The 113103-nt window shown below is 39.4% G+C and overlaps 2 protein-coding genes across 27 annotated transcripts; one reads left to right on the top strand and one right to left on the bottom strand.

Moving 5' to 3' along the window:
- The first annotated feature begins 213 nt into the window (after window positions 1–213).
- On the top strand, window positions 214–58598 carry nek7 (NIMA-related kinase 7). The gene is given in 11 exon segments (XM_018695592.2): window positions 214–520; window positions 20579–20666; window positions 27658–27798; window positions 28654–28716; window positions 32544–32654; window positions 37074–37182; window positions 38796–38890; window positions 38892–38904; window positions 45172–45266; window positions 53606–53719; window positions 56556–58598. Coding segments are annotated over 10 exon segments (912 nt in total). The 5' UTR covers window positions 214–520; window positions 20579–20606; the 3' UTR covers window positions 56667–58598.
- Window positions 58599–59022: 424 nt separating this feature from the next.
- LOC108896380 (uncharacterized) lies at window positions 59023–96311 on the bottom strand. Of its 26 annotated transcripts, none has more exons than XM_051077352.1 (17): window positions 96052–96311; window positions 91224–91238; window positions 90921–90947; window positions 89635–89910; window positions 89390–89497; window positions 89135–89167; window positions 88600–88878; window positions 64504–64740; window positions 64304–64417; window positions 63767–64003; window positions 63506–63658; window positions 63072–63218; window positions 62240–62454; window positions 62074–62134; window positions 61805–61931; window positions 61507–61544; window positions 59023–61197 (listed from the first exon to the last, which is right to left on the bottom strand). In XM_051077352.1, the coding sequence occupies exons 1-17, from the start codon at window positions 96113–96115 to the stop codon at window positions 61097–61099; spliced, it is 2232 nt and encodes a 743-aa protein (XP_050933309.1). In that variant the 5' UTR covers window positions 96116–96311; the 3' UTR covers window positions 59023–61096. The 26 variants fall into 26 exon arrangements, with proteins under 26 accessions (XP_050933309.1, XP_050933315.1, XP_050933314.1 ...); XM_051077358.1 differs by lacking the exons at window positions 62240–62454; window positions 63072–63218; window positions 63506–63658; ... (2 more) ...; window positions 64504–64740; window positions 96052–96311 and adding exons at window positions 70478–70692; window positions 71270–71416; window positions 71718–71870; ... (2 more) ...; window positions 72712–72948; window positions 92850–93064; XM_051077357.1 differs by lacking the exons at window positions 62074–62134; window positions 62240–62454; window positions 63072–63218; ... (3 more) ...; window positions 64504–64740; window positions 96052–96311 and adding exons at window positions 70312–70372; window positions 70478–70692; window positions 71270–71416; ... (3 more) ...; window positions 72712–72948; window positions 92850–93064.
- Between the last annotated feature and the right edge of the window lie 16792 nt (window positions 96312–113103).

The raw sequence follows: 113103 nt of genomic DNA on the forward strand, positions 1-113103 counted from the left end.
GTCAAGAATGAATTTTTACACTCACCATCATACCCTTCCTCTCTGTAAACATCGTGGAACATTTTCATACGCGTTTAGCTGGAATGAAAAAGATTAAAAATGCGACTTTTGTGATGGTTTGTGTTTGAGTTTCTCTGTTGAATCTCGCGGTATTTGACCGCTTCCCTCCACTCTTTGACACTTGCCCCTCCCCTGCACTCCGGGAATGCTGGGTTGTTTACATTACTGGCACACGGGTCAGGAGTGTGGTGATGAAGGAGGGAGGGGGGGAGGCCTAGTGGAGAGTCTGAAAACACGTACTCATCCTGACTGGCTCTACAGCACAGGCTCTGTCTCCCGCAACAAAGTTTGCAGCGCTCAGGCTCAGCAGTGCCACGCAGGAAGAGAGGCCCGCAGAGTCGACTTTTTGGAGCGACCTTGGAAAGAAAGAGAAAGTCAAAACAAAGACAACCGCCATAACCATCAGGAGAAACTCTCAGCGTGAAGAAGGAACAGCTTAGCAACAGAGTCCCACTTCCTGGTAAGAACTGAGATAGCGTTAGCTGACACTGAACTTATGAAACTGAAATAACAGCTAATGAACCTCTTGGAAACTGTTATCCCCTCTATAATTTTACTCGGGTGTAAAGCTCACAGTAGTCGCTAGTTGTTGTGTACACAGGAGCTTGGCACTCACTTCAAAAAGTTTCTACGAAGTTCGCTAGCTAGCTTAGCCTGTTAGCTATTAGCATACCGCACTGCTAACTTTCACTACATTTAAATTGCACAGTCGAAACTGTCAGTTAAAGTTAATTATGACACTGTAACGTTAAAATTACAGTGTGTGAAAGAACAACTTTTTCCCTAACGCAGCTTTCTACGCATCACAGCAAAGCCATGTTACTAAACCTGTAGTGGAAACAAGACAGTAGCCACATAAAGTAGCCATTACTGGTGTCATGCTACGGTGTTGCAATGATGTTGCACTTCACGTAACGCACCATTACCAATGCATTTGTACGTTTTGCTCCTGAAGATGAGATTTCAGAGCACGTCTCTTTACTCTGCATTGTTACAGTTTGTATTGTTTGTTTACGTCTGTTTGACTTTGCAGTGAAGGAATATGTGTGTTCGTGTGTGTGTGGTTTGTAGTTGTTTTACAAATAGATGTAGTAAAATTTCTCCACAGTGATTTATCTGTAACAGTCAACATTCATTCAACCCAACACGCTTGCTTTACTTTGGATTACTTAGGTGTGATTTACTGTCATATGTTGCAGTTATTTTAGAGGAACACAATAAAGAGTTAAACAGGGTGACATACTCATATGATTACCATCGGCAGGTCCAACAAGTGGGTTGGACATGTTTACTGCTTGTCTGTTTTATTCAGGGAACGTGAAAGTTCTCAAGTCCATGAACTTGATAAGTGGACAACTTTCTTGTGCATTTATATTATTATTATTTTATCATCTTTACTGAACAGTTGGTAGTGAAGAGGCAGACATGAAACAATGATAGCAATGAGACATGACATGCCACACAGGTTCCAGCCAGTATCTATGGACGTTATAGTTGTAACCATGTGGCTAATAAGGCACTTCTATGTGTGTCTGGTTTGATAAACTGAATGTTGTATCTGCATCTAAAAACTCAACATGCCACAGTATATTTATATCTTACGTTATTGACAGGGATTACTTGTTTATTTACATCTGCTCTCTGTGTGGATAAATAATAAATAAAAATAAATAAAAATTAACAAAGAATTTGTCAAAAAAGTTTAAAAGGTTGAAATGTAAGAACAAAGATATGATTTCTACTTTTAACTAGCTTGGTTTTTTCTCATTTTAGTTCCAACCATCATAGATGTGGTAATATGTAGTATTACAGGCTAAAACCAAAGTAGTTCACAAATACATGAAAACATGCTCTTGTATGAAGATGTGAACACAAAGGCCAGTTCTGTATTTCTTCTAAACTCTTAGATCAGACCGTGTTTACTACTAAACAAACATTTCTTTGCCATATGCTTTTCTCAGCCATACAGTTTAAATGTGTCCTGTATTCTGATATGTCTCTGTCTGGAAAAAAGACTTGGCCCATGTGCTGCTTCCAGCTGTTAAACACAATAAGAGTTATAGCCTGGGAGACAGGGTTTATTTGGAGGAGAACTACTGGTAGTTGTAAAGAGAGTTTATTTGAATGAAAAATAAATCTAGAAGTCGTCTTTGGAGGAGAAAGTTTTTCTTGTGTGACTCAGTGCTTTTTTTTGTGAGTCAGAACGGTCATTGCAAAACCCTGACATACTGATTGCATTCACAGTTCTGTTCGGATTTGAGTGTGCAGTTTTGTATTGTATCATCTTTAACAACAACAACAACAGTAATAATAATTGTACAAAAAACAAGGAGGAAATACAGCCTAGAGGCACAAAAAAAAAAACCAAACAAACTCAGGAATGAACCACACAGGTATTTAGGCAGTGCCCCACCTCTTCCTGGCCTAAACATTTTTGGGGTCACACAAAGGTTGAAAACAGTATCTCTTGCCATGTTGCTGTCGCTGCCTATCACAGCCAAATATTTCAGGCGTCACACTATCACATTTGGCTACGCTGCAGAGAGATGATTCAGATGCGAGTTAGTGGGAACTGACATACCTTGTTGACCCAATTATTACTCACTCCTCTGTTGCCACATTCGATCATCGTCAAAGACAACAGGCTTGAGTGTGCCAGCGTCATCAGGTGATGGAGATGAACACCGGCTGGCTCTGTGAAGTCGACTATCAAGGAATGTGTCATGAACCGGATGATCAGCAAACCGCTGCCAAATGTTTGTGTCAGTCTTTATGGTGAGGGATTTCTGCCAGTATATTCCTGCTTTGAATTTCAGCTGATGACAGGTGGATTACTTTTGACAGGCTTTGGCAAAACCTTAACGATTTAGCCTTGTTCTAGTGTTGGGATTTAATAAGGGTAGCCAGACTAGAAAGCTGTGATAGCTGTGGTGATCAGCAGTGTTTAGTCTGATTGAATGACAACTCCTGAAAATAGAAGTGCATAGAAAGAGAAATGGACATCGGACTTCATCGTATTTGACTTTTCCCCCTCACCAATCATTTTAGTTGATTATTGGAAGAGGCACTGATGGTACCATTTTGATCTTCTTGGAAGCACAGATATTCACCAGGCTTTGCCCTGTCTCTGCTATAGCCTGGGTTCAGATGCATAAATATTGACCAAGGCCATGCAGCACATATCTTCTCCGTCAGTGAAGTTTTAATGGCTTTCTACCACTAAGGCATTCAGACAGAGACCTAAAATGCTATTCATTGGTGTGGAGAAATCTGCTGCACCCACTGCAGTGATTTAGCGTAGTGGAATTTACCAAATCGCTCAATCCTGTGAGAGTTTCCTGTTTTAGCCCTGGAGCTGGCCCCTCTACTGGATTAAAGATCAGATGAGACATTTGTCATCTGACCACTGTAACAGTCATCTTGCCTTTGGGTTTTCACAAAGAACAAAAAATGCTAGCTCTTTTTTTTCTTTCACAAAGCATATTTGAAGGAAGATGCTTCCTTAGGCGATTTTTGAGCTACATTAAGCACTGTCTTTTGCATGATGTCAAAGACCTTGGCCAAGCATTGTACAGAAATGATGCTGGCAAAGGTAGCAGATCACAGCTCAGGATATAGGCTACTTATGTGCCCTGGCTTTTGCAATTATTTGTTACATTATCAGATGATAAAAAGCAAGAAAATATATAAAAAAAGAAAATGCAAGCTAGATGCCTTCCCCAGAAGAATTTAGAATTGAGTCTTTCCCTTCCAAGCTCAGTTTGGTTAGGGTTTAGAGTAAGGTCTTTGGCAATGAGAGTGGGCTGTCTGAGCTGCTTCTTACACTCCCCTCAAACAGCCAGCCTGTCAATATTTTTCATATCCATCTCCCTTCTATCTTATGAAGGGTCACTGATGTTTCAAGCATTCAAATATCCTTAGAGGATGCCTCGCGGCTTCCCATGTCACGTGAAAGTTCTCAATTTCACTGTGGCAACGATGCCTTTTCTCATCGGGCACTATAGTGCTCTAGGGGGAAACAGACTACAAAGACATGCAAACACAAGAATTACTGACCTAGGACCCCACTTAAAGTTTATGAAACGCTTTCAGTGCCCCTTGGTCAGCTTATGCCATGACCACACCACACAATATCAGTGGTTTATTTCCCTGCAAAGGGTGTCTGAAAAAGGTTTTATTCATACTCCTCCCACCACCTCACAACCGTGGTCTTCTTTTTGGCTTTGAAACCTTGCTCTATATGAAACAAGTCTATTTATTTGTAATGGAGTTATGAACCTATTAAAATAATGGATTAATTAAAGCAATAACATTAAAGGCGTTTTTTCCCACGTATACTAAAAGAGCCTTTAAGCAGGAAAAAAATAATTAAACAAAGACCAAAAAATAAATAGCTTCATTATGCCTGCCTCCTTCCAGTGCACCCCAGAAAGGTTAAAACAAGGTCTGCTTAGAAATTATGTTGTTAATCTACACAGAGAATGAGAAGATATTTAATTAATTTTGATAAATTAACAGAAATAGGATGCTGCTTGCTGTCTGCATTATTTGGATATTCTGATTTGACTGAAGTAGCTGTGTAATATGTGAATTTCCCATGCGGATTAATAAAGTATCTATCTATCTATCTAATATATAATTATTTGTTAAAATATGCTGACTCTTCTCATTTTGCACAGTTTGGTAATTGCATCTTTTATTTGAGAGTTAGCCTACATAAAGAGCCACTTAGTTAGACAATTTGTGGACAACCTGCACATGCATTATACTGTAGAAATATCTCTTTACCTTCAGTGTAGAGGAATAAGCTGCAGTTTGTCGCCATCTAAACAAAGCTACCAAAGTCCTTTTGGCATATTGTGAACTGCGTTGGAGAGATGGCTCCCTTTTCTATTGGAGATCACTCTCCAATCGTCCCCTCTCCCTCTCTATCGCTTTTGATTATCCACACGCAAAAATACAAATCCCTCAGGATACAAATTCACTTTCACAGAATAATTACAAGATGCTATATGCCACTGTAAACACCACATCAGTGACAGTGACAGTATGCATTTGTCATGAGATGAGACAAAAGCAGAATGAATTTGCACTGATGAACAGAATGAGAGAGGGAGAGTTTTTTTGTGTTGCTTGCTGACTGTGCTATGGGCGTTTGTTCCAGCCTCACCACAAATGAGCGTTAATGTTTCACACGGGATTTGCTGCAGAAGAGAGCAAATTTATATGGGAGCATCTTGTTTTGACAGACTGTCTGTTTTACCCTCCCCCTTTTTTAGCATGAAAAGCCAGGGACATTTCACTCTCTCTCTCACACTTTTTTCTTTTTTTCTCTCCCAGTGACGTCATGAGTTGATGCAAGATCAGGATCAGGGTTAATTAAGGCATTTAAAAAATTATCTGCATCAGGTTTGTAAAGCCAGATTCTTTATTCATCGTAACCCATTGTACTCTGGGTATACCAGCTGCTTATACCCCTTGGTGTGCTTCATTACTGCTTTGGAAGAAATGCACATTATTGCACTGCTAAACTGCACAAGCAGCAGTTTCAGTTAATAGTATTCCCATTGTCATTGCACCACGTATGCCAGGTATGCAAGTGCTGCTGTTACTTGAAAACGACATTAGAGCACATTATTTTGCTCAAATCCTTTCCACCATAACGTCCACAGTTCCACATCAACACTCTCCTCACCACTAATATTAAACAAAAATGTCACGGTAGACAGTTCAAGAAAAGATTGTGATACAGGCCGTATTTCCTAAATGCTGTGTCTTCAGCTGTTAAATATGTAATTTTTAATTTTTTAAGAGATCCACTTCATGAATTATCTGTGTAGTTGCATTATGTTGAAGAAATAAATACCAGATTGGTCTTGGTAAAAATTCTTACAATTCCTCTAACATATCTTGGATCACAGGACAAAAACCTTAATTTTGAAATCCATATTCTTTTCATTTTCAGTCTCTTTGTTTCCTGCTGCCTTGTTTGGGTGCTGGGGACATCTTTCTCCTCCTCCCCTCCCCTCCTCTTTCTGTGTTTGTACCCTGACTCACAGCAGTCCTCCGTGGTCTCCCTGGTCCCTTGGTTTGGCCTGGGGCTTTGAGGTTGTGGTCAAGGCCTGGGGGCACGAAGGAGGGAGAGGAGTCATAATGAGAGGCTCCCTCAGCTCCTGCTGCCTAACTTGTCCTCGAGCCCTTTTTGTGTTACTCCCTTTCCATTTCCATGCCACCTATGTCTGCTCCTCTTCCTGTATCACTGCCTCTTGTCTCAGACCCTTACCTCTATTTGGTCTCCGGCCATCCTCTTCCTTATTTAGTTTTCGCCACCTCCTATTGCCTCCTCCCACCCCTCAGCCTCTGTGACTCTCAGTATGCCCCCCCCCCCCACATTCTTGCCTCTGCTCTCCTCTCCAGGGGGTCCTCTCTCCCCAGGGCCTCCCCTCAGCCTCCTCTTCCCAGCCCTGCCTGGCCCACTGTCAATGGGAGGCAGGCAGCCTGACTCCCTCAGAGCAGCAGGAAGCTGCAGCAGCAGGGGTTAGGCCTGTATGGCGCTGCCGGCTGGCTCCGTCAGAAGTCCTGCCAAGCCAAGGATGAGAGACCTTTGCCAGTGCGGTATTGGGGCACCGAATAAAAATATTTTACAGATGTCTGAAGGCAGGCATCAGGAGTCAGCAGAGGCTTTCTCAGGCCTAGAGCAGAGGTGTCTTTTAAGTGCCAACGATATGTGTGGTAATGTATTTGTGTGTATATATATTTATGATAAAGAAAATATACTTAAAGTATAAATGGAGGAGAAAGGGCTTAATAAAGGGGTCCTCAGGAGACCAGGCACTTCAGGAAGTGGGTGTGTGGCAGGAGGAGGGAAGTAGGCTGCTCTGATTCTGGATTGGCTGGAGGAAGAGTGATTGATTTTGCTGGGTCGCATTTGAAGAGGGGGAGAACCCAACGCTACTGTACTGTGAATGCCTGGCCGGGCTCCCAACCAGTTCTGGCTTGACAGTTTAACAGTGAATATTTAACATTGCGCCACACTGCGGGGCTTGGCTGTAAACAGCAGTCAGCAAGCAGCATAGAAGCAAAACCCTGCATGACGCTGGGCCTTGGTTGTGAAGCCCACCTAAAAACAACGCATAAGCAGAAAGCACATCTTGAAGTTCTGATTTTAGAAAAAGGCAGATGGCATGGGCTGGTGGTGTCACACTGTAAAAAAAACACCAGGATCCCCTGATGAAAGCAGCTCCCGCTTGCTTTGAACAGCGAGTCTGTCATGGTTGGTGTCTGCTGTGTGGCTCCGGGTCAAACTGTGATACGCAACTCCTGGAATTTGCGCTTTTTAAGTTTTTCATGTTCAAATCGTCTAAGGGGAAAAAAACAGAGGGGGGAAAAACAGGAAGTCTCATTAATATTAATGTTCTAATATGTGAAGGAGGCAGGGAAGACCTCTTTGGTTTAGCTTCTTTCAACCCCTGTTGTGGAGCTTTTTTCTCTCTCTTTCTGTCTCTCTTGCTCTCTTTCTTCCCTTCTGTCTTTCTCTGTAATTGCGGTAAATGCTGTTTTCATTTTCTGAATATTATCATCTCTATTCTGCTATAATTGAGCCTATACTCAGACTCCTATATGATACTTTGGGTTAAAATCTAGTAAATAACATGCAAGATTTTGGTCTGAAATATTATCAGACCTCTGTGTTTATAGTTGTGTTATATGTTATGTTGATTCTCACATAGCAGATTTTTCTGAAATCAAAGATGCAATATAATTTAAAATTTATATTCAGTGTTGCTTGAGAATTAATTATATTCCTTTTAGAACAATGGTGATGCCTGACTTGTAATCTCTTTTTGTATGTGTGAGGACTGCAGATTATGATTATTTTTTTTCAGTTAGTTTATGAATTGTCAAAAAGATGCTACTGAAAAATGGTAATCACAACTTTATATAATCCAAGGTGATGTCTTCGACTGTCTTGCTTTGTCCAAAACCCAAAGATATTCAGTTTACTATTATACATGTCAGAGATAACTGGCACATCCTGTCATTTGAGAACCTTAGAATATGTCGATTTTTTTCACTTTTTTTGCTTGGAAAATTACTGAAACAAAATAGTTGTATTATATTTTTCTGACTAATCGATTAATCAACTAATCATCTTAGCTCTAGAGGGAACATTAAGTCCAGGTTTACAAAAATGCAAATGATGAGCTTTAATGATGCCTCAGTGGACCAAAGTCTCCCAGGCCTTGTACTGTTTTGGATTAATTTGGGGTATTTATGTTAAAAGGGGTATAAAAGCAAAACTATGGCTTTCAACATGCAAACGGCTGCTCTTAAGTATAAGAAGGCAGTGTGATTGCTCCTTTAAAACGTTGTTCCTTTGTGTCCTATTTTAATTTGAAGAAGGAAGTTCTTATTCTTTGTGCTGTTTCTGGTGACAGAGTGAAGATGTGGCAAAAGTTATGACATTCAAACAGGGTTGTGTAACTGCAGAGGATGGACAGGAAAGAAGAAACAAAAGAACTGGTTTCATCAAACAGATAGTGTGTTTGATTTTAAGTCAGAGACATTTTTCTTCAGTTGTGGCCCTGTTAGGCCCTGCTTGGACCTGATATCTTGAAATGAGGCTGATGTGGAATTTTACAGATGTTGGGTGAATGGAGGGCAGAGTCCAGCCTCTGTGTGAGGGATGGTGGAACAGGTCTGACATCTCTCCTGAACTGAAAAGGGAAATCCCTGCAGGCACAGAGTAGAGAGGAGGGATAAGGGAGGAGGGTGGGAGTGGAGAGAGGTGCGACCCCTAAGGGGTAACATTATTCTCTGATCGTCAGCGCCTTACACACACACACTTGCACACACATACTGGGATGCTCTGTCGGTGCGCTGGGTGATGCACTCATGCAAAGAAGGATGAGCGCCTGAGGAATAAAAATAAACATTTAACTTCACGTGTGTGCATTTGAGTGTGTGTCTATGTGCTCACATGTATGTTAGTTTATATGTTTCTATAATAATTTGTTTTCAAATCTACTTTTTTGAGGTGTTTGGCATGTACTCCTGGCCTAAGTTATCCAGAGCAGCTTAGAGTGAGTGAAACAGTAGAAAAAGCTTGACTCCATTGCTGTCCACAGAAAACAGACAAAACAAATATTTCTGTCCTGGAATATTGATGTGTAACAGAGAAGTGGTAAGCTAAGAAATAGAAGCCAGCAGATTTTATTTTTTCAAACACCCATTCCAAAAAATGTTGACTGGCTGTTATATAGTTGCATTATTCCTGATTTATTTTCAGTCCCAAGTTTTTCCTCAAAGGTACACCTACTCTTCAAGACAGAGCCATATGTCTAGAAATGAACAATGCATGCTTGTCTGCATCCCTGTTATTAATCATAACACAGTTCCTGCTTTTCAAATTCCAAATTCAAAACAAAACCTTGAAGAAAACCTACTTTGAGCTGTTAATTTGGTTTTGCTTTGTAGATTTACATATGTGGTCAAACTGAATGATTTCTATGTGATGTGATCCTTAAGACAGGATGAATTGTGCTACTGGAATCAACTGAAATAGTTGTGTTATTGTCAGCTTCCTAGTTAGGAGTCATCCTCCTTGGCAGTATGACAACAGCATGGGTGTATACACACACACACACACACACACACACACACACACACACAAACACACACACTCATATGCAGCATCAGTACTGTATTTGACCTCTGATTGAGCAGCAGTGCTCTGGATCTGGTTAGAAGATTGTGTGTGCGTGTGTGTGTGGCAGCCAGCAGGGCCCACCACAGAAGCCACAGCAGGCTGAAACCGAACCAGGGCCAGACCTAAGATTGATTTTTGTGGAGCCACGTTCCCATGGGCCCACTATTAGTATGTATTCAGTGTACGCATCCAGTTTTTCATTCATTTCTGTTTGAGTTTGCATATGTTTGTATGTATTACATGAATGTGTGGCCCACACTTTGTGTTTTGGTATCTCTTTTTCTCCTCATTGAGTGCCAGGGTTGAGCTATGGTTGTTTTGGGTTCAGGGTCTTGGATGTTTCCATAATCGAGCGTGGAGATGCTGAGGGGTTGTGGTCCTCCTGCCCCGTCCCCCTCAGAGTATATGAGAAGGCTTGGGCTCAGAAAAGCCCCAACACGAGCCCTTAGCCCTCACGTTAGCACTCAACTATGTAACGAGACATGCCTGGGAACTGCTCCTCTCACATTACTAATGATTTGGACATCTTGCTCTTGTCATTTCCTCTTAGACAAACTTCGATGCTGACGCAGGGTAACTGCTTCAATCTATCCAGGGAGAAGTAGGGAAAAAAACCTACTTGAAGGGAGTATGAGAGACTCCTGGTTTTGTGTGAAGGGAAAAAGAGACTACATTCACCAGATGTTTTTTTTAATGGTTGTTTCATAGATGAGAAACTCAAATGACAGGCCTCATCATCTCCAAACAACACAGAGATGGGTCAGCAATTGCTGCTTCCACGTTGCTGTCCTAGAACCCTGACACAACTAGAATAGCATGCAGGAAAGGTTTGTAATCTCCCTATTAAACTATAATTTCCTTTGTAAACAACAAATGTGACACATTAAGTCTTCTTTGTAATGGTTTTTGCATATTCAGTCAAATTATGTATTTGCTGTGGTACCACAGCAAGTTCCTGTAGCTGTTGGTTGTTTTCTTTTATGCAGTCTTCAGTTCACATGAGCCATGTCAAGCTGCCTCCTCCTTTTCAGCTTCTTGTCCTCCTTTATAGATCTTGCTAGAGGACAAATAAGGGTAATGTAATTTCTGAATCTGAACCCTGCCTGGAAGATGATGCTCTTATCTGTTGACTCCTGTTAGCATGATCACGAGGTTAGGCTTCAGAATACGCAGCTATCCAGACGAAAACCAGACTCTCAGTTGAAATGCTGTGTAAAAACAGTCTTTTATTTAGAACGGAGCAAAAAAACCTGAGCACGGCATTCCCTTATTTTATTTTATTTTTTTGTGAAATTCCCTCATTTGTCCCCGGTTTAATTCTTTTTTTCCGCCACTATAAGCCCTCTAGCCTTGCAGACAAACAGAGCCCCAGCCCTGTGGTACAGAATGTCACATCCGATATCCTGGTGCCAGAGGTGATGAAGCTAATTTAGTGGTCAGTCAGTGACATGGCTAACAAACAAAGCCCTTATTGGTCCTGGAGCACTGGGAGCTCTGCTCTACTGTGCAATGCTCTGTTTTGCGTTGTGCAAGACCATGAGTTGTTGCCACAGGGCACTAATGCAACCTAAAGCCTTGGGATCTCTGTCATGCCGTGGTGTGCAAATCTGGGTGTGGGTATTTGGTTCAAATGTTTAAATGAACTGAGGTATGCTGAGGTATGCTGAGGGATGAATTGCCAAACATGTAATGGATTTGTGTTTTCAAATTGCTTTTCTTAGTTTTACATTAAATGTATGTAAATTGAACATTTGGACTGTTTGGAGAAAAGTCATTGATGTTGTCATTTGATTACACATTGGACTGTGGGATATAGTGATGGCCATTTTTAACCTGTTTTCTGATATTATATAGACATAATAATTAATCAGTTAATCTAGAAAATATTTGAGTAATTGATCAAGAAAGCAGTTATTAGTGGCAGCCCTAAATCTTTATTTTTGTGTATGTTTTAATTGTCTATGTGCTGTCCTGGGCCTTTATGTCAGTAGTCTCAAAGATGTTTGCTATAATGATGCCACTTCACTTATTATAGCACCCCTTAACAACTCCCTTACAACCAGGAGCTGATTAGAATGCTGACAAGAGGGAAATATATTAAAAATGGTCACAATCCTCTGATTACTTTCAAAATCTTGCTTATTCAGTCCCTCAAACATCCTAAAAAGTTATGGCATCACTTAGAGCTAGATCAGCCAGCCTAAATTAAGTGCTCTTGATTCTTCTCCACGTTATTATGTATTCAGTTTCTATTTTAACTGAGGTGTGATGGTGATATGGCATTTTGAAGGGCTGTGAATTTAGTGAGGGTGTGCAAGCACAGGCCAAACCCCCAGGGTCCCCTCTCCTGCACGCCTGGGGGGTTCTCTCCTTCACACAGCCTGCTCCGTCACTCACTAAGGTGGTTTCTGAGAGATCACACAGCTGTCTTAAATGCAGCTCTGTTTTTGCATACTTTACCCACATGATTTTGTCTTTCCTTACACAGTCAGCAATTTGTCAGTATACCGTGTTTATTCTCAGTGATTGACAGTATGAATTGGTTTCACCTAGGAAAAGAGGGGTGATAAGGAAAAAAGGGAGAGGGGTAGTGTGGCTGGCGGTCTTTTTTCGGCTGTTACCATGGCTGTCTGTCACTCGTCTTTTATCATTGAAATTGGAGTTTATCTTTTACAAGCCTGAGTGGAATGTTTTTGTTTTTCAAGTGATTATTAGCATCCTCCTTGGCTGCCGTCTCCGGCTGATGAAATGAGCACATCAAACGGTGCTCTGCACTAACGAAGCGGTGTGGGCTGGCTGGCTGGCTGGCTCCTGCCTTTTGCTGTAAGGCACCTGCTGAAGTGACAGGCTGGCAACAAAGGGCCCCTCGCCACAAGAGAGTCGTCAGTGCCGCCGTGGAGTGGGCAGTACAATAGAGCAGAGAGGTGGCCTGGGCTTTTAGCCACGTGCCAGCTCGTGTCAACAACACACAGGAGCAACCGAGCACAGAGAAGCACGGCGGAGAGGAGCTGGGGAGGACAAGAGTGAGAGAGGGGAGGGGAGCGGCTGACACCTGCATGTGCTTGAGTTCTTTTCTCTGCGGTGGACGCCTTTACTATACATAGTGGCTGAGAATGCAGAACGAAAACTGAGATAGAAGGGAATACAAATGTGCAGGTGTGCACGGGTAGGCGGGTGCACACAGATGAAGACAGAGGAGAGCACAGTGTTGTTAATGGGATTACTGGCTCATGGAAGGTCAGGTGATAGTGCACATGTGTTTTTTATAGAGGCTGTAGTAGGTGAAATGTACACACACCGGAGCAGAGCACTGCGCTAGTTTATTTGGATTGTTGGGGAATAAATCAATTTAGGCCTCACATGAAGACCAGGCTATTTGTGCTGTGCTATTTACTTCTGGAGTGAAATAATCATTAGCCTATAAAAATCTGAAAGTGAAAAATGTAAAGGAGGGCTATAAATAGTTAGCAAGCAGAATTATGGATCACTGGCCTTGTAGTGTCCCAGTGGACCTCGGTGGTTTTCTTTTGTCTTAATTCTCTTTTTTATATCATTTCACTGTGTGCCCTTCATTAGGGAAGGGGTGAAGTTATCACACAAACAGATACATTTACATGTACAGAGAAGAAACATCACAGATTGAATTGCATTTCTTTTGTTTTTCATGTTTCTTGTTTTGCAGACTCTCATCCAACAAACGCATCTATGCACATACACTAACTCTGTGTTGGAAATAGAACTAGACTGATAAGCAGGCTGGGCTGATATGTTAACTGGTTTTAGCTAGTTATGGGTACACTATAACACTGTCTGTCTACCAATGATCACAATTCTTCAGCAACCAAATTCAAGGGATCCATATCAAAAATATGTGCCTTATTTTTTGTGTTTACAATATAAGATACAACAGTAGCATAATCATTATTATATCTTGTAGAATAGTGACATTTGTATTGGCCTAAAAAATCCAGTTTTAGTCAGGCTGTAGTTGGAAGAGCCTGAAAAGCCACATTTAGTTTGATCAGATACATTGATTCCTACATTACACTTCCAACACACTCAGAAACTAGACGTGCACATGCTTTGAAGGGACCTGGTCATTAAACCAGCCATGTTCTGCCTGTTGAATAATGAATCCTGTTTGATGTCACTGTTGTTGTTTGGGTCCTCTGTCTGACTGTTTGAGATTCTGTAATATTCCCATGGTGAGTTGCTCCCTGATTAACTTTATGCTTTTGTAGGCCAGATTTGGGGGAAACTGAAAAGTCTAAATGGTTTGACTCTGTAGTGTTTTTGGCTGGCTTTGCAAAGCCTATTTTCAAAGCTCTCTCCTTTATCTTGATGTTGTGTTTTTTTTCTTTTAGATTGAGAGACAATAAAGTTTCCTCTCTTCATTTTCTATTCCATCAAGTCTTGGACCGTCTCACTCAAAGTCCTCAAAGACTGGCTCACATGCTGAGGTGTAATTGGTCCTCTCCCACTCTCTGCCTCTCGCTCGGCTCTTGGTCCAACGAACACGAGTGCTCGCACGTTTGGGCTAATGATTTTGAATAGTGATTAAAATGAATTGGAGAGTGCGCTGCTTCTGTAGTATCCAGACCCCTCCATCATTAGTGGCTCTCTTCCTCTCTCTTGCTCTCTTTCTGTTTCTGTATCATCAGTGTTAGTCAAGCAGGGGTTTCACATGAGGCCTGGGGTGGGCTTTCATGAGCACAGACTCAAAGATTTCTCCACTTCTTGTAATCATGGACACCACTCTTCTAGCACTTTCACTGTCATCTTCTGGCTTCTCAAAGGTGCCTTTGATTCCCTCACATCCTACACCCAGGCCGGATAGTGTCACATTATATTTTTCCTCTCTCCCTTTTTAACTACACCCCCAAACCCCACTCTTCACCCCCTTTCTTGCCCTTTTCTCTTTTCTTTCCTCCTTAGACCCAAGCTCATCAGTGTGTGCTCATATTTATTGTCCTCGATCGGGAGCTGATTTAGCACTCTTCTCTTTGGGACCGCTTAATTCTAGGACCCTTCCCCTTCGCTTCCCCATTCACCCCCCTCTCCCTCCCACTTTGCCTTGATCCACCTTTTTTATAATCGGCTCCCACTCTTTGTTTTTCCTCTTCTCCTGTTTTAAATGAATAATGCAGAAGGGAGGAAATGGGGATTAAAGAGGAGCTAAAGCCAGTGCCAACTTCTGTGTTGCACAGCTCCATACCGTCTCTCACATGACCAGGAGCACATCAGGGCTAACAAGCTTCTTTTTTCTCTCTCCTGGCATTTCTCTCAGTTCTGCATCTGTCTCTCTGTCCTGTCTCATCCCTGCTGTGCCCTACTCACTCTTGCCTTCTCCCACTCAGTTTCGCCCCAGTTGACTGAAGATATGCTCTTTCATATCAAAGTTGGATGACTTGTTGTCCACTGTGTTTGCAAAAAGGCAACTTTTGCATACTTTTCTAAAGTGCAGTTTTGAGGCTGAGAAAAAGTTCATTGGCATAGTGATGTGATTAAATGATAGGTTCAACAAATCTGTGGCATAATAAGTTTATAAAGAAACTATAAAAAAATCAAATATTGGATTTACAGGTTGAACACACTTAGGTACTTTACCTAGTGAATTATTAACGCAAATTACAGGTGAAGAGTCACACAGGAAACATGGGGGAGAGAGAAGGGGCATGATACGCAAGAAAGGTCCCTGGCCAGAATTGAACCGTGGACGTTGCAGTTATGTGGCATGCTGTGTAACTAGTCAACTACCAGAGAGCTCCACTGATATCTTTTTAAAAAACAAACTAAATGTTTGGACCAATGGTATGGTTGGCACAACTGGTTGTACAGAAGCAAAACTCTGTAGATATGCTGGTCATCATAGCCTGACTGCAACAGCAGAGACAGTTCCTCTGTTACTTAAGAAAGAATACTTCAAAACAGATTTGATTATAAGAGATTTAACTTTGTTTTTAAAATGAATTAATCTGGCGATCATGAGAAAAATAAAGATACTTAAAAGGGCACTGCTCAACCTGTGAAAACAGTTGTATAACGTCTTCCATGGTTCTGGGGGGAGTGCTTCAAAGTTTGTAAAAATAACCTGGATGATGCCATCAGTTTAGTCCCTCAACTTTATGAACGGGCAACACTAATACTAATCGCCCAAGTGACCATTTGATGGGTGTCAGGGGAACTGCAGCTTGAACTGACTCTCCACACAGTCCTGTTTCTTGTTGAGTAGAAGACATAGAGTTTACCGTTGGTTAGTTGAACATGTGTCACAGGAAAATGAAAAAACACTGATTTGAGATAAGTATGATAGGAATTGTATGTCTCAAGTAAGAAAAAAAGAAAATAAAACAACAAACGTGGTGTGTGCTGGAAGTGTGAGAAGAAAGAAGGCTGCTCACTGAAAATTGCTGAATAGTCTTGTTAGTATCTTTTCCTTTCCTCCTCCTGTTCTGCCTCACTCTGTTTCTCCCTTCCCTCGTCTATCATATAATTACCTACGTGTGATTGGGCCTGCTGTGAGAATGTCGGGCTGGAGTCTCACATTAGATGGAACACAGTGATAAAACATTGTTTGTTTACACTGAGTGGTTGGTGGTCTGGATAGGAGAGGTTTTTTTCTTTCACTTTCCTCAACAGAAAAACAACCATCAGTTTGTCTGAAAGATAAATTAGGTCCTTGCTAGCTCACTTAACAATAAGCTGTATACTTTCGAGTATTTCTGTGTGCAAAAAATTATATATTCACACCTGCCAGCCTAAGTGTAATTGAAGAATGGCTGTGGATAATTTGTTGAGCATTTTTTCTTTTCAAAGTTTAACAATATAAAAGTGTGACAGTCAGTATGAGTGCCACTTCACAGATGTGAGATGGCACCAAAGCACTAAACATGTCTAAATGGTAAAATGTAAAACTATTATATATGTACATTACGATTTAAGTTGCACACCACTTGCGTATTCTGTGTCCTCATTTCTAGATTCACTTGTATTGAATCTCTGCTGTACAGCAAACATGGGTTGATCCTGTTTATATCCTGTGTATATTGCAGTTGTCTCAGACCAAAGCTCCATACTAGTCTCTGATGTGCATCTATGAATAGTTAGAGGATTTAGCTTTTAGCCGCTACTGCCAAAATCCTAGCCAGTCAGCCAGCCACCATTTCTCGTTCACATGACAGAAATACAGGCAGACTGGTACCTTGAGTTTCCACTGCTGTTTGTGCCAACCACATGTTTTGGAAGTCAGAAATTCCCTCCTGTGATGACAACAGGACCTTGTGTGGAATGGAGAAACGGTGGGGGTGGGATTAAGGGAGAGTGTGATTCAGGGAGATTTAGGGTTAATATGAAGAAAGTTTTAGTCTGTGCGCTTGTTGGATCGGTCAAATCACTAGTACGAGGCTTTGGTTTTGGTTGCATGTTACTTGAACTGCGTGTGAATAGGAGCCCTAAGAGTGTGAGCTTGCCTTGTTTACGCCCCTTGATTGAGTTAGCTTCGTTAATTGTGCTGTTCCTGGGCTTGTGTTAATCTAACATGGCAGTCTTAATTGATCTCGTTAATGTGGGATGTGGGAGGCGAAAGAACGTCAGGGACCTCAGATGCCTCCTGGTTATTTTGACACGTAGACAAGTCAGAAACAATAGAGGGCTAGGGAGAGGAGTAAAGGGTGCCAGCCCCAATCTAACAAAACACAAGGCTGAAGTGCAAAGAATCGCGACAAGAGGCAGGAAGGCTGACTGGGTGGATGACTTGTAAGTCCCCTCTGACACCAAAATCAAAATACCAGAACACCCAGTTAGCCAGCCATCCAGTCAGCCTCTGTCTAATAAGCCTTATTTTCACCTGGTATTAAGTTTCCCATCCAGGATGCTTGCAGATTGCCTTATTAGGGCCTGACCCAAGTAAAAGAAATGTACAAATATTAAAGGTGCATATTTATGCAAGTGCTAACTGAAGGGGGAAAAAAACTTTATAATGTCATTCTTTTATTAGTCTTTATCCAGTGATAAATATTTGATTGTCATCACTGGCATTATAATAATAATTCACACAATCATTATGTTTTAAGATTTTGCCCTGTTTCTGTTTAAAATGATCCCCTCAGCATCGCACACAGTATGTGGGTCAGTATATCATAATGGTGCTCTCTGTTTTTGGTATTCATAGTAAGTTCAAGAACAACACAGAATATGGGAGATCACAAGTTTCTACCAGTAGCATAATTTAATGAAGTTGTAAAACGCCTTGCATAGATTTGCATATTAATGAAGAAAACTGATTTTCTTGACACTTCTTTTCATCCTTAATGCATTAAGGTGCTAACCACTCATTTAGCATATAAAGAAATGCGCTAAGATAAATGTTTGACAGGCATTACTTTTATTAACTTATCCACATTAATGTGATTATGTTAGAGTGAGTTTGCGAATAAAGCAGAATACTGAAATCCTTTATTTTGTGTGTAGAGAATTACTTTTTCAACCCATTAGTCTCCTTGTTTATTGTTGGCATGGAAACAACATGCAGTGTGATTATGAGGAATGTGATTCATTTCAGTCTTGCCACTTGTTTTTCTGTCTGCAAACTCTGACCTGCACATTTAATGGTACATTTCTAGAGTCAAGAAATGTTCTACAGTCAAAAATTAATCAACAGTATGGTGTCAGTGATTAATTTAGACAGCCTTACCAGTGTTAGGCCGTTATGAAAGTCATGGCAGTAGTTGTCTTTCAAAAATAATTTTTCTTTAGTGGGTTTATTAAGTCAAAAATGGGAAGCGAAGGATTCTGCATCGGACATTTAACAATGTTTTTCTGGTTTCCCTCTTTTGCCTCCAGCGGTGGTTGCTTTTAAATCCTTATTCTTTGTAAACCCTTTTTACATCTGAATTGATTTAAACTTGTTTGAAACAAGCTTTTAATGTAAATTTCAGGAAATAATATTCCCAATATAGTCAATGCAATCCCAGGAGAAATAGTGCTGTGCAAACACTTATTTTCATGATCTTCAAAGCTCACATGAAGGCCAGTGAACCTCCGGAAAGAAAAGCTGAACTAGTCTAAAATAAACAACCACAGTATTGGCACAATACTTGCCTGTGCACATACACATCTTCTTACATACGCATATTAAAGCCCCTGCAACACACACCCAAACGTGCACTTACAGTGCCATGCATTTGTATATTTATTTATTCTGGGTGTCTAATTAGCATTATTAACCTTTAGTGAATGGGACTGATGACATCAGCAGAGAGATGGCTCCTCGGTGAAATTCTCCTCTCCATTGTACCAGGGGATTTTTAATTGGCTAGGGAGGTTTGAAGCGACAGAGGGGAGAGACAGTTACTAATACACAAATGGATCCGCAGACAGACATCCTTCACTCTAGTGGAAAAACATGCAAATTTCCCATTGTGAAGTGTGTTACATCCCTTTCCCTGTGTGTGGAACTTGTGTGGAACTAATGTGTTTATGTCCATTCGTGTTTACATGAATGTACAGTATTCATGTAAATAAGACATGGCAAATAGGCAACAGATAGCGGCAGAATCATAAATCCCTTCACTAGAATCTGAATTGGTAGACCAGCCATATATGGAAGTAGTCCTTGGTCACACACACACACACACACACACACACACACACACACACACACACACACACACACACACACTATTGAATAAGCAAGGTCCGGGCTTTTTTTCTCTGCCTCTGTCGATAGCTTCTGCTTGTTATTGCTTCACAGCGTTAGCTATTTCCATTTTCTCCACAGGAGCCCAGTGTGTGTGCAGATGCATGTGTATGCCTGCATGCACATAGACATACACACTCACACACACTCAAACATCACAGCAAACATATTTCCTTACCTTAATTTTGAATGCTGAATACATGCAAACACCTCAACCCCCATAAGTGTTTGCTTGTGGATGACACACAGTTGCTGTTACGCATGCACTGTATCCTGTGTAAATTATGGATAAATTGGTGTTAATTGTTAGACTATGTAACCATATTATGTGAATTACAATGTACACTGGAAATGATCCTTGAGCATCTGTCAGAATCTGAGTTCTTCCCACATACACAAGTTGAGAGGAGACTCTAGAATCATAAGCTAATTTCATGTGTGAAAATAAATTTTGCATCATACTTTTTTCAAACATTTGTGTAAATTATTCATTCAGGTAACATTTCATATTATGGCACTGTCTGTTTTAAGTGTGGTGATAAGCCAAGCAACTGCTGGTGTATCTTATGCAATTAGCTTGCTTCTAGGCTACATGCCAGAACATGCAATTATACAGCACCATGGCATACACTCATACCCAACACACTCACCTCTGTGTGGCCTATATTTTCTCAGTTAAAGGAAAATGAAGTGGAACTGCTTAAATGCCGGTAAAACCAGTAATTCCCAGGAAAGGTTCCTTGGAGGAATGCCAAGGAAATACAGAGTGGCCTTATCTCGGCTTTGTTCAGATTAATATCTCTGCCTGCTGTAGCTGTGCCATGCTGCAACTTGAGAGGGACCCAGACAAAGAGTGTCAAGTCCACAGGCATGACGTGGGTTCCAGTTCAGCTGAAATTGGACACTGTGGCAGCAACTAGCACTGAATAGTTTGGTGCTGTACAACAACGAACATTTGTTCAGTTTGATTGAGGTCATTACTTTCTGTTGAGAATTGTTATTCTAGAATTTAGTGGTATTTTTTCTTTAGGAAATAACTACTGAACGTTTCGTCTAATGGTCAATGTTGAGTTGGCTAACCAGAAGTTCTGTTTTGTGTATTTGTTTCTCAGAGGTGTAAAGGATCAAGCTCCTAACACCATGGATATGGACACGCAGCCACAAGGACAGCAAGCAGCCGTGCCTGTGTTCCAACCCCAGGTAACCTCACACAGACACACACACTTGAACACAGGCCAAACTGCAAACTAACAACATATAAAGTGAGATTCATACCTCTGATAGCTGAGGTAAATCTCTGCTATATCTCTGCTATATTCACAGGATTGTTACATCGATGTAATGAAGTATCTTGATTGTTCATATGTTTAAGATTATATTTAATATATAAAATTATAGAATACTATGATAAAACATTTTATCCATATGATGTATCTCTGTTGCTAAGGGTTTCTATTTAAGTAAATGTTTTATTGCAGTTATGACAGCTTTTAGCCTGCCATACTTTATTTTCAATTCAATCCGGTTGTATTTATATGGTGCCAAATTATAACATACATTATCTTGAGGTACTTTAGTAAGGTCAAGACCTTAGAATAGTTTAGAAAGAGACCCAATGGTTTCTATTTACATGTGATTTTGTTAAACAATGATTGTGGCTTTACATATCCCTGTAGATTAATTGACAAAGGGAAGTATTAAATAATTTATGATGATATATCCCTTCATCCACTGTAAATATTCTGTGTTGCCCTTTTTCCCTGCGTCAATCAAGATGTGCCTTTCAGTCCAAACATTCCTCAGACCACTGTAGCCTGTGCGTGTGTGAGAGACAGACAGCAGTGGATGAATGTTGAGTTGTTTGTATTGATCAGAGCTCTGGAGGCTGGCAGAGCCTGGCCTCCCTCTATGCCTCTCTTGGTTCAATACAACTCAGGTTTGCTCCGCGCAGATCTGGTCATTGTTGGATTTTAATACCGCCCTCCAACATCAGGCCCATTGATTTCTTTCCAGAAGGATGTTTTTGCCTCCATAACTATTGAATAGACTTTAAACAAAGAGGATCATCCATATGCCCCAGAGTAAATTTTTTTTGAGAAAGAAACAACACTAAAAATAGGCCTGTAGTCTCAGTTGTTGTTTTTCTTGCGTATGCAAGGGCACTGCAACATTAACACTGCAATTGCCAAGGGGGTTAATTTACTCTAAGATTTGTAATTGCAAAATTAAGGATAATTGGGTTGCACAAAGAAGAAAGTCAGATAAAAGCTCTAATGATTAATTTGACTTAGGCAACACCCCCCCCCCCCCCAACGCATACAGACACAGACACGAGATTCTCTGCTGATCTCCCAACAGGTTGATTATGTGTTATTGTTCAGGCTTAATGATTCCTTTCTCTGTGTTTTTCAATCTATTTCTAGCAGTTTACATCAGGCCTAGTTTTTGTGCTTAGGTTATTGAAAGCACAGTGAACTTTCTGTGTGGCGTCATGTTTTTTCACTCTCACAGAGCACGTCTGAACTGATTTCACATTTAGTGGGAGATGGAGAGAGAGAGTCAGTTAGTATATGTAGAGGCTGTCTAGCCAGCATCCAGATGGGTGTCTTTCAACAAGTCCTCTATCTGTTTCACACTTTCCCAAGGTTCAGTCTGCTTGGCAGCACAGGGGAAAAAACCCACCAGCCTCCTCCTGAAGAAATCTGAATTGTATATGTGATGAAGGATATTCTGTATCGCTTGCAATATCATTTCTCTTGGTCCCGGAGGTATGATGCATATGCATTAGGTAAACGAGATGAGCTGGTAAGATGTGCATTTTTAATGGCGCATTTGCTCTTTGAGTGAGTGGGAGGGTTGGCGAGGAGGCCCCCTCAGATCAGATTTTGATCGTCACTGCAGAGTTTGACAGACACGGATCTGTCTGTAAGCGATGAGACAAGGCGGTGCGGCTGTGGAGCAGACTGAGAGGAGAAGAACGAGAAGCACCTTTGGGGTGAATCCTGCCGGTTTGACTGCCTGGCTGGCTCACTGGCTGAGTGGCTGAGGATGAATATTGCATGGTGCCGTGCTCAAGGGGGCTGGTGACTGGTGAGGGTGGGAGTGAGCCCCCCTGCTTGCCAGTTGCTGTTTCTGTCTCTCCTTGTACCCCTCCCTGTTTCTCTTGGAGACTACATCCACAGTAGTCCTACAAATTTTGCAAACACTGTTTACATATGAAAACAATTTCTGTCCACATTATAGTTCTGAGGTTGTCTTTGTGGTGATGCCTGTCCATTAAAAAAAAACATTAACAATAAGAAAACAAAAAACACAAAATCTCTTCTTTGTTTGGGTCAGCAATCAACAAAACTGTGCATCACAGCCAGCATCTGGTTAGCAGTGGGAAAGACACAGCCCAGTTATTTTGCAGGATCTCAGCTTTTAGTTAACAACTAAAAACAACTCAATGAGCAGAAAATAGTGTTCATCATGGGTCATAAATGCTAACCGTTAACGAGATGAATAGCAGTTTTTAGGGTACTGCACTCTATATTGATCACTACTTCATGATCTCAAACTCATCCGATAATATTTACATAAACACAGCCTAATGACAACAGCTGGCCAGAGGCATTGTGTTTTCGGGTTGTCCACCCATCCCATTCTTGTCAACGCGATATCTTGGGAATGGGTGGGGCTGGGTATCGTTCAAAAATTTTCAGTACTGGTAATGATACCGATAGGTATGAACTGACAAGACTTTTGTGGTCATAGGTCATTACATATCATTACATATACAACGTAACATATCACCTGGAGGGAATGTCAATACATCTGGCACAAACGTGTACTTTAAGTATGACGTCCTCTATTCAGAAGGTCAAAGGTCAACTTTTGTGACTACAGAAACACCTTTCTGACCGTTGTTCAATGGGGGAAATTGTGACCTTATTTCCTGCTGTGTTAGTGGATGCGTGCAGCTGTGAGGTGGTAATTCAAGATCTACTGTTGGATATCTACTATCTATCTATCTTTGGAGACGTTTTTTTTAAAAAACTCAGTTTTCAGGTGGTGATTCAGTGTGGACAGTGTGCCAACATGGAAAGATGTGTTTTCAAATTTAGCCAGCTTAGTGTGGACGTACCCTGCGTTTCTCTCCCTCTGCCTCTGCATCCCTCTCTGTCTTCTCTCCATGGGAGACAGCACCTCTCTGCCGCCGCTGGCCTTTCTGTGGCAGCCGTTGGCACTGCTGGGCTGTCACATCACACCCTCTCCCCTCTGCTGCTTGTCTTCCCCCCCTCTCACCCTCTTTCCCTCTCCCTGTCTCCTGCATTCCCTCTTCCACTCTCCATGTGTCTTGTCAGTTGTGCTTGGCAATGGTGTCATTATCGGGCAGCCCGTATCACACTTTCTCCGATGAGCTGTCTGTCTGCTCTTGCTGTCTCTCTCTCCCTCTCTCTCTCTCTCTCTCTATCTCTCTCTCTATCTCTCTCTCTCTCTCTCTCTCTCTCTCTCTCTCTCTCTCTCTCTCTCTCTCTCTCTCTTTCAATCCCCCTGCTAGTGAGTTGCCCATGGCGGTTGTGTGTCACCTTTATACCCAAGACATGCTGTCCCTCACAGACGTTACCCATAATGCCTTGCATGGCTGCCACTTAATCTCCATTCCCTGCAGCTTGTCTCCATCACCAACCAGAATGATGTGAGTGAAAAGAGGAAGCACACCACATGGCACAGCACAGAAATTTAAGTCAAGAAAAAGATGCAGAAAGCCTGATGAAGATCATAATTTAGAAATAGACTGATAATCAGTAGCCCTAACACTAATTGTTTCTTTGTCTCTGTCTTTATTTATAGTGTAGGCCTAGAGTAAGTGATCATTTCTGACATCAGGCATGTGACCCCATATTGTTACAGTCATCTAAGAATTTTTAAATGATTTAATATTTGCCATCGTCAGTGGATTTCAGTTCCTTTTGTTATTTTTGCCTAAGCATTGATATGGGAAATTTGTAATGGATAAATGTAAAATGAAGTGATTAATTAGTAAATATTTAGCTTGAAGAATTGTTTTTACTACCTTGACTGGGTGGCTTTTACCTAACAAGACTTATTAGTTATTTTTCTTCTTCTTTTTTGCAATCATGGATATTCTAGTGAAAAAATCAATCATGTAGCCTTGACAGCGTTTGTGCCATACTTTACTCATTGAGATAAACATGATGCGTAAGACCTGTTCATCTGAAAGGTCCACTTGTCAACTCTTCGTCTTTAGCCTGACCCTCTTATTTAACATACACATGAAGATTCTTTAGATTCTTACAAGCAGTAGTCTGTACAATCCTCCCAGTTTTGTTCAGACACTGACCCTGCATCATTCAGGGTCATTCCTCTGTGACTTCCCGTGTGTGTGTGTGTGTGTGTGTGTGTGTGTGTGTGTGTGTGTGTGTGTGTGTGTGTGTGTGTGTGTGTGCGTGTGCTCGCATGCATGCGTGTGCTTGCATGCATGCGTGCGTACGTGCGTGTATAGTGTGTGTCAGGGCCTTGTGTTTCAGCTGGGAGCTCCTGATTGTGTGACACCCGTGTGCGGCAGATGAGACGGCCTGTCAGTCAGCTGTGGCCTGGCTGCCCTTTGAAGGCCAGGCCAGGGGGCGAAGAGGTGCCGCAAATGGCCTGTGAAGTTTACATACACTGCCCACTGCTAAACAGATTAGCTCTAATGAAGTGTCTAATGCCGGGGCCGCTGGCTGACATAATCCTGCCTGGCAGCCCGGCCCCTTGGCTGCCAAAAAAGCCGCCCTCCCTCCAGCCCTCTCTTCCGCCCTCGCATGGCCTCTGCTGCCACCCAGGGCGACTCCACACGGGGAGGTGCCCACTGTTAATCATGCCGGACAGTGTGCGATCTGACATGCAAATGTAGGTCATTGCATATGTAAATGTGTGATTACGGGGCTGGCATGCCAGGACACATTAGCAAGACTGTGCTCTCAGCAGGCGGTTGTCACAGCGCTTTAGAGGCTCATGCTAACATTTGTCAAGCTACCACGCAGCGAATGAAAGCAATGCCCTCTTGTCCTCTCTCGCTCACTCATTCTCTCTCACTCTCTCTCCTTCTCTGATGATCTATACATCTCAAACTGTCCATCCTGAATCATTGCACAAATGACATGCTTTTGTCATTATTAACAAAAACCATTGCACAATATGGCCACACTTTCCATGCGTCACACCTTGCAGATCTTACTGTAGGTTTGCAGTTAGCATCTCTTTATACGATAAATTTAATTTATTGTAAAATCCCTAGTGAAACAATATGCTAGTTGTTGTTCATTATTACCAAAGCACTAAAGCTTTTCTTGAGAGCTGCAATAATGTTGAACAATGGGTTGTGGAGCAGAGTGTCATGCTTGCTGTCAGACTGACTCCCAGACAGCTTGGGATGATGGTGGTGTCATGCTGAAAAATGCACACACCTCCGCAGTGTTAATTGGACAGGGCATCTCATTGGCTCACGCCTCTTTCTTTGGCTGTCAACTTTAAAAAACAATGAAATACTCAAATTGGTTCCTTCCTCATCCCCCAGCCCTATCTTTATTTGAACAATCCTGTTTGCTTTCAGTTGTTTATGAATCAGTGTTCATCATGCAAAAATATCTATTTGCTGTTCAAACTGTTAAAAAACTGCTGCTTTTCTCTGTTTTCTATCATTTTAAATAGAATTTTTGAGGTTTTGGCATGTTGACTTAACATGACAACAATATGAGATTTCACCCTGGCCTCCAGTTTTCAGTTTCAAAACTTTCAGACATTTTTCAGACTAAACAGTCACTTGGTTGGTTGAAAAAACAATTCAGTATTTGGTTATAGTGTTTCTTTTTTCTGTGTCTTGGTCAGGTTAATTATTAATTTTTTCGCTGAATTAAAATCTCATTGTCTTCCTTGTTACTGAGTTGACAGCTGAGGGAATCCTGTATAGCCTGCGGTCTGCACATGGTAACTCTGTCAAACTGTGAAACACAAGTGAAGCGAACAAGTGTGATGACACTTCATTCTTGTGTGTTTTAGTGGTTAGGAGATTCTTTTTTGACCTTCTCTCCCTCTTCCTCTTCCTTCCGTCTGTCCTAAGTTGCTTGCCCCTGAGCTGCTCCCACAGCTACGTTGGCAGAAGCGCTGGTGACATGTGGCATTCTGATATCTGTCACCTTCTGTTTGCTGCCGCTGACGCCTTGTACAAGTTTACCAAAAGGCTAGAAAGGTCATGCAGCCTGCTCGGTGCTTTTTTTCTCACATCATATCCAAGGGGCTCATTCTGGTTTATTTTTGAGTTTTTTTTATTATTATTATTATGGATGGTAAGTGTCAGCTTGCACCTCCAATCCTGTGGTGAAGAATCTTGTAGTCTGAGGTCCAGTGCCAAACTGTTAGTGATATGACCTGGCAAACAGGGAAGGAAGAGGGCTCTGGATTCCTGTGAACTTAAAATCAAATTACTGCTCTGCGATTACCACAGAGTAGCACCCATGCAGCCAGGGGTGATTATTAGCTTGCCTAGCAGATGTAAGGTAATAATATGGTTTAATTATTTACATGAGAACATTGTCAATTTATATATATATATATATATAGATTAAAAAATTACATTGTTAACTGTAGTAATAAGAGTTAACATCCAAAAAAGATACTGCCAGGGTGTGATAATGCTTTCCTATTGCCTATAAAAAGTTAGATCTGGTAAAATGTTTACTTGCTTCTTGTAAGTTTACACCTTGATTAGGAAAAACGTTTGCAGTTGCAAAACTCTAGGTGTTTTTTGGTTAGCTATGTAAATAACAGAAAATAAGTGGGCTTTTAGTGAGGTGATGTGGTGCTGCAGTTAAATGTGTGCAGCATTCCTCAAGACCTTTCACAGCGTGACACATCGGTTTAATGCCAGTCAAATCGTCAGAAGCCTAGAGCAGCCTCTCAGCAAAACAAACTACAGAAGCAAGGCCTCACCACAGTTTCACCCACATCCTTCAGCCCTCATCCTTTCCTCTTTCAGTAATGTTGGAGATAGTAGCACTTCAATGGCAAATACACGGTTACCACAAAATGTCTGTAAATTATTTGTTTTTATTTGTTTTTTTGGTTTCAAAGGTGTGTGCATATGCTGTTTGAACATGTGTGTGTACAAATGTTAATAGAGTTGTTTCTTTTTCTTTCGTTCCTTCAGAAACCACTGCAGCCAGATATGGGCCATAATTCGCTGGCTAACTTCCAGATTGAGAAGAAGATTGGTCGTGGGCAGTTCAGTGAGGTGTACCGGGCGAGGTACCTGCTAGACAACACATCAGTGGCCCTGAAGAAAGTTCAGGTAAGGCACAGTCAATGAGTCGCTTTCAATACCTAGTGCAGCCTGTGTTTTTGGTGAAAGTGAAATATCGAACTGATATTGTGTCTAATGACCATTTATCATCTGTCATTATGATTTTTATGTTTTTTTTTTACCTCAGATGTTGTCAGTCTGTCACAAAGCCAGCGTAAACAGACAGAAATACATACACCCACAATTACAGACAGTTTAGCTCCTGCATACAGGATATTCTGCTGTGGTAGAAAGTCATGAATCCACATGCTGATATTATTGAGAAAACAAACTACATATCGCTGTCCTGAAAAATAAGAGAGAGAGAGTTTCTTTATTGTCCATTTTTTTTAAATTAAAAATTCTCTAAATGCCATTAACTTCTCTGATAGTGAGGACCACCACAGGACTACCACATACATATACTTAAACATACATGTGAATTATTCCTATTTTTAGTTGTGTGACTAAGTGTAGTATGCCTGTGTAGGCTAATCTGCCTTCACCGTGTGACTCCGCAGTTCTCATGGTGAATGTGCACACACATACAATATTCACTGACTTATACACACTGAGAACTGAGAAGGTATGCTCCTCTGGTAGAGTATGTATACACATACACACACCTCACACACACCTTACACACTGATATGTGTGTGTTACTCAGATGTGAAACACCTGTAGTCACTCCAACGCCACCCTCTAGATAACAGCAACCGTGTTTTCTGTTAAGTGATTTTTTTTTTTCCTATTTTCTCTACATCTCTCCATCTTACCATTTCTTGAATATGTCATAACACCCCTCTCTGTCCTCTCTCTCCCTCTCTCCCCCCCGCTCTCTCTCCCCTTTTGATCTCTTGATAGATATTCGACTTGATGGATGCCAAAGCTCGGCAAGATTGCATCAAAGAGATAGATCTCCTTAAGGTAAAGAACCAGAGAAGAGGGAGACGGCGTCATGCGCTGCGCTCTGTTCTCTTAAGGTGCCTCAGCTGAGACCTTCCACCACAGGAAAACAATTGATCTGCACCAGACGGCTTGGATTTGTGTGTTGTGTGTGTGGGCATGTGCACGTGTGTGCACGCTTTTCTTGCATGGTTATGAATGCAGAGGGGTGTTTGTGTATTTGTGGAAAAAAGTGAATGAGTGTGTGTGTGACTGTACAGTACGTGTGTATTGTGCAGCAGTGTTACATCCCTCCAGGCTCACATTGACTCTTTTTTTTTAATGCCAAAACTATTGTTTTTTATCTTTTTGTAATGTTTAAAGCTGGGCAACAGAGCATCAGCATGGAAATTTAGCAGCCTCCCTCATGTGTCTCTTGATGTTTTACCTCCTCCCTTTCCTCATTCTTCCTCTACTTTTTTTTTTCCAATGAAGAGGTTTCATTTATCAAACTACCTTAAACATGTGTCAGCCAGGCTGCTCTCAAATACTAATGAACAACTAATGACAGCTTCAATATTTCCCCCTGTCTGCAAGATTGTAGATGTGTAGATGTCAAAGTTGTGTGTGTTTGTGGTTTGATTGTGTGCACTCATGCATCCCTGGTAGTGTTTCCCTCTATATATGCAGCTTTTCTGTGTGCGTGTGTGTTTGTGCACTGCAGGCAGTTTGTGCACATGTGCACGCTCACACATACACATTAGGGAGAACAAGAAAACAAAACCAATTAGTTTGTGCCACTCAAACACTTCAGTGAAGCTCCTGAGGCTCTTTGGGCCAATCAAAGACAACGATACTCAGATGCGGGCGAGACCCTGTAGAGAGATGTAATCTGAGTAACAGATCATTGACTTGATGGCACGAGACAAAGGAGTTTGCCTGGGTCTGTATCTTTGACCTCCTAAGAGGGGTCAGGGCAGGGTTCAAATGTCACACTCTGCCAGGTGACTACATTTCTCATTTCCTTTATGCATCTCCTACGATTTCCTTCTTTTACTCTCATTATATGGATCCTCTTCCTCCTTTTGTCTGCGTCCTTCCCTTCTGCATGTTCCTATCTTTTTTTCCTATACCTTATTCACCGGGTTACTATGTAGTTCCATCCATCCCTTCTCCTTTCCCTCTCCTTGCCTCGTTTTCCCCCCTCCACGCTTTTTGTTCCCTTCTTTTCATCTTGTAAGCTGATTGCTAGTGAACATAGAAGTTATGCCTGGCCCTGTGCTGCCCAGCCAGCCTGATAATAAAGGGCTGAGTGTGAGAGAGAGACAGTCCTTCTGCCTTATCCCCAGTAGACAGGCCAACAGGAGACACAGCCAAATCAGAATAATGAGAGGCACACTGGCATGGGCCGACTGGAATGACACACATACTTGTGCATGGATACACGCACACATGTGCACACACACACACACACACACACACACACCCAGTCACGGCCTTTCAACAGCCTGCCTATTTGTTTGTTTGTCTGTCTGTGTTTGTGTCTGCTCATTCATCTGTATTTTCCCGTTCTGGCATGATGATTTCAACTTGAGAATCTCACTTCTCACTCTGTCCTTTTGTCTAAATCCTCGCTGATAGGAATGTTGGTTGCAGAAATAGCCTGCTCCCTGCCAATCTGCTAGTTTCACCATTCTTGAAATCCCACAGCTGTGTATTCCTCTCGCTTGTGGTTACTATCAAGACTGGATTGTATTCTGAAGACTAATGATCTGCCCTAATCAGCAGTGAAGAGCTGTAATGATGTCTGCGCGCTCGCTTTTCTGTGTCTTGTGTGTTTGTGTAAAAATGTGTGGCGTGTGTGTGTCTGCGTGCATGTCTGGATTCTGCATCTGATTAGATTATACCAGCGGTTTACTGACAAGACAGAGAACTGGCAGCAACCAGCTTCATTTAACCTGATACACACTATAAATTCACTTTAATCTTTAGGTCTCTTTATGAGCAATATATTTCTTTTGCAAGTTTAATGTGCATTTAGTTTCTTTTCCAATGGACAAACAACCCAAAATTGTGCATTGGCTCATATTCTTACTCAGTGCATTGAGAAATATGAATATGTCATGCAATACAAGGCATTCATTTCTGCTGGTGCTTGGCATCAGAAGCTGCTTTTACTGCATCTTCCTCAGCTGAATGTTACAGAATATCTTTTCAGCCATTGTTGTTCCCATTTTTACCAGCTGCCTGTGAGCATGTAACTCCATTTTATAAACACTCACTATAAACAGTATACACTGTAACCTAATTTATTGTCATGGTTAATTTTGTGTCATCACATTGCATTAGTCAGTGTATTGTTCTTCTTCGAAACACATCACCAGCTCGCCAAATATATCACATAGTCTTGCATGATTAAGTAATTACACACACTGGTGGGTCTCAGCCAGCATGTGTAATTACATAATCAAGCAAGACACTATGTGATATTTCCTAGTGAATGATTGTTGTGTTACAGTAGGCTCCCATCCATCATTTACATAAACATCTGCATGTGAACATATCTCTTCATTTCTCTGTATCCTCCGCCTGAGGTTCAAGTTGTGGAAGAGGAGTGGGTTGGGATGGGTGGAGGAGGGGACTTGTCATCACTTCGTGGCTGTGCTACAGTGTGGAGCTGTGCAGAACTGCCACTCTGAGCCAAAAATACATCTGGCAAGAGAGAGGACAAGGGAGGGAGAAGGAAAGATGGAGACATGAGAAAGGGGAAAGAGAGAACGAACGAGGGAGAGGATTGTGGAGGGATGCAGGAATGGAGTGGAGAGTGTAGTGTAGCGTAGTGTACTGTACTGTGCTCTCCTTTCCCCTCTTCTCTGCATCATCCAGAGCATGAACATTTCTTTAATCACAGCAGAGAAAGCAGAGCGGAGCCGAGTGGAGGACGCTTGTCACACCGCTCCGTCTGCTTGCATCACCCCCCCATTCAACATCGCCATGCCACACAGCTCCATGTCTCCAGCTCCCCACATATCACCAGCTCTATGCCTTTTTCCCCTCCCTCCCTTTCCCCAACTCTGTTCACCTTATCCCTCTCCCGCTCTTCTTTCCCTCCTCACCTTTGTTCTCTTCCCCTACCTCTTCACCCCACCCTGTCTCCATCATTCCTTTTGCTTGTCTGTGTCACTGTGTCATTTGTTTCTTTCCCTTCAGTGCACCTCCCTCCCTCCCCCTTTTCCCTTCTTGCTCTGGATGGATAGAGACTTTTTGCTTACTACAGGGAATGCTGTTCCTGCCTTATTGACCAACCAACAGGAAGGAATCTCAGCCAGAGATGAGCCTGGGATGCTTGTTTTTCTGACTGCCAGCCATGTCAGCCTGTCAGGCGTGTGTGTGTGTGTGTGTGTGTGTGTGTGTGTGTGTGTGTGTGTGTGTGTGTGTGTGTGTGTGTGTGGTGTGTGTGTGTGTGTCTGTCTGTCTCACACATGGGTTGTTGTCATCACAGACAGAGGGGTTGTTGTGACATGTCACCCAGCTTTGTCACACTTGAGGACAAAACCGTCTCATTAGGTCCACACTTACCATATATGGATTCCAAGTTTGGATTCAACTGTTTTGTTTTAATTGGTGGTGAAAGTATAGTTGATTGCACAACTCATGACATGAACCTCTGTTATTTATCAGCTGGTAGGCTGTTTTGGTGTAGATTGAATAACAAGTTTGTAAGAAGATGCTGCTGTCTATAGCAAGGAAGGATTTTCACTCTTGGATTAGGTTTCGTGAACCAGGACACTGACAAGTGTCACCAACATGTCTGTTGTTTGCTTTTTCTTTATCTTTGTTTGACATATCATTTTTTTTCTCTCCCACAGCAATTGAACCACCCCAATGTGATAAAGTACCATGCATCTTTTATTGAGGACAATGAGCTAAACATAGTCCTGGAGTTAGCAGATGCTGGGGACCTCTCACGTATGATCAAGGTAAGGAATTCAGCACAACAGCTGCCCCTCTCACTCACACTCTTGTCCAGGCAGCTGAAAGAGCAGTTGCTGGTTATGAAAACCTTTGAGTAACAGTCAATCACAAGAGGCTTTCAGGACTGTATTATATGTAGTGTTATACTTCATTCACCCTGTCTTAACAGTACTTCACTTCAACTCTCAACATGTTCAATAGTCCAAGTGCTTTAATATGATGTCAGATAGATAACTGATTTTAATACATTTCCTGGTCTCTTGGGACAAAATCCAGCCAAAATAATAGCCAGCCCAACATTGTATCTCACATTTGGTATCAGAAGAATATGCTTATATGGAAGCCATAAACTGCTGACGTGGCCTTTTTTAACTGAAGGAATGGTGGCAGGGGGTTTGTGGTTAGTGGTTGTTACGGGATTTAGACTACCTGGACACTGAGTCAGTCTGAATCATCCATTCCACACCGAAACCAAAAACCAACTAATATAAGGCCTCCTGCAACCTCCTTTAATCCCAACAGTCTGTGGTGACATGTGTCTCGACTGTGAAAGGGAAGTTGTAAAAAGTCAACCTATGATTAATTGTCATAAAGTTCCGGCATGTGTTGTATGTCGGGGTATGTGAATAAAAACTCAGCATAATTTATCTGGCTTTAATCTTGAATATCTTTTATATATTACAATCTTGAGGTGTTATTTGTGGTACTTTTTTTAAGTGAAAGATTTGGGAAAACTTGAGGTTTTAATTTTTTTTCTCATGTACTTTGTTATTTTTTCCTAAATACTGGCCACATGTCTGAGCTGGCTCTTCCTCAGGAAACAGATGTAGTGATTTCAATGGTTTTAACCAGTAAAATCAACATTTGGTCAAAATATAAGCATATGTATAGTAGGATAAAGTACATAGAGTGAGGCTTTGAGCCACATAGATGTGTCAAGTTGACCCCAGTCTATTAGCTTTTTTTGTGTAGGGATCTTGTTGTTGAAATTGGAGCAGAAGAAGGAACAAGGTTGTTCAAAAGTGGTAGCGATTACATCCCAGGCTCACCCTGTTATTCGTCTTTGAGTTAGACCAAACCCAGAGTTATTATAAAAACCTGCCAGTATAGCAAATTAGTGGTGTGCATGTAAAAAGCCTGGTCTTCTCCCATGCATAAATGATGCCGCAGCGTTGTATCGGCACAGCTCGACAAGCTGTTTGCAGTCATACTCAGCAGCTCCACATCCGCATAGTTCAACACAGCAAATTAGGAGAGGCGAGGATTAGCGGTACAAGAGTGAACATGGCAGGCTCAGCACACACACATGCACACACTTATGTATATCCAGTACAGACTCGCACACTTACACACACTGAATACATACATATGCCATACTGTGTAAGCAAAGAATGTGCAGACACAGTCATGGAAACACACACACTCACGCAAATGTTCAGAGATGCACTTCACAAAGACATAACATGGCAGCCTGAAGAGGTAAGATAACAAACCACTGAGCATCACTGCTATCTTAGCTAAGCTACCGAGGATGCTGGCAGCATTCAGACTGTGTCATCTCCTTATGGCTGCTGACAACACAAACTCTCTCTCTCTCACACACACACACACACACACACACACACACACACCTCTCCTCCACACCATTTGTCTCCCACACTGTTGTAAATGATTTGTTTTTCTAATATAACAGTGGCAGTCCAGAGGTGCATGCCAGGGATTAGCCCCCACTTCTCTGGCTGTAATGTGAAGTAAACACATTCGCACAGTGTTCCATATGTAAAAGAGACGCCCCCCCCCTCCCCATGCATGAATTTAACATTTTTTATTCTTTTTGATTTCTCGTCTTCCATGCCGCTCTCTCCTCCTTTCCCTCTTCCTTCCTCATTCTCTATTACTCTCTCTCTGACCATCTCAGAATTCAAATGAAATCAAATGGTCCTTGATTTGCATGCACTTACAGAATATTGCATGTGCAGTGTTTGCTGTTAAAGGCATGGAGAAGAGGGTGGTGGTGGTGGTGTTGGTGAGCGTCTATGTGCTCCCCCATTGACATCAAACAGTCCTCTGATATGGAAATGGGAGGGCAAGGGAAGAATGGCTCCTCACTGAGGCTTTGTTTGGATGTAGGCCAAGGTCTATCCCTCCCTCTCTCCATCTATCTATATCCCTCTCTTTCTCTCACACCTTCCCTCATTTTTTCTATCTCTTACCATCACCTACATTCTTTCCTTTACTTCCCCACTATTTGCTCTCACTTCATCGATCTCCCTCTCTGTCTCTTTCTTTTCTCTCATTCTGATTCTCTCACATTGTTTAGTAGGCCTATGGACCCAAATTTATAACAGTCTGTTCTTTCTCCTCCTTGACCCCTGACCTCACTAGAGACGACAGGTTATTTTGTTTCTGTAGTAGATAAAGCCTCCTACTAGACAGACTCAGTCCTCATATAGTGCAGTAAATATTGCAGACTCATTATGGGAACACACTGTAGGAGAGGTAGGAAAGGATGGGACAGCAAAAGTAGAAAGGAGAATTCACACAAGGACTCTGCATACCCTTCAGCACCTTCACTCAAACACACTCAAAATTATATCAGTGGTTGTATCACCACAATTCTTTAGCTGCATTAGCAAGCCTCCTGTGCAATGTTTGCCATGTTAGAAAATTAGATTTACCTTTAGGTATTATACCAGATCTTCTTGATGAGCTAGTTACACCAGTTATGTTGAAGGCATGTGAAATGTGGGGGTTTGAAAATGTATAGTACTGTGTGTTAGGAAAATCACAAAATCCTGAGAGGTACCTTAAAAGTTACAATGACAACCTGCAATAATATGGCTACAGGGAGCTGGGAAGATACCCACTCTGTATCACAGTTAAACAGAGAATTATTGGCTACTGGGGGAGGCTTATACAAGGTAAAGAAAGTAAACTCAGTCAAATCATGTACAACTGCTTGTTAATCCTGCATAATACAGGTGTATATGTGTTGCCATGGGTCTTGCAGGTTAAGCAGATACTGGATGATTGGTTTGTCTTAATGCAAAAAAGTGTAACAACATTAACTTAAATGAACTGCTGAAAGACCAGTTCATGCAAAAGTGGCAAAGTGAGCTCACATGTATGAAACCATGTGAAATTTATGCAGAGCTTTAACTGGAAAAGTATCTATTGTATGAAAAACAAAGGCAGGCCATTTGTAATTTTAGACACCAGAATTCCTAAGGTTATTGGAAGATATAAAGGATTGGATAGAAGCCAGAGGATTTGTAGCATTTGTGATGACAATCATCTGGGAGATGAGTATCATGTTTTGTTTTAATGTAAGCATAATGAAATGTAGAGAAATGTATTTGCCAAAGTATTGTTTAAACTGCCCATCTACATTTAAAGTCATTTTGTCAATACAGTCAAATAAACAAAAAGATATTTGTAAACCAGGTGCTTTTGTTTAAGGCCGTTCTGAGAGTTGCAGTACATCTGAAAGATTGAAAATACATGCATATTAACATGTATACACACATATACATTACTTGAATAATATTGCAGTGCTTGTTGATTTCATGGGTCTTAGTCATAAAGCCACCTCCCTGTTGATGCCCCATTTGCTAGCTGTACTGTTGCTCTTATTAAAGTTTTTCAAGGTAAGCGTCTTGCTTAAATTGTAATTGCCATGTGTAGGGCTCTCATCCAAGTTGGCTTATGTCCAGGCTTTTCTTTCCCTGCAAATGGACCCTCGAGGACACCCCATAAAATCCTGCTGTAACCATATTTCCTACATCTTCTTAGTCTTGCACACTGCTGTTTGAGGAGGAGTTCCTATCATCAGTTGTTGATTTTAGTCATTGTGGATCAATAAGCCATTATGTCTTAAGTTGAAGCTCTGTCATCACTGTGGCTTTTCTGGAGAGGGACCAGAGTCTTGATTATCCAGAACGATTCACTCAGCCCTCCAAAATAAATAAATAAATAAACTGAAAAACAACTGGAACCACTGTGCCACTGAAAGCTGTACTTAACAAAAGAGCTGTGTGCCAGATGGGAGAGTTTTGGAAGGTACCACAAATTTCTTCTCTCTGTTCCTGAGAATGCATGTGCTTTTCATTGTAGGCCATAGAGAAAATAAGATGGAGCTTGGTTAGGCAAGGGACCGACCAAGAGGAGAGTGGTCTGGGTTGCATTAAGAGTGGAGTCACAGAGCTGGGGACTGAGGCCGGGGATGGATGCTGTATAAACACACGCAGACATAAACACTTTGCTACCATCTTAAAATTGTATTCCGTGCCACACAAGACCTTTTCCCATTCCTATTAAAATATTTTATGTGTTCCTTCTTCCAGGTATGCTAATGTTACTCTGTTTTTCTGTGTGTGTTCCTGCGTGTTTGTGTGCATGGGTGCGTGCTTGCATTTTCTTTACAGCACTTTAAGAAGCAGAGGAGGCTTATCCCAGAGAGAACAGTGTGGAAATACTTTGTCCAACTCTGCAGTGCGCTCGAACATATGCACTCCCGCAGAGTCATGCACAGAGGTAATGTTAATGCACACACACTGTATGCTAACATATACCCACACACATATTAATACATAGATGAAATAGCTTGTTTATTATAAGAGAATATAAGAATTCACATTAGTTTGTGCTTAAAAATTCAGCCACCATATATGTTTTGAAAAAGGCTGAGTACTAATGGATGACACATACTAGTTGGAGAGACTTGTACAAATGTTGCAACTGCTCACATCTCGCCTCCTATGAATGTTGTGACATAATTACAAGCAGTAAGCAGTTGCATAAAACTGGTGGGAAATGAAGTTTGAGCAAACCACATAGAGATATGATCAATAAAGTGGTTAATGCCTCAAAGCACATGACCTATTGTCAACTCTAAAATGAACACTTGACAATACATTGTGTGTTGTATTTCTTAATATACATATTTAGTTCTTTCTTTAAAAAAATGTATCTCATACCAACTGAACAACCTTTGGTTTGTGTTCATTTCATTATGGGGAGAAAATAAATTTTCAGAGATTTTAAATGACTATGAGCAAAGCTTAGAGTTTTGCCAGAATTACATTCACAGACAGTGAGAACACTGTCCTTTCCGATCCACAAAAAATATCATGCATGTTTGAAAATATTGGTGTGTGTTGATCCTCTCTTAGCACGAGGGTGATTAAAATCTTCCGTCCACTCGTCTGGGACTGGTCCCATTGTTTAATGGCTGCTGGGCCCTCACCAAGAGACCCAGGATATCACAGATGAAATGATGTGTTCTTGAATACATTGTTATACAACAGTAGCAAAACCTTGGCAAAACCTGAAGTGAGCAAGTTGGTTAGTGTGATGGATTAGCTGTCTCAGTCTCTGTATGAATTTTTATTAGTATACTAAATTGAACTGAAACTGATGAATGTCTGAAAGATGGGAAATTAATCTTAAGAAGTTGCAATATATATTTTGAAACAAAACATACAATACTGACACTGAGCAAAAACAGAACATTAAGTGCTTCACTATGGATTTTCTTCAGTTTGAATGACCTTGTTGCACATGACAGAAGGCTTAAGTGTAGGTGTTAAACAACACATAGACCAGTGTTTATGGCCCCACATGCTTTCAATAGGGCCCAGTCAAATCAAGTCCTGGGTTCATGTACATAGACTGCTGCACTCACACACACAGCTACAGGTGATGTACTTCCGCTGGACTGACTCTGATTAGGGTGCAGGGACACTAATGAACCCTGAGCTCTGAGTTTTAACGACCACTTAACAGAGACCGCCTATTCAAAAGCCGCTTACAATTATACGGGAGCAGTAAATTTCAAAGGCTGATGTGGGTCACATTAATGTTACTTCAGAAAAAGCAACAGAAATGGTTTGCTAATGCCCGCTTTAACTGAAATGAATATTTTCAATAAAGCACATTATGTCTGTGATACGGACATGTTTTCTGGGCAAAGAGGTTCTTTATCATCATACACTCTTATTACAGATATCTGAAATTCTCTGTCACTGATATAACATTCATATAACGTATTTAAACAGGGAATCTGAGTTAAATTCAACCAGTTCTTAAATACCCTCTCCTCTTCTATTCACTTTTTCTGACTCCTCCCCACACTTATCTTCCCCCAGATATCAAGCCAGCCAATGTATTCATCACAGCCACAGGAGTAGTGAAACTAGGAGACTTGGGACTGGGACGATTCTTCAGCTCCAAAACAACCGCCTGCTCATTCGCTAGGTAAAAGTCTATACACACACACACACACACACACACACACACACACACACACACTCATAGAGTGGCCCCCAGTAATCACCCAATGTTGGATGTGTTTCATTAGGCATGGTGAGCCCAGAGCCATGTGTCATGTAGTCATGCTGCCTGGCTATGGCTGTGCCCAGCCCCTTCATAGACCACTTAGCCACTTCCTGTTGCCTTGACCTTTAACCCTAACACAGATGAAGACTGGGCAGAGGCGGTCGAAACACAGCTCTGATTGTGGTTGTGCGCCATAAAACAAGCTGGCCAACTTTACAATCAGGGTTATTGTTGGCATTGATGGGTGTGTTTGTCGCTTGTAGGAAGTAAAATCATATAACACTCTTTTTTTTTTTGTTCAAAGAAGTGAGAACTGTAGCCCAAAATTGCCAAAATAATTACGACGAAACAAAAAAAAGGATGTGCTAAACCTGAGACTGTACAAACTGACAAACTGAATGGTACCACATGTTAAAATACGTTGTTTAATGCTTCAGGTGTTTAATGATTGGAATTATACTGGAAATCTTTAGGAGTCAAGTCTGTAACTTTGAGAGCAAAGTGAAATAACACTTCAGTAATTTTTGATTTCAAAAGGAATAGACATAGACATTTTTAACATTTTTCACATTTTTCAAGCTTTTTCTTGTCTGTGAAAACCTGTAGTTTATCTCGCTTTACAGGAGACATTGGGTTTAACACAAATATACACACTCACATGCACACGTCTGCCTCACTTCAAGGGTGTTGTAGTGTTTAAAACACAAGATTAACAATTACAATCGTAACAATTTGTTAACAGCCTGCTCCTACCCCTTTACCACTGTGCCGTGTTGTTAGACTCTACAATCTTGCACTTTTCTGTTGATTAGCATAACCGTGCATATGCTGCAAAGTAGAAAAAAAAAGTCAGAACATGATGGATATATTGTTATGAAATGGAAGTTAGAAATTAATCAAGACAAGCAGCAAAGCCTTTCCAGAAACAATCAATCCAAAAATTAAGGCACAATCTTCAACCATTACCATGTCTTGTGAATGAGGACGGGATATCCTGAGGACTCTCCTTATTAGCAGTGTCAGTGAAAAATGCTGCTACACAAGCAGAACTGTCAATTTTTGTGTTCTCAATCACTGACTACCTGTAAAGTCTTAACAAAAACATGTTTCTGGACAGAAGAATTAGTGAGACATTCTGCCCATGGTAAACAAAGACAACTTAAATTGTCCAATTGTGTAACGGTCATAAAGAAAAATCAAAACTTTCAAGTTAACTGTGAATTCTTGTTGTATAGCTTGTTTGTTATTAATTTTGTCTCTGAAATGCAGTAAAAACAGCACAATAATAAAATTGATAGTATTGAAAATTAATATTTTATTTTCATGAGTAGTGTACTAAACCGTTTCAACTTGACCTACAGAGGTACATGAAGGTGCTATCCAACATCCCCTCAACAACTTCAGCTGCTTCATAGATGGGAAAATGTAGAAAAGTGAATACCATAGACAAATATAAATGCTGTCATTCGCACTGTCTCGCTTCCCTATGTCAAGCTGTTATTTCCACAAACAGCACGCTATTCTCAGCCCCTGTACAGCAGCAGCCCAGCCTTTGAGAAAGTGTGAATCACATGATCAGCTCAACAGAAGCCTCATCAGCTAAGCAGCATGCAGTGCCAGCAGAGCAGGGTGAGAGCGCCTGTGATTGCTCATTAAACGTTGAGTCCACAGCACCCTCTTTAGGCTGACAGAGGATAGGCAGCCCCACAACCAGAGGGGTCAGCTGGAATACTCAAGTCATTAATCTGAAGCAGTCAAAACTGCTTTGCTAATTTACACAGATCATAGTGTAATATTTCTTCCAGTGCAGAGTGAATTCTTGTCATGTGTATTTTCTTTTTACATAGTTCCATTTGATTTAGAACAGTTACACTGACCATGATATAAGCACGAATAAGCATGTGGAATATGCACGAGTTATTTTTAAAAATGCATTTTCTATGTACCACAGCACTTTGTATGTGACCTGTCGATTCAGAGTGCGTCACTCTTCCACCCTGTCACTGGCTTTCCCCTTGACATTTCTTGCAATTTGTTTCAAACAGCAGATCTACTCTCTTTCTGTCTTTGTCACCTCTCCCTCTCTCCTGCTGCTGTTTCTCTGTCGTACTTATCCTCACTTCTCCTTCCCTCTGTCCCTCCCTCTGGTGCCTTGACTCTTAGTCAGAGGAAAAGATGAAGGTGAGGAAGAGAGAGAGGGAAGGTGTGAGAAAACTAGAGTTGGAGAATGGAAGATGGCGCACAGAGTGAGAGAGAGTGAAGAGAAAGAGGAGAAAGCAATATGTCAGAAAAAGAAAGGAGCATAAGAAATAGAAGAACGGGTGACAAAGAAACAAAAAGAAAGGCAGTGTGCTGGGTGTGAGAGAAGAGAATATGACAGAGTGACACAGGAAAAAAGAGGAGAAAAAAGAAAGAAAGAGAAGAGAAAGAAAAAAGTTTGGAGGAGCAGAGAGGAGAGAATATGACAATGTGACAGAAAAAATGGAGGAAAAAAAGGAAAGCAAGAGTGAGAGAGAGGGATAGAAAGAAAGAATGTGAGTGTGTGTGTGGGTGTGCACGCGTATGTGCTCGCACGCCCAATCGCGTGCCAGCGTGGGTCTGTAATGAGCCCAGCCACCCAGCTGAACAGTAGAGCAGGGTGGTGGAGCTGAGATGGAGGTCCAGGCATACAGCCTGTCAGCTCCTAGGCTTTCAACTCAGCTGCTCAGCAGCCTGCAGTCACACACTCAAACACACACACACACACACACACACACACACACACACACACACACACACATTCACAGAGTTTTTTTTGGTCTCTGACACACTCTAGCACACGCTGAGAGACACACAGACTCTTTGTCTCCTATACAGATTGTATGGTGAGCCACACATGCATGTGCATATGGGCTTGGATGCGTATGCACACACACACACATGCATGCAAAAGCAAATAATCATTCACATAGATTTGTAACATAGATCCACACCAAAAGACACTCACTCAATGACACATATACATCCACACTCAGGGACATAAGACAAAAATACACACTAGCATGCAAAAGACACCCACTACACACTTTGTGCTCTCCAGCGCTGAGGATGGGTATGTAGGGTTATGGCTAGAGTTAGATTAAAGAGCAAAAGAACAAAAAGAACAAAAGAACGATAGTAACAGGGAAGCTGATGCAATCATTAGAGGAATGAGAGACTAGCCAATTGGCAGTAATAAGTAGCATAATATACCTGCAATTAACACCTGTAATGAGAAAGGTGTTAACGATAAGTACCGGGGGAAAGGGAGGAAAAGGAAATAGAGGGGTAGAGTGAACAAGATGAAAACAGAAAAATTTTTGGAGAGGCTGATGTTGGAAATAATTATGACTGTTTCAATGTGTATATAAAGACGTGGTTATCTTATAAAGCCAAGCAAGCGAGTTGTGAAACAAATAAGGGGTGAGGACTCAGCAGGACATATTGAAACCAAGAAACACATAATGGGAATGTAAGGGAATAAACGCCCCCTGACTATGAGATGAAGTCCATTCTGACTGTTCTCCTGCCTAGAAGTTTATGTTTTTCGTTTTTGTGAAAACACAAGAGAGCGGAGGTTTTCAAACTCCTGTTCTGGCTCTGACTGAGAAATTCAATCATATCATTTGGGATTCCAGCAGAATCTCATTCGCTGTTTAAAACAGAAATGTAAAACTGGTAATAGAGCACAGATTAGAGAAGGCTTACACCACTGTGTTTAAGGGGTCCATTTAAAGCTTAAGGTTCAAAGGAAATTGCTGCGAGTCTGTGCAATCAAATCAATAAATGTATTTAAAAGGACACAGGTTTTGGTTCATTTTATGTTACATTCAGCAGGGGTTTAGAAGAATGAGGTTCATCTCACCTCCTATACAACAACGCTTACCCTGTTACACAGAGAATACAGTGTTGTCATAGCCATTCACAATAATGGAAATCAATCCCAACATGACTTTCAATTTATTTGCATGAATAAGTAATGTGCCCTTAATTTAGCATGCTGAAGGAGCCTGAGCCCAGCGCTGCTGCCTTTTTTTTATGCAACTATTAGCATAAGAGAGGCTGATTCTTTTTAATCAACTAATAATGAATGTTAGGGGAGCTTGTTCAGACCGCACCATGAGACCTCACAGCACACACACACGCACGCACGCACGCACGCACACACACACACACACACACACACACACACACACACAAACCACAGTACCAACCTGATGACCAATTAAAACAGCAATCCCCAGTCCCCCATTTATTCTTCTCCGTGCTCTCTCTTGCTTCTGCCTATACAGATGCTGATTATTTTTGGAATGACAGGTAACACTTCATTATTCAAAACTGCACATTTAAGATAAAAGTGTGTTTTCTCAACCCAATTAAATGTGCGCCAAAATTAAAAGTGCTAGCTTTCATTTCAGTTCCCATAGACTTCAAATCTAATAGCCCCCTCTGTAATAGTTTTATTAATTGCAATTACATTAGTTGAGTTTCCTGCAACCTGTTAATGTGCAGAATGGCTCTGGAGAGTTTGTGTCTGTGTGTGTGCACGTGCATACATGTGAGTACTGTGAGCGAGTGTGCAGTTATGGCTTTTTCTTTCCATTTTCCTGCAAGCTGACTTTTCTCCCGAGTTCTTTCCACTTGAGAGCTGTTCTCACCTACCCAGCTCACTTCAACTGTTTGTGCGTATTGTAAACTCAACAACTACCAGTTGCCCTGTAAAAACTCTTCCTCATTCCTGCACTGGGGAAGACTGTGTTTGGGTTATTAAAAAATCCTTTTATATATGTAAAGAAATAAAATTGCAATAAATCAGCTTTTTCAATTTAATTTTTGGTTTTCACATGTACAGCAAATCCATGAAAGGTCCCCATACTTTCCCCTTCATCCTGTGGTGTCTAGTTCTTTTAAGATGCACCAGTTATTTCATAAGGTTATCACGTGATTGTGTACACCCTCAAGTAAAGAAGAAGGAAGCAAAATTAGCTGGTGCAATATTTGCTTGGACAGGAGACCTGAGAACTCATCCATTCTGCAGTGCTGGAGAGAACAATGGGCATGCTGCATTTCAGACAAGCAGAAACTGAGAGTTTTAAGTTATAAACAGTGGAATTGTTAATTATTTTGACATTTAAAGCACAAGCTACACACAGTCACATGCAGCATTGTTACTGATGGAGGTTGCTGTAGTTCAGCAGAGCCTGTGTAGCTGTCATCTTCGTATTTCGCTAAGCCCACCATTCACACATTTGCTTGAGAGAAAGTGGAATGAGCAGAGTCTTGAAAGCTGCTCAGCACAGGTTGAAGAGCTGGTAAAGTTTCCATCCTTTAACCATATGTGATTAATATAAAAAAAAAACCTCTGCTGGATGTGCTTGATAGACTTTTACATGGGAAATCATAATAAACAGAGAGTAAATGAAAAAAAGCAGCCAGTCGTATTCAGCTAAGAAAGCAGCAAATCTCCAAAGGTTCCTGCAGTGTGTTACAGATGTGATGTTGAGCTGTGGTTCCTCTTTGTGTCCACTTGGGTGAAGATCTGATTCCTTGGAGCTCTGCCAGTCGCCATGGCAGTTTGGGATTCTTGAGTTTCAAAACCAGAACCAGAGACTGGCCAACTTTTCAGGCTCCACCACTGCTCTCTGGGCGTATTCACTGACTACTGTTTCAGATCATTACCGAGCCCCAGTAATCAAAACTGATTTATGTATATTTTGTGTGTGCGAGTATGTCCGCTGTACATATGCATGCAGCTTTGTGGTACTTACGCAATTGCATGCACCGTATGGGTGTACATGACGATATCTAACCTTATTACATATCATCTTACTCAGAATTAAAAGAGGCAATTCACTTTCAATTCTCCTTCCAGTTTTCTTTTTTTTGTACTATTGCTAAAATATGGTGAGTAGTGCAGCCTATGAATGTCACAGGTTTAGACTACACCTCTATTCCTCACCTGTTTCTCTGTACTGTGTGAGCTGTGTCAGTGATGTTGATGAACTGAAGGGGAAGCATGGGTTTGCAATGTGAAATGTTAACACTCACTCTCTCTTTTTGTCCTGTTCTCCTTTTCTGCCTCTTGTCTATCTCCTTCTGTCCTTTTCTCTCTCTCCCACCCCCCCTGCTCCTCCTCCCCCACTCCTTCCCCCTCCCTCTGTGTTCCAGTGGGTACTCCTTACTACATGTCACCAGAGAGGATACATGAAAACGGATACAACTTCAAATCTGACATCTGGTCGCTAGGATGCCTGCTCTACGAGGTAAACTATGGGAATATGTGCACATACTGTCACCCTGCAGTCGACTGTAGGAGTGACGTGAGAACACGTTGGCTGAGACACACACACAAACAAACAAACCTTCCTCAATTCCACATATAGTAGAGTACTGGTAGAAAATATATACAAATAAATTTACCTCTCCACAGTGATGCTGTATTTATAATGAGCTTAACTAGACTTGCAAACTAAAACAGTGTACACTCTTTTATCACACATTAGTAATACATTTAAACTGTGTGTTTTATTTCTTTATGTCTAACTCCCATGCTCCTCACTTCTTTCCCTGTTTCCTGGCTGAGCTGAAACCTTAAGACTCCTTGAGTTAACGTTCTTTAGCTAAGGAACCTGCTAAACATTGAAAAGCTGGTGAGTGAAGGGAACTGACATGCCCATGTGTTTTAGATAAGGCCGCCCAGTGACACTGACTAGTTTGATTAGTCAGGAGCAAAACACCACAGAGCTGTAGACCACACTGAGCGGAGACAAGCCCAGGAGGAGCACACAGCAGCGGGAACAAAGAGGAGAGAGTGAGAAGCAGAGCAGTGATAGACATGAATGATAGCAGTCAATCTGATTTTTCACCATGCCAACCTTCACGTGCGCTGAATACAAACAGACAGGCACAAATTCAGAGACACGCTGTCGGCCAAGGAGACACCCACATTCTCCTCTCCTCCCCTCCCCTCCCCTTCCTTCTCCCAGCTCCCCTGAGTTGCTGATCACTTGGGCTGCATTTCAACGCGCCAGTGACTGCACCTTCTCTACAGTGCCTCAGGCATAGAGGTGGAGATAACGCAAGGAAGAAGTTTGAGCTCAGCTTGCAGGTCATGGTTGCTCAGAGACCACAGTCCTTCATGCTAATTAGTTCCCCACAATGCACTGCGGTAATGCACGGCTGTGGTTGGCTGAGAGCAGTGGGTGCTGCAGGTCACATTCTGTTTTTTTGCACTTTTTATCTGTGGTGTACATGTGTGTTTACACGGAAGATGCTACTTTTACTGTTAATAAAAAACAGATCTCTGGGTTAGAGTGTTTCTGTTGCATGGTTTCTGTAGGTATCATGATCGCATAACCACACAAGCACTGACTGTTTGTTTAAGGTCATTTTGATGTGGGTAATTTTATTGGTATGAGTTGGGTTTAGTTTTAATTATTTTGATTAGTTAAAATCTAATAGTGATACATTTCAGTACATTTTGACACAATTTCTACATGCCTTAGAGTTGAATATTTTTAAACATCAAACATTGGACTTTGTTTTTGTAGAAATTCTGTCCATAGTGACTTTTTCCAAATTCTTTCAACTTTTTGGTGAGGAAGCTGTTCATTTTGAAATTGTCATAGTCCTGCATGGGTAGCCTGAACATTGATTGTTTCACTGTTTCAGTTGGGGTGCAGTGCATTGATCATTTATACCTTTCACCCTTAGGAGAACTGCTAGGGGTCACAGTCTAGACTAAACACTGAGAAAGCAAGCTGGAGACCAGAGATGAGGAGAGGGAAGGAGAGAGCCTGAGAGCAAAATGGAAAATATAGAGGGAGACCTAGCGCTCCCTGAGGAGGTCAAAAGACCGAGAATAAAGATATAAGGTGAAAAAGTTTAGGAAACTATATAGGAACAATATAGGAAGCTAGAGGAAGGTAAGGGCATAGGTAGTGCAAGTCTTAAGAAAGTGGAGATAGAAGGTTAGAGAGATGGGATGGGAGAGAGGGAGCAGAGGGGGACAAGTGGAAGGGGAAAATAACAAATAGCGAGAGCAGGGTTATAGATTGCTGGAGCGAAGAGAAAGATGGGGGGTGTTCATTCAGAGAGAGTACTGTAGGTTCAAGAGTAGAGACAGAACTCCAACCATCAGGTCAAGGTGAGCCATGCAAGGAGCCTGTGGAGATAAAGATTTTACAGCCTCATTGTTACCAGAGGAGTGCTCACCACGTCATGCATATTCTCTTTGAAGAACAGACCCTTGCTTTCCAACATCTTGGTAAGGGGGCTCCATGGTGCATTTGGTGTCAGGAAACTTACCTCTTTCTTTCCCAAACTCTCTCCTCTATTCCTCTTTGCTCTCTTCTCCTCCCCTCTGCTATGTTCCCCTCCGTATACCTCCCTTTTCCTCACTTAACCTTCAGGCATAAGAAATTCACATAGAAATCCATGCCTGATCCCTGCGGTACTCATTGATTTCACTCTGGACATACAGTAGGGGCTGAGGTTTTGTGTATTGAGGTTTGTGTGTGTGTGTGTGCGCATCTGTGATTATGTGTGAGAGTTTGGTTCCTTATATGTGAAACGGCTCCATTTGAGAGAGCCTGCATTTTTCATTCTTGTGCCGGGGGTTGGGTTAGGGTCCGAAGGGTCCATCTGTCAATACCTGGCCATTGTATCTGCGTCTATCTTCATCTCCCATTCTGTTTGATCCCTTTCTCCTCATGTCCACCCTCATTACATCACCTGACCCTGCCCTGTGCTCCCTCACCCAAACCCCCTCACCGTGGTAAACAGGGATGCTGCACTCGTCAGGGTTGTCTCCTACGGTGACCTGGACAATAATGAAAGAGTTTGGTCACATGCCAGTCAATTGACATTGCAGTCTCCTGGCACTCTCTCCTTCTGCTCACAGTCAAAACTACTTCATATTTGCATTAGTAACTCTCACGCACTTGCTCAATGTGTTCTATGAAAAAAAAAAAAAAAACAAAAAAAAAAAGATGCATTTTACACACACACATACTTGGCCTCCCGCTTGTACAGATGTGTTGTGGTTGTATAAAGGTTAGCAGAGGAGGAGGAATATCTTGAAAAGCTTTACAGGAATGTGTCTCCTTCCTGTATGGAGCTCAGCCATCCATACCTCTGACTGTGCCCATGTCTCATGCTTCCTGCCTCATTCCTGTCCCTCCCCTCTTGTTTTGCTGTTGGTTTTATAAGGCCTGAAAATGCTAGGTTCTCAGCAGCTGGCATTTGCATGTGATGAGCTGCCCCTGTGGCTAGCTCTCTATATGTTTTTGGAAGTGAGTTTTTTTGCAAACAGAGGGTATTCTTAAACCTTAACACACACATTCCTCATACCAATGTCAGTGTCTGGCTGAGACATATCCAATAAACTATTTAACCCATTTGTGTGCACTATCTTAGGCCTTTTTCCATTTACATACATTTGTCAGTCCCTAACCTGTCTTGTGTAAGCATACTGTCTTCCCTGCCCTATACAAACTTTTATTCTCTGCTTAAAGCATTAATAGTTAAAAGTTAAATGAGAAGGGCATGACCACTCTTACATCTGTCCATTAAATATGAAACTAATAACTCCCTGTAAAACCACAAATTCTCATTTATGTGTTTCAGTTTTTGCACAGAATAAACAAACTAGATAAAATGTTGTAATTAGTGAACTTTAGGGGGGCTGATAGGCAGATTTTGTCATGTTTGTCAAGTTAAACTGGTGGTAGCTTAATTTTTAACTGACTGGTAATTATCTTTAGAACATTTAACTCATATTTCTCAAAATGTAGATTTTTCCTTTAGGTTTCACAGTTCTGAAGCCTTCAGTTTAGATGGGGACATAAGAACACACTTTTAATCAGTTTTCCTCAAAAGTTCAACTCCCTGGAACAATCTGGTTCTTTTAACTCATGCATCTATTCTCTTCTTCATGTCTTTTCTTCCTTCCTTCTTCCCTTTTTAGTGTGTTGAAGCAGTGGAGTGATGACTCCACTGGGTGTACGTATATTTTTAATGACTGTCCCTACACTGTGACTTATTGCCTTGATTAATATATCATCATAAAGCCTTATGAAGGACCATTGAGAATATAAAAAAGTCATGCTCTCCTCACTTTTACAGTAATGTGTGCCTGTGTGTGTGAGAGACTCTGTTTGTATGTGTATTAGAGGAGGACAGAGCGAGAGAGAAAATATACATGTATTTTTCATGTGTGTGTTAACATTTAGGTATTTATTTTGATGTGGCATATGTCTATAATTCTATGTGTGTTTTAAATGAGTAAGTGAGAACTTGTGAGAAGCCCCTTGGTCCCAGGCTGTAAGGGCTCCAGGGATAAAGGGAGGGGGGTGGAGGGAGAAGACGGGAGCCTCTCACAGCTCTTTTTAATTGGTGTACAGGGAGAGAAACTGGAGAGAGAGAGCTGGATCGGTGTTAATTAAACTGGAAGGCCCCATCCAGACCTTTTACACGGACAGAGATGCTGGCTTTACATGCCTGGGCTGAGGGGGGCACAACCTGGCCAGCTGAAGATGAGCTGAGGAACAAAGGAGAGAGTGTGTGTGTGTGTGTGTGTGTGTGTGTGTTTGTGTTTGTGTGTGTGTAACTGAGGATGTGCGTGTGTTCTGCCACCAGCAGCCCACACCCCTCAGACAGACAGCAGGCATGCGTGCGCATTGTATGTCTTTCGAATATCAATGAACCATACACACACAGACACACGCACAGTCTCACATTCACACACCAGGGACTCAGAGGTCAGAGAGTGAGTCAATCATCTAACCCACTGCGACGACACAGTCTGAAAAAAGGAGTAAATGTGCGTGCGTGTGTGTTAGTGCATGTGTGTATGTGTGTGTGTGGGCATGCATCTTTATGCTTGTGTGTGTGTATGTGTGTATATATGTATGTGAGTGTGCTGAGAGCAGGGGGCCGGCAGCTGTCAGGGGCTAGGAGCAGCAGGCACTAATGAAGCAGATGAATAGTGCAAAAACTCCCAAATACAAACAGGACAGTTGACATTTTTCATCTGTCAAAAGCAGAAGATGCATGAAAATACGATGGGGTCTTGTTTAACCCTTTGCCTCCTGGTGTCTACTGCTGGCTGATTTTCTTCTTTTTCTGTTTCTGTTTCTGTCTCCTCCTCTTTTTCTCTTACCTACCAAGAAATGTATGTTTTTTGGGAGCACTATCTAGCCCTCACACGAAACCATCCAAACATACACACTACCTCTTATACAGCACAAAAAGGTGTATATACATTTATTTTAAAGCAATTATGAGTGTTTTTCCTTCAAAACTGAAGTAAACTTTTACAGCAAGCAGCCAGCCTTTTTTTGCAAACGCAAGCACCCCCGAAAAAAAGCCAACAAGGTCTGAATCTGGATTTGATCCCGCTCTGAGTCCACCTGGCACCGCTCTCTAGGTTTTGCATTTTTAGAGCTCAAAGTGTGTGGTTGTGAATTTGAATGTCTGAAACGAAGTGTAAGATGTCTGTTGATCTTAGTGGTGAATGTGAACAATGTGAACTATGAATTCTGACTGATGATGTATTGATAGGGCGCAGTGAATGACCAATTACCTGGCGATTTAATAGCTGGAGGTTTGGATGATGAAGTTTACATTACATTTACCCATTTGGCAGATGCCTTTATCCATTATTTAAGTGAAGCCACTTGGAGTTCAGTGTCTTGTCCAAAGACAAGGTGGTGGGCAGAGAGGGAGAGCTGTGGATTGAACCACTAACCCTGCAATTAGTGGACAACTCACTCTTCTGTGGTCACACATAAGTTCACATTCTAATTGTTATTTTAACATTGTAGTGTTGACTTCAATTAATGAATGAGTCTGGGAGAAGTCCAGTTGTTTATTGTATTTCATCAGAAACATGTTGGTTGTACACCATGATTGTAGATTAAGTTTATTTTAGTTTTTAGGGTCTATACCCTGAGTTCTTTCTTTTAAACTGAGATCTTGCTAAATTGCCATCAAGAATACCCCTGATTATGCAGGCTTTGCTTGTTTACACTGAAGACAAAGTTGACATCATGCCACACGTGTGCGCACTTTCAGATAGCATGCCAGCATCAGAGGCATGATGTGTAATCCAACAGCGTCTGTGTCAGTCCCTCTATACGTGCTCCCTTTTACACAGACGTCAATTTGGGTCTATGATTTCCTCCATTGCTGGCTTAAAAGCACAACCATCCCTCTGGAGACAGTATATATATGTTGATTTAGAGTATGTATTTTTTAAAGAATGTACCATTGTGTATTTATCCATGTCCCTGTATCTGATTTTGTCCCCTAATGACTGTACAATCAAATCTGAAATCTTAGGTTAGAGATATGAGGCTTTGTCGCTAATAGAAGTGCATCAGTGCTGACACACAGGAATAAGAATTTCCACACACATCTCATCACTGTCAACCACCTGCTGTGCCAGTCTCAGTGGTAATTGTTGGAGCATAGGGAGGGAGGTGTCCAAGGAGGGAGAGAGAGAGGAAGATGGGAAGATCTTCTTTACTTACTGCTCACATGCGTTTTCATGAGTATATACTGTATTAATATGAAGTGTTTGATAAAGAGAGCGGATGAGTGAGCGATTGTGAATTATGTCCAGAAAAGATAACCCACTGAGATTCTGCTGCCGTCATCCCACTGAAAGCTGTGACAGGGACTCTGTCAAAATCTGCCTGATAGGGAGCAAGAACTTTTCTCTCTCTACTCCATCAATGTTTGACACATTTTGCAGTAAAGACTAAAATGAAGAAGCTGCTTACAAGTTGGGGATGTGCTAGGCACTTTTTGGGCAGTGTCAATGGGTTACTCTTATAGCTACAGGCAACAATATGAGAAAATCCCCACTTGGCAAGATTTTTTTGTGGGAGTAATAGTTCTTGTGACTTTTACAGGTGAGCTGATGTGGAGGCCAATTGACCAATAATATTTTTTTTAGTATTCGGTGAACAGTATCCTTAAACACTCCAGTGAGTTTGTTTCTGTAACTCAGTGATGGACAAACATTTGCAAAAGAATGCTGAGAAATCACCTGGTGTTGTCCTTTGTTACTGCCTGTCAAAGTTGTAACTAGAAGACAGCTTCTGTTATTCTGCACCTTTTTCCCTTATGGTTCTATTTACACGGAAATGCTGTTTCTATATGATGCCTGATATTATGGAAGGTGGCACATTCACACTAACCTGCTGTATTCTGTATGGAACGATTCCATTTGGATTCATATGTGGAGATATTGTTCTCGTCTACTTTCACACTAACAATTAGCAGGCTGTCAAACATGCACTGTACATTCTCCAATAACAATGCAGGGACACCTAAAAAAAAGTTAAAATAATCTAAAAAATATATTTATCTGCCCACTATGATAAACTTGTGATGTTGTTTTCTTTATCTTGTCCTTTTATAGTAATGTGTGCTCCTTATTCCAATTTGCCACCATTCCCCTGCTATCAATTAACACTTCCAAAGTTTAAAAACACTCATCAAGATCACATTCAAGCTGGAAATGTTGCAGAGTACTGAAACAAAACTATAGGCAGGCATAGTTAGCCTCCAAATAGAGCCTGTGAGGAAAACAGAAACTGACACCTCTGAACACTGACTGACTGTTCATTAATGGACCTGGGTCCTGTTTCCTTTCTTCTGGAAATCACTGAGGTGTTAAGCAACTTTTCAAGGTGCTCAGAAATAACCTCTGCCCCCAAAAACTACCACAGCTTGAAATTAGAATATGGATTTCACATACAGTATTCATACACATACATGCATCCAGCATCTCTGAACAGCTCATCATCATAAACACTAACAGCTGTTCCAATCATGTTCATTTATCATTAGTTTAAAAAAAAGGTGAGAACATTTAAACAACGCAGCTAAGCCTGGCAGAAATGGCATGGTATGTTTTCTGCTCTCAGAAGGGCAGGAGGGATTCTTCACCTATTTCCACTCACCAGCAAAGGTCTTATCCTTTCCACTCTACCTTACCATTCCCATCTGCCCTTTCTCTACTGTGCTTGCCTGCTGTTTGTTTTCGAGAGGATACTGTTTTCTCGCTGCTCCAGCAAACTGAAAAATTCTCCCCCATTGCATCCCTGCATCCCTCTCCTTCCATACTTTTCCTTACTCAGATCTTTGTTTCCTCTCATTTTCATCTCTTAAGTTTTTGAAGCAGTGCAGTGGAAAGGTCTAGCAAACTAGAGGAAAACACACAAGGAAGGGGAATTTTCTGTTTTGGTTCACTTGAATTTTAGACCACTGCTCATTCCACTATCAAAAAAAAAAAAAAAACACAAATGTGTGTACTGATTTGATATGTACAAAAAACTTTACACATATTGACTTGTTGTCTTGCTTTACTTGTCTCTCACATTCAGTCCATGTTTTAATCATGTGGCTCGATAGCAGTAAACTGTGACAGGCTCTACTTTTACTGTACTGTACAGTATTTTTTGTGTAGCACCTGTTGAGAATTTGATTGTGTGTTTCAAGTTTTTACTTTGCCCTCTCATACCCTGTCCTCTTGTCTCTTCCCCCCTCTCTCTACTTCCCTTCCCTTTTTCCTCATATCTTTATGTTTCAGATGGCAGCCCTACAGAGCCCGTTCTACGGGGATAAGATGAACCTTTACTCCCTTTGTAAGAAGATAGAACAGTGTGACTACCCCCCTCTTCCCTCAGATCACTACTCAGAGGAGGTGAGTACTGTCTCAGTTGCCTTTTACTACCATGGTACAAAGTAGATTTGGACCTGCTCAGTGTTTTAAAAGGGCTCATGATAGTCTCTACTCCTGAACTCCTTCAAAGGAAACTGTAGAAATATTTAACATTTTTAAGTGATCTACTGTTATAAGCAGTAGTGGCCGGTTCCTCTTTTTCTGTGCCAGTTTCGCTGATTTTTACTTGTAGTGACTATTAAAGTTATTTTTTATATGTAAGTGTAATCCACCCAACTGTCTGAGCTATGATATTACTCTGTGATCAAAAGACTGGCTATGATTTTAAACGTTTGAAAATTAAATGCACATATCAAAAGCATCTGGCCATGCTACAGAGTGGGGTGAAACTAAATGGGCTGGAGTGTCATGTTTCCCTAACTTAATGTTAAATCATCTGCTGTAATTCTGCGTAGACTTATCCATGCACAAAAATGTAACGTAGTCGGGCTGCGGTTAAAGATCGCCTTATTGCTGATTGCTGATGACGTGTGTATGAATGTGCATGGCTTTGTGTTGCATGCCCTCTTTGTGTGGGTGGCATTTTTTGACATTTTTTTTCTCTTAAATATAGTAAATCAAGTGTGCACACATGCAAAAACTCAGACACTGACTCATAGGCACACACGCACATAAACTACAGGTATTGGATTCGTTTAACACTGTTACTGTGTTTTGTGATGGGCACGCTACAGCTGTGTGACTTACTGCATTAGCTTGATAGTTACGGTTACCACAAAGTGTTACTATAAATGCTATTAGAATGCAACTAACAATACTTTCATTATTCATTGATCTATCTGCTACTTTTTGATTAGTTGAATTGATTAGTTGTTAAGTTAAAAAAAATCAGATTATAGAGGAAAATTGCCAAACCTCCTGAGACATCTCCTTATATCTTTTTTTTTCCTCTAATAAACAGGCCAAAAGCCATATTCAGTTTCCAGTGATATGAAACCGAGAAACAGAGAAAAACCAGCATAACCTCACAATCAAGAGCTTGGAACTATTACTTTCACAATCAGTCTATGATTAATCAGTCATCAAAGTCAGTGCACATAATCAATTAACTAATCAACTAATTTCTTTCAGCTTTAAATGTCGCACTTTACATTCCAACTAACCATCTTTCAAACCATGCTGCTTTGTTGAAGACATTTTTTCTTCCAGTCAGGGCATTTAAAAGAAACTAATTAACTGTTTTCTGAGCAGTAGGAAAATGCATCGGCAGACCATTAACACTTGCTTGAACTGTGTAGTCTGTTACAGTGTACATCGAGTATGCATTCTTTTTTGTTACATTTTCAAGTTACATTTTTCATATAGTGGATTTTTTGCGGCATTAAAATATATGTAAATAAATGGCTGTCTAGAAATCGTAGGATACCTGGAAACATACTGGAAGGGTCCTCAAAGCAAAAAATTGTGCTCAACCTATTGTTTCCTTCACGTCTCTGTCTTTCACTCTACTATCAGTGTATCTTATTCGCATATGCAAGACCACAGTGGCTAACTGTAAGTGGCCATCCTTATTCATGTCTCTGTAGTCAAACACTAAATCCTGCAGAGCCAGGCTATTATACTGTGGTATTTACTTTATTAGGCTGATAAAGGCTAATTGCGAGGTGTTTCAAGCCTCTGTAGTGTGTGTGTGTGTGTGTGTGTGTGTGTGTGTGTGTGTGTATGTGTGTATGTGTGTGTGCGTTTGTATATGCAAGAGCAATTCTGCAAGTGTATATTTGTTACAAGATCTCTCTCTTCGCGCGCACACACACACACACACCACGCTGAGCTTCTGCATTGCCCCACATGTCACCCCCATCCAGGAGAAAGGGAGACAAAGCGAAAGAGAGAGGGAATGATAGAGCAAGAGACAGGGCGATGGAGAGATGGAGATGAGGGGGGTGCCTGCAGCGCCTGTCTGGATGTAAACAATGCTCCTGAAGGATCGGCAGCAAACTGTCAGCTGCTCATCTTTGTTGTGTCATTTAACCATCTCCATCTATGCTTCCCCCCCCACGCCTCCCTTCACTAGCTCCCACTCCCCCACCCCCCACCTGACACTCCCCCTACCCCACTCGCCATGCAAAGAAGTGCATGAATATTTTACATATCTGCATCTCTTCCTCCCCCCCCTACCATCTCCATTCTGTGGGACTAATTCTCAGACTGTCTGAATTTGCATCTTTTTCTCACTTTCTCACTCAGGCACACACACACACACACACTCGCACACACAAACACACATTTATACACACCACGGCTGACAAGAACCCGTCCAAGCTGGTGCCATGCAACAGCGGCCGTCGGTAGACGGTTACCATAGCGACCTTGCGTAGATGTTATGTTTTTTTTCCTTTCCTCTCCATCTTTTATTCTCTCTTTTTTTTTTTTAATGATGGCGGTGGCTGTTCCGCCTGCGAGCCTGTCTATCTATCTGCTCCAATCAGCCGCTTCGCTCGGCTTCAAGTGTAAGTGCTGTCTCTGGATGGCAATGGAGTGGCAGCAGTGTGTGTGTGCGCTTGCAGGTGCATGTGCATGTGTGAGCTTGGGTAAAAGTGGATTCAGCAGACCAATGAGTGATTAGTGCACTAACCCTGCCTCATGTCTTTGTCTCACCTTGCTTACCTGTTGCTTGATTACTGCCGCTATGGAAAGAGCTCATCTAGAGGGCAATAAAAATCAAGGAGCTACGTGTTTGCAGGAGTTTGTTCATTTCTGGAGCTGGTCTTTCAAAATCCGTCTCACGATAGTGTCATTGACTGTATTATCTCTCTCTCTACCTTCCAACCAATGCCCCTCCTATCCCTCTCACCAGCTGAGGAACTTGGTAGATATGTGCATCAACCCCGACCCGGAGAAGAGGCCGGACATCACCTATGTGTACGACATTGCCAAACACATGCAGAACCTCACACAGGGCAGCTAAGCCCAGAGTTATACACACTATAGCTTGCAGAACTCCTTCAACCTCCCCCCTTGCTTTTCATGCTGGACTTGAACACATCTATCAGCTTTTATACAATAACTTACTCCAGAGTTTAACTCCTTGTGATAAGTAGTACGTGTAACAGATTTTTATTTCCAAGGCGATGGTACAGTCTATAACATGACTGACACCCAAACCTTTTTGCCCTAGGATAAAGATTATAGAGATTATCATTTCTTGTCAGATGGACCTCCCATTCCTTAGACTTGTTACATGTTACAGCACTGAAAATCTGTGTGTTGTAACTCACTGATGTGTTTGTTGCTATGGCTTTAAAAAGCTTGTCCTCTGTATTTTCATGTAGTGAACTAAAGCCAAGCTTCAGCAGTTGCTACTAGCAGACGCTGTTAAAAGCAGATATACTGGAAAATGGTAAAAGTAGCTAAATTTGTAATGGAATGATTGTAATGTTTGGTGTTGCCACCTATATCTTCAAAACAATTCATCAGTGCAAATATTAAAAATGACCTTGTAGGCTTTTGATGTGTCTCATGCAACCTATGGTAAGCAAATGCAGAAAAAAGACCACAAAACCTTTAGGACAATGATAAAATTGGAGTGAAATAGTTTTCACTCAATGGCAGCAAAACTGAGAGACGTACGACGAGTGTTATTGATGGTTGAAGTGTTGTTGTGTTGCACTTTTTATCCTGGTAACGGAAGGCTGGCAGGGTGATCATGTCTAATGAATGTATTAAGAAAGGAAGGATCATTTAGAGGGTAGACTAGAGACGTGCTGCGGGGAGAACATGGGCAAATGTCTCCACAACACTTTGAATGTAAGTCATTTTGACACCTATGTATTGTCTTTGAAAAATTCAAAATGTCTCTTTTTTGACAGCCTAGAGGGAGTGGTAAGAGAGTTTTACAGTTTTACATCAGCTGTTTACCTTAGTCACTGACACCACTGGAGAATATTTCCTCCTTGGTTCAGCTTAAGCAAAATATACTGTTATTACAGTGTGAGGTTTTTAAGGATGGTAAAATCACAATGAAGACATGAAAAAATCAAAATTAAAACACACAGTTCTCCATCATGGTCCAGTGGATCCATTTGTAGACATAATTTTGTGACTGTTAATGTTGCTGTGTAAGTTTGCAGTGCATGTGTCCTGTTAAGTAACAAATATGGTAATGAGATAGCAGATTCGTGCCTGGTGTAATGTCATGAGTAAATCAGAGCGTGCCTACATAACTTCTGTGCTAAGCTGAAACCAAAAAGTCACACACGGAGAGAGGGCAGTTTATATATATATATATATATATATATATATATATATATATGTGTTAAGGTATCTTTTATAAAAAAGTATCTAATTAGTACTGAAAAAAAAAACTAAACAAAGAAACAAGCACCAATGGGTCTCATTTGGTTTTACTGTACATAGTGAGAAGTTCCTATAGTTCTAATACTGTAGGGTTTTAGTGACCCTTTTAAATTTGGAGGGAGGCAATGGCGATATAATTTTTTATTTTCTTTAAAGGTTTACACCAGTGGGTCTCAAATGACCAGCACTGACCACCACTGGTTTACAAAATGATAATGATACCACATGGAAGGGAAAGTACGTAAACAGTAATTGGTAACGCTTTATTTCAGTGTCTTATGAATTTTCTTTTAACATCATCAAATAGTCTGTTAACTATTCAGTTGAACTATGACACATGTATGCACATGTCCTTCATGTTTTTGTTTTCTTTTTTTAATTAACATTCAATATCAATGTGTTAAATACAAAATCAAAGCTTTTAGGTGCAAGAAAATGTAAGTTATTTTGTTATGGTTAACAGAATATTTTGATAGTATGTTGCTACTAGTTATTTTTCTGAGATGCGCAAATACAGTGTTTGCAATTTTTGTTTGCAATTATACACCTTGTCCTTCATTTTGTTCCTTTACATCACTTTTCTCTCCCACTGCAGTAAAACATTTTTTTTATTTTCATTAATTATCCTAAGTTTCTTCATCTTCACCCAAAGTGCTGTTTACCCTTTACCTCTACTCTCTCTAAACAAGCATATCTGTATAGCACCAAAACCTTTCAGTATTTTGTTGAAATTACAGGGGAGCAATTGCTTTAAGGCACTTTCTATATATTTTAGTTGCTATACCGAATTCCCAGAAGAAGCTGGTTGTATTTAACAGAAAATTGAATAGGGGAAACAACCTCTGAATTTTCCAAAAAAAAAAAAATAATTAAAGCATATTTAACTAAAGCAACTGATGCTTCTCTATTGGCTTGCCAGATAGATTTACACTGACACCCCTTCAAAACACCAAAGCAACATAGTCAGCTGTGAGAAAATTTTCTTTTAATCCTCATTAGAGGGGATGTTTAACATACACAGTGCTAAGTCACTTCAAGAATTATGGCTATGTCTTTGTGCAGCATATGACAGTGTTCCACGATATCCCAGCTTTTACCTTGGCTCACCTTACTTTTCTGTACACTCTCTGAAGATGGTATTGAAGAGCCCAGGAGTTTTTCAGAAAGTAAAACATTGGCAATTGATATTTATTGTTCTGGTAGTTTGGTTGTTTTTTGAACATTTCATGTCAAATTAAAGACCATCATCACAAACGCCTTGTACGCTAACTAAATGCAATAAAGCTTTCAAATTTATTTGGACATTAAAATGAGTTCCCAGCTCCTCCCAGGTTTTTAGTGGGTTTCTCATCTCACCTAATCATTCAGAAATCTTTGAAGTCACAACAGGTTTTGGGTTTTCACATACAGTTCAGGACACCAGTTAAAAAAAAAAAAAAAAGGGAAGATACGGTAAAGTTCATGCAGACTCCCAGAAACCAAGCACAGCACACACCATCCAGTTGCAGAGCTGCAGTTCAGAACAACCAAACCGTCACCAGTAAAAAGGGACAACTTTGACTTTGCCTGTGTTTATACTAAGTGTTGGAATGCTTCACCTAAATGGACAACTGGTTAATTATACCAACTTAATGGTAAGTATAGCTATATGAATTAAAGTTTTCTGTAACACACCATGATGAGTAACATAATACAGACTAATAGTAGAACATTGTAGTTTTTGTCTGGCCTCCATTAGTTACATCCTGACTTTTTGTTTATGTCAGCTCATGTCATATGTAGTATTGACCTGTGATAGAGGGCCATCTGAACATGCATACCTTGCAAACCTTGTAAATATAATAACATGATATTTCCTGACTTAATATAATGGTGGGGGTGGCCTAAATGCACTCGTAAACTACTGACAGCACAATGGATTATGGGATACTAATGGCTGTACAGAATAAAGGTGAAGGTGGAGGTGAAGAAGATCTAAACAAAAGACAGCATTTCTTAACTGCAGATGGAGGAGAACTGGGATGATTATGTATTATTTGAGCTCTTTGATTATATTTGCATAATCTTGGTTTATTGGGCTTACTGTGCAGGTTATATGTGTTTTGCAGTTAAAAGCTAAATAATATTTCATTTTTGAGTAATTGGTATCCGACAGAGACCTGTCAGGTGCAGTGTTACATTTTTTATAATTTTTTCATGATTGGTAATAATATGTAATGCAAGTATAACATGGAAATACCTCAGAAACACACGACAAACAGCATGTTAAAGAAAAAAAAGACAAAACACCAGAAAAAAAACATCTGCAAACAGTGCCTCTAATATTAATGGCCTGCAGGTGGCACGAGTATCAGAATTAAACAAAACACAAAATGTTAAAGCCATATGACACAAGTGAATATTTAAGCATCATTTTATGTACATATAATACATATTCTCATATATTCTACTAATCTAACATTTAATTGTTTGGTAAACTGGTAGCTAGCTTTAAACTTGAGCATAGTTGAAGAGGAGGCTGTAACATGTATTGCCAGGATCTAAGAATTTTAGTTATTCTTTTTACTTAAATTTATTAACATTTAATTTTACCATATTTGTCTCATTGCATTGTTTTGAGTGTCTACAGGTTTTCAAAAGGTCTGAAAAAGCAGTGAGTTCAGTTTCCTCAAAGAAGGCCTTAGAAAGTATTTAAAAAAATCCTTCATTTACAAAAGTCTGACCACAAGCTGTCGGGAACAGGAATGGTTGGACAGTGGATTCTGTGCTAGCTACAGTAGCTAGTCTCATTGTCTCGTAATGGGAATGTTTTATTTTAAGATGAACTTGAACTAATTTGTAATAGGTCTGTTGATTCATTTTATGTTGCTTATCCAGGCCCAGGTTGCAGGTTAACAAATGTGATGTAATGTGATGTAGGTATTTCCATGAAATAAGTGTTAAATTGCATTTTATGTGGGATTAAAAAGGCCAGTCCTTCTAAACGATACTGGCCATGCCACCATGCCAGTGTAAACAGGCCTATATACTGTGCAGTACAAATTAATAGGAGTAAAGGATGACTTGGTATGTGTCTCCATCAGGCCGTTCTCCCATAGCGTTCTTCTTGCGACAATGAGCAGATTGAGGCACAGTAACATAACCTGTGACAGCAAACAAACAAACAAAAAAACAGGAAATAATGTAACTCATTATCGGGTACTTACCAAACTATAGAGCACTTCATACACAATACAAAGATTTTGTCCAAGTTACTTTAAAGCTACAAGTTGTAATAATTTGCAGTAGTTATGTAGAAAAACTATAGTACATATAGTATATACTATACAGTAAGTAAGTGTAAGTGTAAGGTGATACAATCATCTAACAGACATCATTCAAAATGTGTAGCTGCTGAATGGGAATGCTGTTTGTCACATGCCTGAATAAAAAACAGGAAACTGTCTACTCACTCGCTGTTGATTGAAACATCAGATCTTCATTCACATCACTGTGGAGAAGATACATAGTGAAGAATGACTTTAAATAAGAATGAAATTTACATTGAATATAAAATAGTACACAGTGTATATTAAGTGTCTTGATAACCTAAATAATAACTTGATTAAAAATCTAATTAAGTAATTAATCTCAACTGCAATAACTGTTTCTGTTCTGTAAATTAAAATTCATTACAACAACAGTAAAACAAATCAGAGGCAATGTGACTGTCAAACTGATGCAGGAGATTGGGTGAGATATTATCTTTACCTTTTGGACTTTCTGTGCCATGGAACACAGATCTTGTAGACCAAGAATGCAGATGTGATGAGGATGAGTATGATGATAATGATGATGACCAGAGGACGTCGGGGGCCTCTATCTTTTAAAATGATGGCTAAAACAGAAGAACATCAGAGTGGTGGCATTAATGTTTAAGATACAGTTAATAGAGATGGAACTGTTTACTGTCTGTCAAAGTAAAATGTGTTAGTTACTTGACTTGAGAGATTTGTGGTATTTATTTGAACAGCACCTACAGCGAGTGGTTATAATTTCCGTTTTGGGCTCACTCTCAAAGTGTCCATTAAAAGCAGTCACCTGGAAAAACAGTACATTCCTTTATCAGTTATTATGGCACACACTGAAATATGAGGGAAATAGTGGTAATAATCTTGTGAAATTAAAAAGAAGGATTACACAGACCTGCACTGTGTAGTTTATGTGGTCACTCTGATCTTTGAATTCAAAGCGACACTGTGTGTCGTTAACACTCTCAAGCAGAGTGCCACTACGATCATGAAGTCGTGCTATGTATATCTTCTTAGGTCCATTAAAGCTCCCGATATATTCGCAATTTACTTCAATCCGATCATAGTATGGATGTGACCACATGTGTATATTAGTAATAGCGTCTGGTACTGTAAGAACGTGAAGAAATGACACTCTTTTCATCTCTGTAAAAGTGACTCTCATTTTCTATAACAGCAGCTGATTGATTAACATTATTAGTTTATTACTGTGTTAGTTTTTAATGTACATCAGTGGTGAACCACATACAAAATACACAAACATAAAGAAACATGGTTTTGAACTTGAGGAGCTTAGTTACTTGATCTGTGTTTGTGTTTCCACTATTTTAGTTTGTCCAATTTTGTAGTTATAGAAGAGGGTTTTGTGAGAAAAAACATACATAACATATATAACATATATATATATATATATATATATATGTGTGTGTGTGTGTGTGTGTGTGTGTGTGTGTGTGTGTGTGTGTGTGTTATTATTATTATTATGTGTGTAATTATGACATTTCAATTTTGTGTCAAAATTCCTCCAACTTCAAATCATTCATATAGGAAAACTTCCAAACATATTCATGGGTCTTGTCTATGACCTAACAGAGTTGTAGTACATTACATGACACCCGTTTTCTCCCAAAATACTGACCCTTGTACAACATTTTCATAAAGTTACTGTCTATTACTACTACATTCAGATTCCAGAGTCAGTTGTAATAATTTTGTCATTTACTTACTTCCAATCTCAGTTCTCTGTTTCACTGGATTTGACTGGGCAACTATCTTGTTGTTGTAGATGGGTTGGACTTCACAGGTGTAATCAGTGTAAGGTTTCAGTCCAGTAACATTACATGTTCCTCCTGATGGTTGTTTTTCAGCTGTACCTGTAACAAAATTTCACAAACTGTTAGCTTGTTTTGTTTCCTCAAATCACAAGTCAACACAGAGAAAAAATACAGGAATATACAACAGCAGATTTTCTTTTTCTTTTTGGTCAAATTACCCATTCATTGACAAGAATCAGTGGATATTTTCCATGTATCACTGGTAGCTGACGAATTTAGGTAAAGTGACTTGTAAAAGGATTTCCAACAACTTCCAACAAATGTGAATTGCTGTAAAAGGAAGAAAACAATTAGGTTTAGGAGTTTATCTAAATAATTTTACTTACTCTTGTGTTTCTGATTGGAGACATCACTACAGATGCAGTTGTATGAAAGCTTCTGAAGATGATGAGGGACATCTTTACATTTCTGACTGGTTGTGGTCCAACTTAACTCAATGGATGTATTGGTGCTGTTCTGTGTGTTGATTATTGTGAGATCTGTTGGAACACATCAGACTTGAGTACTAATACTATACAGTAATTCACTCCACAGTGTCTGAGGAGAAAAACTCACATTGCATTGAGGTGAAGTGAACATCAACATACCACAGTGAATGTTAAACTGAACAGGAGCTGTGGTTTTTTTTATGGTGCCATCGTTGTCCTTGATCTCACCAGTACAGCTGTAGTCTGTGAAAGGTTCCAGCTCAGACAAAGTCTTAGACTCACGGACTCTGCCATGTTCTGAGGAGACAGAAAGATGACAGCATTTCTTCAGCACCTGGTATTTGTGACTCAGAGCTGGTGAACAGTATCTTTTGGGTTCTAGATTAGGTTTAAACACTTTCAGAGAGAAAAAAAAGTTTTATTAATACTGTCTCTTAGAGAGCTCAAAGCCAAATCTTGACCTCATCTAACACCACAGGATAGAATTTAGCTTGCTTCAGTTTGATAGTACAATATATATTTGTGTCCCATCAAATATAAATATAAAAACCTTCTACTGCACTTTCTACTGTACATCTTCATTGGGTTAAGTGCCCAGTGGTGGAAACTGCAGATAACCACTGACTTGACTGTATGTATATAAATCCACTGATAACACACAAACAGAGTGTGTCAACTTCAAGTCTTTCCACTTACCCCAACAGTTGTAATCAATGGAGAGGCTTTTACAGTTTGGAGGTAATTTTGTGTTTATTTCAACAGGAACTTTATTGGGAACAGTCTGATTTATTTCACTTGGATTCAAGAAATCTGTGGGGAAAAAAATAACAGACATTGAATATGATGAAAAGCACATGCATTTCAAAAACTAAAGGCAGACACTTTTTCATACATACCAATAGAGATGCTTTTGGTGAAGCTAAAGGAAGAGCTCACACAGGTTTCTGATGTGATAGTTGTAGTAAAATCAGAGCAAATGTCATTGTAACCAGGTTTGACACAGAGTGTTTTACTGCCACATCGCTCATCTTGAATCTTATTTGGTGTTGATTGTAAAGAGGTGATGTCCCAATCAGTTTGGTAACAAACATATGCAGGGATGCAGCTGGTGGCATCTTCAATGTCGTCTTCACCTGAAATACACAAGTGATGCACAAATGTTTCCCCATTTCTTATATGAAAAGAAAGCAAAATGCATTCCAGCAATATTGATTAATTTTACTCACTCATTTCAGTTGTCGTAGTTTTATGTTCACTGCAGCTGCAGAGTTTTTCTCTGCCAGCACTATCAAGAAATGTCACAGAGTGCTCATATTCAGTACAGGGCTTCAGGTGTTTGATTTCATGTGATGAGTTTTGACTGGAGTGCTGAACCATGGATTTTCTTCCAGTGTCTGGTCGGCCTTCTTCATTGATGTTTATGGTGTAGTCACTAGTGGTAGAGCTTGTAATGTCAATCTGGAAGCCAAACTTGATGGGTGTTACAGTGTAAGAGCCTGCACACAAAACCAACAGAATTAAAAACAAAAAAAACAAAAAACAACAATACATATAATTGTTTCAATCACGTAAAGACATTGGGTGGTTTGGTGCTATAGATGTTGTACTTCCTCCACTGTCTGCTAAAACAGGGGTAGATCCAGATTTTCTCTATACTTGCTATATTGATTGACTGTGAAGTAAAAGATAAGCCTAGATACTAGAAACTACAATAATCAGTAAGTGTTTGACTGATACACTGAGACATGTAAAGCTGAATGATAGATTTGTTTCCAGTCTCAGGTCGACCTCCAGTCATTTTTATGGAATAGTTACCAGAGATTGTGACACAGATCCTAAATCCACACTTGTTAATTTAACAGAGTAAGAAGCTGCATCAGTACTATAAATAAATAAAAGTAAATGTGTGAGTGGTAGTAGAATATATCTATCAAAAAAATAAATAAATAAAACAACAACAAAAAACATACTTACACTGTAGAGGTGAGGAAGCTGAAAAATGCAATACATTTTCAGGAGATTAGAAAACAGTGCAAGAAACATTTATGTGCCGTTATATGATATAAATAATGTGATGACAGTGAAAACATACAGACATTGTATTACCTACCTGTACTCCATGGCCCAGCTGTAGTAGTAATCTGACCTAAAGTTGTTTTTAATTAGACAGTAATTACTGTAAATTACTGTAAATTGATGATATAGCAAATGAATTAATTTAACATAATATTTTGAACAGAGCTTCTTACAAATGATCCCAGCTTGGATCAGCAAAGTGTCAATGCTCAGGAGACCTGTCATATCCAGAAGTTACAGTTAGTTGTCAAAGAGCAGTGAAGCAGGGACCATGAAATTTCTACTGTTAATAAGAGTTTAGGTTTTCCAGAAAAAAAATACAATTGATACATTTCACGTCACCTTTAAAGACCCATGGAGACAACCACACAAGAATATGCACCTTGTTATTTATGAGAAGTAGCTGAGACCAGACCCTGTATCACGCAGAAGCAGACCTACAGTGCTAGCAGCTTCAGCAATGCTGTTCTAGTCCAACCTGTGTCATTTAGACCAGGACATTAACAGTAGCTTCAGTTTTGATCTGCAAATATGAGCTGAAAGAAAATTAATGTGACAACCAAATTGAAATTTCCTAGTACATCTCCAGACCCTCACCTACAGGCCTAGAATATTTCTCTTTGTTGTGCAATTTTTGTAGCTGCTTCACATACACTTGCATGTCAGTAATGTCGCCGTTATCAGTAAGATAGATTTCAGATATCAGCTTTCCAGTTCAAGCTGCATTTAGCTATGGTTAACATGTCTCATGACACCTAACCACTCTGTTCCAACCCCCACCATCAGTGTGCACTGTTAACTCTTTTCTTGTTGATTTTACGAAACGGGATTATATTTTTCTTCTTCACTTCTACATCACAGAGCTGCTTTAACGCAGGAGGCAGAGAATGCAGATTTGATTGATTAGCTTTATATTACCCCGGGGGAAATTAATTTACATTGATGCCACAGTGAAAAGAACATGCAGGTACAGCAAAGGGGGAACTGATGACATTAATGATGGCTCTGTAACAGTTGAAGTGTTGAAGAAAGCACTACCAGTGTTAAGAATTTGGAATAAACTAAATAGGATTCAGCCATCATTCATGTTAGCAATTCCATGTGTGTATTTCCTGCCATTACATACCAAAGTATCTGCTGTGAAAAGGTCTATTATGTTGTTTAACATGGCTTGCTGGCACTAGCACTAGCAAAGTATGTAGGTCATGTGACCCTTGTCATGCGTGTCACACCATGGTCCCTCAAAAGCCTCCTGAAAGACTGTAATATCATAATTGCCAAAACATCATTAATCATTTGTAGCTATTGAATGTTGCTTGTGAACTGTTGTTTGTTACCTCATCTCATCCAAGAGGATGTTTCAGTTCTGAAGAAGAACTATAAACAAGACTGAACCTTGGTTTATTTGATGTACAGGAAATCTTGACTGTGGTTAGTGGTGAAACTGTCACGACTGTTGAATCTAACACATTGCATAAGAGAACAAGACCAACCTCTATAAGCTGCACAACATTTTTACAACAAATTTGAAATGAGCTACTGAGTATGTTACCACAGTCTATCATGATCTGTAAAGATTTAGGTCCTGCTATTACTTTGGAAATGCTTCTTAGGAATGATTTACCTTTCTGTTGTTTAAAAACTGGAGGAGAAAACATTTCCTTGAATTTGCACTGAATGATACTCTAGTGTGATCAGCATCATCTTGACTCTGTGAACTTGCAGAAATAAGACTTTGTGTTCTGTGACCTTAGATCTGTCAAGGTAGGTCACATGAAGCAGTGACCCAAGTTAGAAAATGTGAAAAAAATACTGTCATATCATACTTAATGATACTTTTCATTTGTAATTACATGAAGTATTAAAAATAATAACTACATTTATTAAATGAAAAAAACTAAACATGACCTTGAAGTCAAAATACATTACCAAATAGTTTTAAAGTTCTTATACTGTAGTAAAGAGGCCATGTGGAACCTAAACAAGGTGTTTATTTTGAAGATAGTGGAAGTATCTTATAAACCACTCGCTATAATCAGAAAAACTGTTACTCAAATAGAACAAATACTAAGCGATCTTATCACCCACAGTTGGCTATTAAAACAGTTACAGGTATGAAGTGAAGACACTGAAGATGGTTACTTACTACAGTCAGCCAAAGTGATGATCCCAAACTCGAGCAGCAGGATCTTGAGTCCACAGAGACCTGCCATATCCAGGGGTTAGGGTATGCACGGCCCCACACTATACAGTGTAGTCCAGTTTGGTTGGCCACACCTTAAACCTTAACTCTTATCTGGTTTCAAATTAAGTGAGTCGGAGTGATATCACATCCAGAATCTGTACTAACTTATTCTGGTGACAGGAAGCTTCATGTCCGTCATACGTTATGAACAGGAAATCTTGTAGTATCTTAACCTCACATCTGAGTTTTTTTTAATTCTGAAACTACAAAAAGACTTTCTACATACTGAACATCTGAATTGCCAAGCGGAGAAAAGAGTAAATGTTGATTTGGTCAAGAAAATGGAAATTGATATTTCTTTTAAAAGTTGAAGTGTAATGGATTTAGTATCCAGCAGAGACCTGTCAGATAGGGTGTTATGATGTTTATTAACTTTGGCATAATTGGTAATAATTTGTCATGCAGGTATAAAAATGGAAAGACCTCAGAAACAAACAACAAACTGCAATTGCAAAAGAAAAGACATAACACCACAAAAATATATTTGCAAACCGTACCCGTAACATTAATGGCCTGCAGGTGGCACAGAATTAAACAATAAAACACAAAATGTTAAAGCCAGGTTAATACTTAAAGCGTCATTCTATATACATATAATACATCTTCTCATATATTCTATCAGTCTAACATTGAACTGTTTGGTAAACTGTTCATAGCTTTTATCTTGAGCATAGTTGAAGAGGAGGCTGTTATAAAATGTAACACGAGTATGGCCAGGACCTAAGACTTTATATAATATTATTACTTACTCCATTGTTTAATCTGTAATTTCACCATGCTTGTCTCAGTGTCTGCAGGTTTTCAAAACCAGTGAATTCAGTTTCCTCAAAGAAGGCCTTTGAAGGTATTAAAAAGTTCTCAATGTGCAAAAGTCTTTACTATCTTGTCTTGTCTACTGTAGGCGGTAATGTTTTTCTTTATCTGATTACAAGCTGTCGGAAACTTATGATACTACACTTAACATTATATTATAAACTAAATGTGGGACGGTTGTGACAGTGGATTCTATGCTAGCTACAGTAGCTAGTCTTATTATCTCATAATAAGCATGTTTTGATTTTAAGGTGAAATTGAACTAATTTGAAATAGGTCTGTTGATCCATTTTATGCTCCTTATCCAGGCCCAGGTTGCATTAATTTAATTAAATTGAGTATTGTATATTATATATTCTACTGAGAATCATTGAAAAAAATGTGATGGAATAATTCATTCTAAGCCATATGATCTCGCTAGTATTCATACATTAAAACTTTGGCTTGGTATTTCCATGAAATAAATGTCGCATTCGATGTTTTAATAAAAAGGCCTATTAGATTTAATCATTAAGTCAGGTGAGCCAATATCATTCAAGAAACACTAAGCACCAGTGTAAACAGGCCTATATACAGTGCAGTACAAATTAATAGGAGTAAAGGATGACTTGGTATGTGTCTCCGTCAGGCCGTTCTCCCATAGCGTTCTTCTTGCGACAACGAGCAGACTGAGGCACAGTAACATAACCTGTGACAGCAAACAAACAAACAAAAAAACAGGAAATAATGTAACTCATTATCGGGTACTTACCAAACTATAGAGCACTTCATACACAATACAAAGATTTTGTCCAAGTTACTTTAAAGCTACAAGTTGTAATAATTTGCAGTAGTTATGTAGAAAAACTATAGTACATATAGCATATACTATACAGTAAGTAAGTGTAAGTGTAAGGTGATACAATCATCTAACAGACGTCATTCAAAATGTGTAGCTGCTGAATGGGAATGCTGTTTGTCACATGCCTGAATAAAAAACAGGAAACTGTCTACTCACTCGCTGTTGATTGAAACATCAGATCTTCATTCACATCACTGTGGAGAAGATACATAGTGAAGAATGACTTTAAATAAGAATGAAATTTACATTGAATATAAAATAGTACACAGTGTATATTAAGTGTCTTGATAATCTAAATAATAACTTGATTAAAAATCTAATTAAGTAATTAATCTCAACTGCAATAACTGTTTCTGTTCTGTAAATTAAAATTCATTACAACAACAGTAAAACAAATCAGAGGCAATGTGACTGTCAAACTGATGCAGGAGATTGGGTGAGATATTATCTTTACCTTTTGGACTTTCTGTGCCATGGAACACAGATCTTGTAGACCAAGAATGCAGATGTGATGAGGATGAGTATGATGATAATGATGATGACTAGAGGACCTCGGGGATCTTTGTCCATGTATTTTAAAATGATGGTTAAAACAGAAGAACATCAGAGTGGTGGCATTAATGTTTAAGATACAGTTAATAGAGATGGAACTGTTTACTGTCTGTCAAAGTAAAATGTGTTAGTTACTTGACTTGAGAGATTTGTGGTATTTATTTGAACAGCACCTACAGCGAGTGGTTATAATTTCCGTTTTGGGCTCACTCTCAAAGTGTCCATTAAAAGCAGTCACCTGGAAAAACAGTACATTCCTTTATCAGTTATTATGGCACACACTGAAATATGAGGGAAATAGTGGTAATAATCTTGTGAAACTAAAAAGAAGGATTACACAGACCTGCACTGTGTAGTTTATGTGGTCACTCTGATCTTTGAATTCAAAGCGACACTGTGTGTCGTTAACACTCTCAAGCAGAGTGCCACTACGATCATGAAGTCGTGCTATGTATATCTTCTCAGGTCCATTAAAGCTGCTGATATGGTTGCAATGTATTTCAATCCAATCATAGTATGGATGTGACCACATGTATATATTAGTAATAGCGTCTGGTACTGTAAGAACGTGAAGAAATGACACTCTTTTCATCTCTGTAAAAGTGACTCTCATTTCCTATAACAGCAGTTGATTGATTAACATTATTAGTTTATTACTGTGTTAGTTTTTAATGTACATCAGTGGTGAACCACATACAAAATACACAAACATAAAGAAACATGGTTTTGAACTTGAGGAGCTTAGTTACTTGATCTGTGTTTGTGTTTCCACTATTTTAGTTTGTCCAATTTTGTAGTTATAGAAGAGGGTTTTGTGAGAAAAAACTTTAACACATACATAACACATTTGTGTATGCATATATATGTGTGTGTGTTAAATAAAGTGGAAGTTATAATTTTGACATTTAATTTCACTAAATTTTGTGTCAAAAATCCTACAACTTTAAATCATTCATATAGGAAAACTTCCAAACATATTCATGGGTCTTGTCCATGACCTAACAGAGTTGTAGTACATTACATGAGTTTTCTCTCAAAATACTGACCCTTGTAAAACATGTTTCATAAAGTTACTGTCTATTACTGCTACATTCAGATTCCAGAGTCAGTTGTAATAATTTTGTCATTTACTTACTTCCAATCTCAGTTCTCTGTTTCACTGGATTTGACTGGGCAACTATCTTGTTGTTGTAGATGGGTTGGACTTCACAGGTGTAATCAGTGTAAGGTTTCAGTCCAGTAACATTACATGTTCCTCCTGATGGTTGTTTTTCAGCTGTGCCTGTAACAAAATTTCACAAACTGTTAGCTTGTTTTGTTTCCTCAAATCACAAGTGAACACAGAGAAAAAATACAGGAATTTACAACAGCAGATTTTCTTTTTCTTTTTGGTCAAATTACCCATTCATTGACAAGAATCAGTGGATATTTTCCATGTATCAATGGTAGATCACCAGCTTTGGCTGACGAATTTAAGTAAAGTGACTAGTAAAAGTATTTCCAACAACTTCCAGCAAATGTGAATTGCTGTAAAAGGAAGAAAACAATTAGGTTTAGGAGTTTATCTAAATAATTTTACTTACTCTTGTGATTCTGATTGGAGACATCACTACAGATGCAGTTGTATGAAAGCTTCTGAAGATGATGAGGGACATCTTTACATTTCTGACTGGTTGTGGTCCAACTTAACTCAATGGATGTATTGGTGCTGTTCTGTGTGTTGATTATTGTGAGATCTGTTGGAACACATCAGACTTGAGTACTAATACTATACAGTAATTCACTCCACAGTGTCTGAGGAGAAAAACTCTCATTGCATTGAGGTGAAGTGAACATCAACATACCACATTTAATGTAGACGTGAACAAGAGCTGTGTTTTTTTTTAGGGTGACATCGTTGTCCTTGATCTGAACCATACAGCTGTAGTCTGTGAAAGGCTCCAGCTCAGACAAAGTCTTAGACTCACTGACTTTGCCATGTTCTGAGGAGACAGCTGAAGATGACAGCATTTCTTCAACACCTGGTATTTGTGACTCAGAGCTGGTGAACAGTATCTTTTGGGTTCTAGATTAGGTTTAAACACTTTCAGAGAGAAAGAAAGTTTTATTAAAGTGACTCTTAGAGAGCTCAAAGCCAAATCTTGACCTCATCTAATACCACAGGATAGAATTTAGCTTGCTTCAGTTTGATGTACAATATATATTCGTGTCCCATCAAATATTAATCTAAAAACCTACTGTACTTTCTACTGTACATCTTCATTGGGTTAAGTGCCCAGTGGTGGAAACTGCAGATAACCACTGACTTGACTGTATGTATATAAATCCGCTGATAACACACAAACAGAGTGTGTCAACTTCAAGTCTTTCCACTTACCCCAACAGTTGTAATCAATGGAGAGGCTTTTACAGTTTGGAGGTAATTTTGTGTTTATTTCAACAGGAACTTTATTGGGAACAGTCTGATTTATTTCACTTGGATTCAAGAAATCTGTGGGGAAAAAAATAACAGACATTGAATATGATGAAAAGCACAAGCATTTCAAAAACTAAAGGCAGACACTTTTTCATACATACCAATAGAGATGCTTTTGGTGAAGCTAAAGGAAGAGCTCACACAGGTTTCTGATGTGATAGTTGTAGTAAAATCAGAGCAAATGTCATTGTAACCAGGTTTGACACAGAGTGTTTTACTGCCACATCGCTCATCTTGAATCTTATTTGGTGTTGATTGTAAAGAGGTGATGTCCCAATCAGTTCGGTAACAAACATATGCAGGGATGCAGCTGGTGGCATCTTCAATGTCATCTTCACCTGAAATACACAAGTGATGCACAAATGATTCCTGTTTTACAAACAGTCTCATTTCTTAATTTAAAAAGAAAGCAAGAATTTTACTCACTCATTTCAGTTGTTATGGTTTTATGTTCAGTGCAGTGGCAGAGTTTTTCTCTGCCAGCACTAGTATCAAGAAATGTCACAGAGTGCTCATATTCAGTACAAGGCTTCAGGTGTTTGATTTCATGTGATGAGCTTTGACTGGAGTGCTGAACCATGGATTTTCTTCCAGTGTCTGGTCGGCCTTCTTCATTAATGTTTATGGTGTAGTCACCAGTGGTATAACTTGTCATGTCAATCTGGAAGCCAAACTTGATGGGTGTTACAGTGTAAGAGCCTGCACACAAAACCAACAGAATCAAAACAAACAAACAAAAAAAGGACTGTATCCAGACTTTCTCTATACTCAATGTATTAATTCATTGTGAAGTAAGAAATAAGCCCAGGTGCTGGAAACTGCTGATGTTATACACTGAGACATGGAAAGCTGAATAATAAATTTGTTTCCAATCTCAGATCAACCTCCATTAATTCCTATAGAGTAGTTACCAGAGATTGAGCTTGTGAGAAGCTGCATCAGTATTATAAACCTATATATATCTATCAAAAACAAGAACAACAAAAAACATACTCACACTGCAGAGGTGGGGTAGCTATAAAATGCAGTACAATTTCAGGAGATTAGAGACCAATGCAAGAAACATTAATTTGCGATATGTGTGATTATATCATATAAATAATGATGGTGAAAACATGCAGATATTTTATTACCTACCTGTACTCATTTGCCCAGTGGTAGTAGTAATCTGACCTAAAGTTGTTTTTACAGTAATTAGATGGCAATTTTAATAATAATGTAAACTGATAAAATATCAAATTAAAAATAATATTTTGAACAATGCTTCTTACAGGTGATCCCAGCTGAGATCAGCAAAGTCTTGAGGCTCAGGAGACCTGTCATATCCAGAAGTTATCAGTTAGTTGTGAAAGAACACCATAGCAGCCAACATGAAAATTTTTGTGTCATATAGACCAGGAACTTAACAGCAGCTCCTGTTTTGATGTACAGATATGTGCTGAAAGAAAATTAATGTGACAGCAAATTTTCATAACACATTGAGGAAAATATATCTATGGAAATTTGCAACCTGCTTCATGTTCATTCACGTTAGTAACATTGTCATTATTATTAAAATAATAAAGTTTTCAGACATCAGGTTTCCAGGTCGTGCTGTTGCAGAGCTGCATTTAGCTGTGGTTAACATATCTGAGACACCTAAACCTTCTGGTCCAACTCCCACTATAAGTGTGGCAAGTTAACTCTTTTTTTTGCTGAGTTTCAGATACTGAATTACGTTTTTCTTCTTCACTTCAACATTCAGCCAATCTCTCTACTAATGTTGCGGTCAGTCAGTCAAATGGACTAATCCCATAATATTTTACAGAGCTAGTCAAATGTAGGAGGCAGAGAATGTAGATTTGATTTATTGAATAACTTTATTTTACATAAGGGGAAATTAATTAACATGGTGGCCACAGTAAAGAGAGCATGCAGGAAGAGGAACTAATGACATTAATGATGGTTCTTTTCCACTCTGTTCTATTCAAGTGTTCAAGAATGCACTGCCAGTGTCATGAATTTTGAATTAACTAAACAGGATTTGGCCATCATTCATGTTAGTAATTCTACATGTGTTGAGAAATGTCTCAGGGAACACGACAAAGAGCCCAAGGTGTTGACATGGCCTCCAAACTCCCCAGATCCCAATCTGATCCAGCATTTGCGCGATGCATCGGGAACAACCCGGAACAAACATACTGATCTAAAATAATGTTATTACATTTTCAAAATGAAAACATATACATTGTTAAATACATGAAATCACTTTCCCCTCTCCTCACATAATCAGTTGCTTACAAACCATTTACTACAATCAGAAAAAGTGTTATTCAAATAGAACATAGAATAAAGGACTTCAGCTGGATATAAAAACGCATTTTTGTTTTCACTCTCCCTCCATAAAGATAAGGTGAAGACACTGAAGGTGGTTACTTACTACAGTCACCCAAAGTCAAGATTCCTACCCAGAGGAGCAGGATCTTGAGACCACAGAAACCTGCCATATCCAGGAGTTAGGGAGTGCACAGCCACGCACCATACAGTGTAGTACAAATTGGCAGATATTTACATTATATTGAATGCGAAGAGAGAAATGTTTTTCAACTTTGTCGGCACAGTGTCTTGACTTGTTGGCCACACCTTAAACCTCACATCTGGTTTCAAGTTAAGTGAGTGTGAATGATATCACACCCAGAATCTGCCTTTTTTCTTATTCTAGTGACAGGAAGCTTCATTTTTGTAACACCACTGTGGATAGGAAATTTGGTGTTATCTAAAGCTCACATCTTTTTTTTCTCATTATTTCTTTTAAGTTTCCTGTCAGTCAATCTATTAATATGCACTGTGTATGCTGTCGTATTTGGATTGTGTTTTAAGCAGTAGTGTTTGGTATATGAGGCTTTTAGACACACAAGTAGACTGTTTGGTTCAAACTCAGGGATTAATCACAAATTATGATATATTTCAGCAGAGTTAGAGGTTTGGTGACCTTGACCTTTTGTTCTCACTGCCATTCTTCAAATCTTGCAGTGAATTTTCAGTCACCAATGAAATTAGAAACAACAAAGGACAGTCTGAGTGTGTTCTTCATTCATGAAAAAAAGCAGCTGTAACATTTGGATGAGCCACTGAACTTGGGTAGTTGTGATGGTCTTGACACATTAAATTTAGAAATTCAGACCTATGAGGATCTAAACTCTTAACTCAGCAGCTGATATAGTGATGTACGCCATCTGCAGGCAAGGACAGTAAATGCAGCTGCAGTTTGGATACTTGTGCCACCTTCAGACAGTGAAGATTACAGATTTTAGTTAATAACATGAAATTAAGCAAAGGTTTTAAAATAAATTCTAAAACTCCAGAAAGGCTTACCACATATTTAAAAACAGAGCAGAGTAAAGACTAAATGGTGATTTGGTGAAGAAAATAGATTTTTTTGTTTCCAAAAGATGAAATGTAATGTTTTACAGTTATAAGCTAAATAATGAGTATTCAGTGTCCAGCAGAGACCTGTCAGATACAGTTTTACAGTTTTTATTCATTTTAGTACGCTTGATAATAAAATGCCATGCAAGTATAAAATGGAAATACCTCAGAAACTCACAAAAAAACAGCAACTGAAAAAACACACCACCAGAAAAGTACACCTGCAACCTGTACCAGTAACATTAATGGCCTGCAGATGGCAGTATCAGAATTAAATGATGGAACACAAAATGTTAAAGCCACACTACACATATAAGTATTAAAGCATCATTTTATATACATATAATATATGTTATCATATGTTCTACGAACATTAAACTGTTTGGTAAACTGTTCATAGCTTTACAGGCATAGCCCCAAATTCACTTTTGACTTGAACATAGTTGAAGAAGAGGTTGGTATAAAATGTTACTTACACATGGCCAGGATCTAAGACTCTATGCAATATTATTACTTAGTTTTATTAACACTTAATTTTACCATGTTTTTCTCATTGTGTCACAGAGTTCTGCAGTTATTCAAAAAGCCTTTGAAGGTATTAAAAAGTCCTCATTTTACAATTTACAGTTTTAGTATCTAACCACAGGCTGTCGAAAATGTTTGATACTGTACTTAACATTATACTATAAATGTGGGACGGTTAGTAGCTGGTCCTATTATCTCATAATGGGCATGTTTCTCATTCAATATGATCTTTAACTAATTTGAAATAGGGCTGTCAATCCATTTTATGCTGCTTCTCCAGGCCCACGTTGCATTAATTAAGGTATGTGATGTAATGATTCATTTTAAGTCATATTGTCTATTGTCTTTCATCATACTTTTATATTTTGGCTTGGTATTTCCAGGAAGTAAGTGTTAAACTGCATTTGATGTGGTATTAAAAAAGGTCTTAAAAAATCTTGAATTTCATCATTTAAGTCTGTCAGGTGAGCCAGTATTGGTGTAAACAGGCTTATATACAGTGCAGAACAACTTAATAGGATTGAAGGATGACTTTGTATGTAGCTCCGTCGGGCTGTTCTCCTGCTCACTCCTTAATGTTCTTACGATGCCAAGCAGATTGAGCCACATTAACATAAACTACAACAGCAAAAAAAATACAAACAAACAAACAAACAAAAAAAAAAGTTGTTCTGATCATTGTTGGTTATGTGGAAATAATATTGTACACTAATTCAGCAATCCCAATGAATGATCCAGCAATGATTTTAAGGCGATACAATCGTCGATTCAAAATGTGTAGCTGCTGAATGGGAATGCTGTTTGTTACATGCCTGAATAAAAAACAGGAAACTTAAAGTCTACTCACTTGCTGTTGATTGAAACATCACATCTTCATTCACGTCACTGCAGAGAAAATAAATAATGAAGAATGACTTTAAAGAGGAATAAAATTTACACTGAATATAACATAGTACACAGTGTGCTACACAATATATATTATTGAAGATGGAAATAATGGCTTAACTTGACTTAACTAACAATCTAATTAAGTAATTGAGTCCAACTGCAACAACTGTTCCTGTTCTGTAAATTAAAATTCATTACAACAACGGTAAAACAAATCAGAGGCAATGTGACTGTCAAACTGATGCAGGAGATTGAGTGAGATATTATCTTTACTTTGTGGACTTTCTGCGCCATAGAACGCAGATTTTGTAGACCAAGAATGCAGATGTGATGAGAATGATAGTGATGATGATGAGGATGATGATGACCAGAGGATGAATGTAACCTTTGTTTCTGTCTTTTAAAATGATGATTATAAAAGAAGAACATCAGAGAGGTGGCATTTATGTTTAAGATATAATGAATAGAAATGGAACTGTGTCAAAATGACTTAATTGTGGTATTTATTTGAACAGCACCTACAGCGAGTGGTTACATGTTGTGTCCTGGGTTTGCTCGCAAAGTGTCCATTAAAAGCAGTCACCTAGAAAAACAGAACATCCCTTTATCAGTTATTCTGGCACACACAGAAGTATGACAGAGACAGTGGTAATATTCTTGTGAAACAAAGAAGTAGGATTATACAAACCTGCACTGTATAGGTTGTGGAGTCGCTCAGATCTTTGAATTCAAACATACACTTTGTTTCCTTACTCTCAAGCTGAAGTTGTGCTATATACATTGACTCAGGTCCATTAAAGCTGTTAATGTGAGGACAGCTTACGGAAATTACATTATCTTCTGGAACCATCAGCCTCATTGTAGTAATATCTTCTGGTACTGTACGAAAGTGAGGATATCATGAGGAAATCACACTTTAGTCTTACTCTTGGTAAAAGTAAATAATATAAATAATAATATATCATAATATTATAGTAATATTATATGTAATACACCCACACACACACACACACACACACACATTTTTCCTCCTTACTTCCAATCTCAGGTCTCTGTTTCACTGGATTTGACTGGGCAACTATCTTGTTGTTGTAGATGGGTTGGACTTCACAGGTGTAATCAGTGTAAGGTTTCAGTCCAGTAACATTACATGTTCCTCCTGATGGTTGTTTTTCAGCTGTACCTGTAACAAAATTTCACAAACTGTTAGCTTGTTTTGTTTCCTCAAATCACAAGTGAACACAGAGAAAAAATACAGGAATATACAACAGCAGATTTTCTTTTTCTTTTTGGTCAAATTACCCATTCATTGACAAGAATCAGTGGATATTTTCCATGTATCACTGGTAGCTGACGAATTTAGGTAAAGTGACTTGTAAAAGGATTTCCAACAACTTCCAACAAATGTGAATTGCTGTAAAAGGAAGAAAACAATTAGGTTTAGGAGTTTGTCTAAATAATTTTACTTACTCTTGTGTTTCTGATTGGAGACATCACTACAGATGCAGTTGTATGAAAGCTTCTGAAGATGATGAGGGACATCTTTACATTTCTGACTGGTTGTGGTCCAACTTAACTCAATGGATGTATTGGTGCTGTTCTGTGTGTTGATTATTGTGAGATCTGTTGGAACACATCAGACTTGAGTACTAATACTATACAGTAATTCACTCCACAGTGTCTGAGGAGAAAATCTTTCATTGCATTGAGGTGAAGTGAACATGAACATACCACAGTGAATGTTAAACTGAACAGGAGCTGTGGTTTTTTTTTTATGGTGCCATCGTTGTCCTTGATCTCACCAGTACAGCTGTAGTCTGTGAAAGGTTCCAGCTCAGACAAAGTCTTAGACTCACGGACTCTGCCATGTTCTGAGGAGACAGAAAGATGACAGCATTTCTTCAACATTTCTTTAGCTTGCTTCAGTTTGATGTACAATATATATTTGTGTCCCATCAAATATAAATATAAAAACCTTCTACTGTACTTTCTACTGTACATCTTCATTGGGTTAAGTGCCCAGTGGTGGAAACTGCAGATAACCACTGACTTGACTGTATGTATATAAATCCGCTGATAACACACAAACGGAGTGTGTCAACTTCAAGTCTTTCCACTTACCCCAACAGTTGTAATCAATGGAGAGGCTTTTACAGTTTGGAGGTAATTTTGTGTTTATTTCAACAGGAACTTTATTGGGAACAGTCTGATTTATTTCACTTGGATTCAAGAAATCTGTGGGGAAAAAATAACAGACATTGAATATGATGAAAAGCACATGCATTTCAAAAACTAAAGGCAGACCCTTTTTCATACATACCAATAGAGATGCTTTTGGTGAAGCTAAAGGAAGAGCTCCCACGGTTTTCTGATGTGATAGTTGTAGTAAAATCAGAGCAAATGTCATTGTAACCAGGTTTGACACAGAGTGTTTTACTGCCACATCGCTCATCTTGAATCTTATTTGGTGTTGATTGTAAAGAGGTGATGTCCCAGTCAGTTTGGTAACAAACATATGCAGGGATGCAGCTGGTGGCATCTTCAATGTCGTCTTCACCTGAAATACACAAGGGATGCACAAATGATTCCTGTTTTACACACATTTCATAGATCAAAAGAAAGCAAGACACATTTTACTCACTCATTTCAATTGTCCTGGTTTTATGTTCACTGCTTTAGCAGAGGTTGCCAGCACTATCAAGAAATGTCACAGAGTGCTCATATTCAGTACAGGGCTTCAGGTGTTTGATTTCATGTGATGAGCTTTGACTAGAGTGCTGAACCATGGATTTTCTTCCAGTGTCTGGTCGGCCTTCTTCATTAATGTTTATGGTGTAGTCACCAGTGGTAGAGCTTGTAATGTTAATCTGGAAGCCAAACTTGATGGGTGTTACAGTGTAAGAACCTGCACACAAAATAATTAGAATGAAAAAAAAAAACAGGACTAGATCCAGACTTTCTGTATATTCACTATATTAATTAATAAACCTACGAGAAACTACAGTAATCATTACAAGTGTTTGACTGATGTTATACCCTCAGACATGACACAGATCCTAAACATTAAAACAAAATAAAGAGTTGCATTAGTATTATAAACCAATACAAATAAACGTGTGAGTGGTGTATATATATTATATATATATATTATATATATATATATATATAAACTGTACTTACACTGTTGAAGTGGTTAAGCTATAAAATGCAATACAATTTCAGAAGATTAGAAGACAGTGCAAAAAACTTAATTGTGTGATTATATGATGTAGATAATGTGATGACAGTGAAAACATGCTGATATTTTGTTACCTACCTGTACTCCATTGCCCAGCTGTAATAGCAATCTGAACTTAAGTATTTTGTAATAGATAATAATCATAATAATAATGTAAATTGATACTATATAAAATCAAATTATTTGATTTAAAGAACATCATAGTTTGAACCATAAGAAGTTGTTCACATATAAATCATTTCCTGTTTCTACTGACTGTGAGAACCAATGCCAGAATTTGAAAATGCATATGTTGTGTATCTTATCATTGGTTGCAGCTTCGGGGACCTTTCACCACATCCTAAACTTCACCTGTGGTTTGAACTTTTGTTAAGAGCAACAATTTCAACAATTTTACATTGGTTTAAACTATAGGCACCTTTTTACACTACTGCTAATAACATAAAGTCTTTTCTCAAGTCTCTTGTCTGTTCTCACAACACATTTGTCTATTATTATTATTATTATTATTATTATATATTTTTTGTACTAAATGGAAGAGTATAGGACTTTTCTAAAAGAAATATAGCCATTTGTCACATTCCATGTCACCTTTAAATCACCTTGTTACCAACTCTGTACGTTAACATAAGCACCCTATCTATGGTCTGTTTTTCATCTTTTCTAAATTTGAATCAAGGGAAAATATGAACGTTAGCTTTAGCACACATGGAACAGACAAACTGTATAACGCTGTCCCTGCCACAGTGCAAGCATAATCCTACATATTAACAAATTATCTGACTGAATGAGAAAATACGTAACATTAAGTATGCTACATGAGGCATTTTGTGTTTTCTGGCACTCTCTATGAATACTGTTCTTTTTGGTACAAAGAAATTGTTGCTACATCTCTACAATCTTCCCTTCATTCATGTCAAATCAAATGTTTGTGTTTTATTTTTTTAAGTTCACAAACACTTAGCATGACTTCATAGAAAGGGAATTTTTTAACCACTCCACAGATTTCATGTTAGTAAACTGTAGTTTTGGCAAGTCAGTCAGGGCATCTGTTTTGTGTGTGTGACAGCGATCTGTACAGGGTGTACCCCTGTGCAGACTGGAGCTATTATATTAAACATCTTGTGTTGGCAAAAAAAAAAAAAAAAACACACACACACACACACACACACACAATTATTACAGTGTATTTTTAAAAAAAATTCCAAATATATTATTTCTAATTTACAAAATGGATCTCAATTTGCCGGTTTAAAGTTTTGGGAAAGGTTTTTTTTAAATTGTGAAAATGGTTTACTCCTTGTTTTAAAAACTTTATTGTGGAGAAGTGGTTTGCTCAGATAAAAGTAATTCTAACTGTTAGATCTCAAGCAAAGGAATATTGAACTAAAAACTATACTGACCTAAAATAATGTTATTACATTTTTGGTATTCAAAAATATAGATTGTCAGAAGCACAAAAAAGTCTTTTCCTCTCCTCCTAGAAACAGTCACTTGCTTACCAACCATTCGCTACAATCCGAAAAACTGATAGAAATAGAACATAGAATAAGGGACAACTGAAGACGGTTACTTACAGTCAGCTAAACTGATGATCTCGACCCAGAGCAGCAGGATCTGGAGACCACAGAGCCCTGCCATATCCAGGGTGTTTTTGGACACACACACCATACAGTGTTGTCCAATTTGGCAGATATTCACACAGAAGTTGTATGTTTTACTTTGTATCGAATGCTAAGAGAGAAATGTTGTCTACTTTTGTCAGCACAGTGTCTTGACTTGTTGGCCATACCTTATACCTCGCATCTGGCTTCAAGCTAAGTGTGCAGTAGTGATATCACAGCCAGATTATACTTTAAACTTGCTTTGGTGACAGGAAGCTTCATTTCCATCATGCTACAGGAAATTTTGTGTTATCTAAACCTCACATTTGTTTTTTCATTGTTTATTTCTCTTGAGTTTCCTGCATTTACAGAGAGAGAACTCTATGGGTTCTCTCCGGGTACTCCCTTGGTCCAAGACGTGTAGGTTAGGTTACTTAGTGACTCTAAATTGCCTGTAGGTGTGAATATGAGTTTGAATGGTGATTTGTTTCTACATGTCAGCCCTGTGATAAATGGGCAACAGTTGTATGTTTTATTTTATATTGAACACTAAGAAAGAAATGTTGTCTAATTTTGGTGGCACAGTGTCTTGACTTGTTCTCACCTTATACCTCAAATCTGGTTTTAAGATAAGTGAGCAGGAGGGATATCACATCCAAAATCAACCTTGAACTTGCTGACAGGAAGCTTCATTTCCATCATGCCGCTGCAAACAGGAAATCTTGTGTTACCTAAACCTCACATATGTTTTCTCATCATTTATTTCTCTAGTTTTTTTCTATTAGTCAGTCTCTTAATATGTACTGTGTATGCTGTCATATTTGGATTATGTTGTAAGCAGTAGTGTTTGGTATATGAGGCTAAGAACACTGGACTGGCTGGCTTTCATTCTTTAAATTTTGCAGTCTTTATAGTTAGTTATAGTCCAATTCACATGATATACTGTATTTACCACTATATACGGTATTGACTTTACAAATGGATGAGGATCACTTGAATGCACCATTAAACATTTGGCAGCCAGTGAATTACAGGATATTAGTAATAACAAAGGATAAACTGAGTGTGTTCTTAATTCAGAGGTTCTAAACTCTAACTTAACATGGTGATGTTCGCCATCTGCAGGCAAGAAAAGTCATAGTGGCTCCAGTTTGGACACTTAACAGTGAAGGTTACAGCTGATGAGCTGCTGTTTTTTGTGGGTGTGTTTTGTTATTTGGGATAACTGTTTTCTAGAGAACAAAGTCAACACTGTGTTAAGAAAAAACATCACCTTCAATATTATCAGTGGGTTGTAACTGTTGCTGCTATTACTTTCCTTTTCTATAGGTGGTGTTTGTGAGTGAGTTTGTGAGTGAATCCCAAGACAGTTTAAAATATTGTTTCACATCCAAAAATATTTGTATAGCACCACTAATGTTTATAAATCTGTTCTACAGTTTTTTCTTTTGTTTTTTGCCAAAGTGACACTTTTCACTTGTGAGTAGTTGATGGTTTGGCAGCTAAAAGACATTAGTGAAATGATCAGAAAGGCATTTGTATGTGGTTTGGATTTAGTTGGTGTAACTTTATTTAGCAGGCTCTCAAAGTGGTTGAAAACATACATAAGAAAAAGACTGTTGCAATCTAAAGTGATAAAATATATATGTTACAATTTAAGCAATAAAAAGTATGTTAAAACCCTTACATGCAACAAAGTGAAAAAAATACCAAAGAGTTTAATTGGTTAAACCAAACACAGTATTAGAGATTTTCGCCAATAACAAGCGGTTAAGTCAAAGTTTTATACAAACTATAAAACTGAAGACAGACTGATTACACACTGGACATTCTAATAACTAAGCAGGGTAAAGAAGAAATGTTGATTTGGTTTGCAGCTCCATTAGACTCTTCCTCATCAGTGAGTTTCTTTATGATGCCATTCACGAGGTGGTACATTCATATAAACTATGACAACAAACAAACAGGAAGTGTCGCAAATTAGTGTTTGTCTATCAATTTCTCTTTTTCCCCTTTTCCAAATCTTGTTACAGGTCTTGGAAATTTTGTAATATCCCAATATATTATTCATATATATTCAGCGACAAATGATCTAATAACTTAACAACTAAAACATCAGTAATCATTTGAGGCTGCTAAATGTAACTGTTGTTTGTTACCTAGTTAAAGACATCTGTAGGAGAGACAGGAAACCAAAAGTCTACTCACTTGCTGTTGATTCAAGCGTCACACCTTCATTCACACCACTGTGGAGAAAATAGTGAAAAGTGGCTTTAAAGAATTATATAAAATATAAGCTGTAACTAATAGAAAAATGAACACATTTAATTGCTTAGATAGTGGAGTTCATCAGCAACAGTACCTGTCTGGTATAAATTAAAACTCATGTGTGACCAGTGTTGGGGGTAACATGCTACGAATTACACCATTTGAGTACCATGATTACTTTTTTGTTAAAATGAGTCAAATTCAAGTAATCATCAGTTACATTTTCAAATAACAATCCATTACTGTTACAACAAAACCAAAGTGAAAATGTATGTGCAGTCTGTTTCTTTCCTACCACTTAGCATACTAGTGGAAGCAGCGTACTAGTGGAAGGTATCCCATCCCACAGTGTGTCAGTGCTCATGCTCAGCTAGCAAGACGGCAGAAAGTTTACATTGTAAAAAATATTCAGTTTTTTCAATTTGTGTGTGAAAAGGAAAAGAATATCACAGTGAAATGCAAATTGTGTGTCTGTCAGCTGCAAATAACATGAACAATGCTGGTAATACAGCTCCAAAACAGCAACAGCTAACTTTTAGTTAGGCACTGAAAAGGATTTTCAAGTTACTTTTTATTATCAGTAATTTTGTAATGTACCAAGTTACTTTCAAAACTAATGTTACCCAACATAAGGCACAACATACTGTTTTATCAGTAAAGTAATTAATGAAAAAGAAAAATTTGTCACAATGTGACAGTCAAAGTTATACAGGTTAGAAACAAAAATGATGTTTACTTTCTGGACTCTCTGCGCTTCTTAATGTACAGCTTGTAGACGAACACAGCCACCACAACAGATATGATGAGGATGATGAGGAAGATGAGAACCCCAATCACAGCTTTGTCATTATCTATAAAATGATGATTATGAGAAAAGAATATCAAAGGAGTGGCATTTATGTTAAAGACACAGTGTATAGAAATGGATGCATGATGAATAGTATGTCAGAACAAAATGTGTCAAATGATTTAACTGAACAACGTGAAATAATTTGTGGCATTAAAACAGCACATACACTGAGTGTCAAAATCGTGTCTCTTTGGCGCACTCTCCAATTTTCCATTAAAAGCAGTCACCTGGAAAGACACAGAGCCCCTTTATCAGTTATTACAGTATTTGAAGAAACAAGAGGAATAAAGCTGGAATATTTTTGTGAAACTAAAAAGTAGGATTACACAAACCTTCACTGTGTAGGTCGTAGAGTAGCTCAGATCTCTGAATTCAAACTCACAGATCGTTTTATTAATCTCATGTACAGTTTTATCACCATAAAGAAGTCGTCCTCTGTAAATCTTCTTAGGCCCTTGAAAGTTTCTACTATGAGTACAGCTTACATGAATCACATCATGGTCTGAAGCCTTCTGCCTCAGTTCAGAAATTTGATCTGGTACTGTAAGAAAGTGAAGAAAAACATATTTAACCTCAGATACAACACTGTATGTATACTCACTGTTAAAGTGATATTTAAATTCACTAACAGCAGTTTTAACAATTACTAACAATATTATGTTTTTTTTTAAATGAGTCATTACTTAAAGAGAGTGTGAGAAAACTAAATAATCATTTGGAAAATCTGATAAGGTTTTTCACACTTTTTTACAACTCGTCCTCTACTGTGAATAATAATTTGATTAATAAACTTTGATGTTTTTAAATTATCCATGTACCATATTGATAAAGATTTTTCATTAAGACAGTCAGTAATTACTCTGGCTCCAAACTCCAGCCTCTGTATTCTACAGTGATAAATAAACAGGTCAGGACTGACTGAAGCTGGTAGATTTCTACAGAGTCACAGAGAATAACACCGATGTTGGAATTTAAACTCTATAATTTCTGTGTATTCCTGTTACATGTTGTGAACATGGCCCCTACTTCACTAATGTTTGGAACGTGTGTGATGGATACAATTTCCCTTACATAAAGCATATTGGTAAAGAGTGTATTGTTTAATAATGATAAAGAACAGAAAATAATACATTTAGAATTATAATGACTATAATTAGCTTAAATAATAACAAAATCATAAATTACAATAAATCTTATGTTGAAGTTCCAAATTCATAGATTCATTTAGTGACCACATTTCTTGTACAAGACCTCTTAGAGCCATTGTACATCACATGATGTCAGTTTTCTCCCAAAACACTGAAACTGTTTAAACTGTTTGGTCTAAAGAAAGTGTTTCAGAAAGACATTTGTTTTTACTGCCACATAGATATTTTAACTGCATGTTAACACACAGTATATACCTTAATAAATAAACAAACCTTAATAAATAAACAGTATAATCAGATTCATTAGTATAATTAGAATTAAATAGGATAGCCTTTTTGTATTATAGGTATGGACAGTAATGTTGTCCAGAAGATAATTTTTTGACACTTACTTCCAGGCTCAGTTTTCCGTTCTTCCACTTCTTTTGACTTGGCAACGTCCTCGTTGTTGTAGGTAGGTTGGACTTTACAGGTGTAATTAGTGTATGGTTTCAGTCCAGTAACATGACATGTTCCTCCTGATGGTTGTTTGTTAGTTGCAACTGTAACAAAGTTTAACTGTTTTGTTTTGTTGAATAACAACAACAGACAAAATGGAGGGAATACACAACAGCAGAATGTATACATTATGTGATGGTGGGAAAGCAGAGCAGGAAAATTAACACATGAAAACTAAAGCTCATATGAATTTGTTATTCTGTGAATCTCTTTCATCAAACTGTGATTTGATATACCGTGTCATCTCAGCTTATTTACACCCACTAACACTCAACATGCTGAAATGTTAGCATAGAGCACTGTGGGTCCATTAATGACTCAAATGTCCACAGTACATTGTATTACTGAATGTGAATATGAATTCCTCTAAAAAGGATAAAACACTTCATCTACATAGTTTTACTTACTGTCAGAGCGATCACTACAGATGCATTTATATGAAAGCTTTGGAAAATCATGAGTGACATTTTTACACTTCTGACTTGTTGTGGTCCAATTCAAACCAATGGATGTATTGGTTGCGTCAATGTTCACGTCGGTTATACTCAGATCTGTTGAAACACATCAAACATGTTTAACACAACTGAGTACTGGTTCTCTGCAGTAATTCACTTCACAGTACTGAGAGTAAAAACTTTCATTGCATTGAGGTGAAGTGAACACCAACATACCACAGTCAATCTTAAACTGAACAGGAGCTGTGGTTTTGTTGATGGTTCTATTGTTGTCCTTGATCTGACCAGTACAGCTGTAGTCTGTGAAAGGCTCCAGCTCAGACAGTTTCTTAGACTCACTGACTCTGCCACGTTCTGGGGAGACAGAAGGATGACAGCATTTGACAGCATCAACAGAGCTGATGAACAGTATCTTTTGGGTTTTAGATTAGATTTAAATTTAGACTAATTCAGATTTAAGTAAAACTAGAAATATATTAGAAAACTTGTTTTCCATTAAATCTTTCATAATGTAGCTGACAGACAGAGTGTGTCTACATCAAGTCTTTCCACTTACCCCAACAGTTGTAATCAATGGAGAGGCTTTTACAGTTTGGAGGTAATGTTGTGTTTATTTTTGCAGGAAGTTCAGTGGGAGCAGTCTGATTTATTTCACTTACATTCAAGAAATCTGTGGAAAAATAGAAAACAAATAAAAGACATAAAATATAAAAATTAGTCTAAAGCACATACATTTCAAAATAAAGGCAGACCTTTCTTTTTTACATACCAATAGAGATGCTTTTGGTGAAGGAAGAGTTTCCACAGTTTTCTGATGTGATGGTTGTAGTCAAATCTGAGCAAATGTTTTTGAAATCAGGTTTGACACAGAGTGTTTTATTGCCACATCGCTCATCTTGAATCTTATTTGGTGTTGATTGTAAAGAGGTGATGTCCCAATCAGTTTGGTAACAAACATATGCAGGGATGCAGCTGGTGGCATCTTTAATGTCGTCTTTACCTGAAATACACAAGTGATGCACAAATGTCTTCAGTTTTACACACAGTCTCAATTCTTAGATGAAAAAAGCAAGATGCATTCCAACAATGTGAATTAATTTTACTCACTCATTCCAATTGTTGTTTTGTTATCCTTTTCAGTGCTGTTACAGTGGATGTTTTCTCTGCCAGCACTAGTATCAAGAAATGTCACAGAGTGCTTATATTCAGTACAGGGCTTCAGGTGTTTGATTTCATGTGATGAATTTTGACTGGAGTGCTGAACCATGGATTTGTTTTCAGTATCTGGTCGGCCTTCTTCATTAATGGTTATGTTGTAGTTACCAGTCGTAGAGCTTGTAATGTTAATCTGGAAGCCAAACTTGATGGATTTTACAGTGTAAGAACCTGCAAACAAAACCAACAGAAAAAAATCTCTAGGTGAGATGAACCACCTGGTGACATTTTATAACCTCAGATAGTTTGTTCATGTTGATGCTGAACAGGATCCATACAAAACATTCTCTACGCTCTCTGTGAAAATATACTTTGATTACATTCATTGTAAAGTAAAAGAGAAACTCAGACACTGAATGGCAGTATAATTACAACAAGTGTTTGAAAACAAACTGTACAATGGATTATCTTTTAAACTCATACTCACACTGTGGAGGTGGACCTGAAGTGGTTGGAGGAGCTGGAGGAAGAATTTAAAGGAAATCAGAAAAGAGTAAAACAAAACATTAATATATGATTATGCAACATGAGTAATTTAATTTCCAAAGCACCTTGAATATACAGCCAGTACCTGCACTCCATAACTTAACTCTGCAGAGCTAGTGTTTTTGTCCATTGTCTATACTCATATGAATAAGACAATCTTATCACAGTCCTGTATAATGAATGAGAAAATTCCAACCTTGGGTGGTAGGAGTCACTGTGGTGTTGAGCTGGGTGACTGCAGGTGAGGTCTTGTTGTCAGAGTCTGTTTGGATGTTGGTTTTGTTTGGGTGTGTGGTAGGAGTGGCTGCAGGATGGAGAGCATGCTGGAGGTCACCTTCAGGTAGAAATACTTCACTGCCAACAGTCTTACCTGATATGATGCTTAACTACCATTTAACTAACATGACTCATGAAACTGTAAACTGAGGCTGAATACATTACCAGACATGGTAGTTGAATTGTTTGTCTGATTTGGGGAGACTGAGGTGGGGGCTGATGAGATGAGTGGAGGTTGGGCGGCAGCAGTTGGAGTGTCTGAAGACATGGCAGGAGCTGCTGCCATGGTGTGTGGAGGTGAGGGGGTGATAGATACAATGGGTACTGAGGGTGAAGTAGATTTTGCTGCCGTGCTTGCAGGTGAGGAGATGACAGACACAGTGGAAAGCGAAGGTGAAGTGGAAACTGCTGTGGTGTGTGGAGGTGAGGGGTTTGAATTTTCTGCATTCCAAGAAAAAAAAATTAGGACAAACACAATATCACAATACTAGTTCCTACAATATTAAAGGTGATATGTGTCGGCTACATAAATCCTACTTCCTCTTGTTACAAACATGGTGCTGCTATTTATCTGTCCTCCTCCTCATTTACATCTACTACACTTTTGTGCAAATACTCAGATGAAGTCAGACATTGTCCAGCTGTGGGTGCTCAGTAGGACTCAACAGCTGATGGAAAATAAAACGGTGGGCAGTAGTTGTGAGTTCAAATATTATCATAATATTTCTGACAAAACAGTCCAACCTTAACAGGAGTATGATGGAATAACATTGTTCCAGTGGCTTACCTGGCTTAGTTTCTTCACAGAGTAAATTTGAGTCAATATATAAACTAATCATTGACTTAATAATAAAAAAAACATATAAACTAATTGCTATCAAAGCAGAATTGATGAAGTCTCAGCCTGAACACTGAAAGACGAGTCTGATCTCAACAAGTCTCTACAGCTCTCTCACAGAAATAAACTGTGAAAAGTTACTTCCATACCACACTAACTCTGCAAAATGTGACTCATTGAAAACCCTAACAGTTTGGACTGAAACAGAGTCTGATGTCAAACGAACGAGTGAGAATATATATTTCTATCACTCCTTGCTGCTGTGGCTCAGAAGTAATGAGACAATATGAAGAATATGAGGTAATGGTAGGCTGAGGTGAAGTTATGGCACAAGTTATAGCAGAGCTTATGACATGATTAGAATTAAACATTTTATTCACTGTAGTAATAATTAACTGTTATATATTAGGTAACTTATGTACTGGGGGGGTTAGGGTTACCATTGCACTGCAGCTCTTTTTTGTTTATTTTTTGTTATAATAGTGTATACTGTATATTAATATGCAGGGGAAAAAACAAACAAGTGAAAACAAGCAAAAATAACCCATGATTTGAGGATGATTAACAGAATTAAACATTAAATGCATTTCATAACTTATGTATTTCCACTCACCTAGTCCATTTCCATTTCCAGTTTCACCTGGAATTTCAAAAGAGAAAAAATGTGATGTTAATCATTTTTGGTAATAATAGCGTATACTGTATATGAATGTGCAGGGAAAAAACAAAGTAGTGAAAACAAACAAAAATAATACATTTCATTGTGTGAACAAACAAATAATCTTTTTATAACATAATATGCATAAATGCTATGTGTTAAATATTATTACATACATATATTTTTTTTTGTTTTGTTTTAATCATGACAGTAATAATCAAATGTTATATATTAGGAGACTTATGTATTGCCACTCACCACTACTGTCTTGACCTGGAATTACAAAAGGGAAAAAAATTGTTAATCATTAAATCATTGTATCAAAGATTTTTTTTTTCATTGGGTGTGTGTGTGTGTTTGTTCATGTCATTTGCCCCCCAAACAGTGAATTTTTTAAAAAAAGCATCCACTTTCATCTGGCCAATAAAAGAGGAAAAGCGAACATTTTCATCTTATGTTGTCTGTGTGTGACTGTACAACCTGGTTGCTATGACAATGTGACAGAGCCACTTGCTATTTCAGAAGGCAAACCACTATTTCCTGCCTTGCACTAAAACTTAGAACCACCCAATACTTATTAAACTGGTTTCAGTTTGGACAGATCATGGCTCATAAATGGACTTTGACCATGGACATTTTCTCTCCTCATTGGGTAACAGAGTCTCCTAAAAAATTACATTTCTATAAAACCAAACTGCAACAGCAAACACATTTTGTATGAAATGTAGTAGGCACCATATTACTTCTCAACACTCATCTTTACTACCAGCTGCAATAACAGGACTGGTAGGACAGGACAGAGGAGGTTTAAGTACTTTTGCGGGTGTTGTGTGTTTATCTGTGGATGGATTTTGTCACCGCTATAGCACAACTGTGTAAGATACAGTCATGAAACGTTACAAGTGTGTAGTTGAGATTGAAAAGAAAGCTGTGTTCAAAGATGGGTGTGGTTTGAGCAAAGATGCCAGAAGTAGGGAAGGGACCATCACCCCTCCTCCTCCTTACAGCCGTGGCCCACATTTATTTAAAATCACACTTCACTATATCCCAGTTTCAATCATTCCCATCCACTCTAAGACATCAGGTGAAACTACAGACTATCTTGCAATTGGAGTTCATGAGCTGCGACACCTGTCGATAATGTAGTAATAACTACTGAGCACTCGTGGGTCTTTGTGTGCCCACCATCCACCCCAACCACTTCAACTCGGCTGCTGTCAGTAAATGTAGCGCTTTATTCACTCAACATGTATTCAATTACATTGCCTACAAAACATGTTTGCTGTTGCAGTTTAGTTGTATAGAAAGGTCATTTCTAAGAGACAGGGTTGAAACAAGGAAAATTCTATGGAATTTTATTTTTCTTTCATTAAAAAAAAAAAAAGAAATTAGCTATTTATGAAGTTTTAATGAAGCCAATTCTGAAATTCCCATTAAACCTTCATCTTTCAAATTCTGCCTTCCAAGAGGGCCTGATTTATTCTGATTAAATTGCCTCTGCAGTTTTATTTTAAATTCTGTTTTGTCATAAATAAATGCTGATTAAAGACACACATGTATTGTCTGCATAAATATAATGGCATATATCAAGGTATTGACTTTGATTTAAAATAAATATTTTGTAAGGCTATTTCATCAAGGTTTATAAAAAGCTAAGTTTTAGCCAAGTTTATTTATGGAAAAAATGAAAATGGAAAAAATGGAAAAGCTGGAATATCTTCTAAAGTGAAAAACAATGTACATAATAATGTATATTAATGTATACAAGTCATATCAGACATATACTTTTACAACTTACAAAAGCACCAAATTATTACTGAACCTGTACCTCATTCCTCAGCAGGTCTGATTTTATAATAAATGAAACAATAAAAGATTACTTACAGTTAACCAAACTGATGATCCCAACCCAGAGCAGCAGGATCCTGACATTACAGAGACCTGCCATATAGCTGATTGTCCCTGTGATGTACGGCGATGTGAAAATGTGTTTCCCCCCCAGGGAAAATAAAGTCTAACTAATTAACTACCTAACTACACGGGAGTTAGGGTGCATATGTATGTTTGCAGGAACCAATAGCAGATATTCAAATGCCACAGAAGAAAAAAAAAAAGAAACCGTATTTCCTCTTTTTAGAACATTTAATAGACTAATAAGGACATTTAAATGAGTAGAACTTTACTTCTAATAATAGGAAGTGATGCACTCAGGCTACTTCTCACATCAGATTTTTTTAAGTGTTAAGACCAACAGCAATGAGAGGAAGGCGCCATGTGAAAATATGAGTCTGATCCTCATGTTTTGGCCTTATGATGAAGCATTTTGTATCGACATCTTCAGTAGTAGTGTTTAGCATATGAGGCTTTAAACACATGCTGTATGCACAGCTGGTCAGTGTTTGACAGTGTTTTAACAGACACAGAGACATTTCAGTGTGGTATTCTTTTTCATTGCTTTTTCTTTTCTTTTTCTTCTTTCTTTCTGAATACAAATACACATATGACATGGTCACATGATATTTCTTGACTTCAAATGGATGGGGATCACCTGAATGCATCATTAAACATTTGACAGGCAGCAGATTACAGGCTATAAGGAATGACAATGGATTGACTGAGTGTGTTCCCTCATTCATGAAAAAAATAGCTGCTACATCCGCAAAAGCCACTTATCTAAATTGTACCGTAAATACACAATCTTTACAGTAAATGTACATTAACAACAACACGATATACACTTTGTTATTTATGAGGAGTAGCTGAAACTGGACACAGTATCATGCAGAAGCAGAACTACAGTGCCAACAGCTTCAGACCTGCTGTTCTAGTCCAACCTGTGTCATTTAGACCAGGACATTAACAACAGCTTCAGTTTTGATGTGCAGATATATGCTGAAAGGAAATCAATGTGACAATCAAATTTAACAAAAGAGTTCCCTTATCTCATTTCCTAGTACATCTCTAGACCCTCACCTCTGCTGCCAAATGTAGGCTGACAATATTTCTCTGCTGTGCAATATTTGCAAATGCTTCATGCACACTTGCATGTCAGTAACACCAACATTTCTATTAAGATAATATGTATATACAACATCGGTTGTGAAAAAGATCTATTGTGTTATGTAGCATGGTTCGCTAGCACAAGTGCTGCTCAGCAAACTACGTAGGTTACATGAATGTTATTTTTGTTACAAAGAAGTTTTTGTTACTTCTTTTCTCTACTTCTTTTCAGTCATGTCAAATTAAGTGTTTTTGTTTCTAAGCATTTTTTTTTTTTTAAAAAAACACCTCTCAAATCATATGATCATATAATCTTATGGCTTACCTAATTTTATTAAATTCTGCATCCCTCTGTTACATTAATTTTATCCTGTAAAAATGTAAAGTACTGTGTTTTAAAGTGTATCCTCTTTTTAATTATGTATTGTTTTTTCTTTTTTATTTTAAAACATCTCATCTCATATATAGAAGAATTAATGACTGTGCTATATTAAGTTTAATTTCTAATAGTTCATGTTGGAACCAAAACACTGTAAAAAATTTTTAAAAAGGATCGGTAAATTAACTGTATCATAGAGAAGTGGTTTGTTCAGATAAAAGTCATTTCAACTGTTGGATCTCAAACAAAGAAATGCTGAATTTAAAACTCTAATTATATTTTCAAAATTTAAAATTAAATTAGCGATGTTAAATGCATTAAAAGTCTTTCCCCTCTCCTCATATAAACAGTCACTTACCAACCACTTGCTGCTATCAGAAAAACTGTTACTGCTATTAAAACATATTTTCATTTCCACACTCCCCTCATAAAGATAAACATTTAATATTTTTACTCACAGTCAGCCAAACTCATGACCCCAATATTCACACTCCAAAAAGAAGTTATATGTTTTATTTTATATTGAATGCTACAAGAGAAATGTTGTCTACTTTTGTCATCAGAGTGTCTTGACTTGTTGGCCACACTTTATGCCTCGCATCTGGCTTCATGTTAAGTGAGCAGGAGTGATATTCACAGCCAGAATCTACCTTTAACTTACTCTGGTGACAGGAAGCTTTGTTTCCATCATGCCACAGGAAATCTTTTGTTATCTAAACCTCACATCTGTTTTCTCATTGTTAATTTCTCTTACGTTTTCTGTTAGTCAGTCTGTTAATTTGAGGCCATCAGGTCATGTTACTCAAACTGAGTGCAACTTTTCTGCTAAGAACAAACACTGAACTTTACGTCTGGCATGCAGTCTTTAAATCCTGCAGTGGCTTTTTATAGTTAGTCATAGTCTAACTCGCTTCATATATTGTATTTACCAGCGAAAAATGACCACCTGTATACAAATACCTCACATATATGACAATGTGACATGATATTTTTTGACTATACAAATTGGTGTGGATTTCCTGAATACATCATTAAACATTTGACAGTCAGTAGATTACACGATAGGGACATCAAAGCATTGACTGGGTGTGCTACATCTGGACGAGCCCCTGAACTTGTACAAATGTTGTTAGTACATTAACTTAAGAAATTCAGACTTTGATCTAAACAGTAACTTAACTCAACAGTTGACATGGTGATGTGCTGCATTTACAGGCAATGAAAGTAATAGCGGCTGCAGTTTGGACACTTGTGCCACCTTAGTAATGACTAAAATATTTTTTTAATGCAGACTGGAGCTATTATACTAAACATCTCATCTCATCCTAAATATCCTAAATATATTCTTTCTAATTCAAAAAATGGATCTCAATTTGCCAGTTTAAAGATTTTAATTGTGATAATGGTGTCTTACTCCTTGTTTTAAAAACTTTATTGTGGAGAAGTGGTTTGCTCAGATAAAAGTAATTCTAACTGTTAGATCTCAAGCAAAGGAATATTGAACTAAAATCTATACTGACCTAAAATAATGTTATTACATTTTCAGTGTTTAAAAATATAGATTGCCAGATGTACAAAAACATCTTCTCCTCTCCTCCTATAGACAGTCACTTGCTTACCAACCATTCGTTACAATCCGAAAAACTGATACATAGAAATAGAACAGAGAATAAGGGACAAATGAAGACACTGAAGATGGTTACTTACAGTTGGCTAAACTGATGATCTCGATCCAGAGCAGCAGGATCTTGAGACCACAGAGCCCTGCCATATCCAGGAGTTAGGGTGTTTTCAACCACACACCATACAGTGTTGTCCAATTTGGCAGATATTCACACAGAAGTTTATGTTTTACTTTGTATCGAATGCTATGAGAGAAATGTTGTCTACTTTTGTCAGCACAGTGTCTTGATTTGTTAGCCACACCTTATACCTCGCATCTGGCTTCAGGCTAAGTGCGCAATAGTGATATCACAGCCAGAATCTACATTGAACATACCCTGGTGACAGGAAGCTTCATTTCCATCATGCCACTGTGAGCAGGAAATTTTGTGTTATCTTAACAGCACATCTGTGCACATCTGTTTTCTCATTGTTAATTTCTCTTGCGTTTTCTGTTAGTCAGTCTGTTAATATGCACTGTGAATGCTGTCATATTTGGTTTGTGCTTTAAGCAGTAGTGTTTGGTATATGAGGCTTTTAGACACATGTTTAGATTGCTGGTTTCAAACTCAGTGTTTAAAATTATGATATATTTCAGCAGAGATTTAGAGGTTTGGTGATCTTTTCACACTTTGAGGCCATCAGGTCATGTTACTCAAACTGAGTGCAACATTTCTGCTAAGAACAAACACTGAACTTTACGTCTGGCATGCAGTCTTTAAATCCTGCAGTGACTTTTTATAGTTAGTCATAGTCTAACTCGCTTCATATATTGTATTTACCAGCGAAAAATGACCACCTGTATACAAATACCTCACATATATGACAATGTGAATAAACAGTAACTTAACTCAGCAGTTGACATGCAGCATTTGCAGGCAATGAAAGTAATAGCGGCTGCAGTTTGGACACTTGTGCCACCTTCAGACAGTGAAGGTTACAGCTGCTGACTGTTTTTTCGTGAGTGTGTTTTATATTTTAATACGTGAACGATGTAATACCTCAGAAACTGACAGATGAAAAAATGTCACCTTTAACATCAACCGCATCAGTGGGTCATAACTGTTGCTGCTATTACTCTCCTTTTCTGTAGGTGGCATTTGTGAGTGAGTTTGTGAGTCAGTCCCAAGCCAGCTAAAAGACATTAGTAAAATGATCAGCAACACCTTTATGTGCAGGTGAGATTTAGTAGGTGTAACTTTATTGAAACATTATTTAAACATCAATGAGAAAATTACTTATGTTACAATATGCACATTATAAAGCTCTTAAATGTAAAAAAGTGAGAAAAATACTGGTTAAATCAAACATAGTAGTGGAGATTTAAGCTTTTCTAAAAGAAATATAAACATTCGACACATTCCATGTCAACTTTAAAAACCCTTCATCTTTTCTAAATTTGAATCAAGGGAAAATATGAATGTTAACTTTAGCACACATAGAACAGACAGACTTTATAACGCTGTCCCTGCCACAGGATAAGCATAATCCTACATATTAACAAATTATCTGACTGAATGAGAAAATACGTAACATTAAGTATGCTACATGAGGCATTTTGTGTTTTCTGGCACTCTCTATGAATACTGTTCTTTTTGGTACAAAGAAATTGTTGCTACATCTCTACAATCTTCCCTTCATTCATGTCAAATCAAATGTTTGTGTTTTATTCTTTTAAGTTTACAAACAGTTAGCATGACTTCATATTTGGATTGCGTTTTAAGCAACAGTGTTTGGTATATGAGGCTTTTAGACACATGATTAAACTGTTTGGTTCAAACTCTGTTTAATCAAATTCTGATATATTTCAGCAGAGAGTTAGAGATTGGGTGATCTGGACTTTATGTCTGGCCTCTGTTCTTTAAATCACTCAGTGGCTTTTTATAGTTCACATGATCTACTGTATTTACCTGACTTTGCTATTGGCAATAGAATAGAGAATATTAGGAATAACAAATTGACTGGGCGTGTTCTTAATTAATTTTTAAAAAAACAGCTCCTATATCTGGAGGAGCCACTGAGCTTTGAAAATTGTTGTCAACTCATTGTAACTCCAGAGGATCTAAAGACACATCTGCCAAATGTGTTTAGACCAACAGCAATGAGAGGAAGGCGCCATGTGAAAATATGACAGTCTGATCCTCATGTTTTGGCCTTATGATGAAGCATTTTGTATCTACATCTTCAGTAGTAGTGTTTACCATAAGAGGCTTTAAACACATGCTGTATGCACAGCTGGTCAGTGTTTGATCTCACATTAACAGACATAGAAAGGAGACACTTTAGTGACATTTACACACTTCCAGAGCAGTATTCCTCTTGCACTACATTTTTTCTAAGATTTGCTCTGGGATTTAATAGCCAGGACTTTAGATTTGAGACATCAAACAGACAACTGGTAAATGTTTCACTGCTCCCTCTTTTTCACTAACTCCTTCCTGTTCTTACTGTAAAAGTAAAGCTTGTGTCTGTACCAGCTTGTACTTGAAAGCACACATGTAGCTGCAGTACCTTCAATAAAAACACACATGAAACACGCAGTCTCATTTCTCCAAAACTTTTTTCTGAGCCTCAACAGAAGAAAACATTCTGACATTTTCTCCAGAAGTGAATTTCTTCATTTGTGCTGTTCCATTAATTTCTGTTGTGTTGTTAGTGTGTTTGAGGTCATTAGTTGAGTGTTTATGGTCTCCTTCCTCCTTGCATCCCCCGAGAACCCACCCTCCACTCCACCCACCAAACTAACCCGTCCCTCTGGGGTCCTCCAAATCCCTCTTGGCCGGGGAGCGGTGGGGGTGGGCACTGGCTCTCTCCCTGTAATGAACTCCACAGGGACTGCTGTTCAGTTTCATCACAGCAAAAATTGCTCCCATGGAGCCCTGAACACAGTGAAAACAAACAAAAGTAAATATCTGGAATTAATACACAAGTTGTTTGGCGCTTCCCAACATCCATGGCTCCACCCTCAAGGACTCCACTGTTAGTATAGAGATTTTATATGTTTCCAGAAACAGAAACCAATTTCGGGTGTAAGTAAAAAGTAAGGCAGCATGCAGTTTTTTTTTTCTTGTTGTTTGCTATACATCCCAAAATCCATGCATATCTTAGTCCATCTGGTGGTGAAAAGTCTTCACTGCAGTTTTCTTCCACTGCAGAGTCCTTATATACATTGATACACTCTATAGCAGGGAGGAGCTTTGTTAAATGTATACTCAAATCTTTTGGCCTCTTGCGTTCATCTAGCATTATCAGTAACAAAATTAAAAGGCAAACATTGCTTTTTTCAGATTTATCCAACTCTATGTCTTTCCTCAATAGTATATGTCAGTGCAAAAGTTAAAGTATGAAGAATTTCACGTGGGAAAGGTTCCATTCTGATCAGTTAAGTTTCATGTCTGAAACCAACATCTTCTGCGGTCTGACACTTGAACTTCTTGAGGGCAAGAAGAGAGAAAAAGAGGAAGGCTTGCACTTGTTCTCTAAGTAGGGTTTGAGCTAAAAGATATCATGATTTTAAGATACTTTACAAGCATGGTGTATGTATGTGTGTGAGTGTGTCTATGTGTAGATTAAAGAAAGAGAGTGAAAAGAAATAGCAGAATATTCTCTCAGCTCATCATTTGTCCCAGGTGATCTGTGTGTTCTGAGGCATAAAAATGGGGCCATTCCAGAGGACATTGACTTGGAATTTTTTTTTTTTTTTTTTCGTTTGTTTGTTTTGTTTTTAGAAGCCTGGAATATCAATATTTTTTGCACATTTGAAATAGCTTGTGGCGCATGCTTGGCAATGGCAGCCTGAGCTTCAAACATATTAGTTTGCTGGGAGAGAAGAATCACCAGGGACAGTCTCTAAACACAAGCGGGAACAGCAGCACAGTCCTGTTCATCATTTGAAAGCTGCTATTGTTTGAACTTGAGTAACTTTAAGCAGGTTAAACTCATATTTAGAATGAAGCAGTTGTCTTGTAGGGCCTGCTCGGTTTTCAGGTTAGAATATTTGTCAGCGGCTGCTCTCTGGGGAAAACATTGCGAGGTTCAGGTAAAGAAAGACGGTCCCTGCAGTCATTTATCAGTGGGAAGCTACACCCAGCAGGCCGCAACTGGCGTCACTCATCAGCACTGCTCCTGACACACTAACATATGTGAAGGCAGGCACACATACACACACAGTAAACACCACACATAATAAGCATGTGTACACACCCAAAACACTGCTGTAATGAGTGACTCTTGCTCTGCATGTCCTTAATCTGCAACCACCAGGACAGCACAGAGGGGGCACAGTAAAGTACAAGCAGCCTGCAGTGAGCTGAGCCAAAATAAAAAGCCAAGTGGCTCACTAAACCCGTCAGGGGCTCTTAAAAGGCACGCACTGCTTCTCCCTCGTCCGTCCAGCAGCCCTACAGGAGGTTTATAAAACGCTGCCCTGCAAAACTAAACTGGGAAGCATCAGTCCAGCCTTCCGGAGCGGGCGTTTTCACAAACTATAAACTATTGGAAACAAATGTTGTCTTAAACGTGTTCAAAAGAAACCTGATCCTCAGAGAGAGGCTTTACAGGTGGCGGAGGGTGTGTCAGATGTAGACAGCCCTCCCCAACACGCATGCATACACACACACACACACACACACACACACACACACACACACACACACACACACACACACACACTCACTCACTCACACGCTCACCCGCACATGCTGGTTTTTACTTCCTATGTGAGACTTAGTCACCCCACCTTCTCCCCCTCTGTGTTAACCAGACTACAGCCTGTAAATAGAAAGAGATGTCAGGTCTGGTTTTAGAGTGTGCGTGTGTGTGTGTGTGTGTGTGTGTATGAGAGAGAGAGTGATAAACATATAGACATACTTACAGTAACAACATGAAGATAATTACACTTGACGCTAAAATTACAATTTGATGTGGCTTCATATCTATTTATTTGCTTTAGATCTCTAAAAAATGATTACTACATTGATAAAGCTCCCAATGAAATCCATAATATCCACCTGCAACCTTAAATGAATTACTGCATTAATATAGTGCTGGAGGAATTAATTTGCATAATATAAACATTTAAGTGCAAATCAAATACTAAGATCCTGCTGACAACATGCTGCATTAAAACCAGGTTTTACTTTTCGATGAAAAATGTTTCAGTCAAACTTTATCATCTCGTGTTCTTGGACAAAACTCTCTGAGTTTGGTGATAAACATCAGGCGGGTTTTATGTCCTCTTAAGTCTCCTTTATTTCAACCGTATGCCAGACTTCCGAAAGGATTTCCCTCACTGTCACAAGCACATGTGCTCGGCTCTAGTAAAATAAGCACTCTGGCCATAAACTTGCCAATGAGCTGTCCCCAAATAACCACATCTGTCAGCTCAACTTAAACAGGCCCTAAAGAGCCACTTTTAAAGATGAAGGGACCTCGGCGGCTGCACATAGGCTCAGTCAGAGAAAATTCTTATCTCTGCCATGAAATAAAGAAAAGTAGACGTCATGAGAAACAATCATCTGCTGCTTATGACAAGGAAAATGATTCTTCTGATGTTTAAAATTAAAAGATAGTACAAATTTTTAAAACATTTTTTCCCAATAAAATGTTCTTCTTTTTTCATTCTTTATCCAAAGATGCCTACTGATTAAAAGTGCTGTCTAAATTGATCTGTTTTATTTTAGTTGTTGTGCACTCATGCAACATTATGTAATACTGCAGTTTCTCTCTAATTACTGTGGTACTAGAACTGACTCGTTTTTTATTACCAGCCAAGTTAAATTTAAGCCATCACACACTTGCACACAACTTGAGCTCATGGGCAGTTCTGCATCTCACCTCATAACAGTAAAACGCGGGACAATAAACTGATTGCTGGTCTCAAATTTAGGCTGTGCAGCTTGCATCTCAGGAGTGATTTAAACACAGCTGCCGTGAGATGAGCTGAGGCCCTGTATGCAGGGGAGAGGAGCTTTGTATGAGAGTGTGTTGTAAGGGGGGGGTTGTACCTGGCCATGCTGCGTTTCCTTGTTCCCACGGTCCTTTCTGCGCTACAGCCAACCCCGCTCCACCCCTTGTACCCGATCCCCCTTGCCTCCTGAGTCTGCCAACTGTACCTCCTCTGAAACTGTGGAAACAAAATGTCCTCGGGTTTAAAGGTTGCAGAGGAGGGAGGAGAGGATGGATGAAAGAGCACACGGGGAGCGGGGGTTGCTGTCAGCATATCCTGGGTAAGTTTTGGACGTCAACTTTAAGAAGCAGCTTAAAAATGAGACTTAAGACAAGGCATTGTCTGTTAAAATAACGGTAGTCAGTGTGTTACTAGCTGCACCTGAAAGACAGGCGAGGAGCCAGACACACTTTTTCATAGTTCAAAAAAAAGGGGATAAAATAAAAACTTGGATCATTGTGAAATGCCGTCTGTTCTGGATATAATCAATAGCTAAAGAAGAATCCAGTTCAGGGTTGTCTCTCATATTTCAATCCCTTCTCTTCTGTGATCAATAAAAGTGAGCTGAAATCAAAGCGGGCCCTCTTTACTATTGTCTATTCAACGTTAGCAGACAAAGACTGAGGAGCCTTTGATCGCCCTGTCTGCAGGGCCCACAGCTAAACACAGACCCCATCCTCCCACTCCCACCCACCACCTCCAGGTGAGCTGTGTGTGTGTGAGTGAGTGTGTGTGTGTGTAAGCCAACCAAAATGTTTTTTCACACACATACACGAGCACACACGCACACAAAAACAAAAGCACTTTTTATAGGAATCAGAGAGAGAGAGAAGCTAAAAGGTTGTGTTGTTTGCTGGCAGGTCATCACACAAGTTGCTGGCCACTGTCTTGCACTCTCTTGCACTGTGTTACTGTGTGTTATACTGTGTTGTGTTGTGTTGTTATGATCTGACTTTGCTGTGTGGTTGTGTTGTGTAGTTCATGGCTGTACTCTTCTAATTTGATGTGTTAAGTTGTGCATGCTTTATCGTTTTGTCCTCTTTAAATATACCGCGTTTTGTTATATTCTGTCCTCCTGTTTTTACTAATGGCCCCTGTCATGTCCTCTTCTGTTTCATTCTCTTTTGTCTTATATGGGTTTGTCTTCTTTTGTCCTTCATTTGTCTTGTCTTGTCTTGTTGTTGTCATGTCCTCTTCCATCTCCCTCTGTCCCATCCTGCTCTCCTCAGTTTGTCCTCCTTTGTCTTCCTCCCTGTCTTACTCAGTTTCCTTGTTCCTGTCACGTTCCACTCAGGTTTCTTCTTCTCTGTCTCCTCTGTCTTTTGTCCATGTCTGTCTTTTATTTTCCTCTTTTGTGTTTTTATTCAGTTTCTTTTCTGTCTTGAATGTTTCTCTTTTGTCCTCTTCTGTCTCCGTCTGTTCTGTCCCCCTCTCATTTGTCTTGTCTTAGTTTTTTTCTTTCCTTTGATTTAACCTCTTCTTCCTGTCCTGTTGTCTTCTGATTTGTCTTCCTCTACACGGTCCTATTCCATGCTATTTGTTCTGTTTTATCACATCCTCCTCTACTTGTCTTCTTTCTTCTCTAGAGATTTGTCCTCTGATCTTTTCTGTCCTGTTTTGTTGAATTCACTGACCACTGCAGATTTATCTTCTTCTATCCTGTCCTCTTCAGTTGGACTTCTTATCCTGTAGTGTTCCTTTTGGATTTGTCTTCTCTCATTCTACCTCGCCCCCTTTGTTTCAGTTTTGTTTTCATTTGTCCTCTACAAATTCAATTTCTATATAATGTCCTGTCCTCTGGTCACCTCGTATCCTCTCGCCATTTTGTCTCCTTGTCCTCGTCATGTCACCTTCAGTCTCATTCTCTTCAAATGTGTCATGTTTACCTACTGTCTCATTCTCTGTTGTCCTTTTCGGTCTTGTTATATCCTGGTCTATTTCTTGTTCCTGTCATGACCTCTTATACTGTGTCATCTCTCCTCATCTCTTTTTGCCTCCTTGCTTTTGCCACATATTCTTTGATTGTGTTCTTGTGTCCTTTTTGAGTTTTCCTTTTGTCTTTTTCCACTTTCCCATCGTCTGTTTTGTCTACTTCTTTCTGTTACGTTTATATGTTTTGTTCTATCATGTCCGTCATCTTCTGTCCATTCGTCTTCAATCTGGCTCTGTCTAGGTCTCCTCAGTTTTGTCCTTTTCTGTCATCTTCTTTCCTGTCATTTCCTCTTCTTTTTTCCTTTGTCTTGACAGAGGGAGATGAGACAAAGTCTTGTCCTCATCTCTTCTCTGCCACTCTATTGCGTTGTGATGTTCTCTGACAGCTCAGAGGAGACACCAAAGCAGCAGGACCCCTCGACTCTCAACATGCACCTTGTTTACGAGTCCTAAACGACAGACAGCCCCGCTGGAGCCTCCTGTGTCAGAGGAGGGAAGCACAAACACGCAAACACAGTCCTGTGATGACAGCCCACACGAAGACGCTCAAGACGAGCTAATTATATCAGGGTGCACTAGCGCACACAGGTGCCGACTGAAACTGATGCTCTCTCCGTTTGGCCACATGAGTGCATCACCACAGAGCGAAGGTATTATGTACGTGCTGACACAGATGCTCTGTGGGTGATTAAAACCCCACTGACTGTGTTCATTTAGAGGAGAGGCACGGGGAGGAGGTTAGTGTGTATATTTGTCTTTGTCAGTGGTGAAAGACGTATGCATCTTTTAAATATAATTACCAATACAAGAGGGTAAAAAACTCTTACATTACAAATAAAGCAAATGACTGTTTATATTTTGCATTTTGTGTTAATACCCATGCACCAGTGTCCAGGCAGTCTTTTACTGTTATTGCAGTGATGTGGAGCTAATTTGACTTTATAAACAGTTCAGTATTTGCGTCCAGTGGGTCCCAACCTAGGGGTCAGGAACGTCTAAAGGATCACAAGATAAATCCAGGGGGGTTGTGAGATGATTAATGGGAGCTGGGAAATAGGAAAAACAACTTTCCGCTACACAAACTTCAAAATTATTCTTTTTTTCCCTTTAGTTTCCTTTTTTTTGTACTTTTCTCTAATCTTTGCCCCTGCATGGAATATTGGATAATTATACCTCCTTACACAGTTATTCAAATTAATTTGAGAGGTCACAGGGAGAAAAACACTGTTTGGTATAACACTGGAGGAGCCCCAACCAAACATTTCTTTTTTGTAAGAGGTTGTAAAGCATAAAGATCAAGAACCACTGGTTTAATCTTGAATACTATGTTGAACTTTCTAAGATTATCATGTGCGTTTTGCATAAAATCTTACTCCTAAAGTAACTACAGCAGTCAGATAAATGTAAGTAAAAAGTGAAATAGCCTGTCTTCCCCTGAAATGTAGTTAAGTAGTATTGAAGTAGTATAAAGTGGATATACCCAAGTAAAATACCTCAAAAATGCACTTAATCACATTACTTGAGTAAATGTCACTTTCTACCACTGCTGCATGTGTGTTTACATGCTTGTGTACTGTTGCACTGCGAACCACATGACATGCATTTACCCAAAACTCTTAATTAACACCCTTGTCTCTGCTCTGTCACCATGACCAGAAAAGGTAACTCTCCCACCTCTCACCAGCCTTTTCTCACCAGTCTGCCTTCTTGTTTGCCACTTGTTCTCTAACTTGCTCATCTGCCACATTTCTGTGTGAGCGTGTGTTCCTTCCGTACGCTCGTTAAATGTGCTGCCACCGAGGAGTGGAGAACACGAATGGACAGAAAGCCAAATTAAAACTGTGTACATTTACTCTCACAGCCTGGTTTAAAAAAAGGTGGTATCGAGTGACATTCTATCAAAGAAAGTCATAAACAGAAATGTTTAGAAAGTCACGTCCACAAAGCAGGAGGGGACTGTTTTATTCATTATTTATGAAGCGTGCCGTCAGGTCTAATAAACACAGAGATGTTATTCGGATGCCTCAAAATTAATAGACGTCGTGAACTTTATAACATTTCTCTGTCGCGATGCTGTGGAAGTCAGAGTAGATGTTCGGTGCAGAATAAGAATCATATGCATTTATGCAAGTGAACAAACATGAGGCTGGAAGTGTGTTTTGTGAATTTGTTTAAAGGCCAATATTAGCATATAGCGACAGACAGGCAGAGTCCTGACTTCCATTCGAAATCCCCGGTCCACGTTGAGTTCTCCATCGCTAGTCAATCACCCCACACCTCTGAAATGAACTGAGGCAGGCATGAAGTGAACCTTTCAAACCCGGGTGAAAGGTCACAACCTCGCAGCCACAAGTTCTTCCTGTATTGTGGCAGTGGAGGGGCCTTGGTGAGCAAAAAAGGGAAATGGGAAGATAAAAAAGTTAAGAACTCAGAGGCAGAGCAAGTTTTGCTCTCTCTATACGCCTAACCTTTAAGCCGAGTGCCCCCCTGTGACTCCTGGATTTCTGATTAGTTTACAGTATACTCCCAAATCAGCATAATAAAGCGTGTGATGAGGCTGATGAGATCTAACAGTCTGCTCTTGTTTACCCCGCTGCAGCACCAGCTCCTTCTCTGCATGTGTGTGTGTCTGACCCCGAGGCACCGAGTCACTTGATGCGTCTTGCATCTCTCTCTAACACACATTTACACTTGCACACACACATACACACACACCCCCACTGGTAGAAATCCTAGTTGTGCTGCCGGATCTCAGCGGAGGCCGGGAATCCACATCCCCTTTAGGCTAGTCCTGGGGTGCATTTACTCCACACACACACACACACACACACACACACTACATACATACAAGCAGAAACAAACACAAGCCCATAAATACATGCATGTGCACATACACAAACACACACACGAACACAGACACGCTGTATCTTAATGAGAGAAGGAGATGGTACTATGAAGGCGACAGCAGAATGAAACCTACTCACCAAGGACTGACCTGTGGTTCAGGGGCGGCAGCATCTCAGCGGGGAGCTCCTCTCCCAGCGCTGATCAGAGGGCTGCACCGCCGAGGCTGCTCACGCTGACGGCGCTGGAAAAACCAACTGATTAAACGCCACTGTCGCCTCAGCTCAGCTGCTATATGGAAAGAAAGCTTCCTCTCTTTTATATATTTTTTTCACTCTCTGTTTGTTTGTCAGTCTCCTTTGTTTTCTTTGTCCTCTGCCGAGACAGCGGTGCCGGTGGATTGGAGCTGTGAGCGTGAGGGATTTGTGCGTAATTAGCTGAAACGCTCACCCAAGCAAGCACAAAAAGTTAAATTTTAAACTTTTTGAACTACACTCCGTTTTAACGGTATTTCACTGACACTCTGCTTCACTTCCAAGATCAAAACCTTGCTTCATGGTAGAAATATATTTTATTTGAGTCTTTGGAGTACGTGGACAGCAAAACAGTACTGCCAACTTGCAAGTCCCATTAACAAGTTGTGCAAACTTAAAATTGTGCAAAGTGTGTGCATGGAAAAAAAGCCATGACTGTGGGAATGTATTGATGAAATGTTAACAGAGTGACAGACAGAGTAATTGGATCCACTGACCACTGTTTTAAAATTGTGTAATCCAACCCTTTCCATTATGTTCTGCTATTGAAGCTATTTTAACTGTTTGTCCAACAGAGAGACTCTGTGACTCCACTGAAACAAAATGTTCAAATGTTGTTTTTGTGAAGAGTCTGGGCCACATGAAGGCTTTAAGGATGTTGTTTCACTTGGTTTCCAAAGTAAATTTGCAAAGAAATACTTTCTGAAAAAAATGCAAACATTACTTGAATCGAATTAGATGGAAGTTCCAACGGCTGATCAGTACAATGAGCCAGTTTATAATTAAAAAAGCTCAGATAAAAGGGTCATTAGATATGTGATGGATGAGAGATGAGAGGCAGCCCACAGGAGATGTAGAAGATGATAAGGCTTTGGGTCAGGGGTTGAGGGCGGCGTGATCTGCCCTGCCCCCCACACCCGCTCCATCAGGAGCCAACTCGCACCAAATACGATTCCATGTCTGTTTGACCATATAAGGTGCGGATGTAGCATTGTTGAATGTGGAGACATTCTGGCACAAAGAAAGGGTTAGAAGACTCTGCCCATTATCTGTGCCCTCTGGCCTAGTTGGGCGAGTCATCCAAGGATGGGCAGCGACTCTGCCAGCCCGGGGGCCAGACTTCGCTGACTGCCAGCCCCCTCATGCCACATGTACAGTGTCGGCAAAGCCTTTGTTGGTTTGTCTCAACAATGCTGTGCGATAGAGAGCAAAACATTTGGGCGTTTTTCAATATAACATCAAATTAAATTATTATCAATTCAATTGAAGTTTTAAAAAGTATAAAGTATTGGGATAGGACTTGAGTAGAATTGTGTGCTAAGGCCAGTGTTCAGTCAGCCGCCCTCCACCCTACTGCACTGTGCCTCACGCCCTTGACCGCTACAGTTTGGCCGAGGCTTCTCTGGCCAGGACTGACAGATCATGGAAGGGCTGGAAGAAAGACAGGATGGGGGCAAACAAAGGAGGAAGCTCACTGCCATGCCCTTGAATGACAGAGAGCTGGTCTAACAGACAGACAATAGCCACCTTGCATATCCAGCCAAGTCAGCTTTTCATTTATCTTCTCCCAGTTTTGTCTGCTTTTTTAAAATATAATTTGAAAGTTAGCCCCTCTCGTTTCAAAGTCACTGTCCACCCTTGCCCTTATTGTGACAGCCAGGAGAGGAGCGAATATCTCTAGGCAAGAGAGAAAGAGAAACTGAGCATTATCTCATCTGGGCCCACTGGCAGCAGAAGGTAGGGAAGGAAGAATAAGGAAGTAAAAGGGAAGGTTAAAAAAAAAAAAAAGGAGGGTGACCGGGCAGGGGCAGCTTCAGCAGGGTAGGAAAGCAATGGCTGGCAGCACAAAGGATGGTTCTCCCTCTGTTTTTCAGCTCCATTAATATCTGAGCTCTAGCCTGCATATATCCTCATTCATTATTCATGAGCCGACCAGGAAAGAACGCAAGTGGGGAAGAAGGTGGGAAAGCAAAGGCCAGAGATAGTTCCAATCAGTCCTGGTTTAAATGACACTGAGTGACAGAGCCTGGGGTTTTATGGTTCGCTGTTCAAATGAGACACTGTGCTGTGGTAAAAGGTCCACGTTGGCCCACCGGTAATGACCAGCAGGATGAATTAGAGGCTGCACCACTCGTAAAGCTAGCTACCACACTGGGCAGCAAATTTGCCCAAGCTAACTTATCATGGTTCTACACAGAAGCACTGTGTGAGCAGAGTCATATACTGTACTAACCTGCGCCTGACCTTAACTGCATAGAGCCTTCAGTTTAAGTTCTTTACTAACAGGACCTTCAGACTTGGCAAAAATAACATGTTTGCGTAGGTTTGCCAAGTCTGCCCAGCACACCTACTATACATGACTGTTACCCTAAACTATATCACTCTGTTACAGTCAAAGGATGAATAATTCTATCCCAGGAAAAGGCCAAAACCAACAATAAACTGATCTCACTGTTTGTATAGCCAAAGCTAAAATGGCTTAGTCCTCTGTGTCATAGAGTGACACAGTGTTGTCCAAAAGCTATTAAAAACACATCAGTGAGCCACACTGTTGCATTAGATGACATTTTCCGTCATTATGATGAACATGGGCACGGTAGTTCATTTTGAGTTGATCCCACATATACCGTCCTGCTGCCATAAAACTCACTAGAGCCTCTTTCACACTGGACAAAAAAAGCCACTAACACCCACTAACATCTGGCTTTTGTCTTCAGTGGGAAAGGGGACAAATCGGCATTGTGTCAAATGACTCTGCAGTAGCTCTGATCTGGAAACATGACACCCGGGTGGATGCGCTAATTTTCACCCTTTTCCGGTGCTATGCTATGACACATGTCGAACTTCCAGGCAATGGCGCGTAAATAGCTTGGGACATTTATTGTTTTTACAGTGTATGGGATCAATGTGCAATGGTGATTTTGTTCTTCATATGCAACACTGCAAGATGTACTATCAGCAAGATAGTAACATGAGAGTGCTTCTGATCTTTGCTAACCCTATTTTCCGGCATGTTTGTGACATCAAACGTGACATACCAGGGAAAAAACTCATATACTGGCAATGGGAAAAGAGTCTATCAACTTTTTTTTAATGGGTTTACATTTGTTTACCATACCCTGATTGTGGTAGAAAAGTCACAGATTGAGAGACAAACACATTGATTTTGGTCTTGGGATTTGTTGACAATGTCAAAAAAATATAGAATATCACAGGCCTATCCTTTTTAACACCAAATTGCTCATCAGCACAAACCACTGTATCATCCCACACTGTTACACAACATTCATTTTGTTCTCCAAGTCCCCCTACTGTCATAACCTGCCTAATTATCACTACCTCCAAAATGTATTGTTTTATTTTTTGGGAGTAGCTCTGGCCAAGTGAAACACTCAGCTGTGCTCTAATATTCTGTATTAAACCACAGAACTTATTTGTGATAATGTATTTCACACAGTTTATATTAATACAATTCCTTTTTGTCTGTGTGTGCTTAAACCTTCTTGAATTGGTGCTTAGTCAGATCAGTGAAACCACTGTCCCTCAGGCACTGATGTCACTTTAAAAATGCCTACCAGGATCATTGTTCAGAGATTAGTGAACAAAAATGAAAACAAACCTTCGATGAATATGTTACAGTAAAAGGGAATTTTTAAGCAGAATGTATGGTAAGCATTTTGTAAAAGACTCAAAAATATTTTATCATCTCATGGGGCATCTGGTGAGTATGCCTTCACTGTCTGTGTGTGTCTGTGTGTGTGTGTTTTCCTGAAGTCTCAGAAATGGTAATGCCCTTAACCCCAATGCAGGGGAGACTTAACAGTTGGTATTGACTTTGTGAACATTTACCATTGAGGATTCAGACTATTCAATTCTATTTCAACTGAGGGCTGCAAACGGAGAGGGAGGAAGTCCCTAGGCTCCATGTTGCTCACACACAAACACACACGCAGTCGCATACACAAGCACTCAGCCGCACACACACTCAGACTGCGTGTTGAATGTGTTATTCTCCAGTGATATCGACTCAATCGGATTTTAACCCCTCTCTGCTGGAGCCGTACAGAGACAAACGCTCTCAACATAACAAAGGCTGTGTGTGTGTGTGTGTGTGTGTGTGTGTGTGTGTGTGTGTGTGTGTGTGTGTGCGCGCACGCGCCTGTATGTGTGTAGTTTTTGGATTGTTGTTTCAGATGTGTAGCCCTTTGAATAGCCACCACACAGGGGAGTCTAAACGTGCCACTTCAATCAACACAAATCAAAATAAAACTGCAATTTACATTTTTACGCACTTCTCATGTCACTTTTACACCTTGAAAATGTCTTTGTCCTTAAAGGAATAGTTTGACATTTTGGAAAATACACTTTGCTGAGTGTTAGGTGTGAAGATTGATAGAGCTCAAATTTATACTGGAAATATGAAGCGAGAGCCAGCAAAGAGGCAGTTAGCTTAGCTTAGCACAAAGACTGGAAATATGGGGAAAGTGGTAGCCTAGCTCCCTCTAGCTGTAACAAAATTGTTTGTTTAATCCATACAATAACTGAATTTTAAGAACATTTGCTATTTTTGTTTGTTTGCTGGTGTGGTGCGTAAAATTTGACAGGGTAGTGTTGTCTCAAATCAAATGTAGAAATGACAATCACAACATGTGACTGCGATTATCACAAATATCTGCTGGCTGCTTTTCTCACTTTATTTTTTTAATTGTAGCTTTTTCTATGCTTTTGGCCTCTCATATACAAGCAAACTGAAATTTATGTTACTGAAAACTGACCTTTTGCACAACTCAAGGATTGAGGATGTTCAAAAAATTATGTTTTCAGTTACTTTTTGACTGTTTTCTTCTTTTTTTTTTCTTTGACTGTGGGCCGTTCTTATTGGCCTACTGGAACTGATAACTTTTTTTCATTCTTCTGGTCAGCCAACATGGATTTACACTTGGCAGCATGTTTTTGTGTCTTCATTTGGGTGGAGAAAGAGAAATAAAGAAAGAAAAAAAATTCTTATAATACGTTATAATAAATACCCACCTGTACCTGTGAATTAGGCTTTGTATTAAACAGACAGATAAGAGAGTAGTATCTGAACTAGCAAAATCTTTGCTCCTCTCTGTGGAGTCTGCGCTTTTCTGTCCTTTGCTTTTTCTCAGTCAATGGCCTGTTCTTAAACGCCACCCATGCTCTCTGAGGATTGATTCCACACAGCCACATCCTAGCAGGACAACCCCCCCCCTCCTTTCTCCACCCACCCACATCATTTATACATGTGAGCATTAGGACTTGTCACAGCCTCTCAGTCGGGCCTTCATCAGTCCAGGCCATAGATTCTCATTAAACGGGTGAATCCCCAGTCCCTGACACTTTGGCCATCACACGTCCACTCTGCCATTTCCCCACCACTGTCCATTTGTCCGATCCAACTGGACAGATAGTAGTGGAGAGACTGTGCTATTGTTTGCCTCTCAGAGTGCTAGTGTGGCATTTCTGCACTGCTCTCATATCACACTGGCAGGCACACACTTTTAAGCTGCTGCGAGTATACACAAAAAGATACCTCACATTCCACAGTTGCAGCCAGAAATTGTTTTGCATGTGCATCGGTATATCTCTGCTTACTGTAATGTAGACTTGACTAGATCACGCGCTTATCAGTTTAACCAGTGGTCAAACACGGTCAGGAGATAGCCAGCGCTGTGTGGTCAGTAGATAAGAAGCACTACTCCTCGAAGGCCAGGCTAGCTGCCTCGTTAGTTGTGGGTCAGTGAACTGCCGTCCAGATTTCTAAATGGCCACTCAAAGCCCAGAACGGGATTTGTGTGAGTGTATGTGTGGGCGTGAGACCGGTGTTACCGCTGTCTCTCTGGACTTTCTCACTGAGGGCTCGCTGTTTACTGCAGTTAACCAAGTCCCTTCAGCGTGTCTTCACAGGGGGGAAATGTTTAATAGGGATGGTTGTATACCTGTTCTACTGCTGACTGAGATTAGACTCGAGCTATGGAGTTTTTTCACCTTCTGCTGGGGATGTACACACACACACTCCAGAGGGGCTTTGTTGTAATATTGAAGCGAGTAAATATCAGTAGCATACAGTATTTAGTAGGCATGAATAAAGGAGTCCTC

This window comes from Lates calcarifer, linkage group LG17 (assembly GCF_001640805.2).
Source record: "Lates calcarifer isolate ASB-BC8 linkage group LG17, TLL_Latcal_v3, whole genome shotgun sequence".
Lineage (NCBI taxonomy): Eukaryota > Metazoa > Chordata > Actinopteri > Centropomidae > Lates > Lates calcarifer.

Bases quoted from the DNA above. Each gene is read 5' to 3' on its own strand.
- LOC108896380 (XM_051077352.1), bottom strand. From the start codon at position 96,115: ATGGCAGGGCTCTGTGGTCTCAAGATCCTGCTGCTCTGGATCGAGATC. The intron at 64,004-64,303 runs GTAAGTGGAAAG...TCTCTCTGAAAG, and splicing joins CATTGATTACAACTGTTGGG to TGTTTAAACCTAATCTAGAA. The intron at 61,932-62,073 runs GTAGGTGCTGTT...CTTCTGTTTTAG, and splicing joins GGAAATTATAACCACTCGCT to CCATCATTTTAAAAGATAGA.